Source organism: Notamacropus eugenii, assembly GCF_028372415.1.
Source record: "Notamacropus eugenii isolate mMacEug1 chromosome Y unlocalized genomic scaffold, mMacEug1.pri_v2 SUPER_Y_unloc_4, whole genome shotgun sequence".
NCBI lineage: Eukaryota > Metazoa > Chordata > Mammalia > Diprotodontia > Macropodidae > Notamacropus > Notamacropus eugenii.
The window spans coordinates 294,910-439,088 of record NW_027325142.1 but is presented as its reverse complement, the minus strand read 5'-3'; the positions used below and the strand labels follow the sequence as shown (position 1 = coordinate 439,088).

The 144,179-nt window shown below is 37.9% G+C and overlaps 2 protein-coding genes across 8 annotated transcripts; one reads left to right on the top strand and one right to left on the bottom strand.

Annotated features, from left to right (window-relative positions):
• Positions 1-34,404: 34,404 nt before the first annotated feature.
• Positions 34,405-56,982, bottom strand: LOC140517014 (P2R1A-PPP2R2A-interacting phosphatase regulator 1-like). Of its 4 annotated transcripts, none has more exons than XM_072627856.1 (7): positions 56,917-56,982; positions 56,767-56,821; positions 51,922-52,014; positions 51,708-51,796; positions 46,759-46,823; positions 44,896-44,992; positions 34,405-36,048 (listed from the first exon to the last, which is right to left on the bottom strand). In XM_072627856.1, coding segments are annotated over exons 1-7 (435 nt in total). In that variant the 5' UTR covers positions 56,952-56,982; the 3' UTR covers positions 34,405-36,047. The 4 variants fall into 4 exon arrangements, with proteins under 4 accessions (XP_072483957.1, XP_072483955.1, XP_072483953.1 ...); XM_072627854.1 differs by having other exon boundaries at positions 34,405-36,345; positions 46,759-46,820; positions 56,917-56,981; XM_072627852.1 differs by having other exon boundaries at positions 34,405-36,345; positions 56,917-56,980.
• Positions 56,983-62,168: 5,186 nt separating this feature from the next.
• LOC140517012 (P2R1A-PPP2R2A-interacting phosphatase regulator 1-like) lies at positions 62,169-116,244 on the top strand. Of its 4 annotated transcripts, none has more exons than XM_072627848.1 (10): positions 62,169-62,377; positions 66,275-66,353; positions 83,415-83,471; positions 94,643-94,686; positions 94,782-94,836; positions 99,585-99,677; positions 99,803-99,891; positions 104,776-104,840; positions 106,608-106,704; positions 115,255-116,244. In XM_072627848.1, exons 1-10 carry the CDS (start codon positions 62,262-62,264, stop codon positions 115,403-115,405), a joined length of 846 nt encoding a protein of 281 aa, XP_072483949.1. In that variant the 5' UTR covers positions 62,169-62,261; the 3' UTR covers positions 115,406-116,244. The 4 variants fall into 4 exon arrangements, with proteins under 4 accessions (XP_072483949.1, XP_072483950.1, XP_072483952.1 ...); XM_072627849.1 differs by having other exon boundaries at positions 104,779-104,840; positions 115,255-116,234; XM_072627851.1 differs by having other exon boundaries at positions 115,552-115,639.
• Positions 116,245-144,179: the final 27,935 nt, after the last annotated feature.

Below are 144,179 nucleotides of genomic sequence, written 5' to 3'. Positions count from 1 at the left end.
GATTGTTTCTATGATTTCTTCTTTAACCCAACCCTTCTTTAGAATTAGATTATTTAGTTTCCAATTGATTTTTGGTTTCTCTTTCCATGGCCTTTTATTACATGTAATTTTTAATGCATTATGATCTGAAAAGGATGCATTGATTATCTCTACCTTTCTGCACTGGATTGTGAGATTTTTATGTCCTAGTACATGGTCAATTTTTGTAAATGTTCCATGTACCGCTGAGAAAAAAGTATATTCCTTTCTATTCCCATTTAATTTTCTCCAAAGATCTATCATATCTACCTTATCCAGAGTTTTATTTACCTCCTTAACCTCTTTCTTGTTTATTTTGAGGTTGGATTTATCGAGTTCAGAGAGGGGGAGGTTGAGGTCCCCCACTAGTATAGTTTTGCTATCAATTTCTTCCTTCAACTCCCCCAACCTCTCCTCTAAGAATCTGGATGCTATACCACTTGCAGCATACATGTTTAGTAATGATATTGCTTCATTGTCTATGGTGCCTTTTAGCAGGATATGGTTTCCATCCTTATCCCTTTTGATTAGATCTATTTCTGCTTTTGCTTTGTCTGAGATTAGGATTGCTACTCCTGCCTTTCTTACATGAGCTGAAGCACAATATATTCTGCTCCATCCTTTGACCTTTATCCTATGTGTATCCCCCCGTTTCAAATGTGTTTCTTGTAAGCAGCATATTGTTGGATTATGGCTTTTAATCCATTCTGCTATCCGTCTCCGTTTTATGGGAGAGTTCATTCCATTCACATTCACAGTTATGATTACAATCTGTGTATTTCCCTCCAACCTCTTTCCACCATTTGTGCTTTTAGCTCTCCCGTCTCCCTTCCCCTCCTCAATAGTATTCACTTTTCTCCCCCTCCTCCTGCAGCCTTCCCCTCCTTCTTTTGACCCCCCTCCCTTTTAGTTCCCTTTACTCTTATTGCTTCTTTCCTCCCTTTTAGCCACCCTCCCCTTTCTTCCCCCTTCCCCTCCTACTACCTATAGAGCTAGTTAGGCTTATCTACTTACGATTATTGTTCCCTCCTTTGAACAAATCAGATGAGAGTACCTCTCAAACAATGCTCATCTCCCTCCCCTCCTTCCCTCTACTATAGTTTTGTACTTCTTCCTGTGATATAATTTGCCATTTTCTGCTTCCCCTTTTCCACACCTCCTATTACATTCCCTTCTCATACTTAAATCATATTTTTGACATGACATCATTTACTTTATGCCCTTTCCCTCTACATATATCCCTTTTATCATAATAGCTGCACAGTTCTCAAGATTAACAGGTATCATCTTCCCTTATAGGGAGGTAAACAGTTTGCCCTAATTGAGTAGCAAGTTTTTGTTTTTGTTTTTTCCCCTCTGTTTACCTTTTTATGATTCTCTGGAGACCTGCATTTGAAGATCAAATTGTCTATTGAGTTCTGGTGTTTTGGTCAGGAAGCTCTGGAAATCCCTTATTTCATTGAATGACTTTCTCCTTGACTGAAATGTTATGCTGAACTTTGCTGGGTAGTTGATCCTTGGTTGAAGTCCCAACTCCTTTGCCTTACGGAATATTGGGTTCCAATTCTTTCGATCTTTTAATGTAGAAGCTGCAAGGTCCTGTGTGATCCTGACTGTGTGTCCTTGATATTTGAATTGTTTCTTTCTGGCTGCTTGTAGTGTTTTCTCCTTCACTTGATAGCTCTGGAATTTGGCAACTATATTTCTTGGGGTTTTGAGTTTGGGATCCCTTTCGGGAGGGGAACGGTGGATTCTTTCGATGACTATTTTGCCCTCTGAGTCTAGTACTTCTGGACAGTTTTCCTTGATGATTTCCTGGAAGATATTGTCCAGACTCTTTTCTTCATCATGGGTTTCTGGCAGGCCAACAATTCTTAGATTTTCTCTCCTGGATCTATTTTCCAGGTCAGTTGTTTTTCCAATTAAATATTTTACATTTTCTTCTATCTTTTCATTCTTTAGATTTTGTTTGACTGATTCTTGTTGCCTCATTGAGTCATTAGTTTCTACTTGCCCAATTCTAATCTTCATCGTAGTGTTTTCTTCAGTTAGCTTTTCCATCTCCTTTTCCATCTGACCAATTTTTCCCTTTAGGGAGCTATTTTCTCCATTTAATTTTTGTACTTCTTTTTCCAATCGACCAATTTTCCCAGTTAGGTTTTGGGTTTCCTTTTCCATCTGATCAATTTTCCCAATTAGGTTTTGGGTTTCCTTTTCCACTTGATTAGCTCTTCCTTTTAGGGAATTATTCTCTCCAGTTAATTTTTGAACTTCCTTTTCCATTTCTTCAATTTTCTTTTTCAGGGTGATGTTCTCATCAGTGAATTCTTTTTTTATAGTTTTAAAATCATTGGCCAGTTTTTCTTTTATATCCTTCTTCAGACATTCCAGGTAATCTAGTTGTGCTTGCGAGAAATTCATAGTCCCATCTGAGGTTTCAGATGGAAGTACAGTCTCAGCCCTAACCTCTTTGGTGTTTGTGTTTTGGTCCTTATCCCCATAGAAAGATTCTATGGTTTTTTCACTTTTCGTCTGCTTTTTCCGATTCATGATGTTGGCTGAGTGTTGTAGCTTTTGGTTCTTTCAGTCAGAAGGTACAGATCTTTAAGTTGGGCTGATGTGTGTCTGGGCTAAAAGCAGGCTTTTGTTTTTTGTTTCCCCGATCAACCCTGGGGTTAGCTTGTTAGGTGTGTGGGAGGTGTGGTCTGGTCTCAGGCTATCTCCTCAGCTGACTTGAGGCAAAGGCATGGTCAGGGGATGGTAATCCCAGCTTCCCTATTGTCTTCCCTTTTCCCCTGGAGGGCTGGGGCACGCCTAGAAGCTAAAGCGTGTTCCCGCCCCTCCTGGGGCTCGTCTCCTGGCTCTGAGGCTTGCCTGGGTCTCAGTGCGAATTTTCTCTGCCCTGAGTCATCTGTCCCTCCAGATCGCCTCCACCACAGTAGGAAGAATCCCCCTTTGCCACTTTTCCAGCCTCTGGTGTTATGAGACCACCCGCCCCCTTCTGCTGTTCCCGCTGATCCAGGATTAATCTGGGGAAGAATTTTATGGTTCCCTCACGGTCATCAGGGGGGAGGAGAGAGCACTTACTGATCACTCTGCCATCCCAGTTCCTGGAAGTTCAAGTAGTGACCCACCGAAGTCCGTCTTCAGGCTGAATATTTCAAGGGCTGCTGCGGTGATGTCTGGCACTCAGCGGCTCTCACCGGCTTGGCCTGGCTTATCTCCTGCTCCGCTGGTCATGCCCGCCACTCTCGGGCTCCTCTGGTCCCCTCCGCCCTGCCGCGCCGACCGCGCTGCGCTGTGCGCCGGGGTCTTACCCCCGCGGAACAGATCCTTCCCGTGGACCCTCAGGTTCTGCTTGGGCTCCGAATCCGTCAAAGTCCGTCACCCACTGGATTTTATACCTCCAAAGTCTGGTCAGACTCTCCCCCCAGAGATATCCAGAGGAGTTTTTCCAGGAGCTTAGGTGAGTCGTTGCTTTCACTCCGCCATCTTGTCTCCACCCCCACTTTCGAGCATTCTTGATGAAAAAAAGTAGAGCTGAGTAGAAAATCTGATTTTCAAATAAAAGACTCAAGTGAAGTATAAAAAGGTAAAGAGGAAGGAGAAATAATTAGGGACTTAGTAAAGTTGAACTGTTCACATACCTACATATAAAGATGATATTTGTAACCCAAGACATCTTTCTCAGTATTAGGGTACAGAGAGAGAAAGAGACAGAGAGAAAGAGAGAGAGAGCACAGAATGAGTTGTATATGAAGGGATGATATCTAAAAAATGAAATTAATGGGTGAGAAAGGAATGTCTTGGGAGAAGAAAGGGAGAAAAAGAATGGAGGTAGATTATCTCACAAAAAAGATGGAAGAAAAAACTTTTTTGTTGGAAGGGAGAGAGTGGAGGTGAGAGGGAAAGAGTGAACCTTACTCTCACTGGATTTGTCTTAAGAAGCAAATAATAAACACACTCAATTGCGTATGGATATTTATCTTAAAGTACAAGAAAGTTAGAGTGTAAAGGGATAAGAGAAGGGGTGGGAATGAGACAATGGAGGGCAAATGGGAAAAGAGAGTAACTAGAAGTAAAGACTTTTGAGGAGGGACAGGTCAAAAGAGAGAAAAGAATAAATGGAGGATGCGATAGGATGGAGGGAAATATAGTTAGTCTTTTACAACATGACTGTCATGGGGGTGTTTAGCATGACTGCACATTCACAGCCTATATTGAACTTCTTGCCTTCTCAATGAGGGTGGGTGGGGAGGGAAAAGTAAGAGAATTTGGAACTCAAAGTTTTAGGATGTTTTTGTTTTTTGGGTTTTTTAAAAAAAAATATTTTGAGGTATACTTTAATAATTTTATTTACTTATTTTTTGTTAGATTTTGACATTTATTTCCACAATATTTTGAGTTCCAATTTTTCTCCCCATCTTTCCCCTCCCACCACCCCATAACACCTTGTATTCTGATTACCCCTTCCCTCAATGTGCCCTCCCTTCTATCACACCCCACCCTTTCCTTATCCCCATCTTCTCTCTTTTCTTGTAGGACAAGATAAATTTCTATACCCCATTACCTATATTTCTTGTTTCTCAGTTATACGCAATAACAATTCTCAACATTTGTTTCTAATACTTTGAATTCCAGCTTCCCTGTCTCCCTCCCCATCCATCCCCACTAAGAAGGCAAGCAATTCAATACAGACTGTAGATGTGTCATTTTGCAAAAGACTTCCATAAAGTTGTGTAAGACTAACTCTATGGTCCTCTATCCTACCCTGTCCCCCGCCTCTTTTTTTTCCTATTATCTCATTTCACCTTCTCCCTTCAAAAAAGTGTTTACTTCTAGTTACTCCCTTCTCCCATTTGCCCTCCCTTCTACCATCCCCTTCACTGCACTTGTCCCTTTTCCCCCCACTTTCCTGTAATATAAGATAGGTTTTCATACCAAATTTCGTGAGCATGTTATTCTCTCCTTTAGCCATATGTGAAGAGAGTAAGCTTCGCTTTTCCCCTCACCTCCTCCCTTTACTCCTTCATTGAAAAAGATTCCTCTTATCCCATTTATGAGTGATAGTCTGTCCCATTCCCTTGCTCCCTTTCTCCTCCCAATATTTTCGTCTCTCATCTCTTAATTTTATTTTTTTATGGATAGATATTATCTCTTCTGATTCAACCCAACATGTACTCTTTGTCTATCTGTGTGTGAGTGTAATCCCTCCACCTCTCCAAATACTGAGAAAAGTCTCAAGAGCTACAAATATTATCTTTCCATGTAGATATGTAAACAGTTCACCTTTAGAAAGTTTTTTTTTTATCATTTCTCTTTCCTGTTTACCTTTTCATGCTTCTCTTGTGTTTGAAAGTCAAATTTTCTAAACACTTCTGGTCTTTTCCTCAGTATGAATGCTTCATAGTCCTCTGTATCATTGAAGGACCTTTTATTCACTGAAAGTATTATACTCAGTTTTTCTGAGTAAGTGACGCACAGTTTTAATCTCAGTTCCTTTGACTTCTGGAATATCCTTTCATCCCTTAATGTGGAAACTACCAGATCCTGTGTTATCCTGATTGTATTTCCACAATACTCGAATTATTTCTTTCTGTCTGCTTGTAATATTTTCTCCTTCACCTGGGAACAAAACAAAATATAACACGTGTCATTTGCAAGAATCATTGATTGTGAAATGCTTTAATAGGAAGTTTAACAATTCTCAGTTGACAGCGTCTTGTGGGGCACATTTTAAGGATTTATTTGTGCAGAAAAGTTTTCTTCTTAGAACATTTCTTTGAAGAGTCAAAGGAATGCTTCCTTTTGGTTGAAGCCTGATAATTTTGAGATCTGACTAGGTTTCCTTGATTAACAAGCTAGACTGAAGTACTTGTTCTCACATTTAAATTACACAAGAGTAGTCTTTTTTCATTGTGTTTAAAGTGCCACAACTGTTGCTTCTAATTCTCTCTCTCTCTTTTTCTTATAAATTTCATTTATTTATTTAGTTTTTAACATTCATTTTCACAAAATTTTGGGTTCCAAATTTTCTCCCCTTTTGTCCCCTCCGCCAACCCTGAAACACCGAGCATTCTAATTACCCTTATCACCAATCTGCTCTCTCTTCTATCATCCCTCTCTGCCCTTGTCTCCATCTTCTTTTTTGTCCTATAAGGCAAAATAACTTTCTATACCCCTTTATTGTATTTTTTATTTCCTAGTGGCAAGAACAGTACTCGACAGTTGTTCCTAAAACTTTGAGTTCCGACTTCTCGTCCTCCCTCGCTCCCCACCCCTTCCCTTTGGAAGGCAAGCAATTCAATATAGGCCAAATCTGTGTAGTTTTGCAAATGACTTCCATAATAGTCGTGTTGTAAAAGACTAACTATATTTCCCACCATCCTATCCTGTCCCCCATTACTTCTATTCCCTCTTTTGATCCTGTCCCTCCCCGTGAGTGTTGACCTCAAATTGCTCCCTCCTCCCCATTCCCTCCCTTCCATCCTTCCCCCCACCCTGCTTATCCCACTCTCCCCCACTTTCCTGTATTTTAAGATAGGTTTTCATACCAAAATGAGTGTGCATTTTATTTCTTCCTTTAGTGGAATGTGATGAAGGTAAACTTCATGTTTTTCTCTCACCTCCCCTCTTTTTCCCTCCACTAAAAAGTCTTTTGCTTGCCTCTTTTATGAGAGATAATTTGTCCCATTCTATTTCTCCCTTTCTCCTCCCAATATATTTATCTCTCACTGCTTGATTTCATTTTTTTAAGATATGATCCCATCCTCTTCAATTCACTCTGTGCACTCTGTCTATGTGTGTGTGTGTGTGTGTGTGTGTGCATGTGTGTGTGTGTGTAATCCCACCCAGTACCCAGATACTGAATAGTTTCAAGAGTTACAAATATTTTCTTTCCATGTAGGAATGTGAATAGTTCAACTTCAGCAAGTCCCTGAAGACTTCTCTTTGCTGTTTACCTTTTCATGCTTCTTTTCATTCCTGTGTTTGAAAGTCACATTTTCTTCTCAGCTCTGGTCTTTTCATCAAGAATGCTTGAAAGTCCTCTATTTCATTGAAAGACCAATTTTTCCCCTGAAGCATTATACTCAGTTTTGCTGGGTAGGTGATTCTGGGTTTCAGTCCTAGTTCCTTTGACTTCTGGAATACCCTATTCCATGCCCTTCGATCCCTTAATGTAGAAGCCGCTAGATCTTGTGTAATCCTGATAGTATTTCCACAATACTTGAAGTGTTTCTTTCTAGCTGCTTGCAATATTTTCTCCTTGACCTGGGAACTCTGGAATTTGGCCACGATGTTCCTAGGAGTTTCTCTTTTGGGATCTCTTTCAGGCGGTGATCTGTGGATTCCTTGAATACTGATTTTGCCCTCTGGTTCTAGAATCTCAGGGCAGTTTTCCTTGATAATTTCATGAAAGATAATGTCTAGGCCCTTTTGTTGATCATGGCTTTCAGCTAGTCCCATAATTTTTAAATTGTCTCTCCTGGATCTATTTTCCAGGTCAGTTGGTTTTCCCATGAGATATTTCACATTATCTTCCATTTTTCTCATTCTTTTGGTTTTGTTTTGTGATTTCTTGGTTTCTCATAAAGTCATTGGCCTCCATCTGTTCCATTCTCATTTTGAAAGAACTATTTTCTTCAGTGAGCTTTTGAACCTCCTTTTCCATTTGGCTAATTCTGCTTTTGAAAGCATTCTTCTCCTCATTGGCTTTTTGAACCTCTTTTGCCAATTGAGTTAGCCTATTTTTCAAGGTGCTATTTTCTTCAGCATTTTTGGGGTCTCCTTTAGCAGGGTGCTGACCTGCTGTTCATGCTTTGACTGTATGTCTCTCATTTCTCTTCCCAGTTTTTCCTCCACCTCTCTAACTTGATTTTCAAAATTCTTTTTGAGCTCTTCCATGGCCTGAGCCCATTGGGTGGGCTGGGATACAGAAGCCTTGACTTCTGTGTCTTTCCCTGATGGTAAGCATTGTTCTTCCTCATCAGAAAGGAAGGGAGGAAACACCTGTTCACCAAGAAAGTAACCTTCTATAGTCTTATTTCTTTTCCCTTTTCTGGGCATTTTCCCAGCCAGTGACTTGACTTCTGAATATTCTCTTAACATCCACTTAGCCTCCAGATCCTCCCAGCCAGTGCTTGGGGTCTGAGATTCAAATGCTGCTTCCCAGCCTCAAGGCTTTGGGCGGGGGCAGGGCTGCTATTCAGTGTGAGATTAAGTTCAGGTGCTCAGGTGGGGGCAGGGCCGCCTCACGGGGCTCAGTTCCCTCAGGGGGTTTATGCAGAGACCTTCAACAATGGATCTGGGCTCCTGCCTGCTTGGGGAGCCCGGGTCTGCTGCCGCCTCTTTGCTTCCTCCCGAGGGGGCCTGAGTTATGGGGACACCCCATTCCCCTCTTGACCACCGAAAATTGCTGAGTTTTGTTTTCATGTGACAAGAATTTATGGCAATTGAAAGAACTGAAAAAACATTTGATCATGTGTCCTAGGCAATCTCCAGGAAATGCAAATACTGTCCAATTTACAGGGTGGGTCTGGGACTTCAGAGGAACATTGAATGATGATTCCTATAGGAGGGGAACAACTTCTTATGTGAAAATGTTGATTGAGTCCTCACTGTAGGACCTGTAGCAGGAATGCGATATGCACAGCACCTAGAGCAGCTATAAATATGTCAGCACAGTTCTGAATCACTAAGTATAATAGATTCTCCACATGAAAGATAGAACCAAAATATTTATTCAAAAACCGGAAAGCCAAATCTCAACACCAGAAAGCAAAATCCATCATAGTAACAAAAAGAATATATACAATAACAATGCAGAAGGCACTACCCTCCCCAAGACTTTCCTCTGTAAAGCTTCCCACAAACTGGCTTTTTTAAAGAAATCACAAACTCTTCTACTCACACTAGTTACTGCCTTCTGTTTTCTAGTTGTGACTCACTTCCTGATGTGCCAGTTCAGCAATTTCCTCCATGTTAATCAGACTTCTATGTGACAAGTCACAAGGGTCTATTAATGGATGAGAAAGATCTTCCCATTTAAATTACCATTATACTGTCCTTTCAAATTACTTCCACTGAGTGCCATTTTATATAAGAATGCCCACATAGGTTGAACCTTATGACAATTTAGAAGCAGGGGAAATAGATGTATCCGTTGATCTTTATTTTTTTCTGGTATGCTACCCAAAGCACATCTTCTAAAGGCAATTAAATTCCAATTTGTCTATTGAATTTGAAACTTCTCTGACAATATTTACATTACCAATCATTTCTTAATCAAAGAAATACAGAGAATTGGCAAACTTTGCTTACCATGGAGAACATATGTGGAAAAATCACAGACTCAATTCTAGTCTAAATAGGTTTAGTCCTTGCATCTTTCTTATCTCTGTTCACTCGGTCCATGTTTAACAATTAACAAATCTCTCCAATTTCTGTTTGGCACTGACTGGCCATTCAAGTTTATTCCAAAGCTCAATAGCAAATTTTTGGTGCTGCACAATCTTCTCTGAGGTTCTGTTTGTCCTTATTTTTAAAGAAATGGAGAAACAGCAAGTATTGATAGTAAAAAATATACTACATACGCGATCATGTTTAGTGTCTTGCAATGGAGACAGGAGGTTTCAAGTAGTTAAACTGCTGGCCTTGGAATGCAAGTCCCATATTTTCCCTTGAGCTATAATGAGTTACTATTTCTGTGTGAATTATAGAAGTCTCTGTGCAAAGAAAATGTTTTTTGGTACAGATTGGCATTTCAGATAACTTCCATTCAGTACCATCTGGCATTAGAATTTTCTTTTGAAGCATCATGATACTTTGGTTGCATGACATATATTTGTTTGACATTAATTTTTCTTGTTTCTGGATATCTTCTTTGTACAATCACCTCCCTTTGCTTACAATACTATAAAGATTCCTTAGAAAATTGCATTTTGGACAAATTTATTGTTCATTTTTTGCATGCTATATTGTTTTAATTTCCCTGTATCTTTCTCTGCTTTTCTGAATGATCCATCCAATAAAGAACTGCTCTCTTCTGTGCAAGTTTTCACACTGTCGTATGTGTCATTCCTGAGAATGATTGATTGTGAGATGCTCCAACAAAATATTTGACAGTTCTTAAGCCACACTATCCCATGTCGTGCATTTCAACTAATTCTTTATTTGTGCAGGAAAGGTTTCTTCCTGCAATATTTCTTTGAGGAGTAAGAGTCTTCATTTAAACTGAGATCTGATAGTTTTGAGACTTTGATTGGTCTGACTTGACCAACAAGTTTATATCAAGTATTAATTCTCACATTTAGAATACACAAGATCAGTCTGTCCACATTGAGCTTGTAATGACATTTCTATCATCTCTGATTATTTTCCCACTAGACCTATCACTTTACTTGAGGGTGCTTTTTGAAAAAAACTGGTAAAATGAAAGAGAAGGTGCACATAAAAGATGGTTGGCTGCATGTCTAAAGATCCAATTGGTTACCATTTTTATCAAAGTTGCATAACTTTTTTCCTCTCAGAGAGGCTTTTTCTGCCTTGAATTGGCCAGGGACTCTCAAATCCCAAATACCTTGCTTACTGCAGGAAGGTACCCAATTGGTTGAAGTTTGCTTCTGTGGGACTGAACTTTATGGACACTGAACAAGTTGAAAGCTCATTGCATTATCTGTCCCTGGAAATCTCAGTAACTTATTTTCAGGAAATGATCACTATATTCCAGTTTGGATTTTGAACTCCACAGGCAGAGTGAGTGACAGTTTCCATGAGAAACAATTCCTTGTGTGAAGGTATCAGTTTGGTACTTGATGACCTTTTTGGGTTGCCTGATCTCAGTAACATCTAAATTCAGAATGCTCACTTAGGTAGATGATCATTAGAATTCAGCAGAAAGGAAAAGGTTGGTTTATCGTTGGCTTTTCTTGTTCCTTTTTATACATTCTGTAACAAAAATGCCTCCTGTTGTTTATGCTATATGATTAGAATTGTCTATTTTAGAGCTTCTCCTTTCAGGTGAAAATAAATTTCATTAGGAAGTTTTCAAGAAGACTAAAGGAGAACCAGCATCTCTTCCTTGATCCCAACACTACCACCAAACTGTCATAATTGAAATTTAACAACTAAATAAACCAAGGCACATTTCTCCAAACACATTTCTACACATTTCTCAACAGTGATGCATATGCTTGTCAATAAATGGATCAATGTCCTGCCTCACTTATGTCAAAAACCCCAATGCAAGGGATAGGTCCCTTTCTAGAGGTTTTGGAGGGTAAAAAACGAAGAACAGAACACAGTAGATGACATCATCAGACTGAGAAAAACATAATTACTTACAGAGATGAGGAGGAGGGGGCAATATAATTGACTGGAAGTTTGGTAATGAAAAGCTAACAACAACCTCTCATTGTTTTAATCCACCTGCAAAGTAGCAGTCCAGACTTTTTGAACATCAGATCAGACAACTGAATTCTGAACCAAGTTCAGAAATAAAAAGCCATGGATGTGGATTTTCCATCATGAGTCTTTTGGAATTGTCTTAGATCTTTGAATTGCTAAGAAAAACTAAGTCTATCAGTCATCACACAGTGTGGCTGTAACTGTGTATAACGTTCTGGTTCTCATCACTTGACTCAGCATCAGTTCATATAAGCCTTTCCAAGATTTTCTAAAATCTGTCCCTCATTTCTTATAACACGATAGTATTCCAGTACATTCATATACCAGAACTTTTTCAGCCATTCCCCAGGTGACTGGCATTCCCTCATTTTCTAACTCATTCACCAGGAAAGGGGCTGCTACAAATATTTTTGTACACGTGGGTCCTTTTCTCATTTTTATGCTCTCTTTGGGAGATGGATCTACAAGGGGTATTGCTGAGTCAAAGGATATGCGTGGTTTTATAGTTCTTGGGGCGTAATTCCAAATTGATCCTCAAAATGGTGGAATCAGTTCACAACTCCACGAGCAATGCATCAGTGTTCCAGTTTTCCCGCATCTTCTCCAACCTTTATCATTTTCCTGTTTTATCATCTGAATCAGTCTGATAAGAATGATGTGGTACTTCAGAATTGTTTTGATTTGAATTTTGCTAATCAAGTGATTGAGACCATTTTTTCATCTAACTATAGAGAACTTGAATTTCTTCTTCTGAAAACTGTCAATTCATATTCTTTGAGAATTTATCAACTGAGGAATAACTTATATTCTTACAAATTTGACTCAGTTCTCTCTATATTTTAGAAATGAGGCCTTTATCAGAGACACTGTCTATAAAAACTGTTTCCCAGCTTTCTGCTAATCTTTCTGCATTGCATTTGTTTTTGCAAAAACTACTTAATTTAATGTACTTGCAATCATCCATTTTGGATTTCCTAGTATTCTCTATCTTGTTTGGTCATAAATTCTTCTGTTCTCCATAGACTTGAAATATCTGAGAAATTATTCCTTATTCTCATAATTTGCTTATAGTATCAACCTTTATGCCTAAATCATGTACCCATTTCGACTCTATCTTGCCATGTAGTATAAGATCTACATAATTTCTGCTATATTCCTGTCCAGTTTTCTCAGCAGTTTTTGTTAAATACTGAGGTATGTCTAAAGACGGAGTCTTCGAGCTAATCCAACAGATTACTACAAGCATTGACTATTGTGTCTAGCATACCTCTCCTATTCCGCTGATTCACCACTCTATTTTTCAGTCAGTATCAAATAGTTTGGTGAGTACTGCTTTATAATGTAGTGTTAGGGCTAGTATGGCTAGGCCACCTTTCTTTCCACTTCTTTTCATTAATTTCCTTGATGTCTGGAACTTCTCTTCTCCTAGATGACTTCCGTTATTATTTTTTCTAGCTCTTTAGGATAATATTTTGGTAGTCTGATTGTATGTCCCTAAGTAAGTAAATTAATTTAGGTAGAATTGTCATTTTTATTATATTTAATCAGCCTACCATTAGCAAGTTGTATTTTCCCAATTACTTAAATCTTATTGGGGTGAAAAATGTTTTGTAATTGTCTTCATGTAGTTCCTGGGTTTGTTTTGGCAGGTGGACTCCCAAATATATTATAGTCTTTACAATAACTTTAAAAGGAATTTCTCTTTCTAATTCTTGATGTTGGACTTCATTAGTAATATGTAGAAATGTCAATTATTTATGTAAGCTTACTTTCTATCCTGCAACTGGGATTTTTTTTTATTATTTCAAGTTATGGTTTACTTGATTCTCTAGGATTCTCTAAGTATACTATCATATTATCTCCAAAGAATGATAGCTTTGTTTCTTCTTTGCTATTCTAATTCCTTCTATTATTTTTCTTCTTATTGCTAAAGCTAACGTTCTTAGTACTATATTCAATAACAATGGTGAAGATGGCCATTCTTATTTCATCCCCTATCCAATTGGAAATGCTTCTAAATTATCCCCAGTACATATAATGTTTGCTGATGGTTTTAGAAGGATGCTATTTATCATTTTGAGGAAGGCTCCATTTATTCCTCTGCTTGCTAGTGTTTTTAATGGAATTGGTGTTGTATTTTGTCAGAAACTTCTTCAGCATTTATTGAAATCATCATATGATTTTTGTTAATTTTCTTGGTAATATGATCTGTTATGAAGATAGTTTTCCTAATATTGAACCAACTCTGCATTCATACTATAAATCCTACCTGGTCATACTGTAATAACTTTGCAAAAAGTTGCTATAGTCTCATGGCTATTTTATTTAAATTTTTTGCATTTGTATTCATTAGGGATATTGCTCTATAATTTTCTTTCTCTCTTATGACTCTTACTGGTTTAGGTGTCAGTACTAATAACTATGTAAACTAATTTCACTAGCCTCATTAACCTGATGGTCTCCATACTATGACTAGGAATTAAAATACCTTAATTTATTGTTGTCTAAATTTATTATTTGGGGATTAAGGAATTAACCTGATGGTCTCCACACTATGACTAGGAATTAAAAGACCCCAATTTATTATTGCCTGAAGTTCTAATCCTATTAGCTCAATTTTAGACTTAACCTCAGATGTTCCCCTACCAAACAATCTATAATTTAATAAATCTGATATGACTACAGGAGATTGCTACTAAGAGTAGGGACATTGCAGGGAATCAATATCTCACTAACTTCATATCAATTCCAGGTAGGAGCAGATTGTCAACTGGCATTCAGCCAGGTTAAAAGTCCGCCAGTTGTCAGTGGGGAATTTGAGTCAGGAGAATCCTACCTCAACCCAGGCTGAACAGTCACTTTCCCAACCTTCCTATGAGATCACCATTTTGAAGTTCATACCAGCATCTCACAGATCATGGATTGGAGGCTCAGACCACCTTTCTTGTTACTTTTACCTGGAGTTAGACTCAAAAAAACCAGTCAGTTAATGGTCTAATAAAATCTTAAAATGGCAAGCTCCAAAACTGGGTTTCAGATATAACTATAATTTCACATTGGCTAAGGAACATCTTTTGAAGCAAATCTTAAGGCTTGTATATCTTTCTATTTACATGTTCTAGTTCCTTATAGATTTACATCTGCTTCCCATGCTTATAACCCTGCTCAGTCTAAAAGAATGAGCTACATATATAACAATTTCAAACACTAATTTCAATTTATGTTCATGAAATGAATTCAGATCAAAACAGAAACATTTAACTTTTCCATAAATGCCAAATTTTACCAGAGATTACCTGCCTCTAAGAAACTTAGACTGAAATTCTTTTCACTAAAGTAAAGATGTCTCTATTTTAGCTTCCGTAATTAATTCAGTCAATTGTTTTAATAATTGCCTTTACTTCATTTTTTAACATATGAAGACCTTATTACAAGTTGGGACCTTTATCCATTACCCCCAAAGAGTTTTAGTCCCATTTGTCTAAAAAGACCCTAGAGAACCTCACTTTGTGCCATGTATACTGACTCTCCAGAGGCCCACAGAAACATATCAGTAATCACTATTCCCTATTAATCCAGTTCTACTAGCCACTCCTATCAAAACCATGCTGGGAACCTCTAAACTTCCTGGGCTCTTTCCTCAGTCTCTTTGTAGATGATGAAAACAATGAGGAAACTGAGCCAGAAGAATTCCATCCCAGTCTGAGGACACAATTATCCCTTGAGGCTTGTACATTAGATAATAGATTTCACTAATCAAAAATTTTACCAAGACACATCTTAAACTTTAAATTTGTCCTAAAAGCCAAACACTAGAGATTATCACCTACACAAATTCCTAGTTTAGGAATTCCATACACAGCTTACACTTTACATAGAGATTACAACTTTAACAAAGTGAGGGGCCATACCTCTTGGGAGATCATTTAAGACTCTTCAGATCTTAGGGGCCCCTAGGTGGGACTGAAGCCACTCCCTTCCTTCACAATAAGAAATAGTTAACATCTGTCCTCAGAATCTCCAGTTCAAATTAGATGTTAAGTCTTTCTGTAATGACTGGACTTCTAAAGGAAAGGGGGATGAAGCCAGGAGGCTTTCCACAGAGCTACCCAGAACCATAAAATTTTTGGTCTCCTTTCTTATACCAAATTAACTTACAAATATAAATTTTATAGGTAAACATTTCAAAAATCATACAAAAGATTTCATAAAGCATTTCTTAATCTTCCTCTTTTTAAGAACACTTTACAATTTATCATAAGACATTCATGAACCTAATTAGCAAAAATTACAAGACCCAAAGCCCAAGATCTTTTCACACTTAGCCATAAGCTTCCTTTTACATACTTTTGTAAATACTTTATTCCTAGCAAAAACCAATTTTAGTTAAAACTTACTTAGCAACAGAAATTAACTTTTTAATGTACTTAATACATCCTTAGATGGAACAGACTTAAAATCACAAACCAATTCATCATTAATTTAACAATGCAATTTCTACATGCCAAATAATATATCTTTCTGCTTGATCCTGATAGGATGAGTATTCTCAGATGCTGCCTATTATTCCTGCAGGACAGATTTTAACTTGAAACCATATCAAACCTAGATTTATAAAAACATTTTAACCCTCCTCTTTCTTTTACTCTATTCCCTTATAGAGCTTTTTCAGGTAAGGGAGAGAATTGCCTGTCACTCACATCTCTGAGGAGGGGAGACTTTCCCCTTTTTCTTTAGTTTGGGGGTGGTGGTGGTGGTGGCAGGGAATGGAGCCACCAAGCCCTCTGCAAAGCTAATGTGCAGGCTTAAGGAGCTGTATGGGGAAGGGCCTATGAGAGAGGGCAACATGGAGTCACATGGCCAGGGAACACTGTAGCGGGGGATCCAAAATTCAGAAAACAGTATAAGAAGCCCATCTTTCTGCATGTGTTGTAGTCTTCCTGTAACCTTACTGGAAGAGGCTACCCATACATTCAAGGACATTGTATGTAAAGATTGATTTCACAACAGGTTATGTTCTTTATTTAAGGTGAGTATGTTTCTCATCGTTGCGGGCTTGTTAGACAGGCTCACTTCTAACAATTCTTGGGGGCTTGTTGCGGGACCTTTAGCATCAGAAAGGTTAGGATGGAATCTTGCTTGTGGGGAATGGGAGCACACCATTGACTTTTCAGTGGCCCAGACACCCACAAAGCCTGTTTCCCCACTTCTGATTGCTAATTTCTCCTGGACTGTTTAGAATTGTTTTGACTCAGACATGCAGCTAAAACAATGGATTGAAGGAGAGAGGCAGCATACATCAGGAACCTGAACAATGGCAGGAAAATCGGTGGCTAAGTGTAACGGGCTCAGGGAAGTTCGAGTCCCATGATCAAGGCCATAGCAGAGGCAAAACTTGTTCCCATGGCACTTGTGCTTACTCAAGCCTTGGCAGATGCTCTCTATGACCCTGGAACCTGATGTTCCTGAAGATACTGACGTTCTTTGCAGAAAAGTTGCAGTTGGGTCTGGGAACTCAGGAACTAGCTTCAAGAGCTAGATAAGCTTCGTTACTTGCTTTGGGCACAAGGACGTGGGTTAGTCATGAGATGGTGAAGTAATGGGATGAGCTCAGCCTGCACTTGATTGTGGTTACAGCCTTTATAAACCCTGATTTTCAGCTGAATAAACGGAGTTGATTGCCATCCTGCCTCCCGCCTCATTCATTACTCCCTCACAGAACAAGATCTCTTGCTGGACAAGAGCACCTTGGGTCTGGGGTCTCGCGGACCTCAGGGTCGTGGGTCACAAAACCCCTGAGGGTCAGGGGGGGCACACAGCCCCCGACAGGTTGGCACAGGGGTCTTGTGGACCCAAGAGTAGGGGGGCACAAAGCCCCCAAGGGTCAGGGGGCACATAGCCCCTGACAGGTCACACAGCCCCCAACAGGTCACACAGCCCCCGACAATAGGGTCGGGGGGACACACAGCCCCCGACAGCTAAGTACTGTCTTGTGTGCCTGGGAATCTTATTAAGTCCTAAGAGGGGAATGAGTGCTTGGTACCACGGTGGGGATGAATTATCCTGTGGGTATTCCTTCGGAAGTCCATGTGAAGGAATACTAGCTATATTCCTTCTTCTGTAGGCTCTGGAGAGAGAGAGAAGAGAGAAAGAGGGGGAAGGGAGAATAAGATTCTGGGAACGATTCTTTTGAAATTGGCTTGAAATCAGAGCAAACTGAAAAGAATAGTTGGATTTTGACCAGTCTAAATCTAAAATTAGTTTATTTGCTTAGAAAATAGGATTTGTATTGCTCTATCTGTTCTGTGTTTGTCTGTGTGTTTGTGAAGTGTTTTGTTAAATTGCAAATGCAGTCATGCAGCCAGCCAGAGGACTTTCCCTTGGAATTCTGCTGTCTCTTAATCTTCCCTTCCCTTTCCCTCCCTGATTACAGCAGCCTCGGAGGAGTGAGTGGGCTGGGGAGAGAGAAAAAGGGGGGAAATGCTTTACCGTTTGGCCTGATAATGGTGTTAATTGAAGACTTTTAGGTTCTTTTAAAAAATCTTTCTTTCTGCATTCCAAACTCTGGCCAGGTTGTTAATATGAAAAGAAACATTTTGGCTCTTTGCAGAGTTTTCAACTTTAAAAAAGAAATGTGGCTCTGTTAGTGAAATAGTTAAATTAATTTAAATTATTACGCTCTTAACCATAAAGTTTCTTGTTAAGAAACAAAGAAGCTGGAAGAAATGGTGACTATTTGGTTTAGTTGAAGGGGAGGATACAGGGAGGATGGTGGAGTGTTCAATATGCTTGGACCTCGTACTTCCTTCCCCATCCCACTTAAGAAAATGTTTAGTGTGATTGGGAAATCAATAGACAAAATTAAGAAGGGTTATTGAATTTAAAAATTGCTTACTGTGGTTTGTAATTATTACTAATTATTACTAAAAGCTCCCAAGCCTCGTGTTTGGAAGTCACCCTTTATCAGCATTAAATTTTTTAGGCCCTTTTGCTTGGGCAAGGAGGATCTCTTTTTGTAATGCAAATTAACAGAATAAAAGACAGGCAGTCTGGAGTGAAAAGTTGAATTTTGATTTAATGATGTCTCAAAGCTAAAATTCGTACTTTATTTTTAAATAAATATATCTGATGCCAGACTATGTATGTAAAATTGCAAATTCACTTTAGAATTTCAGTGATTTCTCTAGAAGCATTAACTCTGTCCATGTGCTCAGACCACGTGGACAAGGGGAAGATTCCCCACACCCCCATATTATTTAAAGGTTGGAATGAAACTGGGAGAGCTGATCTGGGAGGGGAAAGGGGAGCTGGAAGAGGGTCTTTCAGTTCCCTAAGTGAGAAGAGTAAAAAGAGACTACAAGTTATAAATAAAGTTTTCTTTTAAGTAGCAAGAGTATGAAAAAAGAGGGCTAAAATGTTTACCATTAGAGATTATAAATCAAGGATTGGTACCATTCAAGCTAAAAATCCGTCCTGAAAGAATAACCAACAGCATTTGAGAATGATCTTCCTATCAGGATTAAGCAGAAAAATATATTGCAATTTGGCATTTACTATTGTAAAGTGCTTCACACAAAAATCGGTATAAGAATAGGTATATGTAACATTAATCTCATGTAATTGTTACACAATTTTTAAATTTGGTGTTTGTTACTTGTAGACTGGAGTTTTTAAAAGGATGTGCTAGAAATTTGATAATTTGACATTTATATTTGGTTATAAATAAACAATGAAAATGCTGATGTTTGTTATATAACAGTAGATTTAAGCTAGGAAGGGATTCCAGTGTAGACAGTTATGGTTAAGATGTAGAGGAATGGGATAATCTGAGTAAGCGGATTGAGAGACTTGGAAACATGAACAAGGTTTTAATAGTTCTGGAGGGGTCAGTTTCAGATGGTTTCAGTAAGTAGTGAGGGTGTGAGGAAGTATTTTAAGAAGAGAGAAAAAATTATGTAACTTGATTTAGTATAGATAATAGCTCAATCAAATTAGAGATGACTCTGTCTGAAAGGATATCAGGTGATAAGAGTGTGCCCACGTGGTGGTAAGAAAATGAATTACTATGCAAAGCGATGTGGAAATGCATTCAGCTGAATGAGTAACGGCTTATTTAAAGTTTTAAGTAAACTTAATAGTTTATATTAGGAATTGCATTGTTAAATTAATGATAAATTGGCTTAACAAGCTGCTATGAATTTTGTGTAAGAGTTTCTGTGTTGTAGAGTTCCTACTGTGAAAATGAGAATCCTTGGAAAAAATACATACACATTTTATATATAGATATGATTTTCAAGCCTGCTCCGTTTAAGGATGTAGTAAGTTTATTTCTGCTGTTAAGAAGGAAGTTTTAACTAAAGTTGTTTTTGCTATGAATCAAGCATTTACAAAAGTATGTTTGTAAAAGGAAACTTATGGCCAAATGTGAAAAAGTCTTGGTTTTAGATCTTGTAATCTTTGCCAGTTAAGTTCATGAGGATTTTGTGATAAACTGTAAACTGTTCTTTAAAAAAGGAAGATATTTGTTGTATGAAGAAATGTTTTGCAAAATCTTGTGTATTATTTTTGAACGGCCCACCTACCAAATTTATATTTGTAAGCTAATTTGTTATAATAACTTCAGGTTTTATTGGGGGAGAGGTGTTGGAAGATAAGAGGCAAGAGAAGAGAGACCAGGAATTTTATGTTTCCAGGAAGCTATGATCACCCCAGTAGTGTAGCCCTCACTTTGTTAAAGTTGTAAAGTATAAACTGCTTGTATGTGAAACCTGATATCTAATGTACAACCCTCAGGGGACAATTGTTTCCTCAGCCTGGGATGGAATTCTTTTGGCTCAGTTTCCCAACTATGTTCCTTTGAAAAGGAATGTTTCCCACTTGAGTATTCCTGAGTCTGACTATGAGGTAGAATTGATAGTATATGTTTTCAGAACTTATGTTTTATCTAAGCATGTCCTTGTTTTTCTTTTTTATAGTAAATTTCTGTAATCAAAGTCAGTGGTCAGTCAATGGGTAGTTATTCTATAATCCAGTTGGGTAAATTAGTATTCCTGCATAGCCATGTGAAAGATTAGATCCCTGGAAGAGAACATTATTTCTGAATGATATGAAAATAGTTAAACAAAATGAAAAGTAGTTGTGAAACTACTTTTGAAGGTACAAACACAATATTGAATCATTATCCCATAGATTAAGGTTAGGATACATCTGTGATACTGGATCAAAATGTGTGTTGAAGATCTGGGCTATTCAGCCTAGGATTATATTCCTTTTTATTTTAAACAACTTAGAAAATGGAGTATTTGACCTAGTCATCTGCCTGCTATTAGATCTATGTTTGTATGAAACAAAGTCCTTAAATATCAAAATGATGTTAAAGTAACTGAGTATTGGCACAACTGATTGAAGGACCTACGTGCTATTCAATTAATTACTGAAACTAGATCAGAAACATCTTTAGTTTGGGGGAAATAATTTCAGTCTAAGTTTCATAGAGGCAGATAACCGCTGGCAATATTTTTGCATTAATGGAAAAGTTAAATGTTTGTTGTGATATGAATTCATTTCATCAGCATAAGTTGAAGTTAGTGTTTGAATTTATCACATGTGTAGCTCATTCTTTTAGATTGAACAGATTTAGAAAGTTATAGAGAAGCATGGAAAGCAAATATAAATCCATTAGAGCAATAACTTAAAGTTTTAATGGTAAATTTGATCTTATGATTGTTATTTAATCAGGAATTAGAAAAAAGGATAGAAAGGCATGAAAGCCACTTAAGGCTTGCTTCAAAAGATGTTCCTTAGCCCATGTGAAATTATAGTCATATCTGAAACTGATTATTGGAGCTTGCTATTTTAAGATTTTACGGGACTATTAACGGACTGTTCTTCTGAGTCTAACTCCAGGTATGAATAGCAAGAAATGTAATCTAAGCCGTTGATCCATGATGCCATTGAGCCTGTAAGATGCTGGTATGAACTGCAAAAAGGTGATCTTATGGGAAGATTGAGAAAGCGGCTGAGGTAGGATTCTCCTGACTCAATTTCCCCACTGACACCAGGAAGACTTTAAGCCTGTCTGAATGCCAGTTGACAATCTATTCCTGCCTGGAATTAACATGAAATTAGGAAGATATTGTTTCCCTGCAATGTCCCTACTCTTAGTGGTAATTTCCTATAATCCAAAGTTTTGTTAGCATAATACCAGGTTTATTAAATAATAGATTTTTGGAGGGGAACATCTGAGGTTAAGTCTAAAATTAAGCTATTAGGCTTAGGACTTTGGACCCACAACGATAAGTTAAAGTCTTTCAATTCTTAATAGTGTGGAGACAATCCGGTCAAGGGCTTGTGAAGTTAGCATACAATGTTGTCATTTTGTCTCAGCTGGTTAATGTTAAGCGATAAATGGTTTGTGGTCCATATTGTAAATGCTTTAAAAGAAAAATCACATGGCCATAAGTTGGGATTGTTTTATGAGGTGATAAGTATTGTGTTAAAATTATTATTTATTTATTGTATTTATGTAAGTAATGGAACCTGATATCGACTCCTTAGTGAAATCTCATCTTCCTGATGGGGGAAATGAATAGTGAACTAAAGTAAAATGTAAAAAGGGGTTTCTTATGTGAATTTCTTGCACATGCCAACTGGCCAAAGTTCCAGTTTTGATTCTGTAAGAGTGATAAGTGTATAAAGTTTAGGAATGATCATCTAAAATGGTATTTAAGTCAGTTTTGTAGGATAGTGGACATCTGGATTTCTACAAGAAGATAAAGGGTAGAAAATGCTAAGATACTATGCTGAAGATGACTTGAATGAGCATCCAAACCAGAAAACTGCATCAGATGATGTTCCTTCCCAGATTGTGGTATGAGATGAAACCTCTGATTAAATAGGTCATTGATCTGCCTTTGTATTTGGAATCTCTGTATCTGTACTTGTAATAAGGGAACTACACCCTTGTAATTTGTCAATGATTCAGTCTCCCCATATTCATATAAAGGAGGATAGATGAAGGGAAGAATTCATAGGGGAAAGAATGTGAGGATGTATTTATTGATTGGATTTAGGTGGAGAAACACAAATTTTAATAAAGAAAAAGAGGGGGGATTTTGTGGGAAGTAAGAAAGTTCTATTATTCACATTCCTAGATGATAAGGGTTGTGATCTAGCATGGACACGTTGGAGGTCAAAAACTAATGCATAGGCCCAAGGAGCTGTATGAGGAAGCATCTATGAGAGAGAATATGGAGTCATATGGCCAGGGGACATTGTAGCGAGAGGTCCAAAGTTCAGAAACAGTATAAGAAGCCCCATCTTTCTGCATGTGTTGTAGTCTTCCTGTAACCTTACTGGGAGAGGCTACCCATACATTCAGGCGCATTGGATGTAAAGATCAATAAAAAGCTTTCCTGATTTCACAACAGGTAATATTCTTTATTTAGGGTGAGCATGTTTCTCACTGTTGGGGGCTTGTTAGACAGGCTCGATTCTAACACCTTTATTACGTATAGCTTTTGTTTCATCATGATCTGAAAACAATGTATTTAATATTTCTGCATTAGATTGTAAGGGTTTCCCCCCCTAATACGTGGTCAATTTTTATGTAGGTGGATGTGCCACTGAGAAAAATGTATATTCCTTTTAATCTCCATTCAACTTTCTCCAGGGGTCAACTATATCTAAGTTTTCTTGTTTATTTCGATTTATCTTGTTCTGGGACGGTAATGTTGAGGTCCTTCACTAGCATACTTTTGCTTTGTCTGAGATCAGGTGTGCTTCCCTGCCTTGTTTTTTTTTTTTTAATTTCAGCTGAAGCATAATGTATTCAGCTCCAGCCTTTCACTTTTACCGTGTTTCCCTTTCCTTCAAATGTGTTTCTTGTAATCAACATTTTATGGGACTGTGATTTTTAATCCACCTTGCTCTCTGCTTCTATTTTATGGGAGAATTCATCTTATTGACACAGTTATAATCGCAATCTTTGCCATTCTTTCCATCGTATTTCACACCAAATAGAATTTTCTCTCCCCTTTCTCCATTTCCTTCCTCACTAGTTTTCTTTTGATCACCACTTCCCTCAATCTACCCTCCTTGTTCTCAACCTCCTTTGTTTTCTTAACATTTTCCCCTTCAATTTCGTATAAGTTGTTAGATTTCTGTACCTGACTATATTGTTCCCTCTCTAAGTCAAATCTGATGAGAGTAAGGTTCCAACAATATTCATCTCCTTTCTTTCTTTCCCCGTACTATGATAGGTCTCTCTGCATCTTCATGTGATATAATACAATCCCTTTTACCCCCTAATTGGATTTTTTATCATTACTTATAAGTCAACTTATATCCACATCCAACGTCTATGTACACCCCTCCTAAATGTTCTAATAAAGATACAGTTCTCAAACTGTATCTTTATAGGGGGTGGAGCCAAGTTGGCAGAATAGAAAGACCCATATACTCTAGCGCTTCCCCCAAAGCCCACAAAACACCTATAAAAATGACTCTAAACAAAGTCTAGAGTAGCAGAAGCCATAGAACAACAGAGAAAAAGAAGTTTCCAGCCAAAGGTAATCTGGAAGGCTGACAGGAAAGGTCTAGATAGCATGGGATGGTGACCTGAGCCCAGCCCTGGATACGCAGCACGGGGAAGAATAGGACAGGAACAGATCTCCAGCAGGAACGGTCCCAGATACTTCAAGCCACAAATGACAAAGAAAGCTCCAAAGGTTAGTGTGGGACAGCTTTCCCAGCTGGGTGAGGGGGAAGGGGTTTCTCCACCAGTAGCCCCAGGCAGCAGCAGAGGCAGAGGCAGCAGACTTCAGGCAGCTAAGGTGGTTTGGAAGCAAACTGGGTTCATTGTCCAGGCAGCTCAGCCCAAAGCCTCTGGCAGCAGGGAGCAGTTGATCTAAACCCCAGAACTGAGTGACAACCCCACCCCACACCAAAGCCTAAGGGAAATGAGAAGCTCAGTCGAATCTCTGGACAAAGGATTCAGAAGTCAAGTAACTGGCTAGGAAAATGCCTTAAAAAGGTAAAAAAATATAAGAGCATAGAAGTTTAGTTTCTTGGTGAAGAGGTGTCTCCTCCCATTCTTCCTGATGAGGAAGAACAAGGCTTTCTGTCACAGGAAGTTAAGACCCCTGCCTCCAGGGCCTCCAGATTGAATTTGAACTGAGCTAAGGCAATGGAAGACATTGAAAAGAGAGTTAGCACCTTATTAAAGGAGAACCAAAAAAATGCTGAGGAAAATAACACCTTTAAAAAGAGGCTAACTCAACTGGAAAAAGAGGTCCAAAAAGTCAATGAGAAGAAGGAGGCTTTAAAAAGCAGAAATGGCCAAGTGGAAAAGAAGGTTCAAAAGCTCATTGAACAAAATAGTTCTTTGAAAGAGAGAATTGAGTTCAGGGAAAGGAATGACTACGAGGCAAACCAAATAGTTAAAAAACAAAACCAAAAGTTTGAAAAAATAGAAGGTAATGTGAAACATCCCATTGGAAAAACAACTGACCTGGAAAATAGATCCAGGAGAGACAATTTAAAAATTATGGGACCACCTGAAATCCATGGTTTAAAAAAGAGCTTAGACATTATCTTCCATGAAATTATCAAGGAAAACTGCCTTGACATTATAGAACCAGAGGGTAAAATAAATATTGAAAGAATCCACTGATCACCTCCTGAAAGAAACCCAAAAAGAGAAACTTCTAGGAATATTGTGGCCAAATTTCAGAATTCCCAGGTCAAGGAGCAAATATTGCAGGCAACTAGAAAGAAACAATTTGAGTACTTTGATACAATTAGGATAACAGAGAATCTGGCAGCTTCTACATTAAGGGATCGAAGGACTTGGAATAGGATATTCCAGAAGTCAAAGGAACTTGGATTAAAATCAAGAATCACCTACCCAGCAAAACTGAGTATAAGACTTCCAGGCAATAAATGGTCATTCAGTGATATAGAGGACTTCCAAGCATTCATGATGAAAAGAGCAGAACTGAAGAGAAAAATTTGACTTTCAAACATAAGAATCAAGAGAAGAGTGAAAAGGTGAACAGGAAAGAAAAATCATAAAGGACTTTCTAAAGTTGAACTGTTTACTTTTCTACATGGAAAGATAACATTTGGATAGGTAGAGGGATATCACACACACACACACACACACACACACACACACGCACACACACACACACACCACATAGACAGAGAGTACAGGTTGAGTGGAACCAGATGATATCCATATAAAATATAAATATATCCATATAAAAAATAAAATAAAATTAAGGGTGAGAGAGGAAAATATTGGGAAGAGAAAGGGAGAAATGGAATGGGGCAGGCTATCACTCATAAAAGAGATAAGAAAAATCTTGTTCAATGGAGGAGAAAAGGGAGGAAATGAGAAGGGTAAAAGTGAAGCTTACTCTTCACATATGGCTTAAGGAGGGAATAACATGCTCACTAAATTTGGTATGAAAATCCATCTTATGCTACAGGAAAGTAGGGGAGGAGATGACAAGTGGGGTGAGGGGAATGATAGAAGGGAGGGTAAATGGGAGAATGGAGTAACTAGAAATAAACACTTTTGGGAAAGGACAAGGTCAAATGAGGGAAAAAAAATAAGGGGGGAAAAGTAGGATAGAGGGCAATGTAGTTAGCATTACACAACATGATGATTATTATGGAGGTCTTTTGCAAAACGACACATATTTGGTCCGTATTGAATTGTTTGCCTTCTCAGTGGGGATGGGTAGGGAGGGAAGGAGGGAGAGAAGTTGGAATTAAAAGTATTAGAAACGAATGTTGAGAATTATTATTGCATATAACCGGGAAATAAGAAACACAGGTAATGGGGTATAGAAATGTATCTTGCCCTACAAGGGAGAAGATGGGGATAAGGGAAGGGTGGGGTGTGAGAGAAGGGAGAGCTCATTGAGGGAAGGGGTAATCAGAATGCAAGGTATTAGGGGGTGGGGGGGGAAGGGAGAGATGGAGAGAAAAATTGGACATCTTACAAAGTGATGTAAAAGCAATTAGTATTCAAACAATTGACTGAATTAATTACTGACAGTAAATCAGAGATATCTTTAGTTTGGGGAAAAGAATTTTAGTCTAAGTTTCCTAGAGGCAGGTAACCTTGAGGAAAATTTGGCATTGGTGGAACAGTTAAAGTTTTAATGGTAAATCTGATTGTGATTGTTATTTAACCAGGAACTAGAACAGGTATAGAAAGACATGGGAGGCCACATAAGACTTGCCTCAAAAGATGTTCCTTAGCCAATGTGAAATTACAGTCATATCTGAAACCTGGTTACTGGAACTGGCTATTATAAGACACTATAGGGCTATTAACTGACTGTTCTTCTGAGTCTAACTCCAGGTATGGGTAGCAAGAAAGGCGATTTGAGCCTCCAGTCCATGAAGCCTGTGAGATGCTGGTATGACAAAGTGATCTCAAGGGAAGGGTGGGAGAGAGGCTGTTCAGCCTGGGCTGAGGTAGGATTCTCCTGAATCAATTTCCCACTGACACCTAGCAGTCTTTCAGCTTCACTGAATCTATTCCTGCCTGGAACTGACATGAAGTTAAGGAGATATTGTTTCCCTGCAATGTCCCTACTCTTAGTGGCAATGCCCTATAGTCAAATGATTTGTAAGCTTAATACTAGACCTATTAAATTATAGATTGTTGGTAGGGGAACATCCGAGGTTAAGTCTAAAATTAAGATATTAGGCTTAGGATTTTAGACCAACAACAATAAGGTTGAGTCCTTTAATTCTTAGTAATAGTGTAGAGACAATTAGGTCAAGGGTTTATGAAGTTAGCATATATAGCTATTACTTGTGTCTCAGTTGGTTAATGTTCCAAAAAAAAAAAAAATTCATTTGTGAGCTATATTGTAAACGCTTTAAAAGAAATATCACCTGACCAAAAGTTGGAATTGTGTTATGTGATATGAACTGTGTTCACAATGAAAAAAAAGTTACAACTATCATCTTCTTTTACATGGATGTAAACAGTCCATGTCTTTCCTGAGTCTTGTATTTGAAGATCAAATTTCCTGTTGAGCTTTAGTCTTTTCATAAGGAAGGCTTGGATGTCCTCTATTTCACTGAGTGCCCATCTCTTCCCCTGAAATATTATTCTCAGTTTTGCAGGATAATTGATCCTTGGTTGCAATCCAAGCTCCTTTGTCTTGAAGAAAGTCATATGTCAAGCCCTCCAAGCTGCAACGTCCTGCATAATTCTGACTATGGTTGCACAATATTAAAGTATTTCTTTATGGCCACCTGCAGTATTTTCTCTGTGATCTGATAGTTTTGGAATGTGACTATGATATTCGTTGGCATTTCCCATTTGGGATTTTTTCAAGAGGTGATTTAATTTACTATTTTATTCTCTGGCTCTAGCACCTCAAGGCAGTTTTCTTTGACGATTTCTTGAAAGATGCCTTCCAGCCTCTTTTTTCATCATGGCATTCAGGTAGACCAATAATTTTTAAATTATCTCTACTGTATGTATTTTCCAAGTCATTGTTTTTCCAATAAGGTATATTATGTTTTCTTCGATTTTTTTTTATTTTGTTCATTTTGTTTAACTGATTCTTGATGCCTAATAGAGTCATTAGAATGACTTACCAAGTATTAATTTTTAAAGAATTGTTTTTTCCAATCAGATTTTGTACCTCGTTTTCCATTTGGTCGATTTTACTTTTTAACTAATTCTCTTCAGTGAATTTTTGTACGATCTTTTCCATTTGCCTAATTTTACTTTTTAGGGAGATGTTTTCTTCACTGTAGGTTTTTTTTTCCCATTTGGCAATTGTACTTTTTAAAAAAAATATTTATTTATTTAACTTTTAACATTCATTTTTCACAAAATTTTGGGTTCCAAATTTTCTCCCCTTTTGTTCCCTCCCACCACCCTGAAACACCGAGCATTCTAATTGCCCCTATTACCAATCTGCTCTCTCTTCTATCATCCCTCTCTGCCCTTGTCTCCATCTTGTCTTCTGTCCTGTAGGCCCAAATAACTTTCTATACCCCTTTACCTCTGTTTCTTATTTCCTAGTAGCAAGAACAGTACTCGATAGTTGTTCCTAAAACTTTGAGTTCCAATTTCTCTTCCTCCCTCCCTCCCCCCCCCTTCCCTTTGGAAGGCAAGCAATTCAATATAGGCCAAATCTGTGTAGTTTTGCAAATGACTTCCATAATAGTCGTGTTGTAAAAGACTAACTATATTTCCCACCATCCTATCCTGTCCCCCATTACTTCTATTCCCTCTTTTGATCCTGTCCCTCCCCGTGAGTGTTGACCTCAAATTGCTCCCTCCTCCCCATTTCCTCCCTTCCATCCTTCCCCCGACCCTGCTTATCCCCTTATCACTCACTTTCCTATATTTTAAGATAGGTTTTCATACCAAAATGAGTGTGCATTTTATTTCTTCCTTTAGTGGAATGTGATGAAGGTAAACTTCATGTTTTTCTCTCACCTCCCCTCTTTTTCCCTCCACTAAAAAGTCTTTTGCTTGCCTCTTTTATGAGAGATAATTTGCCCCATTCCATTTCTCCCTTTCTCCTCCCAATATATTTCTCTCTCACTGCTTGATTTCATTTTTTCAAAATATGATCCCATCCTCTTCAATTCACTCTGTGCACTCTGTCTCTATGTGTGTGTGCATGTGCGTATGCATGTGTGTGTGTGTGTGTGTGTTCCCACCCAGTACCCAGATACTGAAAAGTTTCAAGAGGTACAAATATGGTCTTTCCATGTAGGAATGTAAACAGTTCAACTTTAGTAAGTCCCTTATGACTGCTCTTTGCTGTTCACCTTTTCATGCTTCTCTTCATTCTTGTGTTTGAAAGTCAAATTTTCTTTTCAGCTCTGGTCTTTTCATCAAGAATGCTTAAAAGTCCTCTATTTCATTGAAAGACCAAATTTTCCCCTGAAGTATTATACTCAGTTTTGCTGGGTAGGTGATTCTTGGTTTTAGTCCTAGTTCCTTTGACTTCTGGAATATCCTATTCCATGCCCTTTGTTCCCTTAATGTAGAAGCTGCTAGATCTTGTGTTCTCCTGATTGTATTTCCACAGTACTTGAATTGTTTCTGTCTAGCTTCTTGCAATATTTTCTCCTTGACCTGGGAACTCTGGAATTTGGCCACAATGTTCCTAGGAGTTTCTCTTTTGGGATCTCTTTCAGGCGGTGATCTGTGGATTCCTTGAATGCTGATTTTGCCCTCTGGTTCTAGAATCTCAGGGAAGTTTTCCTTGATAATGTCATGAAAGATGATGTCTAGGCTCTTTTTTTGATCATGGCTTTCAGCTAGTCCCATAATTTTTAAATTCTCTCTCCTGGATCTATTTTCCAGGTCAGTTGTTTTTCCCATAAGATATTTCACATTATCTTCCATTTTTTCACTCTTTTGGTTTTGTTTTGTGATTTCTTGGTTTCTCATAAAGTCATTGGCCTCCATCTGTTCCATTCTAATTTTGAAAGAACTATTTTCTTCAGTGAGCTTTTGAACCTCCTTTTCCATTTGGCTAATTCTGCTTCTGAAAGCATTCTTCTCCTCATTGGCTTTTTGAACCTCTTTTGCCAGTTGAGTTAGCCTGTTTTTCAAGGTGTTATTTTCTTCAGCATTTTTTTGGGTCTCCTTTAGCAGGGTGTTTACTTGTTTTTCATGCTCTTCTTACATCTCTCTCATTACTCTTCCCAGTTTTTCCTCCACCTTTCTAACTTGATTTTCAAAATCCTTTTTGAACTCTTCCATGGCCTGAGCCCACTGGGTGGGCTGGGATACAGAAGCCTTGACTTCTGTGTCTTTGCCTGATGGTAAGCATTGTTCTTCCTCATCAAAAAGGAAGGGAGGAAACACCTGTTCACCAAGAAAGTAACCTTCTATAGTCTTATTTCTTTTCCCTTTTCTGGGCATTTTCCCAGCCAGTGACTTGACTTCTGAGTATTCTCTTCATACCCACTTGCCCTCCAGATCCTCCCAGCCAGCACTTGGGGTCTGAGATTCAAATGCTGCTTCCCAGCCTCAGGGCTTTGGTCTTGGGCAGGGCTGCTATTCAGTGTGAGATTAAGTTCAGGTGCTCAGGTGGGGGCAGAGCCGCCTCACGGGGCTCAGTTCCCTCAGGGGGTTTATGCAGAGACCTTCAACAATGGATCTGGGCTCCTGCCTGCTTGGGGAGCCCTGGTCTGCTGCCGCCTCTGCTGCTGCCTCCCGAGGGAACCTGAGTTATGGGGGCACCCCACTCCCCTCTTGGCAAGCCTAGAAGACCCTCTCACCAACCTTTAGGGCCCATGGGTGGAAGGTGCTCCAGAATTTGTTGCTCCAGAATCTTTTTTACATATATTTTATGGGCTGTGGGTTCAGAGCTAGCGTATGTGCGTCTTTCTATTCTGCCATCTTGGCTCCGCCCCTGGCAATTGTACTTTTTAAAGACTTGTTTTTTACAGTTAATTTTTGTCCTTCCTTTCCCAGGGTCTTGACCCTTTCTTGCTTGCTTCACGTCTTTTCCTAATTTTTCTTCTGCCTCCCTTATTTGACTGTGAAAATCTCTCTTGAGCTCTTCCAATAAGACTTTGGGATTTGAGACCAATTCATATTCTCCTTTGAGGTTTCAGATATAGGTTTATTGACAGTATTGTCCTCTTCTGAATTTGGTTTCCTCTTCCCTGTCCCCATAGGAAGCATCTACAGTCATAGTCTGTTTCTGCTTTTTGCCCATGGTGCTTTCTGAATTGCTGACTTTACATGAGTTCTCCTGCCAGAATACAGGGGATAAGGGTGGTGGAGGTCAAAGTGCCTGACTTTGTCCACTAGGGCCTCAGGTGCTGGCAGCTTACCTGGTGATCAGATGGGATCAACAACACTGAATCTCTCAGGGTAAGGGTGGGGTCTTATCCTTGGAAGATGCCTGCTCACAGTTGTTTTGAAGCACTTGAAGGTTTGGTTGCAGGAGGATACCAACTTGGATCAGGGCAACTGGCAGGTTCAGGTGTTGGCACTTGCCTCCTCCACCATCCTGGAGCTCAGGATCTCCCCCTGGTTTGCTGAGGTGGGGCTTACTGCTGGCTTGCTGGGACACCTTCTGTCCTGTACTTCACCTCTTCCACCAAAGCCAGAGGGACCTTTCCCACTAATCCCCCAAGCTTCCTAGTCTACAAGCCTGTTTCACTCTGTCTTTCTACCAGCTAAGCTGTCCCAAGGTTTTTCCTGGACTGATATTTTCTGCGTTTTTAGAGTTCAAGAAGGAAGAGTGACAGCAGCTTACTTATTACTGTCATCTTGATTCCCTGAAATCAGCCTCCAGATCGGTAATGGAACTGTAATTGTACGATAATAGTCCTTTAATAGGTTGCTCACCACCTTCTATGTCAAATTATTCCTCTGATTTGGACAGTTACTCAAGAAGTGTTAAAAAAAAAAAAAGGGGACAAACTATGGCCAAAAGAACTGTAGCAAAACAAGATTCATTTCAAGTTCAATGTGGTGAGCCTGTTCTCATGTATCCTAAACTGCAAAGTTAGTCCTTGAGCCAAGGAATCCCAGTCAACATCTCCTAAGAATCACATCATAACTGAAACATAGCATTTGTGAGATTCCTCAAAGACGATATTAAATGTCCCAAAGAGAAATCTTAATACAACAAATGCAATTTGTACTAATCAGTAACGGTCAGGAGTGATTTATAAAGCTATGCCAAAAAAAAAAACCAAACTTCCCAAAGCATTCAAATTCTTGATTTGAGGATTAATTTAGCAAAAAATATAGTAACAGAATTTATGAATTATACCATGAAGAAGAAAGGAAAGGTGAATTCGTCAAAATGCTTCTTTCTTAAGAATTATTGCTACATGAAGCCTATGAAAAACCAAGTCAATACATAAACATTTCCAATACTACAGGGGCATCAGGATAATCTGAAGAGGGTATTCAGATAGCAGATAGCACCAAGTGGAAGAAACCCAACTGGCCAGTGAGTACCACATGGTCATTTTCATAGAGAGAGTTGTTCAGTTGCAATAAGAATTATTACTGATATTTCTGCACATTTTAAAAAAATAAGCATGGTCAAAAAACCAAAAACAAATTACCTGTTTAAAAACATGTATGTCTCTTTGTGTTAGGAATGGCTTCATCATAAACTTTTTAGAGATTATTGGTCATTATTGCTGGTCGTTACTTTGATCAACGTTGCTGTCTTTCAAAGCCATTTTTTTAGAAAGATTATTTTTATTTTTCAGTCACATCCAACTCTTCTTGACCAGATGGCGTTTTCTTGGCAAAGATGCATGAATGGTTTGCCATTTCCTTCTCCAGCTCATTGTCAGAGAAGGAAACTGAGGCTACCCAGGTGAAGTGACTTGCCCGGGGTCACACTGCTAGTAAGAGTCTTAGGCCTCACTGGAACTCTGGAAGATGAATTTCTCTCACTCCAGGCCAAGCCCTCTGTGCACTGTGGCACCCCTTATGTCCGGTAAAATGATTACACACTTATATAAATATACCCATATAAACAATTCTGCTGTTCATTTTGTGTCAATTCTCACTACCTAAGATTCTCTGAAATTATCTCTTCCATCATTTCTTTTAGCACAATATTTTATTAAAGTCAAATATCAATTGGTTTAGACACTTCTCATTTGCATATTCAAGTCACCTAAGTTACTCTTGCTTTCTTTTCCTTTTCCTTGCCCTTTTAATTCGCCCTTTCAGGATCAGGCAGTTTACTTTGCTTGCTACTGTTCTCTCCCCAGTATTTTCCTTCCCTAACCCTATCCCCATCCCAGCCTGTTTCCTTGTTAAGACTTATATAGTTCTACATCGAACTTATTTTGCATGTTTATCCATGTGTTTCTGTGTATGTCTGTGTTCAATCCTCTTTTGTCCACATCAGACAAGAACAAGATGTCCACTTGATATCTACTCCTCCAACTCTTCTCACCACATACTACTTCTTAATTCCTCATTTGTAATTATCAAGACTGAGATTACTATCTCATCCTCCTCCTCTCCAAATTTTGCTTGAAAGATAAAAATAATATCCTTTGTTACAAACATATGTGGCCAAGCAAAACAAATTTTCTCACCGGTCAAGTTTCAAAAAAAAAAGGTCCCAGCTATGTAAAATCTCACCTTTCCCATCCCTTTAAGTCCTACAAGACTTTTCTTTTCTTTCTTATAAACTATTTCCCATTTAAACTATCAACAGCTTTTTTGTACACAGTTGTTTTCATGTAGTCTCTTCCATTAGATCGTCAGCTCCCAAAGGTACTACTTTGACCTTTGTTTGGATCCCTGGCTTCTAATTAAAGTTCTTCACAAACTAGCGTCAATCTATCTCTATGGCTTCATTGTACACTTACTATCTCTCCCACACGCTAATGTTCCAGTCAAACTGTCCCTCTCTCTATTTTTCACAAATTATTACCATCTCTTTGCCTTTTCAGTAGTCATTTCCTATACCAGGAATTTGCTTTCTTCACTTCAATCTTAAGGTACCATTCCGGAAGCCTCCTTTAAGTCTTACCTCAAGGGCTGGCTCCTACAGAAAACCTTACTTGAGAACCCTTGCACTTCTAGAGATCTCAATGTGCCAGGCGCTGTGCCAAATAAGCATTAATAATCAGCTTATTATATTATAATAATAAGCAAGTTAAGTGACTTGCCCAAGGTCACACTGCAATAAGTGCCTGAGGTCGGATTAGAACTCAGGAAGAGGAACCTTTTTGACTCCAGGCTCACCCGGTACCCACTGCTTTTAAACGTCAAGCTAGAAAATGACTTGTACATAGTTTATGCTTTATTGAGTTAACTGGATGACTGATATACTGACTGGTTTTGAAGAACTGCTCTTTTCCCTTCATTTTAAAAAAAATTCATTGTAAGAAGAAACAGCATACCTGTGGTTAAGGAGAGGGAGGGTTATAAAAACAATGATGTCAATACAATTTTTAAGTAAAAACAGCAGTTGCTTTTCATTTTTTCTTTTATTGGAATTTGGGGGGGGGGGGGAACACCACCTTGCATGTAAGAGGAAAAGTATAACAAATCTGTAGCACAAACCTGACCTTGTCCCTTTGTAATTTATTTCAGGACGCTTGTAAGAGAGACAATTTAAATAGCCTTTCCAGAAGAGAAAGAAAAGCAAACCTTTGGTAAATCTCACATAACAAGAATATAAAACCTTAGCACAACTAGCTCGTAATATTAAATAACTTTATGGCCTGAATAATGATGTAAAAAAAATTCTAAGTAAAGGATTCATCTATTAAATATGTCTATAACACAACACCTATGAACCTTACAACAAAAATGCATAGACAACAATGGAGTAGTATAAGCGACACCTTAAGTAAGTCATACATGTGATTTTACATGTGATTTTTAATTCTGACTAGGGAAGAAGTTATCTGAACTTGGAAAACTAGGAAAAACAAATCCTGTTATGACGAAAACTCATATATAAGCTCAGCAAAGTTCTCATCTCAAATCTTCATTGGCACCACCTTCAGTTGTTTGGCTTTTTTATTCTACTGTAATACTTGTGTCAGTATAAAAAGTGCTTGGAAACTGGCTTTTTATTCAAGCTATTCTCTCTGTAGCTGATAAAAAAAAAAGCCTTACCAGCTTCTTAAATAATAAAATACTGGTTTTTAAGAACACAATTTTAATAATTGGCTTTTTACATACATAAAAATTCAAAATTGTTCAAAGCAGATGACTGTTGGAGTGGAACCTGAGTCAATTATTTTTCTCGTTTCTTATTTTCATTTTTACTGTTTGTATCACCTGCCCCCACACCCCCTCCCACCCCCCAAATCAAAAGACACATCCAAGATTTCTGGAGTAAGGGGGAAATATCAGACCAGGACATGGTAATATAGTCATCTGAACTGTCAACAATCACCTTCCAAAAGGCAAATTTCTTTCTTTTCTTTCTTTTTTTTTTATTTCTTATCTAGCCTTATCTACAGTAATGAAATAATTATTTAAAATACCCATTAGGTGAAAGTGTACATAATTTTCAAAATCTTTTTGAAAAGGATTAAAGACTGTATTTTATCAGAATCAATTTTCTTCATAAAACTCTAGACTAATAAAATGAAGGGACAATATTTACAACAAATATTAGCAACTTAAATTAGTAGTTAGTGGTTTAAATACGTGTATTCATAGCATAAAAACATAAATAAATATTAGGGGGTTCCCTGTAACTGAATATGCTAATTATTTTAAGAGTCATCAAAAAGCTATATAATAACATTAGAGTCATGACTTTCACTGTACTGAGAACATCTTCTATCAAGCACTCAATAAATATTTGCCTACAATGAAATGAGCTGAAAAAAATTAGAATACAACAAAGTTCACTTAGCATTGAAACTATGGAAGGTCATGTAATTTTTCTTTGATGGTTTTTGTGAGTTCTTACTGTACAGCAGTGAAGTTTTAATGGGCTTACAGAAGTACTCTGATATATTTTTTTAAAAAACCCATCCGATGGATTTTTAAACCAAACGAGGTATCCATTTCCTTGTTTCGTCATAGGTGACTAGAAAGAAAACTTGTGTTCTTAATACTCCGTGCCTGTGTTTTGGAAAACATCGTGAAGTTCTCTGGAAATTAAAAAAAAAAATACAGCAACAATCCAAAGACACAGAGTATAGCCACGTAGGAAATAACTAAACCTTTGTTTTCAGACTTTCATGTTCACTCCAGGATGATATCTCCTCACTGGAAAAACTAAGTCTCAGATAGTGGATCACTTAGATATAAGTTCATCTACTGACATAAATGGAGAGCTGGATTCAGAAGGTGGTATGAGAGAATCAGTGGTCGTAGTGACTTTAGCTGGTGAACTGCAAGAAGATTCAGCAGGGGGATTATTTCCATCAAAGGTATCTGAAGACAGACTGGAAGAAATAAATGGCACGGAAGCTGAGATGTGTGAAATGATTTGCCCCACTAAGTAATTCAAATATGATGAAAAATATTTAGTGCAATTGTCTTTAAAGGCATTTGGAGTGAAATTAAAAGGAAAACAATTTCAAGACAAACAAGAATTTTTTTCTTCTTGTGTTTGCTTAGCAAAGCTGAACATCCTACTGACAATACCCTTTTCTTTTCCCTCAAATAAGTATTTGATCCCTAAGCTGGTACAATTTACACATTTAATCACTTTACGAGGATTTCCCTTTTTTGGCGGGGGGGAGGGAAGGGGGAAGGTAATCATAAGATTTGACAGAAAGAGTTTCCTTTGTTTGCTCCAGTAATTAAGTGGCAGCACCGTGCAGTGGAGTGAATGAATAAAAAAAGTATTTATGAAGTGCATCTACTCTTCCTGAATGCTCTCAGTTCTCTAGGTATTCATGACATTGCTTTCTCCAGATTCTTTTCCCAGATGTTGCCCCACTCCTCAGTACTTTTTACTGGATGTGTCTGTCCTAGGAGCTCTCATTTTTTTATCTCTACGTAATAAAACTGCTTGCTGAACTCATGAATTTCCACCGATTTGATAATCATCTCTAAGCAGATAATTTCTCTAATTAACAAATCTAATCACCTGCATAACCTGTCTGATAGATACATCTGAAATTCAATGGGTCCAAGTCACAATTTTTATCTTTTCCTCCAAACCCTCTCCTTTTCTCAGTTTCCCATGGAAATAACTTCCCATTTCTAACCCAGTCGAAGTGTTGGCATCATCACTTACAATCACTCCCCGTAACCAATCAGTTGTAGTCCTGTTACAATTACTCTAGTATGCGCCGCCTTCTCTCCACTCAAATAACCACCAACGCTATAACTTTCTAACTGCCCCAAATTTATCTTTACAAATCCTCCAAAGTGATTTTTGTAATCCATGTCACCTATTCCTCCTCCTCCTCCTCCTCCTCCTCCATAAATTACCACCTTTTTTTTAATCAAAATTAAATATAAAGTCTTCTGGCAATTTAAAGCCCTTCACAATATTACCCTTTCTGACCTTCAAGTGAAGTCAGTGATCACTCATTACATGCTTATTATGTGCCAGGTGCTGTGCTAAACACTGGAAATACAAATGCAAGAAAGTGTCTGAACTCCAGGTGTTTACACCCTAATGAGGTGGAGAAAACACATAAAGAGGAGGGGAAAAAAAGGAAAGGAGTTGGAGTAATGATGTTACTCTGTGTAGGTGATGAGGTAAAAAAGAGTGCTCAAGGCATGAATACAAGATGTGAGATACGAGGTAAGATTGACAGGATGTGCAAAATCAGAGGAGTGATCAAAAGAGACCATGCGCTGAAGCCCCCCATTATGGACTTAACTGTGTGCTTTCACAAAGCACCCCTTTACCTGATATTCTTATGTTTGTATGTATGACAAAGACACCTCAGGCCTACCTGGTATTCCAGGCATTCCAGAGTTGTGTTTGACCCTTCTCCCTTCTCCTTTTCCCCTTTTCTCTGTCCCGTCAAACTGTATGTAGAATACAGCTAATCTGCTTTCCTCAGGCCCACCACCTATACTCTGTCTCATACATGGAGTAGAACCCATTAGGGCTGTACTTCATGGGGAGCAGGCCCACTGGGTGTCACCTCAATAAATGTCTTTCTTTAACAGACACCTGTTTCAGTGAATTTCTTTCAGGACACTAGGACTCACCCTTTCCAGTGGCAACCCAGCATTCCTAGAGTGCCCCCTGAACTTATCGTTAGCGGTCAGTATATAGTGTGGGAGATTCAGAAATGCACTTGCCAAGGAATGAAGACATGGCTCCTCCTTAACACCGAGGTTCTTAGAGAACCAACCCATCAGAAGACTTAGGGGCAAAGGGTCTCTTCAGTGTGTGAAGTACAGGACTGGATTGTACTGTGGAGTGTGATTCCAGGGTGAATTACTTTTGTTGAAACAGTACGAGAGACTGAGGAGTGCTGGCTTGAAAGTAATGAAGTCTTTTCACACCTAACTGCTTCCACAAAGTCAATGACACAACTATATTGTCCTTGCTGTTTCTCATGCATGACACTCCAATTCCCAGTTGTGTGCATTTTCACTGGAGGCCTCCTATGCATGGAATGTTTTCCCTTTTAATTCCCAGGTTCCCTCAAGATGCAGCTCAAAATGCATCTTCTTCAAGAGGCTGTTGCTGTTTCCTGCTCTCCCTTCTCCCCTCTGAGGTTTATCTTTGATTTAGATCACAACCACACACCCACTCCTTAAAGGTACATAGCTGTTTGCATGTTGTTTCCCTGCTGTGAACTCCCTGAGAGCAGGAACCATGTTTTGTCCTTTCTTTGTAGCCTCAGTATTTATTATAATGTCTTGCATATAGTGAATATTTAAAAATGCAAGTATAAATGCTTGCTGACTCTCTAAAGCTCACCTACAAAACACCAGGCTACCAGGGAGAAAGTTTAAATTCCAGTGGGAGGAGGATGAAAAAGGGGAAAAATACAAAATAAGGCTACAAAGGTAGGTTGCAGGTAGCTGGTGAAGGGCTTTAAATGCCAAACCAAATTTATATTTGAAAATGGAAGGAAACTCCTGTCGTTTGGAGAGAGTGATGTGGTCTGGCCTGCATTTTAGGGAAATCTGTTTGATGGCTATGTGAAGGACAGAGGGGAGACAGGAGAGACTTGAGAAAGGAAAACCAATTAGGAAGCCATCACCATATTCCCATGCAAATCAACGACACCTCACATTATTCTTCCCTTTAAACATATCCCTTATCTCAACTTTCCCCTTTTTCTTAAAGGCACTACCACCCAATCCTCTAATAATAAAAACTTGCAATTCTAGGGCGGCTGCTATAAGCCAGGAATTGTGCTAAGCACTCGACAAACACTATCTCATTTAATCCTCACAACAACTCTGGACGGTAGGTGCTCAATGTATTACTTCAACTTTCCACTAGGCAAATGGAGGCAGACAAAGATTAAGTGACTTGTCTGACTTGGGAGATGAACTCAGGTTTCCCTGATTCCAGACCTAACACTGTATCTGCTATGACACTTAGCTACTTTTACAACAATGTAAGTTGGTGATAAGAAAGGGAAATCATAAGGTGACACTGTTTACTTTCTTATATTGCAAGATGGTGTCTGTAACTCACGAGACCTTTCTCATTATTAGGGTAGTTAGAAGGGGTGTGTACAGACAGAGGACATAGGTGTGAGGTGAATATAAAGGAATGATATCTAAAAATAAAATTAAGGGGTGAGAGAAGAATGTACTGGGAGAAAGGGAGAGGTAGAATGGGGCAATATGCCACACAAAAGAGGCAAGAAAAAGTCTTTCCAGTGGAGGGTATCACGCTCATTTAAATGGGAAGATCTTTACCATTCGTTAATAGGTCCAACTCACCTGCCTGGGTCACGTGAAATCCCAAGCAGGCTGTGATGGGAGAAGGTTGCTGAATGAGTGGAACAGGAAGAGGCAGAGCCAAGGCAGAGCAAGCTAGTGAGAGAGCAATCAGAACTGAACCCTAAAAGCAGGCAGCTGGTTGCAAGTGAGAGAAGGGCGCTTTGTTTAAGGGAAGCATGCTTCTGATTTGCTTAATGGAGCTGGTTTGTGGGAAGCTGCTCTCTACCTTGTTATTGCATAAAGATTTTTGTTACTATGATGGATATGGCTTTCTGGTGTCCAAAACAAAAATATTTTGGTTCTGTTTTTCGTGAGTAGAATCTGTTGCATTTCACGATTCAGAATTGCACCAGCATATTCACGAGCACGGGAGGCACTGTGGATATGGTGTAGGTGCCATAGGGGGGAAGAGGGGGAGGTGAGAGTGAGTGAGTGAGGGGAAGGGAATAAGAGAAGGGGAGAGGTGAGAGAAGAGAGGACAGATGGGGGGTAGTTAGAAGCAAAAGTATTTTGAGGAGAGACAGGGTGAATGAAGACTGAGAACAGAATTAAAGTGGAGGCGGGCGGGAGTTGCACGGAGGGAGATACAATTAGCCACGTAACTGAAAAAAATTTTAAAACAAGTTTCTCTGATAAAAGCCTCATTTCTCAAACATATAGAGAACTGAGTCAAATTCATAAAAGAAAGAACTATTCCCCAGTTGATAAAGTTTTATATGTACAGGTTTCATATATAGAAAATGTGTGTATATAATGTTTAGACCTATATGTATAAATATGTGTGTTCAGACATGTATATATGTGTTTATGTATGTCTGTATGTGTGTATGTATATATCTATATGCGGTTTAATAGATTTCAAGCCCAGTTCCAACTTGCCTTCCATAATAGCTACACTATTCTATCAACGATACACCTGTAGTAATATACACCACGCACCTACTTTCCAACAAGTCCCTTCAGCATTTGTCATTCTCCTTTTTTGCTACGTTGGCCAACGTGATGGGTGTAAGGTGGCACCTCAGAAATGTTCCAGTGAGTATTTCTCCATTCTTAGCTGCTTTGCTTTAATTCTCCACTTTTAATTCTTAAGGCTGTTACCTTTTTAGTCTTCTTTATTGCTTGTCGTGTGGCAATAATTTTCTAACTGTCTTATGTTTCATATGTAATTCTTCATTTAAGGACTTTCTGCGAGAGAACACTGGGAGAAGGGAGTAGCTAATCCTCTAACTTTCTGGTGATCTGGATTTATAAGAGCAATGCAGGAAGTCTATAAACATAACACACTACATGAATGACAAAAACTGTAAGATAATATGTAATTATCTCATTAAATAAAAAAATCCCTTTCTCACAATACAGAATAACCACAGACTCTTCATAAATATGGTGACCATAGCCTTTCTAAAGCCAAGGAAAAGTGTTATTTGAAAGTGAGAAGCAGAAGCTGTTCTACTCAGGTTAGGGTAAAGCAAAGGTGCCCACTGTCATCACTATTACATAAGTGCTAAAGAGACAGAAGAACAAAACAAATTTCAGGGAAGAAGCATAGACAAAGATTATAGAAAGAAAACTTACTTCACTGGTAAAGGACAGCGCTTACTTGATTGAATGGCTTATGTTTAATGCCTAGACTTCAGAGGGAGGAAGATGAAGTCAGAGCACGAGAAATAATTTAGCAGGAGGGCACTGAGTAACAGGACGACTTCACATCCTAATGAAAGTCCAGAATAGATTTATGAGGTGGAAGCCAAGGTGGAAGGACAGGAAATTATTACCCAGAGAGAAATTTAAGGATTCTAGATCATGTAAGTAGAAGACTTGTGGCTTGTTGCTGGGTAGGAAGTGAATGTGGAAATTATGGCAAGAGAGAGGCCACTGCGTTTGAGGGGACATCAGTCTGTATACTGGAATCCCTTAAATATGTAAGCAATGCTTGGGATCAGAGGAAGAATGAGCCAGATGTTGAGTTCACTGAGAAAGGAGGGAAAAACAATGCAGAGCTCAGCACAGAACATCAGTGAAGGTCTGGATAATTACTGTTTATTATTATTTTTTACAAAACTATGAAAAACCCATAAACCTTACATGGCTAGGAAAGAACTCATTCTGTGGAGGATTACTGTTCTTAGAACAATACAAAGCCCCAGCACAAAACAACTCTGAGGCATGGAAATAGATTGTTATTTAGAACAGGGTGGATTGTGGATTTGCACAAATAGTAAACTGTAATCCACTGAGAAGAATGATCCGCATTTCTTTTGCTCTTGATTCATAGTCTTGAAGATCAGATTGGGAGCCAGCCAGACATATTGGAAAGAGCACTGGACTTGATCTCACAATTCAGTTCCACCCCTAAAAACAAGTAAATTTTATGTCCTACGGCAAGTGACTCTCTCTCCATGACCTACTTCCCACCTATAAATGGGGGACAGGATCACAGTATTTGTACTTGCTAATATATTGAGACATCATGAAAAGATTGCCTTTAAAACCTGCACAGAAAATGGGGATTAAATTTTAAAGGCAAGGAAATGTTTCGTAAATATTGTGAACAGTGTGGTGGCAAAATATTTTGGGATTAAAGTATTCATTTGCTTTGCAGCAGATCTGAACTGCTCTCGATCCCTGAACTATTTCCAGAATACATTTATCTCTGAAGTACCACCTCTCTCACCTGTCAGGTTGCCTGTTATGATGAAAGAACAAAAATGATAAATGTTGGAAGAGATGTGAGAAAACTGGGACACTGTTGTGAACTGATCCCACCATTCTGGAGAGCTCTTTGGAACTATGCCCAAGGGGCTATAACAATGTGCATAGCTTTGATCCAGCAATACCACATCTAGGTCTGTGTCCCAAGGGCATTTAAACCAAAAAAAGAAAAAAGAAAAAGGAAAAGGAAAAGGAAAAGAAGCTATTTCCAAAAAACTATTTATAGCAGCTCTTTTTATAATGGCTAAGAATTGGAAATTGAGGGGATGTCGATCAACTGGGAAATGAGTGGGCAAGTTGTGGTATGATTATAATGGAATATAATATTATTGTGCTATGAGAAATGACAAGCAGGTTGATTTCAGAAACACCTGGAAACTCTTACATGCACTGATGCAGAGTGAAGTGAGCCGAACCAGGTGAGCATTGTGCACAATAACAGCAATACTGAATGATGAACACCTGTGAATGACTTAGCTCATCCCAGCTACACAATAATCCAAGTCCAAAGGATTCGTGAGGAAAAATGCTGTCTCTATGCAGAGGAAGAACTGATGGCATCTGAATATAGACCAAAACATGCTACTTTCACTTCCTTTGTTTTCTTTGTTTTGTTCGACGTTTCCCCCCACAAAATGACTACCCTGGAAATATTTTTATATGGTTACACCTGTAGAACATACACCAGTTTTCTTACTGTCTCACGGGGCTGCAGGGGGGGGGGGGGGGTGGGAGGGGCGGGGGAGGTAGAATTTGAAATTCAAAATGTAACAAGAAATGCTTAAAATCGTTTCTGTGTGTAACTGGGAAAAATAAAAAAGAAATTCAGATCTTATTAAAAAAAGAAAACTGGCTATTGCTATCTTGTGTTGTTGACATCATCGAAGTTATCCCAAGTAGCCTTACTCCTTCCCATCTAGAGAATCATTCTGGCTAACAAATAATTGTTTCCTTTCCGTCTAGAGAATCATCCTGACTAACAAATAATTATTTTCTAAAAATCAGGCACATTGGATTAATGGATTTAAAAACATCTCGAAACACGCAATGTGTAAAAACTGTGGTCTTTCCACCTCCACAAAGCAGTGGGTTTTCCTCTCTCCTCATTTGAGACCTGCTTCATCTTATGAGTTTTATCACATTTTGTAACATTTACTTTTGAGTTTTTTGGTTTGTCACTTTCTTTCCATTTACTGTTGCTGCATGTACTCTTTGCTTGACTCTGCTTCACTCTGCATCAGTTCATACAGATCTTTGCATAATTCTTCATATTCATCATACATAACTTCTTACATCACAACAGTATTCCATTACATTCGTATTCCACAGTTTGTGTAGCCCTTTCCCAGTTGATGGGAAATGCTGATTTCCAGGTAGTTCTAGCTATCACAAAAAGAGCTGTTGTAATTATTCTGGGGGTGTTTGGGAAATCTTTTCTTATCAGTGGCTTCCTTCATATATAAATCCAGTAAAGGAACCTCCCTTTCAAAGGGTACAAATATTTAAGTCACGTTATTTTCATAATTCCAAATTGCTTTCCAAAACAGCTAGATCATTTCACAACTCCACCAATAAAGTATTATTGTGACGCCTATCATTTCACATCCCCACACCCCAACATCGAATATTGCCATTTCTTGTTGTTTTTGTCAATTTGCAGAGCATGAGGTAAAACCACAAGGTGGCTTTGGTTTGCATTTATGTTTTATTATTCATGATTTAGGGCATGATACTAATAAGTAAATGACGGGACATGATATAGCATACAATTTTGAGTATGTAAGATGAAAGCGATTGGTTTTTGTTGAAGCAAGTTACAAAGGAGAGTCGAATGGCTATCAAATTAATGATTATTACTAGTATAATTACTGCAGTAGGTGATCTTTTGTCCTTAGAAGGAATTTGCTACACATTTTTTTCTAGTAGTATCTAATAATGTACAATTCACACACGTGGAATTTGTGATTATTGCTAAGATGTGCTTTAGAGGACAGGAGAGATGAGGAATATTTGCTCAATTAAACTAGGAAAGACTTCTACTGAGAATGAAGGAAGAGTGCAGGGGGTGCAGGAGGAAGTTTGAAATAGTTTCCATAGAAAGTGTATCAAACAGATAGGAATGAAAGAAATGTTCTGTAATAGCTGGCAACCATTGTTGTTTTCCAGTAGCACTCAGTTATCCCTGTCTGTGAGAGGTGTAAGCATTTGGATGGTGAAGGTAAGTCCCATGCTGGGTTTGTCAAGGGCAAGTGAAATCAAGACTGTACTGAATGTCAGATCTTGTATTCACATATTAGAAATCAGGAGTTGAGCTTTTTCTGAAAAAACTCAAACTAGGATGCTTTCAAAAAATTCTTTTACTGATTAATATCTAATCAATATCAATCAAAGATAGTACTCACCATGCATTTAGCTCTGACAGATGTGTAACATCAGAATAAAGCATGTTGGTTATGCCTTGAAAAGATTTCTTTGGCTGATCTTCTGTATCCATTTCACCTGTGGGAGAGTAGCAATGAAAAAGTACTCACAATCTGCTTGGTTATCTGTCTATCATTTCCCTCTCTCTTTATCACTGTAAGTGGAATCACTTCATGAGACCGGGAAAAGCAATGGAAGTAAAAAATTTAAGTGAAGTAAAAACATTAAAAGAAACTAAAATAAATTAGACGAAACTAAGTCACGTCATTCCCAGAGCACTTAAAGCTACAACTGGGCAGAAAATAAGAAACAGATTAAAAGTAGAAAAGTCTTTTAAAACAAATTAAAGTGGATGCATTAATTACATTTAGGCTACAACACCACAGTCTCTGATATATTGTACAAGGAAGGAAATATGGCAATAAAGAAAACAAGGAGGAGAAAATTAGAGCAACTACAGCAAGTATACAAAGAAAGTTTCCTTTTGAAGGTGACCTTTTATTTTTTTAGTCCGTTGAAGGTTTGACTTTCAAGATAGCTGAAAAGGAGTAGGATGCTAACGGTTTAGGAAAGAAACAAACTCTGGCAACTGTTGTAATCAAAAACGGGCAGCAAATCTACACTTACTTTCCCAGATTTATAATACTTTATTTTTAATACTTTTTTTTTTGTTAAAATGCTTAAAATTTAAACTTGTTGAGGTTAGAGGCTCTTTTGTTTATAGAGGTATCACCAGCGTGTATAGGAAAAGCCATGTACATATAAAAGAGATACAGCTGGAAAGAGGGAGGGAAGGATGGTAGAGGGTTCTCTTGGGACAGAGAAAGAATAGACTGAAGTGTAGGTGACATGATTTGGGGGTGTCAAAAGAGTCTATTCTAGATTTAAATGTAGCAAATCCTTAATGAAAGACTTGTCTCATGCCTTCATAAACATGCTTCTAAATGAAAGGTGTAGAGAATGGAATATGTGAGCTGGGCCCGAGGACATGAGGATGTGAGTTCAATTCTAACATCAGACACTTATCATCCATGGTCACCTTGGGCAAGTCACTTAAGCCCTGCTTGCCTTAGTCTCCTCATCTCTGTAATGGGGATAATAATAGCACCTACCTCCCAGGTTGTGTGCATCAAATACGACATTAATTTTAAAATGCTTACGCATGGTACCTGACACATACAAGTGAGCACCATATAAATGGTAGCTATTATTACTATTATGAATGATGGAGGGTGAAACCTGTGGAGAAGACAGGATGAAATGCGGTCAGTTGTGCATTAGTTGCATTACTGCATTGGCAAGGAGAACAGCCTTTTGACATGAGGCAGAGATTAAAGCAAACACAGCAGCAAGAAAGCATCTCTGTGATGTGATATGAAAAGTAGTGAAGAGGGAGGTATCGTTTTTTTTTTTCCTCCAAAGAAAAACACAGGGTAAGGTTCTCAGCTAAGAATATGGGGAAAGGAAAAGGTATGGGAGGTTTCAGGAGAGATGAAACATTTTGGGAAAGCTGAGGTGGGACAGTCACTTAAAGAAAGGGCCCAGCTGAGGCTAGATAACAAAAATTTGGAGTGTGTAGGAATGAAAAAAGAAGTAGATAGTGAAAGGCTTCGCGGCCTGGCACAGCAATATAAGGGACAAAGAACGCAAGAAAACAGTATAGAGATAAAATGGTCAAGATGGGAAAAGGAGAAGAGAATAACAGTGATGGCCAAAGGTCCTGGTAAAGATGAGCAGTGAGAGTTTGGAGTTGCAGAGGGAGAGATGGAATGACAACAGACTGATAAATGTGTTCTAAATAAATTTTACAATTCTATTTTGAAATTCGGGTATACACACAGTACCTTTTCTTTTCACTGCTCCAAGAATCCCTGGTCTAATACAGTTGACGGGACTGTGGCTTCTTCTGCTAAAATTATATGTAACAGTATAATTTCAGTGGTAGATATGTCATTAATAATTAGAAATAACAGTAGTAACAAAAGAATAGAGTTATAAGACAAAGGAAAAGTTATTACAATTCAGAGAAAAGTTTCTAGTTCCAGGTCTATCAGCTAATCATAATCATATAATTATGGTTTATGTAGCCCATTTCTCATATTTCACTGCTCCCTTAAAAATGCTTTAAAAAGTTATTTCAAGGTTATGAATCTTGAAACAGAACCTTCGGGTTTTCAAGATGCTTTATACTGTTTAAAATAAACTCTAAGCAAAAGAAGCTAGGTAGTATCTGGCTGAGAAAACAAACTGTGCTGGATTCAATTTTTAATTAGGTAAATGTTACTGAAGCATTACTTGAGTGTATCAGACATTTTATTATTAAACGCTCAACATGCGCTTGTGTTGGAAATCATTAAGGACAACTATGCTAGGTAAGATATTACATCCAGCATCACATCAATGTAGAATTTTTTCTCTACCAATAAAGAGAATGCAAACCCATCCATACTATCTCATCTGTAGTTAAAATGGTAAAATTGTGTTTTTCCTCACTCTCTGGCCTTATTCAATGATTTTTTTCAATTATTATTTATTCCACATGCCCTGTATTTCATTGCTCATAATGGAGAAACTGCTACTATTCTAGGCCTGTCAGTTCCTTAGCTTCCTCAGCTTTCCTGAGCCCAAATTTCATTTTACCTTGGCTGTCCAAGGAGACACTCACACTTTAGTTTTACCATTTCTTAAAAGTGGTCCACCTCAGCTTTAAATAAACTAGGAATGGTCCAACCACCGAGAAAAAAAGCACCTGGAATTTTGCCAGACTGTTTAAGTCAGGGCGGGAACCTAACCTGTAGGCTTCCCTTTCCCCCTGAAGGTTCCCTACCCCTAGCCTAAGATTATGAATTGAAATCCAAGGAGGCTAAAGTCACAAAGAGAGGTCCCATTTTGTGGAGTAGCAAAAAAACCTGGAAACAAAATGTAAGTACGCTAATTTGGGAATGACTAGATAAGAAAAACAAATATGAAAGCAAATATGGAAAAGAAAACAAATATGAAGAATTAAGAGAAACTTAGGAGGACTTGGATGAACTGATAGAAGGTGACATAAAGAGAAACATTAAAAAACATATGCATGATGTAAATGGAAAAATTAAAAATGAGTTGTTTTTGTAATGATCAGGAAGCTTTCCTGGGAAGTGGAGCCAAGACAGGCTCTTGATTGTGCTGTTTCCCAAACCCCTCCAAATACCTTTAAAAATGACTCTCGACAAATTCTCCACAAAAAGATGGAGTAAAACATATTTCTAGCCCATGACAACGTAGAACTCTGGCGGGAAACGTCTGCTGTTGCAGCAGAGTGAGAGAGGAGCACAGTCCAGCACAGGCTGGAGCAGCACTTAGGAGTGAATCAATCAGCAGCAGCGGTGGCTATGTCTGGAGCTCTCAGCCCAAAGATGGTAAGAGAGTTGAACAGACTAGGCTAAATGTCAAAAGAGGTCCAAAACATCCGGTGAGGAGAAGAATGCTTTAAAAAGCAGAATTGAAGAAATGGAAAACAAGGTCCAAAAGCTCACTGAGGAAAATAATTCCTTAAAAATTAGAATGGAGCACAAGGAAGCTAATGACTCCAAGAGAAACCAAGAAATTATTAAATAAAAAGATGAAAAAAAATTAGGAGGCAAAGTGAAATAGCTCCTTGGAAAAACAAATGAACTGGAAAATAGATCCAGGAGAGATAATTTATAAATTAGTGGACTACCTGAAAGTTGTGATCAGAATAAGAGCCTAGATATCATCTTTCAGGAAATTATCGGGGGGAAATGCCCTGAAATTCTAGACCCAGAAGAGAAAATAGAAATTGATAGAATTCACTGATCACTCCCTAAAAGAGATCCCCAAATGAAAACTCCCAGGAATATTATAAATTCCAGAGTTCCCAGGGCAAGGAGAAGCAATCAGAAAGACACAATTCAAGTACGGTGGAGCAACAGTCAGGATAACTTAGTAGTTTCTACATTAAAGGATCAGAGAGCTTGGAATATGATACTCCCAAGGACAAAAGGGTCAGGATTACAACCAAGAATCACCAACCCCACAAAACCGAATGTAATCCTTCAGAGGAATAGTTGGACATTCAATGAGACAGAGGACTTTCAAGCATTCCAGATGAAAAGATCAAAACTGAATAGAAAAACTGACTTGCAAATACAAGATTCAGAAGAAACATAAAAAAGATAAGATTAAACTGTTTGTGTTCCTACACTGCAAGATGATATTTATAACTCATGAGACCTTTCTCATTATTGGGGTTGTTAGAAGGAGTATATATAAACAGAGCACAAGGGTGTGAGTTGAATATGAAGGGATACCTAAGAAATAAGGGGTGAGAAAGAGGAATGGATTGGAAGAAAGGGACAGGGAGAGGTAGAATGGGGCACATTATCTCACATAACGGAGGCAAGCCAAAGCTTCTACAGTGGAGTGGAAAAGGGCAAAGGTGAGGGGGAGTGAACCTTACTCTCATCAGAACTGGCTCAAAGAGGGAATGATATACACCTTCAACTGGGTGTAGAAATCTATCTTGCCCTACAGGAAAGTAGGAGGGAAAGGGGAAAAGAGAGAAGGGGGGTAGCGGTGATAGCTGGGATGGCAAATTGAGGGAAGGGGTAAGTCAGAAGCAACCCACTTTTAAAGAGGGACAGGGTGAAAGGAGAAAGAGACTGGAATAAATGGGGTGGAGATAGGAAGGTGGGAAATATTATTAGCAAAGGAAACTGTGAAAAAACATTATGAAGCAAGTTTCTTTGATAAGAGTCTCATTTCTTAAACATATAGAGAACTCAGTCAACTTCATAAAAATAAGAGTCATTCCCCAGTTGATAAATGATCAAAAGATATGACCAGTTTTCAGATGAAGTAATCAAAGCTATCTACAGCCACTACTGATTGGAGAAATGCAAACTGAAACAATCCAGAGGATACCTCATCCCTATTAGACTGGCTAATAGGACAGAAAAAGGTAATGACCAATGTTCGAGGGGATGTGTGGAAAATGAGACAGTAATGCACTACTGGTGGAGTTGTGACCTAATTCTGTAGAGCAATTTGGAACTATGCCCAAAGTTCCTATAAACTCTGCCTATAAAACCATGGATACCTTTTGACATAGCAATACCACTGCTAGGTCTGAATCCCAAAAGGGATAAAAGAAAAGGACCTATATGTACAAAAATATTTGTAGCAGCTCTTTTCTGGGTACAAAGAATCATAAATTGAGGGGATGCCCATCAATTCATTAACGGCTGAACAAACCGTGGTATGTGATTATGATGGAATGCTATTGCTTTATAAGAAATGGTGAGCAGGATGCTCTCAGAAAAGCCTGCAAAGACGTATCTGAGCTGATGTAAAATGAAAGGTGCTCTGCTCAAAGTAACAGCAATGCTCTAAGAGGTGATCAGCTGCGAATGGCTTAGCTATTCTCAGCAATGCAATGATTCAGGACAACTCTGAAGGACTTCTGATGAAAAATGTTAACCTTCCCTAGAGAAAGAAGTGATGCTGTCGGAATACAGATTGCAACATACTTCTTTTTGTCTGTGTTTTCTTTGACAACATGACTATTATGGATATGTTTTGCATAACTAGACGTGCATAACCTGCATCGAATTGCTTGCCTTCTTAATGTAAAGGGTTGAAGAGGGAGGAAGGGAGAGATTTTGGAACTCAGCTTTAAAAATGAATGCTAAACAATTTTTACGACCAGTGTCTCTGATAAAGGGCTCATTTCTAAAATACCTAGAGAACTGAGTCAAATTTATGAGAATACAAGTCATGACCCAATTGCTAAATGTTCAAAGGATATGAACAGGCAGTTTTCAGATGAAAAAATTAAAGATATCTATAGTCATATGAAAAATACTCTAAATCACCTTTGGTTGGACAAACGTACATCAAGACAACTCTGTGATGGTCTAACATGACAAAACAGGAAAATGATCAACGTTGGAGAGGATGTGGGAAAATTGGAACACTAATTCATGGTTGGTGGAGTTGTGAACTGATCTAATCCTTTAGGAGACATATTTGGAACTATGCTCAAAGGGCTATGAAACTGTGTACCCTTTGACCCAGCAATATCGCTTCTAGGGCTGCATCCCAAAGACATCATAAAAAAGGGAAAAGGACCCACATGTACAAAAATATTTATAGCAGCTCTTTTTGTGGTAACCAAGAATTGGAAATTGAGGAGATACCCATCAACTGGGGAATGACTGAACAAGTTGTGGTATATGAATGTCATGGAACACTACTGTGTTATGAGAAAGTTGGAAGAAGGAAACAATGTAATAAATAATAGCTGCAAGTGGAATTTTAGGGTATTACTAGTGGATAAATAATTCCTCATATTATAATAGTAAAAGGCATTCAATGAATATAGTTTTTTGAAGTGTGAAGAATACAGCCCCATGATTTCACAATGTAGAAAAAAGTGTTCAAAATACTTATATTTGTAAAAACAAAAACAAGAACTACAGAGCCTCCATTGAAGTCCTACAGCAAGTCAAAATTCTTCAAAACTCTGAAAGTAGCACTAAATTTACCACATTGTACCAGGTTCTCAGGTCTTGCATTAGAAAGTTACGCCTGTATTCCAAGCACTAAACCAGTTAACATTGAAAGAGAGGCCTGTTATTAGTTAGTGGGGTAACAAGTGAACTTTTTTGATCATGACAACTTGTGAACTGGTATTAAAGCATGAAGGATTTTCAATTTATATTAATGAAGGGAGAGTCCTGACAATTGTGAAATCAAAGAATTTGCAGTTGAGCAGTACACACGTACTTACGTTGTAAATCGTCTTGTTGGGCTAGGAATAGGACTTGGAGGAAATCCGCTGCTGCTCACAAAACTTTGTAATGATGGTGAGAAACATTGCTTTAAAAAAGGAAAAGTTTAAGGAAAACAAACAATGTTTTTTTTTAATTTGAAATAAGTCGAAGCAAAAGAAAACTGCCAGAAAGATTCGTAAAGCGGTTCAAATTTCTGCTTTCCTGGCTTACCTTGCCAACTCCCCTGGTGGGTGAAGGTGCTGGGGAAACTGGAACGAAATCAATTAACTTCCGAAAGGATGACTTCTCGGCATCACCACCACTCTATTTTTTTTTTAAAGTTACAAAATTGCAGATGGTCAATTAATTTAGACTCAAGACATTTGAAAGGATTTAATGTAATGCAAAGAGATTTGGAATCAGAAGCCCCATCTATGTAGCCTTTTATAAATCACTTCACTTCCCTGCGTTTCTCATAAGGGAGTTAGACTAGATGATTCTAAGATCTAGTACACTCGAAATATGGTCCATAGTCGACATTAACTTAGTCTCCAGGAAATCCTTTTCTGTGGGGGGAAGTATTTCTTGGCATTGCGATTCTCATAAGACCTGGTATGTTGAGAACAACAAACACAATAACCGCAGAAGGAAACCAAAGAATCAGAAATGCTACTGATCTCTTGGAAAAGCCAGGTAATCAAAAGGGCGCTGACCCTTCGGGAAGGTAGCGCTGTTCGCTCTTAACAGTACCATTGCAAGGGTGTTCACATGTGTTTGCGTAAAAGTGTAGGGTAAGGACAGAGATCTACAACAATGTGTGTAACACTGGCTCTAATGAAGAAGAAGACTGAAAAGGAAGGTGCAAAGAAGAAGGAGACCACTACGTTGGAAATGAAAAAAAAGAAATCACTGAGAAGCATGAATCTGGCGTGCGTGCGTGCGTGTGACCGACCTCTCACGGTTTTATAATGCATCTACAATCTGTACCTTTTTGAGGAAGAAGGACAAAATAAAGGCAGTAGATGCAGTGAAAGGGGTCACGAGAATATCAAAGCAAAGGCCACGTGTTCCAGAATATGTTGAAAAGCTGCTTCTCATGTGGATCAGTGAGAAGTAGTTAGCAGATGATACCGAACCGAGAACAAAGAGCCAGTGGAAGAACACAGCCAGGAGCTGACGATCAACGAACTGATGGATCTGCAAGAGGAGATCAGCGAGAGGTTGCGGAGGATACCTCATCTGAGGAGGAGGTGGAGAATTCGGAGGACTGCCTCATGTCAAGTGAGATTAGGGAAGCTTATCAGATGTGGGGAAAAGTGCAAAATTTTGTTGAAAAACGTCACCCAAGTAAGGCTGTAGCAAGGAGAACCACAAATATTTTTAACGAGAATGCAAAGTCACATTTCTGTGAGTCTGAAAAAATGTCAAAAAGAAGTATCATTAGATAGAGTCCTAATCAGAAGCGAACGTAAAGGAAAAAAAAACACAGTGAGTCAAAACATGAAAGTGATTCGAACAAATGAAAAAAAGTGAAGACAGTAATGTTAGTCTTGCTTTTAGTGAAAGTAGCATAGGAGAGAACACTCCTGACACTGAAATCCCCAATGTTCCCCAATGTCCCCAATGTTCAATCTCCTTCCAAGCAATATCCCTTCTTCCTCCTCCTCCCTCTCAACTCCCTTATGCCAGCCACAACTCTTTTCAAAGGTAAAGTGCAGGTGAATTTACTTTATTTTTGGTTCGTATTGTGCATTAATCATTGCTATTGTATTTCAGGTGCATGAGGGACAAAACGCTTACTTAAAATCATAAATAATTATGTGTACTTTCTATATATATATATATACATATATATAATTATTTTTACATGAATGTTTTGGGGGATGAGGTACTGATCATGTGACTTCACATTATTTCCTATGGGAAAATTCGCTTTGCAATACGAAAAAATCGCATGATGAACAGAATCTTGGAACAAATTAAATTCGTAAACCGAGGTTCTACTGTACGTGCCTCCTTCTTTTCTCTGACACAGCTTGCAGCAAGCCCTTATCACCAGGCCTGGTTGATTACAAAACCCTACTACCTGGTCTTGCCTTAAGTCCCTCCCCAAATCAATCTATCCTCCACTCACTTGACAGATTGATTTCCCTAAAATGAAGACCTCACCATTATTATGCTCCTATTTAATAAACTTCAAAGGACCCCTATTCCCACCCACCATGATCAAAGATAAGATATCCTAGTTTTCAAAGCCCTTCGTACCTTGGCCCTTTAGCTACCCTTCTAATGTCTTTACATTCTATGTCCCTCCACAAACACTATGATACATTGACATGTTGTTCTTCACAAGATGCTCCATTTTCCAACTCTAGGCATTTTCCCCAGCTGGCACCCATGACTAGAACGCTCTCCTTCTGCATCCCAATCTCCCAGCTTCCCAGACTTCCTTCACTAAATTTCTTCAACTAAATTTCTACCTTTTGTAAGAAGCCTCTCTCAGTCCTCCTTAATCTCAATCCCTTTCCTCTGAGATTTATCTTGAATTTATCGGGTAGAGATCTTTTTGTACCTAGCCTTCTCCACTCCATTAGCTCATGAGATCCTTGAGAAGAGGGGCTGTTGGCCTGTCTTTCCCTATACCACCAGCATTCAGTGCATAGTATATGGATCTTCTTCTTTTCCCTTCAAATATATTCCTTTTCTCCTCCATTCCTACTCATCCTTTAAGATCATCCAAACATCAAAACACATCCTTATTAGACTCCTTCTGATGGAATCCTAAAAAAGCTGCCTCCAGTCCCAACAATTCTAACCTCCTTGTGGAACAGCAGGCATGTCCTGATTTGACCACACAGTCTAGCTTTAACCACATCTCAGGCCCCAGACTCAATATAACCATTGCCCCCAGATCCATTTCACATATTTGAACGGGTACGTCCTTGTACTCAACCACAATCACGTCAACCATCCAAGACAGGACACGATACCTAACTGTCCATCTTGACCAGTCAAGATAACAGCTAGTCAATCAGAAAGCCGTATGAACAGGATGTTTGACCACTAAACCACAGAAGGGACCCTTTCCCCATTACCTAATCCCTTAACAAATTCTTCCTGCCTTTTTAATATTCATAATTTCTGTTATGTAGTTGCATCTTTGCCCTATAAGAAACCCATCTTGCTTTCTCTGAAGTTGCTGGTTCCTCCTGGAACCTAGTCCACTTCTGAGGGGCATCAGTCTTCAATAAATGTCTTGGATCCGAGGTGGTCTGACTCTGAATTCTTTGAGATGGTGCCACCATGACACACCATGAAACCGCAATACTTCTGTGACAGCCAATGATGATAGGGATCTGAAGTGACATGTACCATTTTCCTGTATTAGATTTTAAGCAGTATGCTAATGATAGCCCCTCAAAAGCGTTCCTCATATTTACCTTTTCATGTTTCTCTTGACTCCTGGGTTTATATTGAAAAGCTTGGGGGTTTTTTTTGCATCAGGAATACTTAAAAGTACTCTTTTGAAGGTCCATGTGTTCTCCCTCCCTATGTCCTACATGACTATAATCGATTTTGATGAGTGAATTGTTCATCAGAGTCTGTCTGATTTCTTTCGGAATTTTGTCTTCCAAACTCTCTACTCTTTTAACGTATTTTCTAAATGTAATTGCTATCTTGATTGTGGCACCTTGATGCTCAAATTCTTTCTTTCTGCCTCCTTGCACTTTTTCCTTTCTTGTGATATATCTGGATTTTGGCTATAACAACTGTCATAATTCATAATTTGGTTTGGTTTTTTTTTTCAGAAGGTGCTCAGTGGATTCTTCTATTTTCCTTTTCCTTTTGGGTTCTAGAAATCTGCACAGTTTTTATCATGTATTGAAGTAAATGTATCTATTTATTGAATGTCGAAACCCCTTAAGGGGTAGAGAGTGGGGAAGGAGTCCTTGGCTTTCAGGCAATCCAATGATTTTAAAATTATCTTTCTCCAAATATTTTACCCATCAGTTGTTTCTGACATGAGATACCTTTCATTTTTCTTCTATTCTTCCATGTTTTGGCTTTTCTTTAATATTTCTTGCCACATGAGGTCACTGACTTTTCTTTTGGTTCATTTTATTTTTTTAGGGTTTCTGTTGGCTGACGAAGTATCTTTTGTTTACTTTTTTACTTCTTGTGCCAAGCTGTTGTTTCTATTTCCAATTATTTTTTCCAAAGGTCTCATTTCTTTTCCAAAATTTCCCTCCAGTGCTTTCATACAACATATAAAAACAATTTAGGGTCTGCTTTATCATCTTTGGCTTCATACTTTGCAAGAACTGTGGTTTAGTTTGTGCACAAGTTGTTCTTTGCTTTGTGGCTTTGCTTGTAAGTGCCTTGAAGTAATTTTCTTCTTCTGGGTTTAAGTCTTGAACATTCCTGTCATCATATTTGCCCTAGTGCCCAGATTCAGGCACTGTGTGTTGATGGTATCCTGGTTTGACTCAGTAGCAGCTTTATTTCCTAATGCTAACCTGACCCCCTGCCGTCTTTTGCTTGGATTTTTAGTGATTTAGATTTAGAAGCTTCTATCCTTTAGTTTTTCTAGTCCTTTGTTGGAATAATTGAATGAGGAGAGTGGCCTGTACATCTCTTCCTGTTTTGGTGGTCCTCTATCCTCAACCTATGTGACCCTTTTACAGCACCTAAAATTAGTGGCTATCTTTTTCAAATGGAATCTCCCTGAGATTTCATGGCAATGTTCCGTCCCTCCACATATCTGATCTCTCCTCAGTTTCCTTTGCTTATCATCCATAATGTGTCTTCCCTTCATGCCTCCCACCCCACTCCCCACCCCTGAAACTGCCTGCGATGTTTTTCTCCAAGGCTCTGTCCTGGGCTCCCTTTCCTGAATGGGATATGGAATGAATTAAGGATAAGCACAATGCCTTGAAGTAAACTGAAGCTTAGCTGAGACTGGATAATATTAAGTAGAAGTTAAATCAAGAGAAGACTGTATATTAGGCTAAGGAGTTAAGGCATAAGGTAATCCAGAAGGTGAATCCACAACAAAACTGGTTTTCAAGACTTTACCAAATGCAGGCTTTCCTCCCAAGACTGACTTATCTGCATTGCGGTCTGCACCTCCCTATAAACACAAGAGATTTGATTGGTGATGTATGTTATTATCTTCTTCATAAAAAAAAAAATGCCCATCATAACACTTCAAAGTGCTATACTCACCTTTCACGTACAGTTTCTCTGTTTATCAAATCCATTGCTTCTTCCTGAAAAAAAATTAATCAAATTTAACCCATTATAGTCTCACAACATTTTATTTAATTTCAGTAAGTCCTAATCTTTATTTCCTGTAGTACAAAGAGGCAAATGCATCTTTAAAATCTCTGAACGAATGAAACTTAAAACATATCATAATTTTATCTGCAAAAGGCATAATAACAAAGATGTAATATATATTTCAACACACAAAAAAATTTGAGAATTCCTCAGGGAGCAGAAATTTCAATGCTAAAATAAAAATAAGTTAACTATTAATGAACAGTTTTTCTACACATCATGCTATGAAATATTGAACATGTTCACAGAGCCCTTTAACTGTGTTTACGCTACAGACTCTTAAGAACCAAGTAATTCTTCGTGTGCTCTTTCTCTCTCTCATACTTATCCATCATTATTAACATACATAAAAGCACTTAATAAGTGCTTTTTCATTCATTCATTCACTCACTCACTCATTCAATTATTCATGCATGCATCCAACTAAATGCAGGACAGCAACAGCAACCAGCATAGGAAAGCCAGAAGAAATGAAATGTCAATAAATTGTAATCCTTTCCTCAAGATGACAGAGTATATGGAAACTGAACAGGCCAGCCCTCACCTAATTACTTTTTTCTCCTCTAACAGGGATAATAACAATCCCTCAGATATTGGAATGGGCCAGGGAAGCCTAGAGCCTGAGGTTACATGAAACATGTACTAGTTGTGTGAGCCTGGGCAAGTCACTTAACCTGTTTTTAGTCTCCTCAATTCTAAAATGGGGATAATAATAGCATCTGCTCACTGCTGTTGTGACTGGCACGGAGAAGGTACTATAAAAATGCTTATTCTCTTTCCTGCCTCCCCTCCCCAAATGTGCTAGGGCAGGGAGACTGAAGTCCAGAGAAGGTTCTAGTGAAGAACTCTGGAACCTGAAGCTGTATTATTCTGTAAAAGAACTTGGGTTTTCCCCTACTGATCAGAAAGGGAAGGCAAAGAACAGGTGCACCTTGGTTCAGGACTTTACAGCACCTCTGCCAAGGCTGTTGTGCTCACGCTAATCCTGGCAGAGGCCACTGACCATACAGTACAGAATAATAACTTACTGTGTGCCAGACATTGTGATAAATGCTTTACAATGGTTATGTCACTTGATCCTTGCAGGTATACCTTGGGAGGTAGAAGTGTGTGTGGGAGAAGACAGGTTATGAGGACTTTGGAGGTGAAACAGAAGATTTCACACTTTATCTCAGAGGTGATAAGGAGCCACTGGAGTTTATGCTGGCAAGTGGGAGGAAATGACACGGACAGAAGTATACTCTAGGAAGATCATTTTGACAACTGAGTGGAGGATGCACTTGAGAGAACTGTAGCAGGCAGAACAACCAGCGGGCTCCTGTGAAAGTTCAGGCATAAGAAAATGAGGGCCTGTGTTGAGGTGGTGCAGGTATCAGGAGAGAAGAAGGCAGATGTGAGAGACAAAGGCAAAATCCAAAGGTCTTGGGTATGGTGGGGTGAGCGACTAAGGAATCGAGGATGATTCCTAATATGTGAGCCTGGGTGATGGTGGTGCTCTTAACAGTAATGGAGAAGTTTGGAAATGGGATAAGAGACCGTGGAATATGATTGATATTCCAAAAGTCAAGAGACGGTTTACGACCAAGAATAGCAAAACAGTATAATCTTACTGGGTGGGGGGTGGGAAGTGGACGGGTCGGTAAGGAAGGGAATTAATAAAATAGAGCACGTCTAAAAATTGTTGATAAAAAGATGAAAGGTAAGCAGAAACTTTGAAATAAACATACAAGACCCCAAACAGCAAAAAGCAAATAAAACCGAGCATTTAAAAGTGACTATGTAGAAAGTGAAGTATTTACAGTCTAATGGGGAAATGTCCCCTCAGGGTCATTGAGGAGAAGCAGCAGGTGGTGGAAAATCAAAAGAGATCAGTGTCAAGAAGCCCTCAAGGAGACAGCATGCAGGAAAAGAAAGGGATCTACAATGTCAAAGGCTGTAGGGAGGTCAAAAACAGATGGAGATTGAGAAAAAGTTCATTAACTTCAGCTAACTTTAGAAAAAACTTAGAGCTGAATGATGAGGTGGGAAGCCAGACTTAAAAGACTGTAAGCTCCTTGAGAATGGGAACTGTTTTTCCTGTTCCTTGCAGATCCTACCAGTTACCCAGTATGGCTAGTGATAGCTTGGATTTCTTCCTTTCCAGACTGTTCACTCATATCACTTGCTTATTTATTAGGGGAAATGACTCTTCTCATGAATTAAGGATTAGTTCTTTATGTATCTTCAAACAACAACTTTATAACACAATGACTTTACCCCCTGGTAAACTTTTTATAATTCAATTTTATTTAATTTTCATTTCTCAGCAGGCATTCATCAGTTCTCCATGTTGAGTTGGACAGCAAGTTTTACTCTGAATCCCCTAGAATTGTGGTTGGTTGTACTGATCAGAACGATTATTTAAGTCTTTCAAGGCTGATTATTTTACATATTGTTATCACATAATTGTTCTCCTATTTCTGCTCACTTTAATGTGCATTAGCTTACACAAGTCCTCCACAGTGTCTATGAAACTATTCCCTGATTAATTTCTTGTATTATAATATATATACGATATAATATAATACTAAAAATTTCTTACAGTATAATAACAATAACTTATTCAACTACTGTCCAATTGATGGAGACCTGACAATTTCCAATTCTTCGTATCCACACATGTGTCTTTCTTCTCCTTTCTTTGACAATTTTGGGGACGATTGTCCTGAGTTGTACGTTTAGATCCTGGTTGATACATCTCGTATGATCTTTATTGTGGCTTCTCTGTCACTGAATCCTTTTTTTCAGGTTGCTTGAAGGATTTTCTTTTCCTTCATCTTGGAGTCCTGCATTTTGGCTATACTATCCTTAGGAGTCTTCTTTTGTGCTTTTTTTCTGGAGACAACTAACTGGTGGTATTCCCTGGTTCTAAACTATCTAAGTGTTTTCTTGTAGGATTTCTCAGAATAGGAGACTTTCTCTTATTCTTGCTCTTATTGTCAGGTGGTCCAATTATCCTTAAATCATCTCTCTTTGATCTTTTTTCCAGGATAGTTGTTTTTCCTATTAACTATTTCACACACATCTTTTTCAGACTCAACTTTCTTTTATTTCCTGGTAGCTCATGAAATTATTAGCTTTCATTTGGCCAATTGTAATTTTGTATGGCTTACCTTTCTTCAGCACAGTTTTGTACCTCTTTTTGAAAGCTGTTACTCCTCTATTCATAAATACTTTAGTTCTTTTACGTTTTTTCCCCTCCACTGCTCCCATTTGGTTTGTAGAACTTTTTTTTTTAAGTCTTTAGAAAAGCAACTTTTCTTTTTAACTCTTCTAGGAATACTTGTTGTACCTGTTAGTCCTAAGCTCTGTGTATCTGAGGAGGGACAACGTCCATCTGACCTGAGTTTCTGTCCTCTTACATCCATCTGCTCCTTTCATAATTTTGACTAAAAGTCTACAAACTTTCAGGATTCCCAAAGAGTGAGCAGGAATGTATACAGAAATATAAATGATACAGATTAACAAATGAAGAAAAAAAATATTTAAATAACCTAACCTTAGAAAAATCATTTGAAAAAGCCTTCAATGGACCTTGTAATAAAAAATTCCAAGGATGAGATCGATTTGCAAATGGTTTTCAGTACACATTTAAAGAAAAATTAATCGGAGTAGTATGGAAATAGTTTGGAGAAATACAGAAAGAAGGAGTTGTATCAAACTCTTAGTACTACACAAATGTAAACACAGTGATTCAAAAATCATGAAGAGCTGAGAGATAGAAAATTATAGACAAATTTCCCTGGTGAATATTGATGGAAAAAATTTAAATGAAATACTAGCAAAGAGATTACACAAGTATGAGACACTAGGACCAGGTGGGATTTGTAGCACGCATGGAGATGTGGCTCAGTATTAGCATAATTGGCTACATCAATAACAAAAGTAACAGATATTACATACATGCGGAAAAACACTTTCACAAAATGCAGCACCCATTCCTATTAAAAATGTTAAAGAGCATCAGTATAAATCGAATTTACTTTAGAATTATATGTAATATTTATATGTAACCATGAGCAACTACTATGTATAATGGAGACAAGGGAGAAGACTTCACAATGAGTGGGATAGACTTGGTGAAGACTCCTCAGATTGTGGTTTTCTCCCAAGGGTGAGGTGGGGCCTGGAGGCTCGGGGCTGCAGTGTTTTTGGAATAGAATAGTTCCATATAAGGTATAAAACTGTGTGGTGTACTGGGGTCTCAATGATTGGACAAAACTTGCGTAATTCCTCGATGTCTTCATTTCAAAGGGATTGGTTCGATCTCCTGTCTAGAATGTAAGACCATATCCTCAGCTAATGAGGATAATGGTCAGTGGCGGGGGAGGGAGGAGGGACTTGCGTTAGGGTTTATAAATCACTGTCCTGATTTTTATCTTCGGCTTTCCTACTCCAGGTGAACTGCTGTGGGATTGTCCAGATTCTCGAGAATCGAATAAAACTCTTTTCTGTCATCACTTTGAGAGGCCTCTGAATAATTGATTTATGTAGGGACCTGAGCCATCCCACACAGCAATAAGATTAGGGGTGAAGCAAGGACACTCATTATCACCTCTATTATTTAATGATGTACTTGTTTTCTATTATGAAATCCATTCTTTTGGAATTTGTGCGGTTAATTTTTACCAAAATGAATAGTTGGAAGAAAGTATTCATTTCATGTATTTGGATGAAAAGGGGATTTGAAAATGTGAATTGGGAGATAATTATGTAAAATTTAAATTGGACCATGAAAAAGCTATAAAGTGTATTTGAAGGTTATAGAAAAGATATTTTGTTAACTTTTTTACATATTATGTTATAGTATGAGTTGGACACAGCTTTTTAAAATAACGTATGTTGTGCTTTCAAATATTACCTAAACAAAATGAAGTTTACCTGGATATTGTTAGGCATTATTCCAGTGTGTAGTTATTTATTGCCGTTGTACACATAACCGCCCCCAAGTTTGGAGAGAAAAAAAAAAAAAAAAATCCCGCAACCCGGAAGTAAACGCCCAAGGCTTTTGGGCGGAGCAGACAGGAGCTTAGCTTTAAGTTCTGTAAACGTCTTTTCTAAATTGAGTGGATACCTGAATTGTCGTGAAATAACAACAACTACGGATCAGCGCGGTACGACCGGATCTTGCTTTACGTACTCGGCATACCGGAAGTCTTACGGAGCTTGTAAAGCCTTTTACCTTCACGGACATGGCTCAGGAAAAAATGGAACTGGACGTTGATATTTCGACAAATACCTCTGGTGCCTGCAGTGAACGGGGAAATCTGAGGAGATCCAACAGCGCCCCTCTCATTCAAGAAGTCAGGTCAGTGACAAGATATGTTGGGGGAGGGACTGAAGATTTCTGACTTCCTCTTGATTATTTCGATCGTTTACTGAAGAAAAAACCGTACTAACCTTTCTCGTACTCAAATAAAACAATTCCAACCAAAAAATTTACTTAACCAAACATATCGTTTACTCCCTTAAAAAATTTAACTTCATACCTTCAACACGTGAACCAAGAACACATAATTTTCTTAAATGAAAATACTTTCTCACAAAACTTTATCACTGATACTGTCTTTGACTCAAACCGAAATAACACATTTTTAGATTTAAAACTTAATTTTTTAAGCGTGCATATTCCAAACCCCATCAAAAATTAAACAGAGGTGTTTACCACTATGAACTGTACTGACATACCATATATATATATATTTTTTTCATTTAGGCTACTATGAATAAAACAACAATACCAAACTATTTAAAAATCGGTTTAAAACCAAAATTCATTACAAGTTATCCAATTCAACATTTAACAATAAAAATATAATTTAATAAATTTTAACACCCAGCCCATATATTAATACAAACTTTAAACTTGTTTCCTACCACTTCAACAACAGTACTGATTTTAAACTTACTTATCTGTCAAATACATTCCACCACTTTAAAAAACTGAACATATATACTTAATAACATACATGCACCATTAACCCTTTCTCTCTCTCACAGACACACACACTTACATGTATATAAAAAGCAATCCATCACCATACATTAAACATTACTTAGCACTAATCACTATACATGCAACTGGCAATAAAAAAAAATTGCTTTACTTCCAAAAATTTAAAAAATTAATATATGTAAAGCAAAGCAAAAAAGTTTTTTCAACAAATAACCTATAAGTAGAATAGCTCTTACATCTATAAAGCACATTAAAAACACATCATTCCAATCTGCTAAATTGGGCTACAAACAAGTACACTACATAATTTAATTAAACAAACCACTCCATAGTACACCACAGAAACATACAACAATAATTCTCAAAAAATACATTTAGGCCAATAATGCTGAACCACATAAATCACAAAATATGAAAATCCTCAAACATTAGAAACATAGTAAACAATAAGGTAAATAAAAGATTAAACAATTAATTTTAGCAATTCAAAAATTGCCACCAGAATTTTTACCTAAACAAATCCAATAATTCATAGAAACAGCTAACTGTCTAATAAAACAAAGGAGATTCTTACATTCAAAATTAACAGTTAACAGGAAGGACAAATAGATGCACGTAGAACCTAATATATTTTATGTGACAAACAGAGAAATTCACATGTGCAATAAAACATTAACCAAATCTCTTTTTGTAATATGATAAAATAAGCACTTTCTCAGTTATGACTGTATATACATACATATATGCACATATGCACAAATATATGTATATAAATATGTATTGACCATTTCAATCTACTTATACTAACCCTAAATTTTTACCTGTGAAGTGTACCACTATGATGTCTTCTGACTCTGCCATGTATAAAAATCTCTATCCTGGCTTTCCCTTTTTCTTTCTTTTTGTTTTTTTTCTTCTTCACATTTGGGTTACTATTTCCTTCTCCATTTCATTTTACAGATAATGAAATTGAAGTAAGAAAGATTAAATGATTTGGCCAGGTTCGTACAGGTATTGAGTGACTAAAGCTGTTTTGAACTAAAGTCTTTCTGATTCCATGCCCAGTCCTCTTCAGCCCACTTTGCCACCTAATTGTGTTTCATTCTTTAAAATTAACAAAAAAAATTATCAAGTACTTATTTTGTGCCAAGTGCTATGAAACATACTTCAATTCAAAAGAAAGACCAAAATCATAGTCTCTGTCCCCAAGAAATTACTAACAACACAGGAGTAACTGCATAGATAGAAGATATATACAGTAAATGAAACATAGGCTGTGAAACATAAAACAATGAAACTGAGAAAGCCGTTATAGAAAAAGTAAGATTTAAGCTGAATGTTGAAAAAAGGATTTTGATATTGAACACACAGAACATGGAGTTTTTTTTTCTTTTGAAGGAACAGCATGTAAGTATTGTAGTTAAATTGTAAAATTCATAGAAGGTAGTAAGAGAACTTAGTAGGAATTGTGAAGACCTTTAAATTTTAAAACCTTGACATAAAATTTGATACTACAGATAATAAGGAGCCATAATAATTTAAAGAGATAAGAGAGTGAAATGGTGAAACCAAACATTACAAATATCACTTTTGCAAGTGATTGTTATCAAGGAAGGTCAGGAGATTAGAGGCAGAGGAGAGTACCAAAAGATAGTAATGACGGAGTGAAGTTAACTTACAAAGATAGAAGAATCAGAGATAAATGCAATATTTTAGACTGGAAAAATTATCCATCAACATTTGATGAACAGCACCAGATGTTTTGAGAAAATTTCATAATTAAGAAACCTTTTATGGTTTTGGGAAGAAACACTTTTTGAATTAAGAAAATTGGAAGGCTGTGTAAGAACATTTATATTGAGATACATGGAATGTTCAGAAAAGATAATTGCCTCTCTTCTGAAAGCTTGATGAGTCCTTTTTTATGACTACTCATTTGCATTTGGTATCCATGTAGTCACATCCATATGATAAGCCTTCTTTACAGATGAAAGTGGAATGGGCAGTTGAGAACAGTTGTCATGAAGACTGAAGCAGGCCCTGTTGAACACTTACAGCTCAGTCAGACATTCATTGCATGCCAAACCATTACCAGCATTGTTGACTTTTGGCACTGAACTTTGATGACTAAAAGATACAGTGCAGGTGACCACTTTGTACATCTAAAGAAAGCAGCTATTCACTTGGATACAGCTTTGCATGTTGATTTGATTTTTCTCCCCAGAATTGCAGTCTAGGGCTCATAGACTGGGTTCATTTGAGTTTTCCCTGCTTGTGAAATTGGTTGATAAAAGATCTGGCTCTGAGTCAGTAACTTGATACTGCCAAGATATAAGTAAAGAGAAAGTTGTTTTTACTGATTTTATATATATTCATTATGTGGTCTTTCAGAATTATTTTTCAAAATAAGATCAGTTCCCCAAAACTAGGAAGAAAGTCAACCATGATTAAGTCAAATAAAATTATTAAATTAATTAAGTCTTGTCAATTGTAGCTATAATGAAAAAGTGATGTAAAAACTTACTAATAGGTAGGCAGTCCTTATCAGGAAATAAGTCTGACTCTATAGGGTAGATGTACTAAAAAAATATGATACTTGAGTGCACATTATACATTTGGAGAGGGCAGTTTGTGGCTGGTGTTTTTAGATGCCCTATTTTGTTTTACATTTTGATTTCCAAATTCTGTCCTCCTTCCACCATTCTCTCTTCGTTGAAATGCTAAGCAATGAGATGTTAATTATACATGTGCAATTATGTAAAACATTTCCATGCTGGTCATTTTGTACAAGAGGACTCAAGTAAAGGAAAAAAATGAAGGTGAAAAATAACATTTGATCAATATCAGTTCTTCTGGCGGTGCATAGTCTTTTGGGTTTGGATCATTATGTTGCTGAGAAGAGCTGAGTCATTCATAATTTTTCATTTTACAATATAGCTGTTACTGTTTACAATATGCTAGGTCTACCTACTTTTACTTTACTTTTATCAGCTTATGCAAGTCTTTCTACATTTTCTGAAATCATCCTGCTTGTCATTTCTTATAGCAGAATAATATTCCATTACAATCACATACTACAATTTGTTTAGCTCCCCAGTTGATAGATGAATGCCCTACTTAGAATTAGCAAATTATCATAAAAATTTGGTTCATTCTATAATGATATTATGTAGAGCAAATAATAAGGTGGAATAATTGGGAATAACAGCTTTTATAACAAAAGTTTATTTTTACCTTTTTTTCCCTCAGTGATAATTCACAGGTGTTTCAAAATGACATCTTTCAACCTCGAAGGAATAGCACAACAGTTATGAATCGTCACAATTTGGTAAGAAAAGTTATATCACTAAATTTCCTAAGACCATTTTAGCTCAGAATGTAACAAGGCCTGTGTAAGGTAGTCTTGGCAAGTGACAATGAATTCTTTTCCAGTAGCAATCCATGAAATCAAAGGAGAAGTTACACTTGTCATCAGCTCTTCTCTGAAGCTGTAACAAAATTGCATCCATCTCTTCCTCCTTTCCTCTTTCTCTCCTCCCTCCTTCCTCCATTTTACTCCTCCCTCTCTCCATACTTAGCTCCCTCCTTGTATCTCTTCCTTCATCTCTTAATTTCCAAAATGTAACATGTTAGGCACTGGAAGACAAGCCAAGATAATTAATTAGGGCCTGGTTCCTGTTCTCATAAAGCAGTAGGGATATAATGCAAACACAAGATCACAGTAATACATAATTAAATTATAGGTACTCATTATTACAATTGAAAATGAAATACAATAAATCAACAAGTGTTTATTATGTCCCATGTGTGATACATGTACATAGCTAGGTGGTACAATGGATAGAGCTTTGACTTTGCATTTAGGAAGGCTCATGCTCATGAATTCAAATCCAGTATCAGACACTTACTAGTTGTGAGATCCTAGACAAGTCACTTAATGCTGTTTGCCTCACTTTCCTGTAAAATGAGCTGGAGAAGGAAATGGCAAGCCTTTCCATTATCTTTGCCAAAAAAAACCCAAATAGGCTTACTAAAAATTGGACACAACCTGAAATGACTTAACAAATTGATACCTTCTGACTTTTTGCAAGATGGACTGTTACTTCACAGGATTTCCACCTCTTCCGTTTCCCCACTGTGAATTCTTACTTTTCTCTTAAAGATCAACCTTAACCCCCAATGACTCTGTTTTCAGACCAAGCTTGGTCACTCTTTAGGGCCTGATTAACTCAGAATGAATGCAGATAACAATTGTTTCTGTTTTTGTAAGGAACCCAGGTCTAGAAGATATTCTTTGCTTCATCTGTTTATTAAGGCGTAATTATTGAATGGGTTGCCCTTAGCTTGAAAAGGCCAAGGTCCTCCAGCATCCTGGCCCATCTCCAGTTATCTCAGTTATCTCAGTTCATGTCTGCCCACTGGACCCAGATGCCTGTGGAGGAGATAGTGAGGCTGGTGACCTTTCAGTGACTCCCTCACTTAAATCCAATTCATTTATATGTCATGACATCACCTCCCTGATGGAGAACAAGGCATAAACAGAAACCTTACTTATAACCAACAAACAAAACAGTTAAACAAAAAGGAGTGAGAGAAGGGAATTACCTATATTTTGTTATCTGTTCTGTTTTTCATTTACATTATTGTTATTAATAGAGGCATTGTATATGTTGCTATCTTAGTTTTAGTTTTTCACTCTGCATCAGTTCATACAAGCATTTTTACATTCTTTGAATTCTTCATATTTTTGCTTTTGTACAGTACATTGTTACCCCACAGAATGAATTGGCACCATATGTTATTTTCAGGGTCTTGTTAACACACACACACACACACACACACACACACACACACACACATTCTTTACATAATTCAGGATCTTCTTAGGAATGGTTGAAGCTACTGACAAGCATGCTTGAATTCCTGAAGACCTTCCAACACTGGCTATTTTGCTTCTATATCATCTTTCCTAATTTCATAGCCATTTCCCAAAATGGTCATCTACTTTGTTTCCAGTTTGAGGAGGTACTGCAGAAATGCTGTATGACTTCTCTTTCTTTTGATGTTTTCATGCATAAGTCTAGCAGTAAGATTGCTGGACATTTCTATCCCCTCTAAGCATAGTCAATAAACTATGTTCCAGACCTGGTGCTAAGCACTGGGGAAAAATATGAAAAAGAAGAGTCTGTATCAACAAAGAGTTTACAATCAATCTAATGGGGGAGGAGCGGTAGGAAGTATCTACCCTGAAGGTTCAGAGGTCAAAGAAATCCTAGGCTGTACAGCTAGAAAAGAATTCAGATACATATTTCAATTCTGTCTTTAGATATAGGAAAAGGAGTTCTTGACTACGTCATATTGATAGAATGACAGAGTACTAATGAGGAAATACCCCACACTGTTTTCACTTGTACCTCTGTTATCAGCAGTTGAGAGCAGTCTTTCATGTAGTTAATAGTTACAACAAGCTGACAATCCAATATACTTCTATTATTTGGCATGTACAGAACTTGTCTAAGATATCAAGATGTTATTCAAAAAAACTTAATGCAAAGATTTCCCTATCATTGAATACTAATAGTTGATATACAACTGAAATGTTTGCATTTCCTATTTGCAGTTATTATGCTGGTTTAATAGGATTTTGAATTCAGTTCATTTTATTTTTAGGTCCACATCTTCTTCCTCCCTCATTTATTTCTTTAGCTCCTATGTTTTCCAGCCTTTTTTTTTTTTAACAGGAATGGGTGTGGTGTTTTGTACAAAGCTTTTCGTGTATGTATTTAAATAATTTTCTCTCGATTTCTGCTGAGCCCAGCATGGTCATAGCATATGATCTTGGTGATGTACTGGTGTCTTCTTATTTCTCTTATTTTCTTTACTTAAAATGCTTGCATCAAAATTAGAGTTATTTCTGCAACTATCTCTGTTTTGACTTCACCTGTTTGAGGTGTCAGTACCATATTTGTGCCATAGGAAGAATTTGGTAAGATCTTTTCTTAAACTATTTTTTTTTTGTTTATTTAGCATTGGAATTGATTGTTTTTTAAATGTTTGTTAGAATTCATTTGTAAATACATCTTGTCCTAAGCTTTGTTTTTCCTTTGGGAATCTGTCTTGCTTAATTTCTTTAGCAGTGAAAGTGTTATTTAAGGGTTGTGTTAAACTGTGTTATTTGGTTAAGCTGAGTAATTTGTACTTGTGTGAAGATTGATCCATTTCATTTATATTGTCAGTATTATTGGCATATAGTTGGATAAAATAGTTCCTAATCACTGCTTTTCTTTCTTTATCAGTTGCAAATTCATTGTTTTCATTTTTGATACAGATAACTTAGTTTTCTTCTTTTTATTAAATTAGCGTGAGTTTATAAAAGCTTACCTTTCTGTCCTTCTTCTCACTGTCCCTCCCCAAACCCCAATATTATTTACTAGTTCATTTTTTAAAAAATCCTCAAACTTTCAATTTTTTAAATCCCTCTTTTGATTTTCAGGATGTCTACTTTAGTATGCAATTTTTTTAAATGTTTAAATTTGTTTTCTAGCTTTTAAGTTGTATTCCTTGTTTGTTGATCTGCTCTTTTTCTCTTTTATTGATGACTTTATAAATTTTTACCTGAGTACCGTTTTGACCGCATCTCACAGACTTTGGTATATTGTCTCATTGTGATCATTATCTGTAATGAAATCGTTGATTATTTCTGTAATTTCTTTGCTGACCTTCCAGTCTTTGTGGTTGAGTTATATAGTTTGCAGTTATATATATACACACACATACACACACACATCTTTTCTTCAAAGGCATTATGAGATACATTTAATATTTTTGTTCTGCATTTATTTTTGAAGTTTTTATACTCCAATTGGGTTTCACTAATCAAAAATTTTACACATCTTAAATTTTAAATTTGTCTTAAAAACCAAGCACTAGAGATTATCATCTAAACAAATTCCTGGTTTAGGTACTCCATACTCAGTTTACATTTTACATAGACATAACAACTTTAACAAAGTGAAGGGCCACACCATTTGGGTGTTTATTTTAAACTCTCCTTAATCTAAGCCACCCCTGGGTGGGGATGGGGCCAACTCCTCTCCTTTTACTTTAGAAAGTTAACATCTCTGAGCATTTCCAGTTCTGATTAGATTGTAAGAAGTCTTTCTGTAATGACTGGATTTCAAAAGGAAGGGGGGGTGATGGGGCCAGGAGACTTTTTTGTCTTAAAATTCCTGGTCTCCATTATCTTGTCTCTTCTCTTCCAAACCTCCCAGAAAGCCTGAAGTTGTTACAGCAGATTAGTTTACAAATATAAATTTGGTAGGTAGGCCTTTCAAAAATCATACAAAAGATTCATACGACAAATATTTTCCTCTTTTACAAACAATTTACAATTTGTCACAAAACCCTCATGAGCCTAATTGGCAGCAGTTACAAGACATAAAACCAAGGCCTTCTCACATTTGGCCATAAGTTTTCTTTTTACATATTTTTGTAAATTTGGTTGATTCCTAGCAAAAAACAATTTTAGTTAACAATGAATTTTCTAATATAACAACATTTAGATTTACTTAAAAACTTAAACTATTTAAGTTTACTTAAAACTTTAAATGAACCATTACCCATTCAGCTGAATGCATCTCCACATCACTTTGCACAATAACCTTACCATGTGGGCTTATATACTCTTTATCACCTTGATCAGATAAAGTCATCTTAAATTTGATTGAGCTGTTAACTATGTTAAATCAAGTTAAGTGATTTTTCTTTCTCTCTTCTGAAAATACTTCCTCACACCCTCAGTACTTACTGAAACTGACCCATTCAGAGTCATTCAGCTTCCCAAGTCTCTCAGTCCCATTACTCAGATTGTCTACTTCCTTCACATCTTTAACTACAACTTTCTGCACTAGAATCCTCTTCTAGCTTAAAGCAAAGAAGTTAACTCTACCATTATGTAATGAACATCAGTATTTTCATCACTTACTTACAAATTTCTATCTCATCCTTTATAAATCTCTCTCTATATGTAATCAATGCATTAAATTAATATTACATCTAACAAATACCCTTTACAATCATAAATGCCATATAACAGTATCATTTTCTACCTAATGCTGATAGGAAGAGCATTTTCAGATGCTGCTTATTATTCTTTCAGGACAAATTTTAACTTGAAATCTTATCAAAACTGAATTTTGTAATCACTACTGATAAACATCTTTTATTGTCAAACACTTTTGCTACTTACAAGAAAACTTTCTGCGCTCCTCTTTTTTGAGTCAAGTCTTGTCTGCATTCACAAACAAATGGAAAGGCTTTCCAGTTCATGTCTCATTGTGGGTAAGACAGGAAATGATTGGATGCTAGTTAGCCTGCCTTTCTTTTAGTTTGAGAGGGGGAGATAAGTTCCCCTCAGCCTTCCTGCTCTTACTGGCTGGCTGCCTTACAAAGTGTCAGAGAAGACAGAGACATAGACTTTCATTCACACACAACCACATACAGACAAAACATAACAAATCATTTTCACCCAATTTTGAATTTTGATTTCCTCATCCTCTTGGTTGCTGACCTAAAGAGTGTAGGCGGGCTTGTAGGACATCTCCCACAAGACTTCTGTACTGCTTTATCAACTCAAAAGAGTCCTATGTAGGTGACTTCCTCCAGGGTCTTGGAGGATTGGTGCTTTGGCCAGATCATGCCTCCTTTAATATCTTTATGACCTCATACGAAACAACAATACTTGATCATTTTCTTTTTATCTTTTCCTTTGTATTTTAGTACCTCATTTCAATTCTGTAATCTATTTCCCAGGGGACTGTTTACCCATATACTCTGACTATGCTCTGGAGAGCAAGTTTGGACTGCTCCTTACCCATTTTGCCTGAGGATGATCAGCTGATCCTTCCAGCATGGTGGGATAGCTCCCAACCAGCAGTCACCCAGTATCGTTCTTGGGGGTCCTTGCCTTGGGATTTAGACCCTTAAAATTTGGATAGAAGCTGTCTGCAGTCTCCCTGAGTCTAAGACGCAACAAATAACACCCAGACCCACAAGTGCTCTGGGTCTGGATTATGCGCTTAAAGCAAAGAAGTTAACTCTACCATTATGTAGTGAACATCAATATTTTCATCACTTACTTACCTCTGGGTTATGCCCACATAAGTTACCTGACTGGCAAAATCAAACAACTGGTCACAGTTTCAGAGCTTCAGACACCCTACACTTCCAGTTTTACCGAGTTCCTCCTCTTTGGCTCATTAGTTCACAGACAGGGAGGTCTGGCACTCAGTTGCAAGGACCATTAGAGAAAATCCCTCAGCCGGCACCTGCCCTTGAACTGAAGCACTGACCATCTTTCTGGGAAGTCATGTGATTCTGGACCAAGAGCCCAAGACACTGTTTGGTCTCAAAGTATAAACAGAAAGTCCTTTATGTGGTTCTTGGGAGAAGCGGGCATCACTTTCCCCTGAGCAGAGGAAGAGAGGCACAGTACAGAAGCAGATGCGTGGTTGTGTACTAGAAAACCACAAAACTCCCTTTACCCTTTTGTTCAAGAGTCTGAGCAAGCAGTCTTATTTTCAGAAATGAGGAAATAGGTTAAGCAAATTTGGGCAGAGGGACTACAGGTGGTTTCACAACTTCAAGTTTCCCTATATCATTTGATTTTTGAGAAATTGAAAGTCAGGTCTCAAATCTGATCTACTTGAGATTTAAGTTCTTCAGAAGTTTTCACCACCCTTCACACTCATCTTGAATCCAGAGATTGTGTGTCAGATACTTGATTCAGCTCTGATCTTTGCACTGGGAATGCTTTGGAAGTCCTCTATTTCATTAAAATCCCTTTTTCCTCTGAAAGGATTTTACTCAGTTTTGCTCAGATTCTTGCTTGTGAGCCTTGATCTGTTGCCTTCTGGAATATCATATACCAACCTTTCTGTTTAAGTGGTGGCTGTATGGCTACATCATACTGTAATTTCTTCTTTCTAGCTGTTTCCACCGGTTTTCACTTGACCTTAGAGCTCTGAATTTTGGCTATAATATTTCTGGGAGTTTACCCTTGCGGGGAGGTCTCTTTCAGGAGGTGATAAGTAGATTCTATTTCCACTTTGGCCTGTGCGTCAGAGAGATCTGGGCGATTTTCTTTTGTGACTTCTCGAGTTACTAGCTGTGGAGAAGTCATTTTCTTCATTGAGGCTTTGAACTTTTCCCATGAGCTGTTAAATTTTCCCTTAATACGTTGCTTTCCTGGGTCTGACCTCACTTATTTTTCTTGCCTTTGCTTCTCTCATTGGATATTTAAAATAATTTTTTATCTCCTTTTAGAGATTTCTTTTAATTCTTTTTGGAAATTTCTCTTTGTGTCTAAGATGCATTTATCTTTATGGTTTTACATGTAAATATGTTGAAGTCATTCTGTGTTCACATCTTGAGATTGTTTGTTGGCATCATAGTTCTTGGTTGATGTGTTTGTGTTTGCTTTTCTTTCCAGCCTGTTTTCTTGTCTTTGGACTTGATCTGTACACTGCAGGGAGGGAGGGAGAAAGATGTTTGGCCTGAAGTTCTGTTCTCTAAATTTCTTCTGTTTTGATACTGCTAACATGGGGGCTGGCAAGGAAAAGGAAAACAATAAGTTATGTGTGTGTGTGTGTGTTTGCATTTGCATGTGTGTGCTCTGGACAGCTTACTTTTAAATTTCACTTATAAAAGAGAAACTAAGCCCCACTTACATCTGTATACATATATTTTGAAGAATACCATACTCCCGATTTTGGTAATCATAGTCAACAAAGAAGCTACCTTGTAACTGATTTTTTTAAATCTTCAATTTCAACGTGCTTTTCCCTACTTCATTATCCTGCTGGAGATTTAGGTAAAAGAGACGTTTCAACTTAACAGCATAAGCTACAACATATTTTTGGAGCTCCCCCACCCAGCTCTCCATACGCAGTGTCCCTCTAACTTTGTTGGGAACTTCTTATTTTCTCTCTGGTCGGTGATGGTGGTAGAGTTTTCACTTGAGAAGCAAGTGAAAATTTATCTTAAACCCCACAGAAGAATTAACAGTATACCGAAGGGTCTTTTTGATGCATAGATGCCATGGCAAATGAGAAAAAAACTGACTTGCTCTTGAAAGAATGACAGTTAAAACAACAACAAAGGCAGGAGAGAGGGGCCATAATTTCTATGTGAAAACTGGTGAATAGAGATTGTGAGCTATGTTGGCTCAATGTTTTGGTCCCTGCTTTGCTTTTGTCAAAAGTGTCTCAGCTAAATGCCAGGAAGTCTTATTAACCATTTACTCTCCCACTCTGTAATATATATGTGAATACCGAGAATTTAATTTGGCCCTAATACGGTAAAGTTTAAATGGGACTTTTTTTTTCCCTGGGGAAAAGATTTTCTCTCAGAACTAGATAAATCTAACCAAAATATAAATGATGAAGAAACTAAGGAAATGAATAAAATTTTAGATAAGTTACGTATGATAGATATCTGGAGAGAATTGAAAGGAATCGAAAGGAGTACAACTTGTCCTCCACAGTTTAGGGTACTTTTTTTTTTTTTTTACCGAGATTGACCATGTATTAGTACATTAAAATTTTACACTTAGAAGGAGAAATTTTGAAAAACCATAATGCAATAAAAATGATATTTAATTAGAAACCACAGAAACATAGATTAAAAACTAATCGGAAATTAAACAACCCAATCTTAAAGAATGAGTAGGTTAAAAAACAAACTGTAGAAACAGTTAATAATTTCATTAAGGAGAATGACAACAATGAGATAACATATCAGAATACTGAAAAAAACAGTGATTAGAGGGAAATGTTTATCTCTAAATACTTACATCAGTAAAATGGAGAAAGAGCAGAGTAATGATTTGGACACACAGTTAAATAGAAAGCAGAACAAAAGCAAATTAAAAATCCCCAATTAAACAGTAATTTGGAAATCTTAAAAAGTAAAGGGAGACTAATGACATCGAGAGTAAAAAAAACCCATTGAGTTAATTAATAAAGCTACGAGTTGGTTTTATGAACAAAAAACAAAATAGATAAGCAATTGGTTAATTTGGTTAAAAAGAGAAGAAAACCAAATCATTAGTATTAAAAATAAGCAGGGTGATTATACCACATATAAAGATGGAATTAAAGCAATAATAAGCAGTTCATTTGCCAGATTATATGCCAATACATTTAACAATTTAAACAATATGCAAGAATATTTGCAAAAATATAAATTGCCTATGTTAGCAGAAGGGGCAATGGAACATCTATATAGATCTCTTTCAGTAAAAGACATTGAACAGACCATACATGAACTTCCTGAGAGAAAACCACCAGGACCAGATGGATTAGCAAGTGAATTCTATCAAACATTTAAAGATCAACTAATTCTAATATTAAATAAACCATTTGGCATAACTGGTAAAGAAGGGATTCTACTTAACTCCTTTTGTGAAGCAAATATGATAACTGATGCCTAAACCAGCAAAAGTAAAAACAGAAAAAAGGAAATTATAGACCAATTTCATTAAATACTAGCTAAAACATTACCACAGTCTCTTAAAAGATCAAATATTATGATCAAGTGAGACTTTAACATAAAAGAAAACCAATTACCATAACTGACTACATCAATGATAAAGGTAAAAAAAAAAAATCACATGATTATATCAATGGATGCAGAAAATAAACACGCACCCCTATTAAAAACACTTGAAAGCACACATGGATTTGTCCTCAAACTGATTTAAAAAAATTAAATTCATAAAAACTGATAAAATAAAAAGCATTTATCTCAAAACCATCAGCAAGCATTATCTGCATTGGGGATAAACTAAAGGCCTCCCCAGTGAGATGAAGTGTGAAACAAGGATGCCCACTGTCACCAATATTGTTTTAATAATCTTTTGGAAGTCCTAGCAATAGCAATAAGAGAAGAAAAAGAAATGGGAAGAATCAGAATGAGGAATGAGGTGGTAAAACTATCGCTTTTTGCAGACAATGCAAGGACATTCCTGGAAAATCCCGAAGGTTCAACTAAACGGTTAGTTGAGAGAATTAATAATTTTATTGAAGTAGCAATATATAAAGGAAATCCACATAAATCATCAGTATTCCTATGTAGCACAAACAAAACTCTGCAAGAAGTGATAGTAAAAAATACCCCATTTTAAATGACTCTAGGGGTCTCAGCAGTACAAAAAACCTGGGAGTATACCTGCCCAAACAAACCCAGGAAATACATGTAAAGAAAATAAAAACAAAAACAGCTTTTTATACAAATAAAATCAGATTTAAATAATGTCAAGGCGAGTATAATTAATGAAAGTGGTAATTTTGCCATCAGCGCCATCACTGACATTGTTAAATGTCAATTTAATTAAACTACCCAACAATTAAGTTACCTAACGAAAGTACTTACTGAGTTGGAAAAAAAATTATAAAAGAATCATTTGGAAAAACAGGAGTATCAAAGGAAGTAATGAAAAAAAGCATAAAGGAATGAGGTTTAGCAGTATCAGATTTTACATTATATTTTGAGGCAGTAATTATCAAAATTATCTGGTACTGGCCAAGAAACAGAAATGTAGATGAGTAGAAGAGAGTAGGTGTGTAATTTGCAGCAGCAAATAATTATAAATAAATATAGTAATCCAAATATATGTTAAAACCTTAAGATTTGGGGGTAAGAATTCATTATTTGGTTAAAAAAATTCTTGGGAAAAATGGAAAGCAGCATGGCAGAAATGGGGCATTTAGGGTATCTCACACCATTTGCCAAGGCAAGATCAGAATGGATACATGACCCAGATATAAAGAGACAATTTTCAAAGAAAATTAGAGGAACATGGAACACATAGCATATCAAACTTGTGAACAGGGAAACATTTTGTGAATAAACAAAGAGATGGAGGTAGAGTTATGTGTAAAGTGCACAGTTTCAGTTACATTAAATTAAAAAGTTCTTGTACAAGTAAAATAAATACAGCTGGAGCAGAAGAAAAGCAGAAAATTGGGGATATAATTTTTGTAAAATTTTAAGGTTTATCAGGTAAAGGTCTCCTATCAAAAAATATAGAGAGAATTTTGTGAAATCTGTGAAAATATGAGTCACTCCCCAACTGATAAATGGTCAAAGGATATGAGCAGGCAGTTTTCCAATGAAATCAAGATAATTTATAGTTATGTGGGTGGCGGTGGTGGTGGTGGTGGTGGTGGTGGTGGTGGTTGTCCTTCCTTCTCAAAGAGGACCAAAATGATAATACTATGACAAAGTCAAGTTTCAGTGTGTCCAGCTGTGGCCGAGTAGATCAATATGAACTCAGAATGCTCTACCACAGATCGGGCACAAAAAGTCCACGTGAATATTTGGGGTGGATACTCTAAATGTGTACTTGATGTTGCGCTTCTCCTGAGCTGGTTCAATTTTGCTTTGCTCATAGAGCACAGCACCTTTTCTGATGTGGGTATATTGTGCTGAGTCGTCCTGCCCCAGTGTCTCCCATGTCACACAGTCTCAGAGTTCTTGAGAGAAACCTTGAGAGTGTCCTTGTATCACTTCTTCTGACCACCGTGTGATCGCCTGCCCTGTGTGAGTTCTCCCTAAGATAGTCTTTTTGGCAAGCGTATGTTTTGCATTCAAACAACATGGCCAGCCCATCTGAGTTGCACTCTCGGAAGCATAGTTTGAATGCTTAGTAGTTTAGCTGGAGTAAGGACCTCAGTGTCTGGTACCGTGGTTCAATTTCCTGGCATGGTGCTGATAGACTGTCCATGTTTCACAGGCGTACAACAACTAGGCTAGCACCGTGCTGACTTTGTATTGCTGACCTCACTGCTGTAGTTATTAATAAATGCCCTAAGTCATTATTGATTAGAGACATGCAGATTAGAACAACCTTGAGCTATCATTTTACAGCTTCCGGCCTGAATAAAATGATGGAAGGGGGAAATGACAACTCTTGGAAGGGATGTGGAAAAATTGGCACACTGATTCATTGTTGGTGGAATTGTGAACTGATACAACCATTTTGTAGAGCCATCTGGAATTATGCCCAAAGAATTATTAAACTACTAATACGCCCTTGGCCCAGCAATACCACTGCTTGGTCTATTTCCGAAGATGATTAGGGAAAAAGGGAAAAGATCTTATATGTTCTAAAATAGCTTAAAGCGGCTCTCTTTGTGGTAGCAAAGAATTGGACATTGGGAATGGCCAAACAAGTTACGGTAAATGATTGTGACGGAATATTACTGTGTTATAAAAAATAATGAGCTCAGTGATTTTAGAAAAACGTGAAAAGTCTTGCACAAAATAGTGAAGAGTGAAGTGAGCAGAACTAAGAGACTATGGTATGCAGGAATAACAGTATTGTTTTAATAATGACTTTGAGGAGGCAGAGTCAAGATGGCAGAGGAAAGACAGGGACTCACCTGAGCTCTCCCCCAAACCCCACCAAATACCTTTAAAAATGACTAAAATATTCTAGAACAGCAGAAGCTACAAAAAGACAAAGTGAGGCAAATTTCAGGCCCAAGACAACCTGGAAGGTCGACAGGAAAAGTCTGTTGCTCCAGGCTGAGAGAGGAGTGCAGTCCATTCCCAGTCCCAGCACTTTCCCAACTGCAGAAATCCAGGAGCAGGCCTTGGGCGGGACTGCAGTGCCAGTGGCACAGCCGTGGCAGTGGTGGCTGCTTCCAGAGCTCTCAGCCCGGAGACGGTAAGAGGATTGAGTCAATGGTCAAAAGGAGATAGCTAGCACTAGGGTAGGACTCTGTTGCTTTGCCAGTGCTTGGATCTCGGCTGCAGTACCAGGGTGAGGAGAAGGGCTGGCATGGTGGAGCTTGTGGTGGCAGTGGAGAGGGAATCTTCTTCACAGTTTAAAGGCAGAAAAAAGTGCTTGTGGTCACTCACTGACCAGAGCACAGGTCAAGAGAGGGGTAAACAGCTCTGCTTAGATCATACCTCCTTGGAAGAATGGAAAACTTGCAAGTTCCTGGAAGCTACCCCCTTGGAAGCAGAGTCCAAGCTTATCACAGAGCCAAACTATGGGGAAATTTGGAATTGGCTGGGAAAATGAGCAAACAGTGAAAAAACCCTCTGACTCTTATACAAGGAATATCAGAACACACACTCGGGAGAAGACCACAAAGTCGAAGCTCCTACATTCAAAGCTTCCCCGAAAAATGTGAATTGGTCTTGGGCCATGGAAGAGCTCAAAAAGAATTTGGAAAATCAAGTAAGAGAAGAGAAGAGGAAAAATTGGAAAGGGAAATGAGAGTGATGCAAGGGAATCATGAAAACAAGGCTAAAGGAGACTCCCCAAAATACTGAAAAATACTTAAAAATAGACTAGGCCAAATGCTAAAAGAGGTCCAAAAAGCCAGTGGGGAGAAGAATCCCTTAAAAGGCAGAGTTGGCAGAATGGAAAAGGAGATCCCAAAGTTCACTGACGAAAATAATTTCTTAAAAATTAGAATGGAACACATGGAAACTAATGACTCTGTGAGAAATCAAGAAGCAATAAAATGAAACTGAAAGAAGGGACAAATAGAAGACGGTGCAAAATATCTCACTGGGAAAACAACTGCCCTGGAAAATAGATGCCGGAGAGATAATTTAAAAATTGTTGGCTGAACAGCATATTTCGATAAGATGTTTTATGAACATGACAATTTTTTAAAAATTGGCTGAAAGCCATGCCAAAAATAGGAGCCTAGACATCATCTTTCCAGAAATTATGAAGGAATACTGCCCTGAGACTCTAGACCCAGAAGGTAAAATAGGAATGGAAAAAATTCACTGATCATCTCCCAAAAGGAAAACTCCCAGGAATATTGTAGCTAAATTTCAGAGTTCCCAGGTCAAGGAGAAAATATCGCAAGCAGCCAGAAAGAAGCAATTCAAGTACTGTGGAAATACAATCAGGATTACACAAGATTTAGCAGGTTCTACATTAAGGAGGCCTTGGAGTATGATATTCTCGAGATCAATGGAGCTGGGAATTAAACCAAAATCATTTACCCAGCAAAACAGAGTGTAATCCATGAGGGAAAAAATGGAATCCCAATGTAGAAGAATGCCATGCATTCTTGAGAAAAAGACCAGAGCTGAATAGAAAATTTAACTCAGCTCTCTAGAGAAGACATAAGGGACTCATTAAAGGTGAACTGTTGATGTTCCTTCATGGAAAGATGATGTTTGTAAGTCATGAGGCCTTTCTCAGTATTAGGTTAGCATTAATTATTAGTTATTATTAGGTCAAAGCAGAGAATCGAATTAACATAGGGGGTGGATGGCATAGGATGGAGGGAAATATGGTTACTTTTTCACAGGACTATTAATGGAAGTGTTTTCCATGACTACATATGTATAACTTTGTATCAAACTGCATGCCTTCTCAGTGAGGGGGAGTGGGGAGGGAAAGGAAGGGAGAAAATTTGGAACTTAAAGTTTTAAAAAACAATACTAAAAAATTGTTTTTACTTGTAACGTGGAAAAAGTAAACACTGAAAAACAGAATGACTTTGAGCAAATACATGATTTTGTCTCCATAAATACCCAAATTAAGTACAAAGGACATATGAAGAAAGATGCTGTCTCCACTCAAAGAAAAAAAACTGATAAATAGAAGCAGTATATGTATTATAATTTCACACACACACACACACACACACACACACAAACACACAGATTCATGTTAAATGGTAGCCATCTCTTGGGCAGAAGAAATGTACATGATAGTTTTCTTGTATATTTTAAAGGAATTACAATTTGTGAGTAGTTGATTTGCAGTTTCATGTGTGATCATCTTTTCTTTCTTTTTATCATTCTACATTACGGAAATGTGTTTTATTCCATGAATTAAAAACAAAATAATTTTTTAAAAGTCTCTTCAGGTTTAGCAGACTGCCAGCTCTGCTCTGGTTTTGGCTCCTGTGTTCTGCTTTTGGGCTTAGGGCCACACAGCTAACCCTTTGCTTCCACAACTTGTTCCTTGTTCAGTCACAGTCATGGCAAATCCTTTCTGTCCTAAATTTGTGACCCAGTTCTGGGGTGGTGGGCTATAGAGTTGCCAGAGGGCCCCATTCATGCACCCAGCCCTTGCACAGAATCTCTTGGGACCTCTTTTTGGTACCCTTTCCTTGTTTTCTCTCAGTCCATAGGTAGCTAAATGTTCATTGCCATAACCAGCACATGCCCCCCAAAGCTCTTGTCCCCAGCCCTCTGTCTCCATTGTGCTCAATCTTAGCTTTCCTGATCAGAATTCAGTCTGGTGCATAAACATGTAGAAGAAACAAAGAAATAAAAATGAACTTAGAGTTCTGGAGGACAGAATTGAGAAACAAGTAGCTTAAAAAGAAATGAAGAAAATAACGTAATAGCATAGGCAATGATTGAAGAGACCTTCTTGCTCTTCCTTATAAACAGCATTTATCTGCATTTCTGCATCTTTTCACAGGCTGTCTTTTCTCTATGTTAGAATGCACTCTCTCTTCACTGTCTCCTCTAACAACGTCTAGTCTCCTTCAAAGAAGCTGAAAAATCACTTCTTGTCATTCATCCACTTGATCATTCAATAAGTATTTCTTAAACATTGATGAGGTTACCATGCACTGTGCTAGGCAGTGGGTTCACAAACACATTTTATCTGGAGAGTATGCATGTACATATCTAAGTATGTAGATAATAAGCACATATGGAATAGAATCAAGATAATTAGGGCAATCAGGGGTAGTGAAGGCTGGGGGGAATCCACTCCAAGAGTGGAAAGCCTACGAGCAGGAGGTGAGTTCCAGGCATGGAAGAAGAACGTCTCGTTTTTTCTTTTCTCGGTCTCTGTCAGTCTGCTTTTCTCTCTCTCAAAACATCTTGTTAAACTTCCACTCTCTTTAGGTATTTGTACAAGTCCTCTGTGCTTATAAGGCAGAGACTCTGTCGCTCCTTTGGCTGTAACTTTTAGGAAATGAGTTCACAAAGGTATTTTTATCTCATTAGAAAGTAAAGAAAAATTTCTTGTAGTCATGGAACCAAATTGTAGGCTTCAAGCTGAAAGCTTTTTGAAAAATGTGACCCACTGAACTTGAAGAACTACCACTGCTAAGATACCACTGCTAATGGACTGAAGTCTAATAACACAGAATAGGAACCAAGAATGCTTTTTCACTTAGCAGCATTTTTCTTTTGACTGAAATTTGCTAATTTGACTGCATTTTTCCTCAGGTGAGAAGAATAAGTAACATTGATAATCCATGACAGTGAGCCAATATAAATAGCAGTTTAAAAATTTGCTTTTTAATATCTTCATTATTAATAAAAAATTTCAACTTTATTTTAGAGTAATTTCACTCTTCTAGTTATGGCATGTTCATTTTATTTGTTACTTTTTATGCTGGGACTACAGTGTCTGTGAGTGGTTCAGAAACAATCTTTGAGATCAGTGTTACCAGATTTTAATCTTGTTGGGCAGGCATAAGTGGAAGGAATAATTCTCAAAATAATGAAAATTTTCTTTACTTGCCTTTTCAGTTTTAATCTACATAACATTTCTGCATCTATTGTTTCTTTACACTTTTAAAGACAAAAAACAGGGTTTCCAGCAAGTCTTTTCTTAATGCTGCAGTGGAATTGGGGATGGGGAGGATGGGGCCCAGGGAGGGGGTCAGTATTGATGATGCTGGGTTCTTGAAGCTAGAGTCAGATAACAAGAAACTGTTGAAGAATGAAGGAAATAGCCATTTATTCCATCTGGCTGGAGTAGATGCCAAGATAGGTGGTATCTGCAATGAGTCTGGCCTAAGTAATTCCATGTGTTGTGTGTGTGTGTGTGTGTGTGTGTGTGTGTGTGTGTGTGTGTACACATATATGTATATCTGTATTGGTGTATTTAAATTGCATGTATTTTCAAATAATCACACATTCTCAGTAGTTCCAAGTCTCTGCTTCAGTGTGTCAGTGTATGTTCCTGGATATTTTACTGACATGGATTGTTAATCTTTGCACATCTTAAATAGACATAGGTGATATCTAGCAATGGAATGATGAGTTGTTAGGGATATAAACTTCTGATAGTCACCGATAGTGATAGTGATAGTCACTGATAGTCAGCCCTTGGTGATCCTTTAAAACTTAAGTTTGCTGATTGTTGGACAACATACGTTAAAGATGTAGTATTTGAAGTCTTTTTAGCTTTGCAAGACCTACCAGTTTCAGATTACCTCTAAACCACAATAATGCACCAAAGAACGTTAGTAGAGGCTCATACCACATATAATATTCTCAACTGAGGTGTAATATTTACAAGGTTAAATCTTAAGGAAATATTGCTTCAATATTTCTAAGTATTGTGATAGCTGAAATTTCCCCTATTGCTTTACAGTTGCTGCCTTCGTCTCCTGTTCGTATTTCTAGTAGTCGTCTTCATCAAATCAAACAAGTAAGCATAATTTGAAAATTGACATTTGCAAAGTAGATTCATCTTCAAATAACTTATTCTGGGTGGTTTGAAACAACTCCAAATTATTGACTCCATTTGAAAGAGTTTGGGATGAAGTTTAAAAAACATGCATAGAGAACAGTGACATTTTTAGAGTGGAATCCTTTTTTTAAGAAAATCGGTTCTCAAATACATATTTATTACATGGTAAAATCATTCATAAAATTTTAGTTGTGGATGGAGGATTCCCTTTTAAAGTAAAAATGTCTAGTGTTTGTATAGCGACTTAAGGTTTGCAAAGCTCATTTAGTAGTTCATTTGATTGTCCCAGCAACTGTGGGAGAGGTTAAATGAATTGCTCAACAGCATTTGGCTAACAAGTGACTGAGGGAAAGTCTTCTTAACTCCAGGTCCAACATTCTATTCTATCTCTCTGCCTATGTAAAACATAAAAAACAACAATAATAAACTTAATTGCAGCAAAAACAGTTTTTCAAAACTTTCTCATAGTAGCTACTTTATATTGGATATATGTGAAACTTATTAAAAGTGAAGAATAGGATGCTTTTCCATTTTAACATAAGCTTTGTCAACATCACCCTTCTTTTGTTCCATTTAAAAATACTAGGTAAACATGCATTTAAATCTATGTGTCAGGGGCTGTATGCTAGAGATAAAGGACTCCCTAAGGTCCCTATCCTTAAAGGGGCCCACATTCTAATGGGAGAAGCAACATATAAAATGTTGTGCATTTTTCTATCAAGTTTTGCTTGTAGCTGCTTTCACACTATTATCTTCTTCTGAGTTTATGTCTTGGTCTTCCTTCACATTATAGTAACTTTGTATGGTCAAGATCTTGTTGCCATTGTTGTTTGCTCATTTTTCTTTCCCTATTTTTTGTCTTTAACTTTACTGTGCTCTGCTCCCTTGGGGGTGGGGAGGCACTGTTCCAATCTTCAGGCTTTTTCATGCTGCTTTTTTTTTATCCTATTCTAGCCACAAGTACTAGTACTCCTCATGACCTTGGAACTGTGACCAAGGCCCCTCCTTTCTTGTGACCAATGACAACCAACCCAGAACTGCATATGGGCGATAGAGTGCACTGCTCCTGCACCAAGTGTCAGTGAAGGGTCCCTTTTGGTCCCTTTCAGATTAATTTTCTGACTCCCTTTACTGTCTCTGGGCTAAGAGTTCTCAAAGGTCCTGCCACTGCCGCTGTTACAGCCACCTGCAAAGCCCACAACTGGGACCTTTCTGCCAGTCTCCTCCATTGTTTAGGCTGGAAAAATGTCTCAGCTTGATCTTTTGTTGGCTCCGCTCCCTGGGGGAATTAAGGGTGGCACGGTGGATAAAGCACCAGGTCTGGAGACAGGAATACAAATTTAAATCTTCAGACACTTACCAGATATCTAACTGTGGGCATTGCCTACCTCATTTTTCTCATCTGTAAGACATGGATGAAAACAGCTCCCACCTGAATCAGGATCAAATGCAGTATTAATTGAAAAGTCCTTGGTACAGTAACTGACACGTTTGAATGTTACCTCTTATTAAACAATAGGTTCCAGGATCTTCCCATAGAATTAGTCCCTAAGAGGAGAAAGTACAGGATAATAAATATTCTTGTCAGGTAGTTCACCAAATAAGATGATATAAAGGGGGAAAGCCTTACAGAACAGACCCTTCAGCATTATCCACAGTTAACAGGACTGACACTGAATGAGCCCTTTAAGAACCCCTTAAGAAAGCAGAATGATGGTTAGGATAAGAAATGAGAAGAGTGTCAAGTGCCGGGGAGAGGGGGAGGAGAAGATCCAATAGAGGAAAGAGTATGGGAACTGAGAGAGGGTGTAAGGAGGGAGCTCATGATGGGTTTTTAATATCAAAAAGGATTTCACATTTGGACCTAAAAGTGATAGTGAGACATTGGTATTTATAGAATGGGAGTGGGCCAAGTGGAGGCTGACATAGTCAGAACTTCACTTTAGAAAAAACAAACACTTTGGTGACTAAGTGGAGAATGAATTGCATGGTGGGAGACTTGAAACAGGTAGACCCATCTGCAGACAATATACTGCAGTAATCCAGGTAGGAGGTGATCCTGGGTAAGGAGGAAGACAACCTCGTCACAGGAGACAGGGATCGACTGAGTGAAAAAGGCACCTGATTGATAGGAGATGTATCATCTCATTTCTCTCCAGTCTTTTGTGGCTAAGCTACTTAAAGCAGTCATCTATAGTAGATATGTTTTCTTACTCTCTCTTCTCATTCTCTTCTTAATCCCTGGCATCTAACCTCATCCTTCCACTAAAATTGTTCTCTCAAAGGTTCCCAATTATCTCTTAGTTGCTAAATCTAATGATGTTTTCTCAATCCTTCCAGACCTCCCTGTTGCTTTGGCCAGTGTTGATCACCCTCTTCTCCTTGGTACTCTGGATATCAGAAAGACCTGAGTTCAAATTCAACTTCCAGATTGAATTTCACCTCTCTCTAAGTTTCATACCATCCCTTCTTCAGGTTTTCAGGACATGTCTTTCTGCTGACCTCCTATCTCTCATATCCTACTGCTATTGAGACATATTGAATTTTATGATGAAGACATCTTAAACTCAACATGTCCAACGCAGAACTCACTATTTTAATAGTTTCTATACTTTTTTTGGTTTCTTCCTCTGAAAAACATTGCCCTTCTCCAATCTCTTTTTAATCACTATCTCAAATACCATTGACCAAGGTTCAGCAATAACATGTGTGAGCTCTTTCAGGACCCAAGAAAGTGAAACTATGAGGTAAAGGTGCGAAGAAAGTGGAATCAGTGAGAGCTAATGCAAGGACTTGTTAATGTGAAGTGATGTGTCATGTAGGAAAAAGATAAAAGGCCAGTTTTGTTTGAATGTAGAAGATAGGAAGAGTCTAAAGATAGACTGTAGTGAAACTGTGAAAGTCTTTCAAAGTTTGTGCTTGTATGTATATTGTTCAGTCTTGCAAAGATACTGGAATGGTTTGCCATTCCTTTTCTAGCTCATTTTCCGGATGGGGAAAATGAGGCAAATAGGATTAAGTGACTAATGGAATTGATTGCGCAGTGACATCGATGTCTTTGGAAAATCACTTTGGCTCCACGTCTTGAAGGATGAGTGTAAGTAGAGAGAAACTGCAGACATAGGCCAACTAGCAGGCTGTTGCAATAATCAAAACAAGAAGTAATGTGGGCCTGAACTGAGGTGGTAGACATGGAAAAGGAGTTGAAGGGATAACGTAGAAGCAGAAAACGTCACTTGTCAAATGACTGAATATGTGAGACGAAGGGTAAGGAAACTGAGGACAAGAATAAGGCTTTGAACCTAGGAGACAGGAATAATGGTGATGTTTTTTGATAGAAATAGAAAGGTAAGGGGAAAAAATGTTGAGATTTTAAGGAAAAGTTGATGAATTCAATTTTAAATATGTTCATTCTAAAATGCTTTAGGACACCAGATGTGAAGGTCCCTTTAAGCAAGGGAGGATGTGATACTGAAATTTCAAAGAAGGACCAAGGAAGGATATATAGATTTATGAGTCATCTGCATCAAATGAATCATTAAAAATTTGAGAGCTGATAAGGTTGGCAAGAAAGTGTATAAATGGAGAAAAGAAGGTGCCTTAAAGACACAGCCTTAGGAAATATCTGGTTAGGGTATATGATGTGAAAGATGAGCTAGCATAGGAGGCTTCAAAAGTTTGGTCAGACATCTGAAACAAAGAAGGGGGAAGAAGGACATAAATATATGGTATTTGTGTGCCAAGCACTGTGCTGAGCCTTAAATAAATAATATCTCATTTAACCAATAGAGAGTCAAATTTGGCAAGTAAAAGATTATTGGTAGCTTTGGAGAGGGCAATTTCCATAGGCTTATAATGAAGTCCAAAGCCAGACTGCAAAGGTTTGAGCAGGTGAGTCTGCAAATATAAGTATCTTTTTTTCCCTAGCATTTTGGTTGAGAAAATAAAAAGAGGGCTTGAGGGTTGATTAGAGTGTATGATCTAGCTGAGGATCCAGGAATAGAGACTGAGAAGGAACAGGAAGAAAACTAATGAGTTAAGAGTCCTGGGCTTGTAGTCAGACATTTACTTAGCTGTGTGAGCCTAGCGGACACATCACTTAACCTCTCACCCTTAATTTGCTCATCTGTAAAATGTGGATAATAATAGCACCTACCACAGAGTTGTGATGACCAAATGAGATTTTTTTTAATGTGTGTACACACACACGCACGCACGCACGCACGCACGCACATGCACACACACACACATACCACTTAAAAGTGCTATATAAATGCTAACTTTCATTATTACTCTTACTCTGCTTCTGGAGAAGATGGAAATACATGGATTAAATGGATTCTAAACTGATTGGCTCGCTGAATTCAGAGTACTTGTTAGTAGTTTACTATCAATATGGCAGAAAGAGTCTGTGTAATTACAGCCAAGTAATCGTTAGCTGGTTCTTTGCTGTTTCACTTTTTTGTCATACACTTACCTCATAGCATAGTTGGTATGTTCATCAAATTTATAGATGAAACAAAACTAACAGACCAGATCCAGCATTAGGGAAATTCAGTAGGACTGATTATAGAGTTTTGAATTTGGATACAAAAAAGTAGACAGCATAGACAGACAGCAGTTGTAAAGAAGATCTAGAAATTAAAATGAACTGCATACTCACAATGTGTCAGCAACTTAAAATAGCACCTATCTTCTAGGAATATGGAGGTGATAATAACACAGTGTTATGTCCTTAACAGACTAGAGTATTATTTTTTGATTTTAGGCACTATGCTACGAGAAAGCGATTGATCAGCTAGAAAGTGTCCAGAGAAGGACAGAATCTGAAAATGTTTAACTTGGAGAAAAGACTAGGGGGATATGGAAGGTGTCTTCAGGTGTCTGAAGGGCTATTTTGGAAGAACAAGAAGCAGATGGCTTGATGTTAGGAAAAGGGGAAAGGGAATAATCATTCATAAAATGCTAAGGGCTTTTATGAATATTCTCTCATTTGATCCTCACAAAAACCTTCTGAGGGAGGTCCTATTGTGTGCTCAGAGTCACACAGCTAGAGTCAGAAGTTGGATTTGAACTCAGATTTTCCTGAATTTAGGTCTCTTCACTCCATCACTAGTTGTTTTGTTTTGTTTTTTTAATTAGGAAAAACTTCTTAAACCTTAGAGCTGTCCAAAGTGGCATGGTTTACCTCTGGAGGTGGTAGATCTTCTTCCTTGCCCCCAACTGCTGATGTACTCCTTCTCATTATAGTTAACACTTTGATATTTAATCTGTAAATGCTTTTATTAAACATTTAATCTTTAGTGTTAAAGTGTAATCTCACAAAAGGGATCAAAAAATATAAAATGAACGTATAAGCAGAATGAGAAATTTAGAATTTAAATAGCATGATCTCAGAAAAATAAAACAAGCAAATTAACTGCAAAGGAAAAATCTGCGACCAGAAGACGTTATAAGCAAATTATAGTGAATATTAAAATAAAACAATGAATTACAGTATTACATGGAACTTTTCCTACCAAGGCCCTTCTTTAGTGCAAATGCAACTTGATACCTAAACTATGAAGAGAGACAATGGAAAAATAAAACTATAAACAAATATCCCCAATTAAGATTGTGGCAAAGGTTTTAAATAAAGTATTAGCAAAGACCCTACAAGAGCATATCACAGCAGTTATATATTGTGACCAGTCTGGGTTTATAGCAGGCAAGAAGAGTTTCCAGTAATGGAAAAATTTAAATAGGAGAACACATTTAAATAGCAATGATATAATCAGTTGTATCAATGAAAATAAAAATCATATGATTATATAAATATTTCATATTCCAAAAATCTTTGCAAAAACCAGAGCACTTTGTTTTGTTTTAATAGTTTTTTTTAAGAAAAGGAATAAATGAATTTTTGATTAACATAGTAGCTGTTAAGACTCTAAAGCCAAGAACCAAGTTTATGTGGAATGGAGATAGTTTATGCCCAAGAAGTTTATGTCCATAAATTCTGAGAGGTAAGATCTGCAGGCTAAGCAAGGATGTCTTTTATCACCAGTTTTATCTGATGTACTGCTTAATTTGTGGGGGCGGAAGAAACAAAAAACTGCTGCTTTTAAAGATGATATGACAGTTTACTTAGAGAGCTCTTGGGAGGCCTTAAGCAAGTTAGTAAGTACATGTACATAAATCATCAGCACTCCTATACATATTCAGTATAACCCAGCAGACAGACAATATTCATTTATATTAACTACCAAGCATAAAAAATATAAAATGTAAAATATTAAGTTAAGTAGACCTAAGAAATTGGAGCAATATTCCTAATAAGTAGCAAAAGTATAATATTTCCTAAAGTGACTTACACATGGAATTGTAATCTAATGAAACTATCATTCAGTTACTTTATAGATCTAAAGAAATGGATAAAATTCACTTGGAGGAACCAGAGGTTAGGATTCTCCAAGGAAATGATCACACACACACACAAAAAAAACCAAAAAAAAAAAAAAACCCAAACCAAACCAAAACAAAAACAACCAAGCCAGAGAAGGGAGGCAGAATTACCAGAGTGGTCCTAAATATTGATCCTAAAAGGTATTTGGTATTGTCTAAAACAATTGATCAGTCAGTGGAATTGATTATATATACAAAGTACAGAAGGAAACAAACCTTGTGGCTCAGACTTTGTTAACCCCTGAATGGCAGTTATTCAGTAAATCTGCCATGAAAATCAAAACGCAATCTAGGAGAAATTGAGTGTTGTTCAAAACTTCAGACAACATATCAAAATGACCCTAAAATAGATACATAACTAGATATAAAAGATCGCATCATAAAGAAACCAGACGTCTAGGGGAGAAATTACTTTTAGCAGCTCTAGATAGGGGTGCATAATAAAATATGTCATGGGAAGAATCATGAAATGTGAAGTGGATAATTGTGATTACATCTGATTTTAAAAATAACTCTCAGTTAAAGTGAGGGGAAACAGGAAAGGAGGGACTTAAGATGATGGGCAGGAACACTTCACCAACACACTTAGGAAATGCAAAAGATCAAATTCTGATGAGAAGAGGCAAGGAAAAAGTCATAGTGAATTATTTTTCCAGCCTAAGGTGGTTTAAGGAAATACCTACACTAGGAATGGAGCCTTGAGAGATTCTGTCACCAAGTGATAGAGGGCCAAGACATGACATTGGGGCAGGAAGTGCCAAGGCTGAAAGAGGTGCCAAGGGGTCCCTGAAAAGCACAGTGTTCAGAAACAGGTACCATCTAGCAACTCGTTTGTCCTCTTCCCAGATCACCAGATCCAGGGTGCCTGGAACTGTCCCTGACTTGAGTCCTCAGCAGGAAACAAATACCAAAAACAAACAACAGCCATGTGACTCTGATACCAGGAACAGAGTACCAACCAAGTCTCATCTTTGAACTCAGCATGGAAACTTGCAGCGGAATAATCAAAATAGGAGTCCCAGACCAAAGTGGAGCTAGCATTTTGGTTGCTCTGAGTCCTACAACCTCCCTAATAGCCCAATAGAATCCAGTAGTCCTCTACTAGGCCAAGCCCAGACCAGGAGGACAGTGAGCAGACCTCATCCTTGCTCACTCTTTGGGAGCCCTGAAAGTTTGTAGACTTTTAGTCAAAATTATGAAAGGAGCAGATGGATGTAAGAGGACAGAAACTCAGGTCAGATGGACGTTGTCCCTCCTCAGATACACAGAGCTTAGGACTAACAGGTACAACAAGTATTCCTAGAAGAGTTAAAAAGAAAAGTTGCTTTTCTAAAGACTTAAAAAAAAAAGTTCTACAAACCAAATGGGAGCAGTGGAGGGGAAAAAACGTAAAAGAACTAAAGTATTTATGAATAGAGGAGTAACAGCTTTCAAAAAGAGGTACAAAACTGTGCTGAAGAAAGGTAAGCCATACAAAATTACAATTGGCCAAATGAAAGCTAATAATTTCATGAGCTACCAGGAAATAAAAGAAAGTTGAGTCTGAAAAAGATGTGTGTGAAATAGTTAATAGGAAAAACAACTATCCTGGAAAAAAGATCAAAGAGAGATGATTTAAGGATAATTGGACCACCTGACAATAAGAGCAAGAATAAGAGAAAGTCTCCTATTCTGAGAAATCCTACAAGAAAACACTTAGATAGTTTAGAACCAGGGAATACCACCAGTTAGTTGTCTCCAGAAAAAAAGCACAAAAGAAGACTCCTAAGGATAGTATAGCCAAAATGCAGGACTCCAAGATGAAGGAAAAGAAAATCCTTCAAGCAACCTGAAAGAAAGGATTCAGTGACAGAGAAGCCACAATAAAGATCATACGAGATGTATCAACCAGGATCTAAACGTACAACTCAGGACAATCGTCCCCAAAATTGTCAAAGAAAGGAGAAGAAAGACACATGTGTGGATACGAAGAATTGGAAATTGTCAGGTCTCCATCAATTGGACAGTAGTTGAATAAGTTATTGTTATTATACTGTAAGAAATTTTTAGTATTATATTATATCGTATATATATTATAATACAAGAAATTAATCAGGGAATAGTTTCATAGACACTGTGGAGGACTTGTGTAAGCTAATGCACATTAAAGTGAGCAGAAATAGGAGAACAATTATGTGATAACAATATGTAAAATAATCAGCCTTGAAAGACTTAAATAATCGTTCTGATCAGTACAACCAACCACAATTCTAGGGGATTCAGAGTAAAACTTGCTGTCCAACTCAACATGGAGAACTGATGAATGCCTGCTGAGAAATGAAAATTAAATAAAATTGAATTATAAAAAGTTTACCAGGGGGTAAAGTCATTGTGTTATAAAGTTGTTGTTTGAAGATACATAAAGAACTAATCCTTAATTCATGAGAAGAGTCATTTCCCCTAATAAATAAGCAAGTGATATGAGTGAACAGTCTGGAAAGGAAGAAATCCAAGCTATCACTAGCCATACTGGGTAACTGGTAGGATCTGCAAGGAACAGGAAAAACAGTTCCCATTCTCAAGGAGCTTACAGTCTTTTAAGTCTGGCTTCCCACCTCATCATTCAGCTCTAAGTTTTTTCTAAAGTTAGCTGAAGTTAATGAACTTTTTCTCAATCTCCATCTGTTTTTGACCTCCCTACAGCCTTTGACATTGTAGATCCCTTTCTTTTCCTGCATGCTGTCTCCTTGAGGGCTTCTTGACACTGATCTCTTTTGATTTTCCACCACCTGCTGCTTCTCCTCAATGACCCTGAGGGGACATTTCCCCATTAGACTGTAAATACTTCACTTTCTACATAGTCACTTTTAAATGCTCGGTTTTATTTGCTTTTTGCTGTTTGGGGTCTTGTATGTTTATTTCAAAGTTTCTGCTTACCTTTCATCTTTTTATCAACAATTTTTAGACGTGCTCTATTTTATTAATTCCCTTCCTTACCGACCCGTCCACTTCCCACCCCCCACCCAGTAAGATTATACTGTTTTGCTATTCTTGGTCGTAAACCGTCTCTTGACTTTTGGAATATCAATCATATTCCACGGTCTCTTATCCCATTTCCAAACTTCTCCATTACTGTTAAGAGCACCACCATCACCCAGGCTCACATATTAGGAATCATCCTCGATTCCTTAGTCGCTCACCCCACCATACCCAAGACCTTTGGATTTTGCCTTTGTCTCTCACATCTGCCTTCTTCTCTCCTGATACCTGCACCACCTCAACACAGGCCCTCATTTTCTTATGCCTGAACTTTCACAGGAGCCCGCTGGTTGTTCTGCCTGCTACAGTTCTCTCAAGTGCATCCTCCACTCAGTTGTCAAAATGATCTTCCTAGAGTATACTTCTGTCCGTGTCATTTCCTCCCACTTGCCAGCATAAACTCCAGTGGCTCCTTATCACCTCTGAGATAAAGTGTGAAATCTTCTGTTTCACCTCCAAAGTCCTCATAACCTGTCTTCTCCCACACACACTTCTACCTCCCAAGGTATACCTGCAAGGATCAAGTGACATAACCATTGTAAAGCATTTATCACAATGTCTGGCACATAGTAAGTTATTATTCTGTACTGTATGGTCAGTGGCCTCTGCCAGGATTAGCGTGAGCACAACAGCCTTGGCAGAGGTGCTGTAAAGTCCTGAACCAAGGTGCACCTGTTCTTTGCCTTCCCTTTCTGATCAGTAGGGGAAAACCCAAGTTCTTTTACAGAATAATACAGCTTCAGGTTCCAGAGTTCTTCACTAGAACCTTCTCTGGACTTCAGTCTCCCTGCCCTAGCACATTTGGGGAGGGGAGGCAGGAAAGAGAATAAGCATTTTTATAGTACCTTCTCCGTGCCAGTCACAACAGCAGTGAGCAGATGCTATTATTATCCCCATTTTAGAATTGAGGAGACTAAAAACAGGTTAAGTGACTTGCCCAGGCTCACACAACTAGTACATGTTTCATGTAACCTCAGGCTCTAGGCTTCCCTGGCCCATTCCAATATCTGAGGGATTGTTATTATCCCTGTTAGAGGAGAAAAAAGTAATTAGGTGAGGGCTGGCCTGTTCAGTTTCCATATACTCTGTCATCTTGAGGAAAGGATTACAATTTATTGACATTTCATTTCTTCTGGCTTTCCTATGCTGGTTGCTGTTGCTGTCCTGCATTTAGTTGGATGCATGCATGAATAATTGAATGAGTGAGTGAGTGAATGAATGAATGAAAAAGCACTTATTAAGTGCTTTTATGTATGTTAATAATGATGGATAAGTATGAGAGAGAGAAAGAGCACACGAAGAATTACTTGGTTCTTAAGAGTCTGTAGCGTAAACACAGTTAAAGGGCTCTGTGAACATGTTCAATATTTCATAGCATGATGTGTAGAAAAACTGTTCATTAATAGTTAACTTATTTTTATTTTAGCATTGAAATTTCTGCTCCCTGAGGAATTCTCAAATTTTTTTGTGTGTTGAAATATATATTACATCTTTGTTATTATGCCTTTTGCAGATAAAATTATGATATGTTTTAAGTTTCATTCGTTCAGAGATTTTAAAGATGCATTTGCCTCTTTGTACTACAGGAAATAAAGATTAGGACTTACTGAAATTAAATAAAATGTTGTGAGACTATAATGGGTTAAATTTGATTAATTTTTTTTCAGGAAGAAGCAATGGATTTGATAAACAGAGAAACTGTACGTGAAAGGTGAGTATAGCACTTTGAAGTGTTATGATGGGCATTTTTTTTTTTATGAAGAAGATAATAACATACATCACCAATCAAATCTCTTGTGTTTATAGGGAGGTGCAGACCGCAATGCAGATAAGTCAGTCTTGGGAGGAAAGCCTGCATTTGGTAAAGTCTTGAAAACCAGTTTTGTTGTGGATTCACCTTCTGGATTACCTTATGCCTTAACTCCTTAGCCTAATATACAGTCTTCTCTTGATTTAACTTCTACTTAATATTATCCAGTCTCAGCTAAGCTTCAGTTTACATCAAGGCATTGTGCTTATCCTTAATTCATTCCATATCCCATTCAGGAAAGGGAGCCCAGGACAGAGCCTTGGAGAAAAACATCGCAGGCAGTTTCAGGGGTGGGGAGTGGGGTGGGAGGCATGAAGGGAAGACACATTATGGATGATAAGCAAAGGAAACTGAGGAGAGATCAGATATGTGGAGGGACGGAACATTGCCATGAAATCTCAGGGAGATTCCATTTGAAAAAGATAGCCACTAATTTTAGGTGCTGTAAAAGGGTCACATAGGTTGAGGATAGAGGACCACCAAAACAGGAAGAGATGTACAGGCCACTCTCCTCATTCAATTATTCCAACAAAGGACTAGAAAAACTAAAGGATAGAAGCTTCTAAATCTAAATCACTAAAAATCCAAGCAAAAGACGGCAGGGGGTCAGGTTAGCATTAGGAAATAAAGCTGCTACTGAGTCAAACCAGGATACCATCAACACACAGTGCCTGAATCTGGGCACTAGGGCAAATATGATGACAGGAATGTTCAAGACTTAAACCCAGAAGAAGAAAATTACTTCAAGGCACTTACAAGCAAAGCCACAAAGCAAAGAACAACTTGTGCACAAACTAAACCACAGTTCTTGCAAAGTATGAAGCCAAAGATGATAAAGCAGACCCTAAATTGTTTTTATATGTTGTATGAAAGCACTGGAGGGAAATTTTGGAAAAGAAATGAGACCTTTGGAAAAAATAATTGGAAATAGAAACAACAGCTTGGCACAAGAAGTAAAAAAGTAAACAAAAGATACTTCGTCAGCCAACAGAAACCCTAAAAAAATAAAATGAACCAAAAGAAAAGTCAGTGACCTCATGTGGCAAGAAATATTAAAGAAAAGCCAAAACATGGAAGAATAGAAGAAAAATGAAAGGTATCTCATGTCAGAAACAACTGATGGGTAAAATATTTGGAGAAAGATAATTTTAAAATCATTGGATTGCCTGAAAGCCAAGGACTCCTTCCCCACTCTCTACCCCTTAAGGGGTTTCGACATTCAATAAATAGATACATTTACTTCAATACATGATAAAAACTGTGCAGATTTCTAGAACCCAAAAGGAAAAGGAAAATAGAAGAATCCACTGAGCACCTTCTGAAAAAAAAAACCAAACCAAATTATGAATTATGACAGTTGTTATAGCCAAAATCCAGATATATCACAAGAAAGGAAAAAGTGCAAGGAGGCAGAAAGAAAGAATTTGAGCATCAAGGTGCCACAATCAAGATAGCAATTACATTTAGAAAATACGTTAAAAGAGTAGAGAGTTTGGAAGACAAAATTCCGAAAGAAATCAGACAGACTCTGATGAACAATTCACTCATCAAAATCGATTATAGTCATGTAGGACATAGGGAGGGAGAACACATGGACCTTCAAAAGAGTACTTTTAAGTATTCCTGATGCAAAAAAAACCCCCAAGCTTTTCAATATAAACCCAGGAGTCAAGAGAAACATGAAAAGGTAAATATGAGGAACGCTTTTGAGGGGCTATCATTAGCATACTGCTTAAAATCTAATACAGGAAAATGGTACATGTCACTTCAGATCCCTATCATCATTGGCTGTCACAGAAGTATTGCGGTTTCATGGTGTGTCATGGTGGCACCATCTCAAAGAATTCAGAGTCAGACCACCTCGGATCCAAGACATTTATTGAAGACTGATGCCCCTCAGAAGTGGACTAGGTTCCAGGAGGAACCAGCAACTTCAGAGAAAGCAAGATGGGTTTCTTATAGGGCAAAGATGCAACTACATAACAGAAATTATGAATATTAAAAAGGCAGGAAGAATTTGTTAAGGGATTAGGTAATGGGGAAAGGGTCCCTTCTGTGGTTTAGTGGTCAAACATCCTGTTCATACGGCTTTCTGATTGACTAGCTGTTATCTTGACTGGTCAAGATGGACAGTTAGGTATCGTGTCCTGTCTTGGATGGTTGACGTGATTGTGGTTGAGTACAAGGACGTACCCGTTCAAATATGTGAAATGGATCTGGGGGCAATGGTTATATTGAGTCTGGGGCCTGAGATGTGGTTAAAGCTAGACTGTGTGGTCAAATCAGGACATGCCTGCTGTTCCACAAGGAGGTTAGAATTGTTGGGACTGGAGGCAGCTTTTTTAGGATTCCATCAGAAGGAGTCTAATAAGGATGTGTTTTGATGTTTGGATGATCTTAAAGGATGAGTAGGAATGGAGGAGAAAAGGAATATATTTGAAGGGAAAAGAAGAAGATCCATATACTATGCACTGAATGCTGGTGGTATAGGGAAAGACAGGCCAACAGCCCCTCTTCTCAAGGATCTCATGAGCTAATGGAGTGGAGAAGGCTAGGTACAAAAAGATCTCTACCCGATAAATTCAAGATAAATCTCAGAGGAAAGGGATTGAGATTAAGGAGGACTGAGAGAGGCTTCTTACAAAAGGTAGAAATTTAGTTGAAGAAATTTAGTGAAGGAAGTCTGGGAAGCTGGGAGATTGGGATGCAGAAGGAGAGCGTTCTAGTCATGGGTGCCAGCTGGGGAAAATGCCTAGAGTTGGAAAATGGAGCATCTTGTGAAGAACAACATGTCAATGTATCATAGTGTTTGTGGAGGGACATAGAATGTAAAGACATTAGAAGGGTAGCTAAAGGGCCAAGGTACGAAGGGCTTTGAAAACTAGGATATCTTATCTTTGATCATGGTGGGTGGGAATAGGGGTCCTTTGAAGTTTATTAAATAGGAGCATAATAATGGTGAGGTCTTCATTTTAGGGAAATCAATCTGTCAAGTGAGTGGAGGATAGATTGATTTGGGGAGGGACTTAAGGCAAGACCAGGTAGTAGGGTTTTGTAATCAACCAGGCCTGGTGATAAGGGCTTGCTGCAAGCTGTGTCAGAGAAAAGAAGGAGGCACGTACAGTAGAACCTCGGTTTACGAATTTAATTTGTTCCAAGATTCTGTTCATCATGCGATTTTTTCGTATTGCAAAGCGAATTTTCCCATAGGAAATAATGTGAAGTCACATGATCAGTACCTCATCCCCCAAAACATTCATGTAAAAATAATTATATATATGTATATATATATAGAAAGTACACATAATTATTTATGATTTTAAGTAAGCGTTTTGTCCCTCATGCACCTGAAATACAATAGCAATGATTAATGCACAATACGAACCAAAAATAAAGTAAATTCACCTGCACTTTACCTTTGAAAAGAGTTGTGGCTGGCATAAGGGAGTTGAGAGGGAGGAGGAGGAAGAAGGGATATTGCTTGGAAGGAGATTGAACATTGGGGACATTGGGGAACATTGGGGATTTCAGTGTCAGGAGTGTTCTCTCCTATGCTACTTTCACTAAAAGCAAGACTAACATTACTGTCTTCACTTTTTTTCATTTGTTCGAATCACTTTCATGTTTTGACTCACTGTGTTTTTTTTTCCTTTACGTTCGCTTCTGATTAGGACTCTATCTAATGATACTTCTTTTTGACATTTTTTCAGACTCACAGAAATGTGACTTTGCATTCTCGTTAAAAATATTTGTGGTTCTCCTTGCTACAGCCTTACTTGGGTGACGTTTTTCAACAAAATTTTGCACTTTTCCCCACATCTGATAAGCTTCCCTAATCTCACTTGACATGAGGCAGTCCTCCGAATTCTCCACCTCCTCCTCAGATGAGGTATCCTCCGCAACCTCTCGCTGATCTCCTCTTGCAGATCCATCAGTTCGTTGATCGTCAGCTCCTGGCTGTGTTCTTCCACTGGCTCTTTGTTCTCGGTTCGGTATCATCTGCTAACTACTTCTCACTGATCCACATGAGAAGCAGCTTTTCAACATATTCTGGAACACGTGGCCTTTGCTTTGATATTCTCGTGACCCCTTTCACTGCATCTACTGCCTTTATTTTGTCCTTCTTCCTCAAAAAGGTACAGATTGTAGATGCATTATAAAACCGTGAGAGGTCGGTCACACGCACGCACGCACGCCAGATTCATGCTTCTCAGTGATTTCTTTTTTTTCATTTCCAACGTAGTGGTCTCCTTCTTCTTTGCACCTTCCTTTTCAGTCTTCTTCTTCATTAGAGCCAGTGTTACACACATTGTTGTAGATCTCTGTCCTTACCCTACACTTTTACGCAAACACATGTGAACACCCTTGCAATGGTACTGTTAAGAGCGAACAGCGCTACCTTCCCGAAGGGTCAGCGCCCTTTTGATTACCTGGCTTTTCCAAGAGATCAGTAGCATTTCTGATTCTTTGGTTTCCTTCTGCGGTTATTGTGTTTGTTGTTCTCAACATACCAGGTCTTATGAGAATCGCAATGCCAAGAAATACTTCCCCCCACAGAAAAGGATTTCCTGGAGACTAAGTTAATGTCGACTATGGACCATATTTCGAGTGTACTAGATCTTAGAATCATCTAGTCTAACTCCCTTATGAGAAACGCAGGGAAGTGAAGTGATTTATAAAAGGCTACATAGATGGGGCTTCTGATTCCAAATCTCTTTGCATTACATTAAATCCTTTCAAATGTCTTGAGTCTAAATTAATTGACCATCTGCAATTTTGTAACTTTAAAAAAAAAATAGAGTGGTGGTGATGCCGAGAAGTCATCCTTTCGGAAGTTAATTGATTTCGTTCCAGTTTCCCCAGCACCTTCACCCACCAGGGGAGTTGGCAAGGTAAGCCAGGAAAGCAGAAATTTGAACCGCTTTACGAATCTTTCTGGCAGTTTTCTTTTGCTTCGACTTATTTCAAATTAAAAAAAAACATTGTTTGTTTTCCTTAAACTTTTCCTTTTTTAAAGCAATGTTTCTCACCATCATTACAAAGTTTTGTGAGCAGCAGCGGATTTCCTCCAAGTCCTATTCCTAGCCCAACAAGACGATTTACAACGTAAGTACGTGTGTACTGCTCAACTGCAAATTCTTTGATTTCACAATTGTCAGGACTCTCCCTTCATTAATATAAATTGAAAATCCTTCATGCTTTAATACCAGTTCACAAGTTGTCATGATCAAAAAAGTTCACTTGTTACCCCACTAACTAATAACAGGCCTCTCTTTCAATGTTAACTGGTTTAGTGCTTGGAATACAGGCGTAACTTTCTAATGCAAGACCTGAGAACCTGGTACAATGTGGTAAATTTAGTGCTACTTTCAGAGTTTTGAAGAATTTTGACTTGCTGTAGGACTTCAATGGAGGCTCTGTAGTTCTTGTTTTTGTTTTTACAAATATAAGTATTTTGAACACTTTTTTCTACATTGTGAAATCATGGGGCTGTATTCTTCACACTTCAAAAAACTATATTCATTGAATGCCTTTTACTATTATAATATGAGGAATTATTTATCCACTAGTAATACCCTAAAATTCCACTTGCAGCTATTATTTATTACATTGTTTCCTTCTTCCAACTTTCTCATAACACAGTAGTGTTCCATGACATTCATATACCACAACTTGTTCAGTCATTCCCCAGTTGATGGGTATCTCCTCAATTTCCAATTCTTGGTTACCACAAAAAGAGCTGCTATAAATATTTTTGTACATGTGGGTCCTTTTCCCTTTTTTATGATGTCTTTGGGATGCAGCCCTAGAAGCGATATTGCTGGGTCAAAGGGTACACAGTTTCATAGCCCTTTGAGCATAGTTCCAAATATGTCTCCTAAAGGATTAGATCAGTTCACAACTCCACCAACCATGAATTAGTGTTCCAATTTTCCCACATCCTCTCCAACGTTGATCATTTTCCTGTTTTGTCATGTTAGACCATCACAGAGTTGTCTTGATGTACGTTTGTCCAACCAAAGGTGATTTAGAGTATTTTTCATATGACTATAGATATCTTTAATTTTTTCATCTGAAAACTGCCTGTTCATATCCTTTGAACATTTAGCAATTGGGTCATGACTTGTATTCTCATAAATTTGACTCAGTTCTCTAGGTATTTTAGAAATGAGCCCTTTATCAGAGACACTGGTCGTAAAAATTGTTTAGCATTCATTTTTAAAGCTGAGTTCCAAAATCTCTCCCTTCCTCCCTCTTCAACCCTTTACATTAAGAAGGCAAGCAATTCGATGCAGGTTATGCACGTCTAGTTATGCAAAACATATCCATAATAGTCATGTTGTCAAAGAAAACACAGACAAAAAGAAGTATGTTGCAATCTGTATTCCGACAGCATCACTTCTTTCTCTAGGGAAGGTTAACATTTTTCATCAGAAGTCCTTCAGAGTTGTCCTGAATCATTGCATTGCTGAGAATAGCTAAGCCATTCGCAGCTGATCACCTCTTAGAGCATTGCTGTTACTTTGAGCAGAGCACCTTTCATTTTACATCAGCTCAGATACGTCTTTGCAGGCTTTTCTGAGAGCATCCTGCTCACCATTTCTTATAAAGCAATAGCATTCCATCATAATCACATACCACGGTTTGTTCAGCCGTTAATGAATTGATGGGCATCCCCTCAATTTATGATTCTTTGTACCCAGAAAAGAGCTGCTACAAATATTTTTGTACATATAGGTCCTTTTCTTTTATCCCTTTTGGGATTCAGACCTAGCAGTGGTATTGCTATGTCAAAAGGTATCCATGGTTTTATAGGCAGAGTTTATAGGAACTTTGGGCATAGTTCCAAATTGCTCTACAGAATTAGGTCACAACTCCACCAGTAGTGCATTACTGTCTCATTTTCCACACATCCCCTCGAACATTGGTCATTACCTTTTTCTGTCCTATTAGCCAGTCTAATAGGGATGAGGTATCCTCTGGATTGTTTCAGTTTGCATTTCTCCAATCAGTAGTGGCTGTAGATAGCTTTGATTACTTCATCTGAAAACTGGTCATATCTTTTGATCATTTATCAACTGGGGAATGACTCTTATTTTTATGAAGTTGACTGAGTTCTCTATATGTTTAAGAAATGAGACTCTTATCAAAGAAACTTGCTTCATAATGTTTTTTCACAGTTTCCTTTGCTAATAATATTTCCCACCTTCCTATCTCCACCCCATTTATTCCAGTCTCTTTCTCCTTTCACCCTGTCCCTCTTTAAAAGTGGGTTGCTTCTGACTTACCCCTTCCCTCAATTTGCCATCCCAGCTATCACCGCTACCCCCCTTCTCTCTTTTCCCCTTTCCCTCCTACTTTCCTGTAGGGCAAGATAGATTTCTACACCCAGTTGAAGGTGTATATCATTCCCTCTTTGAGCCAGTTCTGATGAGAGTAAGGTTCACTCCCCCTCACCTTTGCCCTTTTCCACTCCACTGTAGAAGCTTTGGCTTGCCTCCGTTATGTGAGATAATGTGCCCCATTCTACCTCTCCCTGTCCCTTTCTTCCAATCCATTCCTCTTTCTCACCCCTTATTTCTTAGGTATCCCTTCATATTCAACTCACACCCTTGTGCTCTGTTTATATATACTCCTTCTAACAACCCCAATAATGAGAAAGGTCTCATGAGTTATAAATATCATCTTGCAGTGTAGGAACACAAACAGTTTAATCTTATCTTTTTTATGTTTCTTCTGAATCTTGTATTTGCAAGTCAGTTTTTCTATTCAGTTTTGATCTTTTCATCTGGAATGCTTGAAAGTCCTCTGTCTCATTGAATGTCCAACTATTCCTCTGAAGGATTACATTCGGTTTTGTGGGGTTGGTGATTCTTGGTTGTAATCCTGACCCTTTTGTCCTTGGGAGTATCATATTCCAAGCTCTCTGATCCTTTAATGTAGAAACTACTAAGTTATCCTGACTGTTGCTCCACCGTACTTGAATTGTGTCTTTCTGATTGCTTCTCCTTGCCCTGGGAACTCTGGAATTTATAATATTCCTGGGAGTTTTCATTTGGGGATCTCTTTTAGGGAGTGATCAGTGAATTCTATCAATTTCTATTTTCTCTTCTGGGTCTAGAATTTCAGGGCATTTCCCCCCGATAATTTCCTGAAAGATGATATCTAGGCTCTTATTCTGATCACAACTTTCAGGTAGTCCACTAATTTATAAATTATCTCTCCTGGATCTATTTTCCAGTTCATTTGTTTTTCCAAGGAGCTATTTCACTTTGCCTCCTAATTTTTTTTCATCTTTTTATTTAATAATTTCTTGGTTTCTCTTGGAGTCATTAGCTTCCTTGTGCTCCATTCTAATTTTTAAGGAATTATTTTCCTCAGTGAGCTTTTGGACCTTGTTTTCCATTTCTTCAATTCTGCTTTTTAAAGCATTCTTCTCCTCACCGGATGTTTTGGACCTCTTTTGACATTTAGCCTAGTCTGTTCAACTCTCTTACCATCTTTGGGCTGAGAGCTCCAGACATAGCCACCGCTGCTGCTGATTGATTCACTCCTAAGTGCTGCTCCAGCCTGTGCTGGACTGTGCTCCTCTCTCACTCTGCTGCAACAGCAGACGTTTCCCGCCAGAGTTCTACGTTGTCATGGGCTAGAAATATGTTTTACTCCATCATTTTGTGGAGAATTTGTCGAGAGTCATTTTTAAAGGTATTTGGAGGGGTTTGGGAAACAGCACAATCAAGAGCCTGTCTTGGCTCCACTTCCCAGGAAAGCTTCCTGATCATTACAAAAACAACTCATTTTTAATTTTTCCATTTACATCATGCATATGTTTTTTAATGTTTCTCTTTATGTCACCTTCTATCAGTTCATCCAAGTCCTCCTAAGTTTCTCTTAATTCTTCATATTTGTTTTCTTTTCCATATTTGCTTTCATATTTGTTTTTCTTATCTAGTCATTCCCAAATTAGCGTACTTACATTTTGTTTCCAGGTTTTTTTGCTACTCCACAAAATGGGACCTCTCTTTGTGACTTTAGCCTCCTTGGATTTCAATTCATAATCTTAGGCTAGGGGTAGGGAACCTTCAGGGGGAAAGGGAAGCCTACAGGTTAGGTTCCCGCCCTGACTTAAACAGTCTGGCAAAATTCCAGGTGCTTTTTTTCTCGGTGGTTGGACCATTCCTAGTTTATTTAAAGCTGAGGTGGACCACTTTTAAGAAATGGTAAAACTAAAGTGTGAGTGTCTCCTTGGACAGCCAAGGTAAAATGAAATTTGGGCTCAGGAAAGCTGAGGAAGCTAAGGAACTGACAGGCCTAGAATAGTAGCAGTTTCTCCATTATGAGCAATGAAATACAGGGCATGTGGAATAAATAATAATTGAAAAAAATCATTGAATAAGGCCAGAGAGTGAGGAAAAACACAATTTTACCATTTTAACTACAGATGAGATAGTATGGATGGGTTTGCATTCTCTTTATTGGTAGAGAAAAAATTCTACATTGATGTGATGCTGGATGTAATATCTTACCTAGCATAGTTGTCCTTAATGATTTCCAACACAAGCGCATGTTGAGCGTTTAATAATAAAATGTCTGATACACTCAAGTAATGCTTCAGTAACATTTACCTAATTAAAAATTGAATCCAGCACAGTTTGTTTTCTCAGCCAGATACTACCTAGCTTCTTTTGCTTAGAGTTTATTTTAAACAGTATAAAGCATCTTGAAAACCCGAAGGTTCTGTTTCAAGATTCATAACCTTGAAATAACTTTTTAAAGCATTTTTAAGGGAGCAGTGAAATATGAGAAATGGGCTACATAAACCATAATTATATGATTATGATTAGCTGATAGACCTGGAACTAGAAACTTTTCTCTGAATTGTAATAACTTTTCCTTTGTCTTATAACTCTATTCTTTTGTTACTACTGTTATTTCTAATTATTAATGACATATCTACCACTGAAATTATACTGTTACATATAATTTTAGCAGAAGAAGCCACAGTCCCGTCAACTGTATTAGACCAGGGATTCTTGGAGCAGTGAAAAGAAAAGGTACTGTGTGTATACCCGAATTTCAAAATAGAATTGTAAAATTTATTTAGAACACATTTATCAGTCTGTTGTCATTCCATCTCTCCCTCTGCAACTCCAAACTCTCACTGCTCATCTTTACCAGGACCTTTGGCCATCACTGTTATTCTCTTCTCCTTTTCCCATCTTGACCATTTTATCTCTATACTGTTTTCTTGCGTTCTTTGTCCCTTATATTGCTGTGCCAGGCCGCGAAGCCTTTCACTATCTACTTCTTTTTTCATTCCTACACACTCCAAATTTTTGTTATCTAGCCTCAGCTGGGCCCTTTCTTTAAGTGACTGTCCCACCTCAGCTTTCCCAAAATGTTTCATCTCTCCTGAAACCTCCCATACCTTTTCCTTTCCCCATATTCTTAGCTGAGAACCTTACCCTGTGTTTTTCTTTGGAGGAAAAAAAAAAACGATACCTCCCTCTTCACTACTTTTCATATCACATCACAGAGATGCTTTCTTGCTGCTGTGTTTGCTTTAATCTCTGCCTCATGTCAAAAGGCTGTTCTCCTTGCCAATGCAGTAATGCAACTAATGCACAACTGACCGCATTTCATCCTGTCTTCTCTACAGGTTTCACCCTCCATCATTCATAATAGTAATAATAGCTACCATTTATATGGTGCTCACTTGTATGTGTCAGGTACCATGCGTAAGCATTTTAAAATTAATGTCGTATTTGATGCACACAACCTGGGAGGTAGGTGCTATTATTATCCCCATTACAGAGATGAGGAGACTAAGGCAAGCAGGGCTTAAGTGACTTGCCCAAGGTGACCATGGATGATAAGTGTCTGATGTTAGAATTGAACTCACATCCTCATGTCCTCGGGCCCAGCTCACATATTCCATTCTCTACACCTTTCATTTAGAAGCATGTTTATGAAGGCATGAGACAAGTCTTTCATTAAGGATTTGCTACATTTAAATCTAGAATAGACTCTTTTGACACCCCCAAATCATGTCACCTACACTTCAGTCTATTCTTTCTCTGTCCCAAGAGAACCCTCTACCATCCTTCCCTCCCTCTTTCCAGCTGTATCTCTTTTATATGTACATGGCTTTTCCTATACACGCTGGTGATACCTCTATAAACAAAAGAGCCTCTAACCTCAACAAGTTTAAATTTTAAGCATTTTAACAAAAAAAAAAAGTATTAAAAATAAAGTATTATAAATCTGGGAAAGTAAGTGTAGATTTGCTGCCCGTTTTTGATTACAACAGTTGCCAGAGTTTGTTTCTTTCCTAAACCGTTAGCATCCTACTCCTTTTCAGCTATCTTGAAAGTCAAACCTTCAACGGACTAAAAAAATAAAAGGTCACCTTCAAAAGGAAACTTTCTTTGTATACTTGCTGTAGTTGCTCTAATTTTCTCCTCCTTGTTTTCTTTATTGCCATATTTCCTTCCTTGTACAATATATCAGAGACTGTGGTGTTGTAGCCTAAATGTAATTAATGCATCCACTTTAATTTGTTTTAAAAGACTTTTCTACTTTTAATCTGTTTCTTATTTTCTGCCCAGTTGTAGCTTTAAGTGCTCTGGGAATGACGTGACTTAGTTTCGTCTAATTTATTTTAGTTTCTTTTAATGTTTTTACTTCACTTAAATTTTTTACTTCCATTGCTTTTCCCGGTCTCATGAAGTGATTCCACTTACAGTGATAAAGAGAGAGGGAAATGATAGACAGATAACCAAGCAGATTGTGAGTACTTTTTCATTGCTACTCTCCCACAGGTGAAATGGATACAGAAGATCAGCCAAAGAAATCTTTTCAAGGCATAACCAACATGCTTTATTCTGATGTTACACATCTGTCAGAGCTAAATGCATGGTGAGTACTATCTTTGATTGATATTGATTAGATATTAATCAGTAAAAGAATTTTTTGAAAGCATCCTAGTTTGAGTTTTTTCAGAAAAAGCTCAACTCCTGATTTCTAATATGTGAATACAAGATCTGACATTCAGTACAGTCTTGATTTCACTTGCCCTTGACAAACCCAGCATGGGACTTACCTTCACCATCCAAATGCTTACACCTCTCACAGACAGGGATAACTGAGTGCTACTGGAAAACAACAATGGTTGCCAGCTATTACAGAACATTTCTTTCATTCCTATCTGTTTGATACACTTTCTATGGAAACTATTTCAAACTTCCTCCTGCACCCCCTGCACTCTTCCTTCATTCTCAGTAGAAGTCTTTCCTAGTTTAATTGAGCAAATATTCCTCATCTCTCCTGTCCTCTAAAGCACATCTTAGCAATAATCACAAATTCCACGTGTGTGAATTGTACATTATTAGATACTACTAGAAAAAAATGTGTAGCAAATTCCTTCTAAGGACAAAAGATCACCTACTGCAGTAATTATACTAGTAATAATCATTAATTTGATAGCCATTCGACTCTCCTTTGTAACTTGCTTCAACAAAAACCAATCGCTTTCATCTTACATACTCAAAATTGTATGCTATATCATGTCCCGTCATTTACTTATTAGTATCATGCCCTAAATCATGAATAATAAAACATAAATGCAAACCAAAGCCACCTTGTGGTTTTACCTCATGCTCTGCAAATTGACAAAAACAACAAGAAATGGCAATATTCGATGTTGGGGTGTGGGGATGTGAAATGATAGGCGTCACAATAATACTTTATTGGTGGAGTTGTGAAATGATCTAGCTGTTTTGGAAAGCAATTTGGAATTATGAAAATAACGTGACTTAAATATTTGTACCCTTTGAAAGGGAGGTTCCTTTACTGGATTTATATATGAAGGAAGCCACTGATAAGAAAAGATTTCCCAAACACCCCCAGAATAATTACAACAGCTCTTTTTGTGATAGCTAGAACTACCTGGAAATCAGCATTTCCCATCAACTGGGAAAGGGCTACACAAACTGTGGAATACGAATGTAATGGAATACTGTTGTGATGTAAGAAGTTATGTATGATGAATATGAAGAATTATGCAAAGATCTGTATGAACTGATGCAGAGTGAAGCAGAGTCAAGCAAAGAGTACATGCAGCAACAGTAAATGGAAAGAAAGTGACAAACCAAAAAACTCAAAAGTAAATGTTACAAAATGTGATAAAACTCATAAGATGAAGCAGGTCTCAAATGAGGAGAGAGGAAAACCCACTGCTTTGTGGAGGTGGAAAGACCACAGTTTTTACACATTGCGTGTTTCGAGATGTTTTTAAATCCATTAATCCAATGTGCCTGATTTTTAGAAAATAATTATTTGTTAGTCAGGATGATTCTCTAGACGGAAAGGAAACAATTATTTGTTAGCCAGAATGATTCTCTAGATGGGAAGGAGTAAGGCTACTTGGGATAACTTCGATGATGTCAACAACACAAGATAGCAATAGCCAGTTTTCTTTTTTTAATAAGATCTGAATTTCTTTTTTATTTTTCCCAGTTACACACAGAAACGATTTTAAGCATTTCTTGTTACATTTTGAATTTCAAATTCTACCTCCCCCGCCCCTCCCACCCCCCCCCCCCCCCTGCAGCCCCGTGAGACAGTAAGAAAACTGGTGTATGTTCTACAGGTGTAACCATATAAAAATATTTCCAGGGTAGTCATTTTGTGGGGGGAAACGTCGAACAAAACAAAGAAAACAAAGGAAGTGAAAGTAGCATGTTTTGGTCTATATTCAGATGCCATCAGTTCTTCCTCTGCATAGAGACAGCATTTTTCCTCACGAATCCTTTGGACTTGGATTATTGTGTAGCTGGGATGAGCTAAGTCATTCACAGGTGTTCATCATTCAGTATTGCTGTTATTGTGCACAATGCTCACCTGGTTCGGCTCACTTCACTCTGCATCAGTGCATGTAAGAGTTTCCAGGTGTTTCTGAAATCAACCTGCTTGTCATTTCTCATAGCACAATAATATTATATTCCATTATAATCATACCACAACTTGCCCACTCATTTCCCAGTTGATCGACATCCCCTCAATTTCCAATTCTTAGCCATTATAAAAAGAGCTGCTATAAATAGTTTTTTGGAAATAGCTTCTTTTCCTTTTCCTTTTCCTTTTTCTTTTTTCTTTTTTTGGTTTAAATGCCCTTGGGACACAGACCTAGATGTGGTATTGCTGGATCAAAGCTATGCACATTGTTATAGCCCCTTGGGCATAGTTCCAAAGAGCTCTCCAGAATGGTGGGATCAGTTCACAACAGTGTCCCAGTTTTCTCACATCTCTTCCAACATTTATCATTTTTGTTCTTTCATCATAACAGGCAACCTGACAGGTGAGAGAGGTGGTACTTCAGAGATAAATGTATTCTGGAAATAGTTCAGGGATCGAGAGCAGTTCAGATCTGCTGCAAAGCAAATGAATACTTTAATCCCAAAATATTTTGCCACCACACTGTTCACAATATTTACGAAACATTTCCTTGCCTTTAAAATTTAATCCCCATTTTCTGTGCAGGTTTTAAAGGCAATCTTTTCATGATGTCTCAATATATTAGCAAGTACAAATACTGTGATCCTGTCCCCCATTTATAGGTGGGAAGTAGGTCATGGAGAGAGAGTCACTTGCCGTAGGACATAAAATTTACTTGTTTTTAGGGGTGGAACTGAATTGTGAGATCAAGTCCAGTGCTCTTTCCAATATGTCTGGCTGGCTCCCAATCTGATCTTCAAGACTATGAATCAAGAGCAAAAGAAATGCGGATCATTCTTCTCAGTGGATTACAGTTTACTATTTGTGCAAATCCACAATCCACCCTGTTCTAAATAACAATCTATTTCCATGCCTCAGAGTTGTTTTGTGCTGGGGCTTTGTATTGTTCTAAGAACAGTAATCCTCCACAGAATGAGTTCTTTCCTAGCCATGTAAGGTTTATGGGTTTTTCATAGTTTTGTAAAAAATAATAATAAACAGTAATTATCCAGACCTTCACTGATGTTCTGTGCTGAGCTCTGCATTGTTTTTCCCTCCTTTCTCAGTGAACTCAACATCTGGCTCATTCTTCCTCTGATCCCAAGCATTGCTTACATATTTAAGGGATTCCAGTATACAGACTGATGTCCCCTCAAACGCAGTGGCCTCTCTCTTGCCATAATTTGCACATTCACTTCCTACCCAGCAACAAGCCACAAGTCTTCTACTTACATGATCTAGAATCCTTAAATTTCTCTCTGGGTAATAATTTCCTGTCCTTCCACCTTGGCTTCCACCTCATAAATCTATTCTGGACTTTCATTAGGATGTGAAGTCGTCCTGTTACTCAGTGCCCTCCTGCTAAATTATTTCTCGTGCTCTGACTTCATCTTCCTCCCTCTGAAGTCTAGGCATTAAACATAAGCCATTCAATCAAGTAAGCGCTGTCCTTTACCAGTGAAGTAAGTTTTCTTTCTATAATCTTTGTCTATGCTTCTTCCCTGAAATTTGTTTTGTTCTTCTGTCTCTTTAGCACTTATGTAATAGTGATGACAGTGGGCACCTTTGCTTTACCCTAACCTGAGTAGAACAGCTTCTGCTTCTCACTTTCAAATAACACTTTTCCTTGGCTTTAGAAAGGCTATGGTCACCATATTTATGAAGAGTCTGTGGTTATTCTGTATTGTGAGAAAGGGATTTTTTTATTTAATGAGATAATTACATATTATCTTACAGTTTTTGTCATTCATGTAGTGTGTTATGTTTATAGACTTCCTGCATTGCTCTTATAAATCCAGATCACCAGAAAGTTAGAGGATTAGCTACTCCCTTCTCCCAGTGTTCTCTCGCAGAAAGTCCTTAAATGAAGAATTACATATGAAACATAAGACAGTTAGAAAATTATTGCCACACGACAAGCAATAAAGAAGACTAAAAAGGTAACAGCCTTAAGAATTAAAAGTGGAGAATTAAAGCAAAGCAGCTAAGAATGGAGAAATACTCACTGGAACATTTCTGAGGTGCCACCTTACACCCATCACGTTGGCCAACGTAGCAAAAAAGGAGAATGACAAATGCTGAAGGGACTTGTTGGAAAGTAGGTGCGTGGTGTATATTACTACAGGTGTATCGTTGATAGAATAGTGTAGCTATTATGGAAGGCAAGTTGGAACTGGGCTTGAAATCTATTAAACCGCATATAGATATATACATACACACATACAGACATACATAAACACATATATACATGTCTGAACACACATATTTATACATATAGGTCTAAACATTATATACACACATTTTCTATATATGAAACCTGTACATATAAAACTTTATCAACTGGGGAATAGTTCTTTCTTTTATGAATTTGACTCAGTTCTCTATATGTTTGAGAAATGAGGCTTTTATCAGAGAAACTTGTTTTAAAATTTTTTTCAGTTACGTGGCTAATTGTATCTCCCTCCGTGCAACTCCCGCCCGCCTCCACTTTAATTCTGTTCTCAGTCTTCATTCACCCTGTCTCTCCTCAAAATACTTTTGCTTCTAACTACCCCCCATCTGTCCTCTCTTCTCTCACCTCTCCCCTTCTCTTATTCCCTTCCCCTCACTCACTCACTCTCACCTCCCCCTCTTCCCCCCTATGGCACCTACACCATATCCACAGTGCCTCCCGTGCTCGTGAATATGCTGGTGCAATTCTGAATCGTGAAATGCAACAGATTCTACTCACGAAAAACAGAACCAAAATATTTTTGTTTTGGACACCAGAAAGCCATATCCATCATAGTAACAAAAATCTTTATGCAATAACAAGGTAGAGAGCAGCTTCCCACAAACCAGCTCCATTAAGCAAATCAGAAGCATGCTTCCCTTAAACAAAGCGCCCTTCTCTCACTTGCAACCAGCTGCCTGCTTTTAGGGTTCAGTTCTGATTGCTCTCTCACTAGCTTGCTCTGCCTTGGCTCTGCCTCTTCCTGTTCCACTCATTCAGCAACCTTCTCCCATCACAGCCTGCTTGGGATTTCACGTGACCCAGGCAGGTGAGTTGGACCTATTAACGAATGGTAAAGATCTTCCCATTTAAATGAGCGTGATACCCTCCACTGGAAAGACTTTTTCTTGCCTCTTTTGTGTGGCATATTGCCCCATTCTACCTCTCCCTTTCTCCCAGTACATTCTTCTCTCACCCCTTAATTTTATTTTTAGATATCATTCCTTTATATTCACCTCACACCTATGTCCTCTGTCTGTACACACCCCTTCTAACTACCCTAATAATGAGAAAGGTCTCGTGAGTTACAGACACCATCTTGCAATATAAGAAAGTAAACAGTGTCACCTTATGATTTCCCTTTCTTATCACCAACTTACATTGTTGTAAAAGTAGCTAAGTGTCATAGCAGATACAGTGTTAGGTCTGGAATCAGGGAAACCTGAGTTCATCTCCCAAGTCAGACAAGTCACTTAATCTTTGTCTGCCTCCATTTGCCTAGTGGAAAGTTGAAGTAATACATTGAGCACCTACCGTCCAGAGTTGTTGTGAGGATTAAATGAGATAGTGTTTGTCGAGTGCTTAGCACAATTCCTGGCTTATAGCAGCCGCCCTAGAATTGCAAGTTTTTATTATTAGAGGATTGGGTGGTAGTGCCTTTAAGAAAAAGGGGAAAGTTGAGATAAGGGATATGTTTAAAGGGAAGAATAATGTGAGGTGTCGTTGATTTGCATGGGAATATGGTGATGGCTTCCTAATTGGTTTTCCTTTCTCAAGTCTCTCCTGTCTCCCCTCTGTCCTTCACATAGCCATCAAACAGATTTCCCTAAAATGCAGGCCAGACCACATCACTCTCTCCAAACGACAGGAGTTTCCTTCCATTTTCAAATATAAATTTGGTTTGGCATTTAAAGCCCTTCACCAGCTACCTGCAACCTACCTTTGTAGCCTTATTTTGTATTTTTCCCCTTTTTCATCCTCCTCCCACTGGAATTTAAACTTTCTCCCTGGTAGCCTGGTGTTTTGTAGGTGAGCTTTAGAGAGTCAGCAAGCATTTATACTTGCATTTTTAAATATTCACTATATGCAAGACATTATAATAAATACTGAGGCTACAAAGAAAGGACAAAACATGGTTCCTGCTCTCAGGGAGTTCACAGCAGGGAAACAACATGCAAACAGCTATGTACCTTTAAGGAGTGGGTGTGTGGTTGTGATCTAAATCAAAGATAAACCTCAGAGGGGAGAAGGGAGAGCAGGAAACAGCAACAGCCTCTTGAAGAAGATGCATTTTGAGCTGCATCTTGAGGGAACCTGGGAATTAAAAGGGAAAACATTCCATGCATAGGAGGCCTCCAGTGAAAATGCACACAACTGGGAATTGGAGTGTCATGCATGAGAAACAGCAAGGACAATATAGTTGTGTCATTGACTTTGTGGAAGCAGTTAGGTGTGAAAAGACTTCATTACTTTCAAGCCAGCACTCCTCAGTCTCTCGTACTGTTTCAACAAAAGTAATTCACCCTGGAATCACACTCCACAGTACAATCCAGTCCTGTACTTCACACACTGAAGAGACCCTTTGCCCCTAAGTCTTCTGATGGGTTGGTTCTCTAAGAACCTCGGTGTTAAGGAGGAGCCATGTCTTCATTCCTTGGCAAGTGCATTTCTGAATCTCCCACACTATATACTGACCGCTAACGATAAGTTCAGGGGGCACTCTAGGAATGCTGGGTTGCCACTGGAAAGGGTGAGTCCTAGTGTCCTGAAAGAAATTCACTGAAACAGGTGTCTGTTAAAGAAAGACATTTATTGAGGTGACACCCAGTGGGCCTGCTCCCCATGAAGTACAGCCCTAATGGGTTCTACTCCATGTATGAGACAGAGTATAGGTGGTGGGCCTGAGGAAAGCAGATTAGCTGTATTCTACATACAGTTTGACGGGACAGAGAAAAGGGGAAAAGGAGAAGGGAGAAGGGTCAAACACAACTCTGGAATGCCTGGAATACCAGGTAGGCCTGAGGTGTCTTTGTCATACATACAAACATAAGAATATCAGGTAAAGGGGTGCTTTGTGAAAGCACACAGTTAAGTCCATAATGGGGGGCTTCAGCGCATGGTCTCTTTTGATCACTCCTCTGATTTTGCACATCCTGTCAATCTTACCTCGTATCTCACATCTTGTATTCATGCCTTGAGCACTCTTTTTTACCTCATCACCTACACAGAGTAACATCATTACTCCAACTCCTTTCCTTTTTTTCCCCTCCTCTTTATGTGTTTTCTCCACCTCATTAGGGTGTAAACACCTGGAGTTCAGACACTTTCTTGCATTTGTATTTCCAGTGTTTAGCACAGCACCTGGCACATAATAAGCATGTAATGAGTGATCACTGACTTCACTTGAAGGTCAGAAAGGGTAATATTGTGAAGGGCTTTAAATTGCCAGAAGACTTTATATTTAATTTTGATTAAAAAAAAGGTGGTAATTTATGGAGGAGGAGGAGGAGGAGGAGGAGGAATAGGTGACATGGATTACAAAAATCACTTTGGAGGATTTGTAAAGATAAATTTGGGGCAGTTAGAAAGTTATAGCGTTGGTGGTTATTTGAGTGGAGAGAAGGCGGCGCATACTAGAGTAATTGTAACAGGACTACAACTGATTGGTTACGGGGAGTGATTGTAAGTGATGATGCCAACACTTCGACTGGGTTAGAAATGGGAAGTTATTTCCATGGGAAACTGAGAAAAGGAGAGGGTTTGGAGGAAAAGATAAAAATTGTGACTTGGACCCATTGAATTTCAGATGTATCTATCAGACAGGTTATGCAGGTGATTAGATTTGTTAATTAGAGAAATTATCTGCTTAGAGATGATTATCAAATCGGTGGAAATTCATGAGTTCAGCAAGCAGTTTTATTACGTAGAGATAAAAAAATGAGAGCTCCTAGGACAGACACATCCAGTAAAAAGTACTGAGGAGTGGGGCAACATCTGGGAAAAGAATCTGGAGAAAGCAATGTCATGAATACCTAGAGAACTGAGAGCATTCAGGAAGAGTAGATGCACTTCATAAATACTTTTTTTATTCATTCACTCCACTGCACGGTGCTGCCACTTAATTACTGGAGCAAACAAAGGAAACTCTTTCTGTCAAATCTTATGATTACCTTCCCCCTTCCCTCCCCCCCGCCAAAAAAGGGAAATCCTCGTAAAGTGATTAAATGTGTAAATTGTACCAGCTTAGGGATCAAATACTTATTTGAGGGAAAAGAAAAGGGTATTGTCAGTAGGATGTTCAGCTTTGCTAAGCAAACACAAGAAGAAAAAAATTCTTGTTTGTCTTGAAATTGTTTTCCTTTTAATTTCACTCCAAATGCCTTTAAAGACAATTGCACTAAATATTTTTCATCATATTTGAATTATTTAGTGGGGCAAATCATTTCACACATCTCAGCTTCCGTGCCATTTATTTCTTCCAGTCTGTCTTCAGATACCTTTGATGGAAATAATCCCCCTGCTGAATCTTCTTGCAGTTCACCAGCTAAAGTCACTACGACCACTGATTCTCTCATACCACCTTCTGAATCCAGCTCTCCATTTATGTCAGTAGATGAACTTATATCTAAGTGATCCACTATCTGAGACTTAGTTTTTCCAGTGAGGAGATATCATCCTGGAGTGAACATGAAAGTCTGAAAACAAAGGTTTAGTTATTTCCTACGTGGCTATACTCTGTGTCTTTGGATTGTTGCTGTATTTTTTTTTTTAATTTCCAGAGAACTTCACGATGTTTTCCAAAACACAGGCACGGAGTATTAAGAACACAAGTTTTCTTTCTAGTCACCTATGACGAAACAAGGAAATGGATACCTCGTTTGGTTTAAAAATCCATCGGATGGGTTTTTTAAAAAAATATATCAGAGTACTTCTGTAAGCCCATTAAAACTTCACTGCTGTACAGTAAGAACTCACAAAAACCATCAAAGAAAAATTACATGACCTTCCATAGTTTCAATGCTAAGTGAACTTTGTTGTATTCTAATTTTTTTCAGCTCATTTCATTGTAGGCAAATATTTATTGAGTGCTTGATAGAAGATGTTCTCAGTACAGTGAAAGTCATGACTCTAATGTTATTATATAGCTTTTTGATGACTCTTAAAATAATTAGCATATTCAGTTACAGGGAACCCCCTAATATTTATTTATGTTTTTATGCTATGAATACACGTATTTAAACCACTAACTACTAATTTAAGTTGCTAATATTTGTTGTAAATATTGTCCCTTCATTTTATTAGTCTAGAGTTTTATGAAGAAAATTGATTCTGATAAAATACAGTCTTTAATCCTTTTCAAAAAGATTTTGAAAATTATGTACACTTTCACCTAATGGGTATTTTAAATAATTATTTCATTACTGTAGATAAGGCTAGATAAGAAATAAAAAAAAAAGAAAGAAAAGAAAGAAATTTGCCTTTTGGAAGGTGATTGTTGACAGTTCAGATGACTATATTACCATGTCCTGGTCTGATATTTCCCCCTTACTCCAGAAATCTTGGATGTGTCTTTTGATTTGGGGGGTGGGAGGGGGTGTGGGGGCAGGTGATACAAACAGTAAAAATGAAAATAAGAAACGAGAAAAATAATTGACTCAGGTTCCACTCCAACAGTCATCTGCTTTGAACAATTTTGAATTTTTATGTATGTAAAAAGCCAATTATTAAAATTGTGTTCTTAAAAACCAGTATTTTATTATTTAAGAAGCTGGTAAGGCTTTTTTTTTTATCAGCTACAGAGAGAATAGCTTGAATAAAAAGCCAGTTTCCAAGCACTTTTTATACTGACACAAGTATTACAGTAGAATAAAAAAGCCAAACAACTGAAGGTGGTGCCAATGAAGATTTGAGATGAGAACTTTGCTGAGCTTATATATGAGTTTTCGTCATAACAGGATTTGTTTTTCCTAGTTTTCCAAGTTCAGATAACTTCTTCCCTAGTCAGAATTAAAAATCACATGTAAAATCACATGTATGACTTACTTAAGGTGTCGCTTATACTACTCCATTGTTGTCTATGCATTTTTGTTGTAAGGTTCATAGGTGTTGTGTTATAGACATATTTAATAGATGAATCCTTTACTTAGAATTTTTTTTACATCATTATTCAGGCCATAAAGTTATTTAATATTACGAGCTAGTTGTGCTAAGGTTTTATATTCTTGTTATGTGAGATTTACCAAAGGTTTGCTTTTCTTTCTCTTCTGGAAAGGCTATTTAAATTGTCTCTCTTACAAGCGTCCTGAAATAAATTACAAAGGGACAAGGTCAGGTTTGTGCTACAGATTTGTTATACTTTTCCTCTTACATGCAAGGTGGTGTTCCCCCCCCCCCCCAAATTCCAATAAAAGAAAAAATGAAAAGCAACTGCTGTTTTTACTTAAAAATTGTATTGACATCATTGTTTTTATAACCCTCCCTCTCCTTAACCACAGGTATGCTGTTTCTTCTTACAATGAATTTTTTTTAAAATGAAGGGAAAAGAGCAGTTCTTCAAAACCAGTCAGTATATCAGTCATCCAGTTAACTCAATAAAGCATAAACTATGTACAAGTCATTTTCTAGCTTGACGTTTAAAAGCAGTGGGTACCGGGTGAGCCTGGAGTCAAAAAGGTTCCTCTTCCTGAGTTCTAATCCGACCTCAGGCACTTATTGCAGTGTGACCTTGGGCAAGTCACTTAACTTGCTTATTATTATAATATAATAAGCTGATTATTAATGCTTATTTGGCACAGCGCCTGGCACATTGAGATCTCTAGAAGTGCAAGGGTTCTCAAGTAAGGTTTTCTGTAGGAGCCAGCCCTTGAGGTAAGACTTAAAGGAGGCTTCCGGAATGGTACCTTAAGATTGAAGTGAAGAAAGCAAATTCCTGGTATAGGAAATGACTACTGAAAAGGCAAAGAGATGGTAATAATTTGTGAAAAATAGAGAGAGGGACAGTTTGACTGGAACATTAGCGTGTGGGAGAGATAGTAAGTGTACAATGAAGCCATAGAGATAGATTGACGCTAGTTTGTGAAGAACTTTAATTAGAAGCCAGGGATCCAAACAAAGGTCAAAGTAGTACCTTTGGGAGCTGACGATCTAATGGAAGAGACTACATGAAAACAACTGTGTACAAAAAAGCTGTTGATAGTTTAAATGGGAAATAGTTTATAAGAAAGAAAAGAAAAGTCTTGTAGGACTTAAAGGGATGGGAAAGGTGAGATTTTACATAGCTGGGACCTTTTTTTTTTGAAACTTGACCGGTGAGAAAATTTGTTTTGCTTGGCCACATATGTTTGTAACAAAGGATATTATTTTTATCTTTCAAGCAAAATTTGGAGAGGAGGAGGATGAGATAGTAATCTCAGTCTTGATAATTACAAATGAGGAATTAAGAAGTAGTATGTGGTGAGAAGAGTTGGAGGAGTAGATATCAAGTGGACATCTTGTTCTTGTCTGATGTGGACAAAAGAGGATTGAACACAGACATACACAGAAACACATGGATAAACATGCAAAATAAGTTCGATGTAGAACTATATAAGTCTTAACAAGGAAACAGGCTGGGATGGGGATAGGGTTAGGGAAGGAAAATACTGGGGAGAGAACAGTAGCAAGCAAAGTAAACTGCCTGATCCTGAAAGGGCGAATTAAAAGGGCAAGGAAAAGGAAAAGAAAGCAAGAGTAACTTAGGTGACTTGAATATGCAAATGAGAAGTGTCTAAACCAATTGATATTTGACTTTAATAAAATATTGTGCTAAAAGAAATGATGGAAGAGATAATTTCAGAGAATCTTAGGTAGTGAGAATTGACACAAAATGAACAGCAGAATTGTTTATATGGGTATATTTATATAAGTGTGTAATCATTTTACCGGACATAAGGGGTGCCACAGTGCACAGAGGGCTTGGCCTGGAGTGAGAGAAATTCATCTTCCAGAGTTCCAGTGAGGCCTAAGACTCTTACTAGCAGTGTGACCCCGGGCAAGTCACTTCACCTGGGTAGCCTCAGTTTCCTTCTCTGACAATGAGCTGGAGAAGGAAATGGCAAACCATTCATGCATCTTTGCCAAGAAAACGCCATCTGGTCAAGAAGAGTTGGATGTGACTGAAAAATAAAAATAATCTTTCTAAAAAAATGGCTTTGAAAGACAGCAACGTTGATCAAAGTAACGACCAGCAATAATGACCAATAATCTCTAAAAAGTTTATGATGAAGCCATTCCTAACACAAAGAGACATACATGTTTTTAAACAGGTAATTTGTTTTTGGTTTTTTGACCATGCTTATTTTTTTAAAATGTGCAGAAATATCAGTAATAATTCTTATTGCAACTGAACAACTCTCTCTATGAAAATGACCATGTGGTACTCACTGGCCAGTTGGGTTTCTTCCACTTGGTGCTATCTGCTATCTGAATACCCTCTTCAGATTATCCTGATGCCCCTGTAGTATTGGAAATGTTTATGTATTGACTTGGTTTTTCATAGGCTTCATGTAGCAATAATTCTTAAGAAAGAAGCATTTTGACGAATTCACCTTTCCTTTCTTCTTCATGGTATAATTCATAAATTCTGTTACTATATTTTTTGCTAAATTAATCCTCAAATCAAGAATTTGAATGCTTTGGGAAGTTTGGTTTTTTTTTTTGGCATAGCTTTATAAATCACTCCTGACCGTTACTGATTAGTACAAATTGCATTTGTTGTATTAAGATTTCTCTTTGGGACATTTAATATCGTCTTTGAGGAATCTCACAAATGCTATGTTTCAGTTATGATGTGATTCTTAGGAGATGTTGACTGGGATTCCTTGGCTCAAGGACTAACTTTGCAGTTTAGGATACATGAGAACAGGCTCACCACATTGAACTTGAAATGAATCTTGTTTTGCTACAGTTCTTTTGGCCATAGTTTGTCCCCTTTTTTTTTTTTTAACACTTCTTGAGTAACTGTCCAAATCAGAGGAATAATTTGACATAGAAGGTGGTGAGCAACCTATTAAAGGACTATTATCGTACAATTACAGTTCCATTACCGATCTGGAGGCTGATTTCAGGGAATCAAGATGACAGTAATAAGTAAGCTGCTGTCACTCTTCCTTCTTGAACTCTAAAAACGCAGAAAATATCAGTCCAGGAAAAACCTTGGGACAGCTTAGCTGGTAGAAAGACAGAGTGAAACAGGCTTGTAGACTAGGAAGCTTGGGGGATTAGTGGGAAAGGTCCCTCTGGCTTTGGTGGAAGAGGTGAAGTACAGGACAGAAGGTGTCCCAGCAAGCCAGCAGTAAGCCCCACCTCAGCAAACCAGGGGGAGATCCTGAGCTCCAGGATGGTGGAGGAGGCAAGTGCCAACACCTGAACCTGCCAGTTGCCCTGATCCAAGTTGGTATCCTCCTGCAACCAAACCTTCAAGTGCTTCAAAACAACTGTGAGCAGGCATCTTCCAAGGATAAGACCCCACCCTTACCCTGAGAGATTCAGTGTTGTTGATCCCATCTGATCACCAGGTAAGCTGCCAGCACCTGAGGCCCTAGTGGACAAAGTCAGGCACTTTGACCTCCACCACCCTTATCCCCTGTATTCTGGCAGGAGAACTCATGTAAAGTCAGCAATTCAGAAAGCACCATGGGCAAAAAGCAGAAACAGACTATGACTGTAGATGCTTCCTATGGGGACAGGGAAGAGGAAACCAAATTCAGAAGAGGACAATACTGTCAATAAACCTATATCTGAAACCTCAAAGGAGAATATGAATTGGTCTCAAATCCCAAAGTCTTATTGGAAGAGCTCAAGAGAGATTTTCACAGTCAAATAAGGGAGGCAGAAGAAAAATTAGGAAAAGACGTGAAGCAAGCAAGAAAGGGTCAAGACCCTGGGAAAGGAAGGACAAAAATTAACTGTAAAAAACAAGTCTTTAAAAAGTACAATTGCCAGGGGCGGAGCCAAGATGGCAGAATAGAAAGACGCACATACGCTAGCTCTGAACCCACAGCCCATAAAATATATGTAAAAAAGATTCTGGAGCAACAAATTCTGGAGCACCTTCCACCCATGGGCCCTAAAGGTTGGTGAGAGGGTCTTCTAGGCTTGCCAAGAGGGGAGTGGGGTGCCCCCATAACTCAGGTTCCCTCGGGAGGCAGCAGCAGAGGCGGCAGCAGACCAGGGCTCCCCAAGCAGGCAGGAGCCCAGATCCATTGTTGAAGGTCTCTGCATAAACCCCCTGAGGGAACTGAGCCCCGTGAGGCGGCTCTGCCCCCACCTGAGCACCTGAACTTAATCTCACACTGAATAGCAGCCCTGCCCAAGACCAAAGCCCTGAGGCTGGGAAGCAGCATTTGAATCTCAGACCCCAAGTGCTGGCTGGGAGGATCTGGAGGGCAAGTGGGTATGAAGAGAATACTCAGAAGTCAAGTCACTGGCTGGGAAAATGCCCAGAAAAGGGAAAAGAAATAAGACTATAGAAGGTTACTTTCTTGGTGAACAGGTGTTTCCTCCCTTCCTTTTTGATGAGGAAGAACAATGCTTACCATCAGGCAAAGACACAGAAGTCAAGGCTTCTGTATCCCAGCCCACCCAGTGGGCTCAGGCCATGGAAGAGTTCAAAAAGGATTTTGAAAATCAAGTTAGAAAGGTGGAGGAAAAACTGGGAAGAGTAATGAGAGAGATGTAAGAAGAGCATGAAAAACAAGTAAACACCCTGCTAAAGGAGACCCAAAAAAATGCTGAAGAAAATAACACCTTGAAAAACAGGCTAACTCAACTGGCAAAAGAGGTTCAAAAAGCCAATGAGGAGAAGAATGCTTTCAGAAGCAGAATTAGCCAAATGGAAAAGGAGGTTCAAAAGCTCACTGAAGAAAATAGTTCTTTCAAAATTAGAATGGAACAGATGGAGGCCAATGACTTTATGAGAAACCAAGAAATCACAAAACAAAACCAAAAGAGTGAAAAAATGGAAGATAATGTGAAATATCTTATGGGAAAAACAACTGACCTGGAAAATAGATCCAGGAGAGAGAATTTAAAAATTATGGGACTAGCTGAAAGCCATGATCAAAAAAAGAGCCTAGACATCATCTTTCATGACATTATCAAGGAAAACTTCCCTGAGATTCTAGAACCAGAGGGCAAAATCAGCATTCAAGGAATCCACAGATCACCGCCTGAAAGAGATCCCAAAAGAGAAACTCCTAGGAACATTGTGGCCAAATTCCAGAGTTCCCAGGTCAAGGAGAAAATATTGCAAGAAGCTAGACAGAAACAATTCAAGTACTGTGGAAATACAATCAGGAGAACACAAGATCTAGCAGCTTCTACATTAAGGGAACAAAGGGCATGGAATAGGATATTCCAGAAGTCAAAGGAACTAGGACTAAAACCAAGAATCACCTACCCAGCAAAACTGAGTATAATACTTCAGGGGAAAATTTGGTCTTTCAATGAAATAGAGGACTTTTAAGCATTCTTGATGAAAAGACCAGAGCTGAAAAGAAAATTTGACTTTCAAACACAAGAATGAAGAGAAGCATGAAAAGGTGAACAGCAAAGAGCAGTCATAAGGGACTTACTAAAGTTGAACTGTTTACATTCCTACATGGAAAGACCATATTTGTACCTCTTGAAACTTTTCAGTATCTGGGTACTGGGTGGGAACACACACACACACACACACATGCATACGCACATGCACACACACATAGAGACAGAGTGCACAGAGTGAATTGAAGAGGATGGGATCATATTTTGAAAAAATGAAATCAAGCAGTGAGAGAGAAATATATTGGGAGGAGAAAGGGAGAAATGGAATGGGGCAAATTATCTCTCATAAAAGAGGCAAGCAAAAGACTTTTTAGTGGAGGGAAAAAGAGGGGAGGTGAGAGAAAAACATGAAGTTTACCTTCATCACATTCCACTAAAGGAAGAAATAAAATGCACACTCATTTTGGTATGAAAACCTATCTTAAAATATAGGAAAGTGAGTGATAAGGGGATAAGCAGGGTCGGGGGAAGGATGGAAGGGAGGAAATGGGGAGGAGGGAGCAATTTGAGGTCAACACTCACGGGGAGGGACAGGATCAAAAGAGGGAATAGAAGTAATGGGGGACAGGATAGGATGGTGGGAAATATAGTTAGTCTTTTACAACACGACTATTATGGAAGTCATTTGCAAAACTACACAGATTTGGCCTATATTGAATTGCTTGCCTTCCAAAAGGAAGGGGGGGGGGAGGGAGGGAGGAAGAGAAATTGGAACTCAAAGTTTTAGGAACAACTATCGAGTACTGTTCTTGCTACTAGGAAATAAGAAACAGAGGTAAAGGGGTATAGAAAGTTATTTGGGCCTACAGGACAGAAGACAAGATGGAGACAAGGGCAGAGAGGGATGATAGAAGAGAGAGCAGATTGGTAATAGGGGCAATTAGAATGCTCGGTGTTTCAGGGTGGTGGGAGGGAACAAAAGGGGAGAAAATTTGGAACCCAAAATTTTGTGAAAAATGAATGTTAAAAGTTAAATAAATAAATATTTTTTTTAAAAAGTACAATTGCCAAATGGGAAAAAAAAACCTACAGTGAAGAAAACATCTCCCTAAAAAGTAAAATTAGGCAAATGGAAAAGATCGTACAAAAATTCACTGAAGAGAATTAGTTAAAAAGTAAAATCGACCAAATGGAAAACGAGGTACAAAATCTGATTGGAAAAAACAATTCTTTAAAAATTAATACTTGGTAAGTCATTCTAATGACTCTATTAGGCATCAAGAATCAGTTAAACAAAATGAACAAAATTAAAAAAAATCGAAGAAAACATAATATACCTTATTGGAAAAACAATGACTTGGAAAATACATACAGTAGAGATAATTTAAAAATTATTGGTCTACCTGAATGCCATGATGAAAAAAGAGGCTGGAAGGCATCTTTCAAGAAATCGTCAAAGAAAACTGCCTTGAGGTGCTAGAGCCAGAGAATAAAATAGTAAATTAAATCACCTCTTGAAAAAATCCCAAATGGGAAATGCCAACGAATATCATAGTCACATTCCAAAACTATCAGATCACAGAGAAAATACTGCAGGTGGCCATAAAGAAATACTTTAATATTGTGCAACCATAGTCAGAATTATGCAGGACGTTGCAGCTTGGAGGGCTTGACATATGACTTTCTTCAAGACAAAGGAGCTTGGATTGCAACCAAGGATCAATTATCCTGCAAAACTGAGAATAATATTTCAGGGGAAGAGATGGGCACTCAGTGAAATAGAGGACATCCAAGCCTTCCTTATGAAAAGACTAAAGCTCAACAGGAAATTTGATCTTCAAATACAAGACTCAGGAAAGACATGGACTGTTTACATCCATGTAAAAGAAGATGATAGTTGTAACTTTTTTTTCATTGTGAACACAGTTCATATCACATAACACAATTCCAACTTTTGGTCAGGTGATATTTCTTTTAAAGCGTTTACAATATAGCTCACAAATGAATTTTTTTTTTTTTTTGGAACATTAACCAACTGAGACACAAGTAATAGCTATATATGCTAACTTCATAAACCCTTGACCTAATTGTCTCTACACTATTACTAAGAATTAAAGGACTCAACCTTATTGTTGTTGGTCTAAAATCCTAAGCCTAATATCTTAATTTTAGACTTAACCTCGGATGTTCCCCTACCAACAATCTATAATTTAATAGGTCTAGTATTAAGCTTACAAATCATTTGACTATAGGGCATTGCCACTAAGAGTAGGGACATTGCAGGGAAACAATATCTCCTTAACTTCATGTCAGTTCCAGGCAGGAATAGATTCAGTGAAGCTGAAAGACTGCTAGGTGTCAGTGGGAAATTGATTCAGGAGAATCCTACCTCAGCCCAGGCTGAACAGCCTCTCTCCCACCCTTCCCTTGAGATCACTTTGTCATACCAGCATCTCACAGGCTTCATGGACTGGAGGCTCAAATCGCCTTTCTTGCTACCCATACCTGGAGTTAGACTCAGAAGAACAGTCAGTTAATAGCCCTATAGTGTCTTATAATAGCCAGTTCCAGTAACCAGGTTTCAGATATGACTGTAATTTCACATTGGCTAAGGAACATCTTTTGAGGCAAGTCTTATGTGGCCTCCCATGTCTTTCTATACCTGTTCTAGTTCCTGGTTAAATAACAATCACAATCAGATTTACCATTAAAACTTTAACTGTTCCACCAATGCCAAATTTTCCTCAAGGTTACCTGCCTCTAGGAAACTTAGACTAAAATTCTTTTCCCCAAACTAAAGATATCTCTGATTTACTGTCAGTAATTAATTCAGTCAATTGTTTGAATACTAATTGCTTTTACATCACTTTGTAAGATGTCCAATTTTTCTCTCCATCTCTCCCTTCCCCCCCCACCCCCTAATACCTTGCATTCTGATTACCCCTTCCCTCAATGAGCTCTCCCTTCTCTCACACCCCACCCTTCCCTTATCCCCATCTTCTCCCTTGTAGGGCAAGATACATTTCTATACCCCATTACCTGTGTTTCTTATTTCCCGGTTATATGCAATAATAATTCTCAACATTCGTTTCTAATACTTTTAATTCCAACTTCTCTCCCTCCTTCCCTCCCTACCCATCCCCACTGAGAAGGCAAACAATTCAATACGGACCAAATATGTGTCGTTTTGCAAAAGACCTCCATAATAATCATCATGTTGTGTAATGCTAACTACATTGCCCTCTATCCTACTTTTCCCCCCTTATTTTTTTTCCCTCATTTGACCTTGTCCTTTCCCAAAAGTGTTTATTTCTAGTTACTCCATTCTCCCATTTACCCTCCCTTCTATCATTCCCCTCACCCCACTTGTCATCTCCTCCCCTACTTTCCTGTAGCATAAGATGGATTTTCATACCAAATTTAGTGAGCATGTTATTCCCTCCTTAAGCCATATGTGAAGAGTAAGCTTCACTTTTACCCTTCTCATTTCCTCCCTTTTCTCCTCCATTGAACAAGATTTTTCTTATCTCTTTTATGAGTGATAGCCTGCCCCATTCCATTTCTCCCTTTCTCTTCCCAATATTTTCCTCTCTCACCCTTAATTTTATTTTATTTTTTATATGGATATATTTATATTTTATATGGATATCATCTGGTTCCACTCAACCTGTACTCTCTGTCTATGTGGTGTGTGTGTGTGTGTGCGTGTGTGTGTGTGTGTGTGTGATATCCCTCTACCTATCCAAATGTTATCTTTCCATGTAGAAAAGTAAACAGTTCAACTTTAGAAAGTCCTTTATGATTTTTCTTTCCTGTTCACCTTTTCACTCTTCTCTTGATTCTTATGTTTGAAAGTCAAATTTTTCTCTTCAGTTCTGCTCTTTTCATCATGAATGCTTGGAAGTCCTCTATATCACTGAATGACCATTTATTGCCTGGAAGTCTTATACTCAGTTTTGCTGGGTAGGTGATTCTTGATTTTAATCCAAGTTCCTTTGACTTCTGGAATATCCTATTCCAAGTCCTTCGATCCCTTAATGTAGAAGCTGCCAGATTCTCTGTTATCCTAATTGTATCAAAGTACTCAAATTGTTTCTTTCTAGTTGCCTGCAATATTTGCTCCTTGACCTGGGAATTCTGAAATTTGGCCACAATATTCCTAGAAGTTTCTCTTTTTGGGTTTCTTTCAGGAGGTGATCAGTGGATTCTTTCAATATTTATTTTACCCTCTGGTTCTATAATGTCAAGGCAGTTTTCCTTGATAATTTCATGGAAGATAATGTCTAAGCTCTTTTTTAAACCATGGATTTCAGGTGGTCCCATAATTTTTAAATTGTCTCTCCTGGATCTATTTTCCAGGTCAGTTGTTTTTCCAATGGGATGTTTCACATTACCTTCTATTTTTTCAAACTTTTGGTTTTGTTTTTTAACTATTTGGTTTGCCTCGTAGTCATTCCTTTCCCTGAACTCAATTCTCTCTTTCAAAGAACTATTTTGTTCAATGAGCTTTTGAACCTTCTTTTCCACTTGGCCATTTCTGCTTTTTAAAGCCTCCTTCTTCTCATTGACTTTTTGGACCTCTTTTTCCAGTTGAGTTAGCCTCTTTTTAAAGGTGTTATTTTCCTCAGCATTTTTTTGGTTCTCCTTTAATAAGGTGCTAACTCTCTTTTCAATGTCTTCCATTGCCTTAGCTCAGTTCAAATTCAATCTGGAGGCCCTGGAGGCAGGGGTCTTAACTTCCTGTGACAGAAAGCCTTGTTCTTCCTCATCAGGAAGAATGGGAGGAGACACCTCTTCACCAAGAAACTAAACTTCTATGCTCTTATATTTTTTTACCTTTTTAAGGCATTTTCCTAGCCAGTTACTTGACTTCTGAATCCTTTGTCCAGAAATTCGACTGAGCTTCTCATTTCCCTTAGGCTTTGGTGTGGGGTGGGGTTGTCACTCAGTTCTGGGGTTTAGATCAACTGCTCCCTGCTGCCAGAGGCTTTGGGCTGAGCTGCCTGGACAATGAACCCAGTTTGCTTCCAAACCACCTTAGCTGCCTGAAGTCTGCTGCCTCTGCCTCTGCTGCTGCCTGGGGCTACTGGTGGAGAAACCCCTTCCCCCTCACCCAGCTGGGAAAGCTGTCCCACACTAACCTTTGGAGCTTTCTTTGTCATTTGTGGCTTGAAGTATCTGGGACCGTTCCTGCTGGAGATCTGTTCCTGTCCTATTCTTCCCCGTGCTGCGTATCCAGGGCTGGGCTCAGGTCACCATCCCATGCTATCTAGACCTTTCCTGTCAGCCTTCCAGATTACCTTTGGCTGGAAACTTCTTTTTCTCTGTTGTTCTATGGCTTCTGCTACTCTAGACTTTGTTTAGAGTCATTTTTATAGGTGTTTTGTGGGCTTTGGGGGAAGCGCTAGAGTATATGGGTCTTTCTATTCTGCCAACTTGGCTCCACCCCCTATAAAGATACAGTTTGAGAACTGTATCTTTATTAGAACATTTAGGAGGGGTGTACATAGACGTTGGATGTGGATATAAGTTGACTTATAAGTAATGATAAAAAATCCAATTAGGGGGTAAAAGGGATTGTATTATATCACATGAAGATGCAGAGAGACCTATCATAGTACGGGGAAAGAAAGAAAGGAGATGAATATTGTTGGAACCTTACTCTCATCAGATTTGACTTAGAGAGGGAACAATATAGTCAGGTACAGAAATCTAACAACTTATACGAAATTGAAGGGGAAAATGTTAAGAAAACAAAGGAGGTTGAGAACAAGGAGGGTAGATTGAGGGAAGTGGTGATCAAAAGAAAACTAGTGAGGAAGGAAATGGAGAAAGGGGAGAGAAAATTCTATTTGGTGTGAAATACGATGGAAAGAATGGCAAAGATTGCGATTATAACTGTGTCAATAAGATGAATTCTCCCATAAAATAGAAGCAGAGAGCAAGGTGGATTAAAAATCACAGTCCCATAAAATGTTGATTACAAGAAACACATTTGAAGGAAAGGGAAACACGGTAAAAGTGAAAGGCTGGAGCTGAATACATTATGCTTCAGCTGAAATTAAAAAAAAAAAAACAAGGCAGGGAAGCACACCTGATCTCAGACAAAGCAAAAGTATGCTAGTGAAGGACCTCAACATTACCGTCCCAGAACAAGATAAATCGAAATAAACAAGAAAACTTAGATATAGTTGACCCCTGGAGAAAGTTGAATGGAGATTAAAAGGAATATACATTTTTCTCAGTGGCACATCCACCTACATAAAAATTGACCACGTATTAGGGGGGGAAACCCTTACAATCTAATGCAGAAATATTAAATACATTGTTTTCAGATCATGATGAAACAAAAGCTATACGTAATAAAGGTGTTAGAATCGAGCCTGTCTAACAAGCCCCCAACAGTGAGAAACATGCTCACCCTAAATAAAGAATATTACCTGTTGTGAAATCAGGAAAGCTTTTTATTGATCTTTACATCCAATGCGCCTGAATGTATGGGTAGCCTCTCCCAGTAAGGTTACAGGAAGACTACAACACATGCAGAAAGATGGGGCTTCTTATACTGTTTCTGAACTTTGGACCTCTCGCTACAATGTCCCCTGGCCATATGACTCCATATTCTCTCTCATAGATGCTTCCTCATACAGCTCCTTGGGCCTATGCATTAGTTTTTGACCTCCAACGTGTCCATGCTAGATCACAACCCTTATCATCTAGGAATGTGAATAATAGAACTTTCTTACTTCCCACAAAATCCCCCCTCTTTTTCTTTATTAAAATTTGTGTTTCTCCACCTAAATCCAATCAATAAATACATCCTCACATTCTTTCCCCTATGAATTCTTCCCTTCATCTATCCTCCTTTATATGAATATGGGGAGACTGAATCATTGACAAATTACAAGGGTGTAGTTCCCTTATTACAAGTACAGATACAGAGATTCCAAATACAAAGGCAGATCAATGACCTATTTAATCAGAGGTTTCATCTCATACCACAATCTGGGAAGGAACATCATCTGATGCAGTTTTCTGGTTTGGATGCTCATTCAAGTCATCTTCAGCATAGTATCTTAGCATTTTCTACCCTTTATCTTCTTGTAGAAATCCAGATGTCCACTATCCTACAAAACTGACTTAAATACCATTTTAGATGATCATTCCTAAACTTTATACACTTATCACTCTTACAGAATCAAAACTGGAACTTTGGCCAGTTGGCATGTGCAAGAAATTCACATAAGAAACCCCTTTTTACATTTTACTTTAGTTCACTATTCATTTCCCCCATCAGGAAGATGAGATTTCACTAAGGAGTCGATATCAGGTTCCATTACTTACATAAATACAATAAATAAATAATAATTTTAACACAATACTTATCACCTCATAAAACAATCCCAACTTATGGCCATGTGATTTTTCTTTTAAAGCATTTACAATATGGACCACAAACCATTTATCGCTTAACATTAACCAGCTGAGACAAAATGACAACATTGTATGCTAACTTCACAAGCCCTTGACCGGATTGTCTCCACACTATTAAGAATTGAAAGACTTTAACTTATCGTTGTGGGTCCAAAGTCCTAAGCCTAATAGCTTAATTTTAGACTTAACCTCAGATGTTCCCCTCCAAAAATCTATTATTTAATAAACCTGGTATTATGCTAACAAAACTTTGGATTATAGGAAATTACCACTAAGAGTAGGGACATTGCAGGGAAACAATATCTTCCTAATTTCATGTTAATTCCAGGCAGGAATAGATTGTCAACTGGCATTCAGACAGGCTTAAAGTCTTCCTGGTGTCAGTGGGGAAATTGAGTCAGGAGAATCCTACCTCAGCCGCTTTCTCAATCTTCCCATAAGATCACCTTTTTGCAGTTCATACCAGCATCTTACAGGCTCAATGGCATCATGGATCAACGGCTTAGATTACATTTCTTGCTATTCATACCTGGAGTTAGACTCAGAAGAACAGTCCGTTAATAGTCCCGTAAAATCTTAAAATAGCAAGCTCCAATAATCAGTTTCAGATATGACTATAATTTCACATGGGCTAAGGAACATCTTTTGAAGCAAGCCTTAAGTGGCTTTCATGCCTTTCTATCCTTTTTTCTAATTCCTGATTAAATAACAATCATAAGATCAAATTTACCATTAAAACTTTAAGTTATTGCTCTAATGGATTTATATTTGCTTTCCATGCTTCTCTATAACTTTCTAAATCTGTTCAATCTAAAAGAATGAGCTACACATGTGATAAATTCAAACACTAACTTCAACTTATGCTGATGAAATGAATTCATATCACAACAAACATTTAACTTTTCCATTAATGCAAAAATATTGCCAGCGGTTATCTGCCTCTATGAAACTTAGACTGAAATTATTTCCCCCAAACTAAAGATGTTTCTGATCTAGTTTCAGTAATTAATTGAATAGCACGTAGGTCCTTCAATCAGTTGTGCCAATACTCAGTTACTTTAACATCATTTTGATATTTAAGGACTTTGTTTCATACAAACATAGATCTAATAGCAGGCAGATGACTAGGTCAAATACTCCATTTTCTAAGTTGTTTAAAATAAAAAGGAATATAATCCTAGGCTGAATAGCCCAGATCTTCAACACACATTTTGATCCAGTATCACAGATGTATCCTAACCTTAATCTATGGGATAATGATTCAATATTGTGTTTGTACCTTCAAAAGTAGTTTCACAACTACTTTTCATTTTGTTTAACTATTTTCATATCATTCAGAAATAATGTTCTCTTCCAGGGATCTAATCTTTCACATGGCTATGCAGGAATACTAATTTACCCAACTGGATTATAGAATAACTACCCATTGACTGACCACTGACTTTGATTACAGAAATTTACTATAAAAAAGAAAAACAAGGACATGCTTAGATAAACCATAAGTTCTGAAAACATATACTATCAATTCTACCTCATAGTCAGACTCAGGAATACTCAAGTGGGAAACATTCCTTTTCAAAGGAACATAGTTGGGAAACTGAGCCAAAAGAATTCCATCCCAGGCTGAGGAAACAATTGTCCCCTGAGGGTTGTACATTAGATATCAGGTTTCACATACAAGCAGTTTATACTTTACAACTTTAACAAAGTGAGGGCTACACTACTGGGGTGATCATAGCTTCCTGGAAACATAAAATTCCTGGTCTCTCTTCTCTTGCCTCTTATCTTCCAACACCTCTCCCCCAATAAAACCTGAAGTTATTATAACAAATTAGCTTACAAATATAAATTTGGTAGGTGGGCCGTTCAAAAATAATACACAAGATTTTGCAAAACATTTCTTCATACAACAAATATCTTCCTTTTTTAAAGAACAGTTTACAGTTTATCACAAAATCCTCATGAACTTAACTGGCAAAGATTACAAGATCTAAAACCAAGACTTTTTCACATTTGGCCATAAGTTTCCTTTTACAAACATACTTTTGTAAATGCTTGATTCATAGCAAAAACAACTTTAGTTAAAACTTCCTTCTTAACAGCAGAAATAAACTTACTACATCCTTAAACGGAGCAGGCTTGAAAATCATATCTATATATAAAATGTGTATGTATTTTTTCCAAGGATTCTCATTTTCACAGTAGGAACTCTACAACACAGAAACTCTTACACAAAATTCATAGCAGCTTGTTAAGCCAATTTATCATTAATTTAACAATGCAATTCCTAATATAAACTATTAAGTTTACTTAAAACTTTAAATAAGCCGTTACTCATTCAGCTGAATGCATTTCCACATCGCTTTGCATAGTAATTCATTTTCTTACCACCACGTGGGCACACTCTTATCACCTGATATCCTTTCAGACAGAGTCATCTCTAATTTGATTGAGCTATTATCTATACTAAATCAAGTTACATAATTTTTTCTCTCTTCTTAAAATACTTCCTCACACCCTCACTACTTACTGAAACCATCTGAAACTGACCCCTCCAGAACTATTAAAACCTTGTTCATGTTTCCAAGTCTCTCAATCCGCTTACTCAGATTATCCCATTCCTCTACATCTTAACCATAACTGTCTACACTGGAATCCCTTCCTAGCTTAAATCTACTGTTATATAACAAACATCAGCATTTTCATTGTTTATTTATAACCAAATATAAATGTCAAATTATCAAATTTCTAGCACATCCTTTTAAAAACTCCAGTCTACAAGTAACAAACACCAAATTTAAAAATTGTGTAACAATTACATGAGATTAATGTTACATATACCTATTCTTATACCGATTTTTGTGTGAAGCACTTTACAATAGTAAATGCCAAATTGCAATATATTTTTCTGCTTAATCCTGATAGGAAGATCATTCTCAAATGCTGTTGGTTATTCTTTCAGGACGGATTTTTAGCTTGAATGGTACCAATCCTTGATTTATAATCTCTAATGGTAAACATTTTAGCCCTCTTTTTTCATACTCTTGCTACTTAAAAGAAAACTTTATTTATAACTTGTAGTCTCTTTTTACTCTTCTCACTTAGGGAACTGAAAGACCCTCTTCCAGCTCCCCTTTCCCCTCCCAGATCAGCTCTCCCAGTTTCATTCCAACCTTTAAATAATATGGGGGTGTGGGGAATCTTCCCCTTGTCCACGTGGTCTGAGCACATGGACAGAGTTAATGCTTCTAGAGAAATCACTGAAATTCTAAAGTGAATTTGCAATTTTACATACATAGTCTGGCATCAGATATATTTATTTAAAAATAAAGTACGAATTTTAGCTTTGAGACATCATTAAATCAAAATTCAACTTTTCACTCCAGACTGCCTGTCTTTTATTCTGTTAATTTGCATTACAAAAAGAGATCCTCCTTGCCCAAGCAAAAGGGCCTAAAAAATTTAATGCTGATAAAGGGTGACTTCCAAACACGAGGCTTGGGAGCTTTTAGTAATAATTAGTAATAATTACAAACCACAGTAAGCAATTTTTAAATTCAATAACCCTTCTTAATTTTGTCTATTGATTTCCCAATCACACTAAACATTTTCTTAAGTGGGATGGGGAAGGAAGTACGAGGTCCAAGCATATTGAACACTCCACCATCCTCCCTGTATCCTCCCCTTCAACTAAACCAAATAGTCACCATTTCTTCCAGCTTCTTTGTTTCTTAACAAGAAACTTTATGGTTAAGAGCGTAATAATTTAAATTAATTTAACTATTTCACTAACAGAGCCACATTTCTTTTTTAAAGTTGAAAACTCTGCAAAGAGCCAAAATGTTTCTTTTCATATTAACAACCTGGCCAGAGTTTGGAATGCAGAAAGAAAGATTTTTTAAAAGAACCTAAAAGTCTTCAATTAACACCATTATCAGGCCAAACGGTAAAGCATTTCCCCCCTTTTTCTCTCTCCCCAGCCCACTCACTCCTCCGAGGCTGCTGTAATCAGGGAGGGAAAGGGAAGGGAAGATTAAGAGACAGCAGAATTCCAAGGGAAAGTCCTCTGGCTGGCTGCATGACTGCATTTGCAATTTAACAAAACACTTCACAAACACACAGACAAACACAGAACAGATAGAGCAATACAAATCCTATTTTCTAAGCAAATAAACTAATTTTAGATTTAGACTGGTCAAAATCCAACTATTCTTTTCAGTTTGCTCTGATTTCAAGCCAATTTCAAAAGAATCGTTCCCAGAATCTTATTCTCCCTTCCCCCTCTTTCTCTCTTCTCTCTCTCTCCAGAGCCTACAGAAGAAGGAATATAGCTAGTATTCCTTCACATGGACTTCCGAAGGAATACCCACAGGATAATTCATCCCCACCGTGGTACCAAGCACTCATTCCCCTCTTAGGACTTAATAAGATTCCCAGGCACACAAGACAGTACTTAGCTGTCGGGGGCTGTGTGTCCCCCCGACCCTATTGTCGGGGGCTGTGTGACCTGTTGGGGGCTGTGTGACCTGTCAGGGGCTATGTGCCCCCTGACCCTTGGGGGCTTTGTGCCCCCCTACTCTTGGGTCCACAAGACCCCTGTGCCAACCTGTCGGGGGCTGTGTGCCCCCCCTGACCCTCAGGGGTTTTGTGACCCACGACCCTGAGGTCCGCGAGACCCCAGACCCAAGGTGCTCTTGTCCAGCAAGAGATCTTGTTCTGTGAGGGAGTAATGAATGAGGCGGGAGGCAGGATGGCAATCAACTCCGTTTATTCAGCTGAAAATCAGGGTTTATAAAGGCTGTAACCACAATCAAGTGCAGGCTGAGCTCATCCCATTACTTCACCATCTCATGACTAACCCACGTCCTTGTGCCCAAAGCAAGTAACGAAGCTTATCTAGCTCTTGAAGCTAGTTCCTGAGTTCCCAGACCCAACTGCAACTTTTCTGCAAAGAACGTCAGTATCTTCAGGAACATCAGGTTCCAGGGTCATAGAGAGCATCTGCCAAGGCTTGAGTAAGCACAAGTGCCATGGGAACAAGTTTTGCCTCTGCTATGGCCTTGATCATGGGACTCGAACTTCCCTGAGCCCGTTACACTTAGCCACCGATTTTCCTGCCATTGTTCAGGTTCCTGATGTATGCTGCCTCTCTCCTTCAATCCATTGTTTTAGCTGCATGTCTGAGTCAAAACAATTCTAAACAGTCCAGGAGAAATTAGCAATCAGAAGTGGGGAAACAGGCTTTGTGGGTGTCTGGGCCACTGAAAAGTCAATGGTGTGCTCCCATTCCCCACAAGCAAGATTCCATCCTAACCTTTCTGATGCTAAAGGTCCCGCAACAAGCCCCCAAGAATTGTTAGAAGTGAGCCTGTCTAACAAGCCCGCAACGATGAGAAACATACTCACCTTAAATAAAGAACATAACCTGTTGTGAAATCAATCTTTACATACAATGTCCTTGAATGTATGGGTAGCCTCTTCCAGTAAGGTTACAGGAAGACTACAACACATGCAGAAAGATGGGCTTCTTATACTGTTTTCTGAATTTTGGATCCCCCGCTACAGTGTTCCCTGGCCATGTGACTCCATGTTGCCCTCTCTCATAGGCCCTTCCCCATACAGCTCCTTAAGCCTGCACATTAGCTTTGCAGAGGGCTTGGTGGCTCCATTCCCTGCCACCACCACCACCACCCCCAAACTAAAGAAAAAGGGGAAAGTCTCCCCTCCTCAGAGATGTGAGTGACAGGCAATTCTCTCCCTTACCTGAAAAAGCTCTATAAGGGAATAGAGTAAAAGAAAGAGGAGGGTTAAAATGTTTTTATAAATCTAGGTTTGATATGGTTTCAAGTTAAAATCTGTCCTGCAGGAATAATAGGCAGCATCTGAGAATACTCATCCTATCAGGATCAAGCAGAAAGATATATTATTTGGCATGTAGAAATTGCATTGTTAAATTAATGATGAATTGGTTTGTGATTTTAAGTCTGTTCCATCTAAGGATGTATTAAGTACATTAAAAAGTTAATTTCTGTTGCTAAGTAAGTTTTAACTAAAATTGGTTTTTGCTAGGAATAAAGTATTTACAAAAGTATGTAAAAGGAAGCTTATGGCTAAGTGTGAAAAGATCTTGGGCTTTGGGTCTTGTAATTTTTGCTAATTAGGTTCATGAATGTCTTATGATAAATTGTAAAGTGTTCTTAAAAAGAGGAAGATTAAGAAATGCTTTATGAAATCTTTTGTATGATTTTTGAAATGTTTACCTATAAAATTTATATTTGTAAGTTAATTTGGTATAAGAAAGGAGACCAAAAATTTTATGGTTCTGGGTAGCTCTGTGGAAAGCCTCCTGGCTTCATCCCCCTTTCCTTTAGAAGTCCAGTCATTACAGAAAGACTTAACATCTAATTTGAACTGGAGATTCTGAGGACAGATGTTAACTATTTCTTATTGTGAAGGAAGGGAGTGGCTTCAGTCCCACCTAGGGGCCCCTAAGATCTGAAGAGTCTTAAATGATCTCCCAAGAGGTATGGCCCCTCACTTTGTTAAAGTTGTAATCTCTATGTAAAGTGTAAGCTGTGTATGGAATTCCTAAACTAGGAATTTGTGTAGGTGATAATCTCTAGTGTTTGGCTTTTAGGACAAATTTAAAGTTTAAGATGTGTCTTGGTAAAATTTTTGATTAGTGAAATCTATTATCTAATGTACAAGCCTCAAGGGATAATTGTGTCCTCAGACTGGGATGGAATTCTTCTGGCTCAGTTTCCTCATTGTTTTCATCATCTACAAAGAGACTGAGGAAAGAGCCCAGGAAGTTTAGAGGTTCCCAGCATGGTTTTGATAGGAGTGGCTAGTAGAACTGGATTAATAGGGAATAGTGATTACTGATATGTTTCTGTGGGCCTCTGGAGAGTCAGTATACATGGCACAAAGTGAGGTTCTCTAGGGTCTTTTTAGACAAATGGGACTAAAACTCTTTGGGGGTAATGGATAAAGGTCCCAACTTGTAATAAGGTCTTCATATGTTAAAAAATGAAGTAAAGGCAATTATTAAAACAATTGACTGAATTAATTACGGAAGCTAAAATAGAGACATCTTTACTTTAGTGAAAAGAATTTCAGTCTAAGTTTCTTAGAGGCAGGTAATCTCTGGTAAAATTTGGCATTTATGGAAAAGTTAAATGTTTCTGTTTTGATCTGAATTCATTTCATGAACATAAATTGAAATTAGTGTTTGAAATTGTTATATATGTAGCTCATTCTTTTAGACTGAGCAGGGTTATAAGCATGGGAAGCAGATGTAAATCTATAAGGAACTAGAACATGTAAATAGAAAGATATACAAGCCTTAAGATTTGCTTCAAAAGATGTTCCTTAGCCAATGTGAAATTATAGTTATATCTGAAACCCAGTTTTGGAGCTTGCCATTTTAAGATTTTATTAGACCATTAACTGACTGGTTTTTTTGAGTCTAACTCCAGGTAAAAGTAACAAGAAAGGTGGTCTGAGCCTCCAATCCATGATCTGTGAGATGCTGGTATGAACTTCAAAATGGTGATCTCATAGGAAGGTTGGGAAAGTGACTGTTCAGCCTGGGTTGAGGTAGGATTCTCCTGACTCAAATTCCCCACTGACAACTGGCGGACTTTTAACCTGGCTGAATGCCAGTTGACAATCTGCTCCTACCTGGAATTGATATGAAGTTAGTGAGATATTGATTCCCTGCAATGTCCCTACTCTTAGTAGCAATCTCCTGTAGTCATATCAGATTTATTAAATTATAGATTGTTTGGTAGGGGAACATCTGAGGTTAAGTCTAAAATTGAGCTAATAGGATTAGAACTTCAGGCAATAATAAATTGGGGTCTTTTAATTCCTAGTCATAGTGTGGAGACCATCAGGTTAATTCCTTAATCCCCAAATAATAAATTTAGACAACAATAAATTAAGGTATTTTAATTCCTAGTCATAGTATGGAGACCATCAGGTTAATGAGGCTAGTGAAATTAGTTTACATAGTTATTAGTACTGACACCTAAACCAGTAAGAGTCATAAGAGAGAAAGAAAATTATAGAGCAATATCCCTAATGAATACAAATGCAAAAAATTTAAATAAAATAGCCATGAGACTATAGCAACTTTTTGCAAAGTTATTACAGTATGACCAGGTAGGATTTATAGTATGAATGCAGAGTTGGTTCAATATTAGGAAAACTATCTTCATAACAGATCATATTACCAAGAAAATTAACAAAAATCATATGATGATTTCAATAAATGCTGAAGAAGTTTCTGACAAAATACAACACCAATTCCATTAAAAACACTAGCAAGCAGAGGAATAAATGGAGCCTTCCTCAAAATGATAAATAGCATCCTTCTAAAACCATCAGCAAACATTATATGTACTGGGGATAATTTAGAAGCATTTCCAATTGGATAGGGGATGAAATAAGAATGGCCATCTTCACCATTGTTATTGAATATAGTACTAAGAACGTTAGCTTTAGCAATAAGAAGAAAAATAATAGAAGGAATTAGAATAGCAAAGAAGAAACAAAGCTATCATTCTTTGGAGATAATATGATAGTATACTTAGAGAATCCTAGAGAATCAAGTAAACCATAACTTGAAATAATAAAAAAAAATCCCAGTTGCAGGATAGAAAGTAAGCTTACATAAATAATTGACATTTCTACATATTACTAATGAAGTCCAACATCAAGAATTAGAAAGAGAAATTCCTTTTAAAGTTATTGTAAAGACTATAATATATTTGGGAGTCCACCTGCCAAAACAAACCCAGGAACTACATGAAGACAATTACAAAACATTTTTCACCCCAATAAGATTTAAGTAATTGGGAAAATACAACTTGCTAATGGTAGGCTGATTAAATATAATAAAAATGACAATTCTACCTAAATTAATTTACTTACTTAGGGACATACAATCAGACTACCAAAATATTATCCTAAAGAGCTAGAAAAAATAATAACGGAAGTCATCTAGGAGAAGAGAAGTTCCAGACATCAAGGAAATTAATGAAAAGAAGTGGAAAGAAAGGTGGCCTAGCCATACTAGCCCTAACACTACATTATAAAGCAGTACTCACCAAACTATTTGATACTGACTGAAAAATAGAGTGGTGAATCAGCGGAATAGGAGAGGTATGCTAGACACAATAGTCAATGCTTGTAGTAATCTGTTGGATTAGCTCGAAGACTCCGTCTTTAGACATACCTCAGTATTTAACAAAAACTGCTGAGAAAACTGGACAGGAATATAGCAGAAATTATGTAGATCTTATACTACATGGCAAGATAGAGTCGAAATGGGTACATGATTTAGGCATAAAGGTTGATACTATAAGCAAATTATGAGAATAAGGAATAATTTCTCAGATATTTCAAGTCTATGGAGAACAGAAGAATTTATGACCAAACAAGATAGAGAATACTAGGAAATCCAAAATGGATGATTGCAAGTACATTAAATTAAGTAGTTTTTGCAAAAACAAATGCAATGCAGAAAGATTAGCAGAAAGCTGGGAAACAGTTTTTATAGACAGTGTCTCTGATAAAGGCCTCATTTCTAAAATATAGAGAGAACTGAGTCAAATTTGTAAGAATATAAGTTATTCCTCAGTTGATAAATTCTCAAAGAATATGAATTGACAGTTTTCAGAAGAAGAAATTCAAGTTCTCTATAGTTAGATGAAAAAATGGTCTCAATCACTTGATTAGCAAAATTCAAATCAAAACAATTCTGAAGTACCACATCATTCTTATCAGACTGATTCAGATGATAAAACAGGAAAATGATAAAGGTTGGAGAAGATGCGGGAAAACTGGAACACTGATGCATTGCTCGTGGAGTTGTGAACTGATTCCACCATTTTGAGGATCAATTTGGAATTACGCCCCAAGAACTATAAAACCACGCATATCCTTTGACTCAGCAATACCCCTTGTAGATCCATCTCCCAAAGAGAGCATAAAAATGAGAAAAGGACCCACGTGTACAAAAATATTTGTAGCAGCCCCTTTCCTGGTGAATGAGTTAGAAAATGAGGGAATGCCAGTCACCTGGGGAATGGCTGAAAAAGTTCTGGTATATGAATGTACTGGAATACTATCGTGTTATAAGAAATGAGGGACAGATTTTAGAAAATCTTGGAAAGGCTTATATGAACTGATGCTGAGTCAAGTGATGAGAACCAGAACGTTATACACAGTTACAGCCACACTGTGTGATGACTGATAGACTTAGTTTTTCTTAGCAATTCAAAGATCTAAGACAATTCCAAAAGACTCATGATGGAAAATCCACATCCATGGCTTTTTATTTCTGAACTTGGTTCAGAATTCAGTTGTCTGATCTGATGTTCAAAAAGTCTGGACTGCTACTTTGCAGGTGGATTAAAACAATGAGAGGTTGTTGTTAGCTTTTCATTACCAAACTTCCAGTCAATTATATTGCCCCCTCCTCCTCATCTCTGTAAGTAATTATGTTTTTCTCAGTCTGATGATGTCATCTACTGTGTTCTGTTCTTCGTTTTTTACCCTCCAAAACCTCTAGAAAGGGACCTATCCCTTGCATTGGGGTTTTTGACATAAGTGAGGCAGGACATTGATCCATTTATTGACAAGCATATGCATCACTGTTGAGAAATGTGTAGAAATGTGTTTGGAGAAATGTGCCTTGGTTTATTTAGTTGTTAAATTTCAATTATGACAGTTTGGTGGTAGTGTTGGGATCAAGGAAGAGATGCTGGTTCTCCTTTAGTCTTCTTGAAAACTTCCTAATGAAATTTATTTTCACCTGAAAGGAGAAGCTCTAAAATAGACAATTCTAATCATATAGCATAAACAACAGGAGGCATTTTTGTTACAGAATGTATAAAAAGGAACAAGAAAAGCCAACGATAAACCAACCTTTTCCTTTCTGCTGAATTCTAATGATCATCTACCTAAGTGAGCATTCTGAATTTAGATGTTACTGAGATCAGGCAACCCAAAAAGGTCATCAAGTACCAAACTGATACCTTCACACAAGGAATTGTTTCTCATGGAAACTGTCACTCACTCTGCCTGTGGAGTTCAAAATCCAAACTGGAATATAGTGATCATTTCCTGAAAATAAGTTACTGAGATTTCCAGGGACAGATAATGCAATGAGCTTTCAACTTGTTCAGTGTCCATAAAGTTCAGTCCCACAGAAGCAAACTTCAACCAATTGGGTACCTTCCTGCAGTAAGCAAGGTATTTGGGATTTGAGAGTCCCTGGCCAATTCAAGGCAGAAAAAGCCTCTCTGAGAGGAAAAAAGTTATGCAACTTTGATAAAAATGGTAACCAATTGGATCTTTAGACATGCAGCCAACCATCTTTTATGTGCACCTTCTCTTTCATTTTACCAGTTTTTTTCAAAAAGCACCCTCAAGTAAAGTGATAGGTCTAGTGGGAAAATAATCAGAGATGATAGAAATGTCATTACAAGCTCAATGTGGACAGACTGATCTTGTGTATTCTAAATGTGAGAATTAATACTTGATATAAACTTGTTGGTCAAGTCAGACCAATCAAAGTCTCAAAACTATCAGATCTCAGTTTAAATGAAGACTCTTACTCCTCAAAGAAATATTGCAGGAAGAAACCTTTCCTGCACAAATAAAGAATTAGTTGAAATGCACGACATGGGATAGTGTGGCTTAAGAACTGTCAAATATTTTGTTGGAGCATCTCACAATCAATCATTCTCAGGAATGACACATACGACAGTGTGAAAACTTGCACAGAAGAGAGCAGTTCTTTATTGGATGGATCATTCAGAAAAGCAGAGAAAGATACAGGGAAATTAAAACAATATAGCATGCAAAAAATGAACAATAAATTTGTCCAAAATGCAATTTTCTAAGGAATCTTTATAGTATTGTAAGCAAAGGGAGGTGATTGTACAAAGAAGATATCCAGAAACAAGAAAAATTAATGTCAAACAAATATATGTCATGCAACCAAAGTATCATGATGCTTCAAAAGAAAATTCTAATGCCAGATGGTACTGAATGGAAGTTATCTGAAATGCCAATCTGTACCAAAAAACATTTTCTTTGCACAGAGACTTCTATAATTCACACAGAAATAGTAACTCATTATAGCTCAAGGGAAAATATGGGACTTGCATTCCAAGGCCAGCAGTTTAACTACTTGAAACCTCCTGTCTCCATTGCAAGACACTAAACATGATCGCGTATGTAGTATATTTTTTACTATCAATACTTGCTGTTTCTCCATTTCTTTAAAAATAAGGACAAACAGAACCTCAGAGAAGATTGTGCAGCACCAAAAATTTGCTATTGAGCTTTGGAATAAACTTGAATGGCCAGTCAGTGCCAAACAGAAATTGGAGAGATTTGTTAATTGTTAAACATGGACCGAGTGAACAGAGATAAGAAAGATGCAAGGACTAAACCTATTTAGACTAGAATTGAGTCTGTGATTTTTCCACATATGTTCTCCATGGTAAGCAAAGTTTGCCAATTCTCTGTATTTCTTTGATTAAGAAATGATTGGTAATGTAAATATTGTCAGAGAAGTTTCAAATTCAATAGACAAATTGGAATTTAATTGCCTTTAGAAGATGTGCTTTGGGTAGCATACCAGAAAAAAATAAAGATCAACGGATACATCTATTTCCCCTGCTTCTAAATTGTCATAAGGTTCAACCTATGTGGGCATTCTTATATAAAATGGCACTCAGTGGAAGTAATTTGAAAGGACAGTATAATGGTAATTTAAATGGGAAGATCTTTCTCATCCATTAATAGACCCTTGTGACTTGTCACATAGAAGTCTGATTAACATGGAGGAAATTGCTGAACTGGCACATCAGGAAGTGAGTCACAACTAGAAAACAGAAGGCAGTAACTAGTGTGAGTAGAAGAGTTTGTGATTTCTTTAAAAAAGCCAGTTTGTGGGAAGCTTTACAGAGGAAAGTCTTGGGGAGGGTAGTGCCTTCTGCATTGTTATTGTATATATTCTTTTTGTTACTATGATGGATTTTGCTTTCTGGTGTTGAGATTTGGCTTTCCGGTTTTTGAATAAATATTTTGGTTCTATCTTTCATGTGGAGAATCTATTATACTTAGTGATTCAGAACTGTGCTGACATATTTATAGCTGCTCTAGGTGCTGTGCATATCGCATTCCTGCTACAGGTCCTACAGTGAGGACTCAATCAACATTTTCACATAAGAAGTTGTTCCCCTCCTATAGGAATCATCATTCAATGTTCCTCTGAAGTCCCAGACCCACCCTGTAAATTGGACAGTATTTGCATTTCCTGGAGATTGCCTAGGACACATGATCAAATGTTTTTTCAGTTCTTTCAATTGCCATAAATTCTTGTCACATGAAAACAAAACTCAGCAATTTTCGGTGGTCAAGAGGGGAATGGGGTGTCCCCATAACTCAGGCCCCCTCGGGAGGAAGCAAAGAGGCGGCAGCAGACCCGGGCTCCCCAAGCAGGCAGGAGCCCAGATCCATTGTTGAAGGTCTCTGCATAAACCCCCTGAGGGAACTGAGCCCCGTGAGGCGGCCCTGCCCCCACCTGAGCACCTGAACTTAATCTCACACTGAATAGCAGCCCTGCCCCCGCCCAAAGCCTTGAGGCTGGGAAGCAGCATTTGAATCTCAGACCCCAAGCACTGGCTGGGAGGATCTGGAGGCTAAGTGGATGTTAAGAGAATATTCAGAAGTCAAGTCACTGGCTGGGAAAATGCCCAGAAAAGGGAAAAGAAATAAGACTATAGAAGGTTACTTTCTTGGTGAACAGGTGTTTCCTCCCTTCCTTTCTGATGAGGAAGAACAATGCTTACCATCAGGGAAAGACACAGAAGTCAAGGCTTCTGTATCCCAGCCCACCCAATGGGCTCAGGCCATGGAAGAGCTCAAAAAGAATTTTGAAAATCAAGTTAGAGAGGTGGAGGAAAAACTGGGAAGAGAAATGAGAGACATACAGTCAAAGCATGAACAGCAGGTCAGCACCCTGCTAAAGGAGACCCCAAAAATGCTGAAGAAAATAGCACCTTGAAAAATAGGCTAACTCAATTGGCAAAAGAGGTTCAAAAAGCCAATGAGGAGAAGAATGCTTTCAAAAGCAGAATTAGCCAAATGGAAAAGGAGGTTCAAAAGCTCACTGAAGAAAATAGTTCTTTCAAAATGAGAATGGAACAGATGGAGGCCAATGACTTTATGAGAAACCAAGAAATCACAAAACAAAACCAAAAGAATGAGAAAAATGGAAGATAATGTGAAATATCTCATGGGAAAAACAACTGACCTGGAAAATAGATCCAGGAGAGACAATTTAAAAATTATGGGACTAGCTGAAAGCCATGATCAACAAAAGGGCCTAGACATTATCTTTCATGAAATTATCAAGGAAAACTGC

Bases quoted from the DNA above. Each gene is read 5' to 3' on its own strand.
- LOC140517012 (XM_072627848.1), top strand. From the start codon at position 62,262: ATGGCTCAGGAAAAAATGGAACTGGACGTTGATATTTCGACAAATACC. The intron at 94,687-94,781 runs GTGAGTATAGCA...TTGTGTTTATAG, and splicing joins AGAGAAACTGTACGTGAAAG to GGAGGTGCAGACCGCAATGC. The intron at 106,705-115,254 runs GTGAGTACTATC...TATTTCTTCCAG, and splicing joins CTGTCAGAGCTAAATGCATG to TCTGTCTTCAGATACCTTTG.
- LOC140517014 (XM_072627852.1), bottom strand. From the start codon at position 56,951: ATGGATTTGATAAACAGAGAAACTGTACGTGAAAG. The intron at 46,824-51,707 runs GTAAGTACGTGT...ATATAATTTTAG, and splicing joins CCAACAAGACGATTTACAAC to CAGAAGAAGCCACAGTCCCG. The intron at 36,346-44,895 runs GTGAGTACTATC...TATTTCTTCCAG, and splicing joins CTGTCAGAGCTAAATGCATG to TCTGTCTTCAGATACCTTTG.